This window comes from Heloderma suspectum, chromosome 4 (genome assembly GCF_057233095.1).
Source record: "Heloderma suspectum isolate Gila_16-S chromosome 4, 16-S_ref, whole genome shotgun sequence".
Lineage (NCBI taxonomy): Eukaryota > Metazoa > Chordata > Lepidosauria > Squamata > Helodermatidae > Heloderma > Heloderma suspectum.
In genome coordinates, this window is record NC_139461.1 from 135,855,586 (window position 1) to 135,964,318 (window position 108,733).

The following is a 108,733-nucleotide window of genomic DNA, read 5'->3' on the forward strand; positions in this document are numbered from 1 at the left end:
CAGCTGAAGGCAGCTGCAGTAAAGGCCTGGCAAAGCATCTCAAGGGAGGACACTCAGCATTTGGCCATGTCCATGGGTTCCAGACGTCAGGCAGTCATTGACTGCAAAGGATTTTCATCCAGGTATTAAAGGCGATCCTTCAGTTTGAAATGATGTTGGTTTGTTCCATTGCTTATGAGACTCTGTACACACAACAGTGGGAGCTAACCTCTTGGATCCTGACATGTTGCCTGTAGAATCAGCCTGGTCAGCTTGATATTGATTATCATTGAGAACTAACAGTTGTACTTGACTCTGCTTAGAAGCCTTGTTTAGAATGATGTTGAATATTTCTTGTGTTTGAATGTATGCAAGCATAAGCTCTTGTATTTAGTAGTTATGCAAATACGTTTGTAGTAAAAGAAAGAAAAAGACAAATCTTGTCTGAGAGAGTCTTTCTTTGAAATAAGAATTCTGTATCACCCATATCAAGAGTAAAGTATTAAGTTTGCTCTATGATGGTATCTGATTTTGGGAGGGGTTTAAATATGTGTGGATAATCAGGTAGCCCAGGGTTGCTTACAAACTGGTAACATATTTTGAAAGAACTTCTAAAGCAAGGCACATGCCACAGAAATAACTAGTCAGACTAAGGCCAAATTGAAGTTGAGAAGCCACAGTGGAACAGACTGGTTCCAAATCAAACTGAAGAAGACATGTCACAATTTACACAAAATTTATTGTCTCTTAATCGAAAAAATGACATACATATACACATACAAATGAACATTGCTACTTATCTTCATCCCTGAGAGACTGCAAAAGTGCATTTCAACTGAACCTGTCTTTTAGATGATAATCCAAGTGCAAATTCATGTACTTGCTTGTCAGAACTGATTGCTTTTGAGAAACTGACTACGATTTGATATGTGAATATACTGTGTTGGCTGTAAACAAAAATATACCATCTCTGTCAGAACTTATCAAATAGATACAATTAGACAGTTTTGCCATGGGCATCTAAAAGCTTGTCCTCTAAGTACAAAAACAGTGCTGTTTGAAAGTGTTACCTATTTCTTTTTAGTCTGCCATGTTGCTTTTAGTGTACCTTAGTGGAACTGTATATGGCTCAGCATTTTAGCTAGTACAGAATGCAAAGAGTAGTGCAAGCACTCACTTGGTTGATGGGCTTGCATACATGAAACATGCATATATTAGGTATGGTTTGCAGTCCTCTACACCAAAGGTGGGCAACCTGTGGCCCTCCAGATGTTTTGGCATATAACTCTCATCAGCCCTAGCCATCATAGCCAATGGTGAGGGATGATGGAAGTTGTAGGGCAAAATATCTGGAGGGCCACAAATTGCCCACACTTGCTCTACGCACTTAGGTGGAAGCAAGGGCTTGCTTATGAGTAGACATGTATAGGATTGTGCTGTAAAGAGGACTGTCAGTTCAATGGTTTATGCTGCAGAAACTCTCTCCTGACAGTTATGTATACCCCTTAATCTTTAATTGGTGCAAGTGAGTTATATTTTAAACTGTGGGTTGTGCAATACCAGTTGGGAGTTGTTGTTTTTTAAGGATTTGTTTAACTATCTTGAGGGATGACATTTTTGTCATGCTGCTGTATTAGACCTCACAGCAAATCATATCCCCTTCCATAGTGCTACCAATGTGCAAGAAAACATGGGTGCAATGCAAGGAAGAGATAGTATTGATTTTAGTGTCTCTTTGTTATTTTAGTTGTATTTTAACCAGCTTGAGGTCTACCAAAACTGGATATAAATTTATAAAACAAGCAAACAAAATGTATGTAAGGAAACATCTTCATTTCGTTAGCAGGCAGTCACAGCTGCGAACAGGATTTCTGGGCCAAGTGCAAAATGTTTGGAGCTTCTTGGGAGGAAGCACAGATTACAAATGTATAGAACCTTACATTGAGGATAGGGCTGAAAAATTATTGGAAAAGATCCATAGAAATGTTGCAGTTTCCCATGGAATTAACTCAATTTCTACCATCTCTTAACATTTTGTTTTTAAAACAGTAACATCCCTACTCAGTAGGAAATACATCAGATACCACTTGTTTTCATTACCTATATTTCTCAGAATTAAAACATTATTTACAAAAGTGTTTCTTCATAAATTAGTTTTACTCTGCAAAATGCCCTGAGATTTTTGCATCCTTTAATATGCTTTTTTGAAATTTCATTATTATATTCATATTTTCTTAGCTGAAGCCCTCTATTTTAACTCAGTGGGAGGAAAATACCACAATCCATTTATACAAAATCTATAGACTATCTTTTCATATATCCTCAGGTCAGTGTTTATGTAATCTGTTTTTTAAAAAAGCAAAAAAAAACCCCTTCCAATTATGACAATATAGAGATTCCCTTTCAAGCATATTCAGTTGCCTAATTACTCTTTTATGGATAATCTAGATATCAGGGACTCTTTTCTAACTTTCTGTTGCTGGAGCTTAATCCCACAACCCCTTGTCCTACTTTTGCGAGGACAGCTGTTTTACACTCTATGTGAAACAATCTTTCCCATATTTTAAAACTGTTCACGAATTCCCTACACCTTTCCTTACATTCCTTTACTGGCCCTTTATTGTCAGCTACTCTATAGAAGACTGTCTTCAATTTGAAATTCTCTTTCTTAAATTATGGCATTAAGCTGCCCCCACACAACATGCTGGCCTGTATGTTATACCCGTAGCATTGTCATGATTCCCATTTTCAGTTCAGGTCTTGCTTCTCTGGCGAGACCCTTGTTTCTCTTTCTGAGCTTTTTCTGCTTTTTTCTTTTCTTCTTCCTCTGCCTTTTTCCTTTCTTCCTTTAACACTTTATACCTCCATTTGGGAATCTGCAGGTAGGCCCCATTACTGGCGCTATTTTCCTGCCTCACGCTTTCTGGCTGGAAAGCAGACGGAGGAGCCCTGCTGATACGGACTTTGGGAATAACAAACCCAGGGCGCACACTGCTCCTTCTCAGCAAGTGCAGCGGCAAAAGGCTGGATTTCCTCGGAACCACAATACTCACCTGAGGAACATTTAGACTGAAAGGCTGCAGGCTGGCTCGACGCTCCTTCTTTTTGGAGACTAATGTAATTCTAGAGTTCTGAAACAGCTTCTCATAGCTGTTAAAATGGTCTCTGTTCTCTAAAGATCGAAGTTCGTTGGCTCTTTGTTTCCTAAGGATTTCCTGCACAGCAGGCCTGCGTTTTCCTATACCTGGGGGACTTTCAGGACACACAGTCCTACAAGCGATGGCAACAAAAGAGCTCCTTAGACTTGTTGTCGCCCTAACCATATGATTAAGGACGCCATCTTCTTCAGGGCCATGGAAAGCTCTGAAAGATACTACTGACCGCACAGTTTCTGAGATCCTCTGCAAACAGGTTTTCGGCTCTGCAGCCTTGGCAAGAAGTTCTGTCATCTTTGGCCATTCTAGCTCATAGTGGTCACAAAATTGTTCAGCATATGGCTTGTCCATAAGTTTCTGCATAAGATAGGCCGCTTCTATTCTTCCTGTGAAACATGCCCATTCCTGAGGAGTGAATCCACGGCCTGGGTCTGTTGCATTAATGTTTGCCCCTCAAGGAAGAGAAAGAGAAAGTTGTTTTTGAAAAGAGTGTGCAGGATCACATTGTATATGAAAAGCCAAGCACATCCTGAATGTTATAAGTTGCTAATACAGTCAAATCCTGTCACAGTTAGTTAATATTTTAATGATAAAATAACACTTTATTACACAGCTAAAACAGGTTTTGAGATACTTAAAATTTTAGATAGAGGTTTAATGGCCAGTAGAGAACTGAACTGTGAACCAGCAGATGGGCAGTGCAGCACACAGCATTAAGTTAATACTATTAGCTCTCCAACCAACAGCATCATCATAAACTAGAGTCATGTCTACAATGTGTGGTAATTATTACACAAGTAATATTTGCTGGCTGAGCTTGCATTTCATTGCCTCACTGAGTCTGAGTTTTGAAAAACCATACAACAACCTCCAGACCTAATGGGCATTTCTATTAGTATTATATGAAATATTTTGATACATTTTTATTATATTTTATTTTACTACCTTGACACTCTGTGGAAATTGCCAATAAAGAATAGTGTGGGAGTGGCCATCATGAATAACTGGCTGTTCTATGCTTTGTCCCTGGAAAAACGTGATTCTACCTCATGCCCTCTTCTCACATTACTTTTAAGCTTACATGTAACTTACTTTTGTTATGGACAATGGCCATACAAATAACATTTTATTGATCTCGCTTTGCATTTATTTTTAAAACTACAGTGTCTAAGAATGTAAGAAATTGCCATAAGGAGACAGGGTAAGCAGCGAAGCGACACATAATTAACAATTAATAGAAAAACTGAAGTTCAGAAACAGCATGGTATTTAAGTGAGTCCTGCCTGGTGCAGAAACATTAGGCGCAGTCTTGATGCACACTCCCCACACCTCAATGGTTAGCTCCAAAAAGGGAACAAAATGGGGAATGGTCAGGAGACTAAGAACGTCACATCTGCAATGGCCTCCCAGTCTTCAGAGTCATCTTGTTAACAAATATTTATTATCCACCTTTCCAGCACTCAAGACAGCATATAGTGAGGGATAAAACAAATTGAACAGCCAAAAAAACAGCACCAGGAAAAACAAACAAAGGTAATCGAAGGACAAATGGAAGAGATGTGAATATGTTTGCTGACAATAACACCACACCAGATGGTACAGCCAGAAACCCAAGTCTGTGGATTTAGGCTAATCTCATGAATGGTTAAGAGGTTAATATGAGACTATATCTGACTACAATAAGAATGAAAGGTATATCCGAAACTATCCCATACCAGATAAGAACGAAGAGGTAGGAGGGTAATAGGCAGATATGATGAGTCACATTCCCCTCCTTATCTCTAGCCCTTACGCATACTGGCAAATCGTTACAGAACAGCATGCTGCTTTATGTTCTGCTAAATTCAAGAAGTTGGCTGAAGTGTGTTGTATGTTTAAACTTGGCAAAAATGTGATATTCTCTGTTTCTTCCTTCTCATTGCGGTTGTGTGTGTTTTTTAAATCTTCTTGTGGTTGTTGTTCAGATGTTAAGTCATGTCTGACTCTTCATGACCCCATGGACCATAGCACGCCAGGCCTTCCTGTCCTGCGCTCTCTCCCGGAGCATGCTCAAGTTATTATTCATTACATCGGTGATGCTATCTAGCGATCTCATCCTCTGCCGTCCCCTTCTCCTTTTGCCTTCAATCTTTCCCAGCATCAGGGTCTTTTCCAGAGAGTTTTCTCTTCACATTAGGTGGCCAAAATATTTGAGCTTCAGCTTCAGGATCTGCCCTTCCAATGAGCAGCCAGGGTTGATTTCCTTTAGGATGGACTGATTTGACCAGGGGACTCGTAAGAGTCTTCTCCAGCACCACAGTTCGAAAGCATCAATTCTTCGGCGCTCAGCCTTCCTTATAGCCCAGCTCTCACAGCCATACGTTGCTACTGGCAAAACCATAGCTTTGATTATATGGACCTTTGTCGGCAAGGTGATGTCTCTGCTTCTTACTATGCTGTCTAGGTGTGCCATAGCTTTCCTCCCAAGGAGCAAGCGTCTTTTAATTTTATGGCTACAGTCACCGTCTGCGGTGATCTTGGAGCCCAAGAAAATAACATCTGTCACTGCTTCCATTTCTTCCCCTTCTATATGCCAGGAAGTGATGGGGCCAGATGCCATGATCTTCGTTTTTTTAATGTTGAGTTTCAGACCAGCTTTTGCACTCTCCACTCTCACCCTCAACAAGAGGCTCTTGAGATCCTCTTCGCTTTCTGCCATTAGGATGGTATCGTCTGCATATCTGAGGTTGTTGATAATTCTCCCAGCAATCTTAATTCCGACCTCTGATTCATCCAACCCGGCATTTCTCATGATGTACTCTGCATATAAGTTAAATAAGCAGGGTGACAATATGAAGCCTTGTTGTATTCCTTTCCCAATTTTGAACCAATCGGTTGTTCCACGTCTGGTTCTGACTGTTGCTTCTTGACCCTCGTACAGGTTTCTCAGGAGACAGGTAAGGTGGTCTGGTACTCCCATCTCTTTAAGAGTTTGCCACAGTTTGTTGTGAGCCACACAATCAAAGGCTTTAGTGTAGTCAATGTAGCAGAAATAGACGTTTTTCTGGAATTCTCTCGCTTTCTCCATGATCCAGCGAAAGTTGGTGATTTGATCTCTAGTTCCTCTGCCTCTTCGGAACCCAGCTTGTACTTCCGGTAGTTCTCGGTTCAGATGCTGCTGAAGCCTAGCTTGTAGGATTTTAAGCATAAACTTGCTGGCATGTGAAATGAGCACAATTGTATGGTAGTTCGAACACTCTTTGGCATTGCCCTTCTTTGGAATTGGGATGTAAACTGACCTTTTCCAGTCTTGTGGCCACTGTTGAGTGTTCCAGATTTGTTGGCATATTGAGTGCAGCACTTTCACAGCATCATCTTTTAGGATTTTAAACAGCTCAGCTGGAATACTGTCATCTCCGCTAGCTTTGTTGTTACTAATGCTTCCTAAGGCCCACTTGACTTCACTCTCTAGGATGCCCGGCTCAAGTTCAGTGACCGCACTATCATGGCTATCAGGGACATTAAGATCTTTCCTGTATAGTTCCTCTGTGTATTCTTTCCACCTCTTCTCAATCTCATCTGCTTCTGTTAGGTCCTTGCCTTCTTTGTCCTTTATCATGCCCATCTTTGCACAAAACGTTCCCTTGATATCTCCGATTTTCTTGAAGAGATCTCTAGTCTTTCCCATTCTATTGTTTTCCTCGATTTCTTTGCATTGTTCATTTAAGAAGGCCTTCTTGTCTCTCCTTGCTATTCTCTGGAACTCTGCATTCAGTTGGATATATCTTCCCCTTTCTCCCTTGCTTTTTGCTTCCCTTCTTTCCTCAGCTACTTGTAAAGCCTCATCAGACAGCCACTTGGCTTTCTTGCATTTCTTTTTCTTTGGGATGGATTGAGTTGCTGCCTCCTGAACAATGTTACGGACCTCTGTCCATAGTTCCTCAGGCACTCTGTCTATCAGGTCTAATCCCTGAAATCTATTCTTCACCTCCACTGTATATTCATCAGGAATATGATTTAGGTCATACCGGAATGGTTTAGTGGTTTTCCCTACGTTCTTCAATTTAAGCCGACATTTTGCAAGAAGCAGCTCATGATCTGAGCCACAGTCAGCTCCAGGTCTTGTTTTGACTGACTGTATAGAGCGTCTCGATCTTTGGCTGCAAAGGACATAATCAATCTGATTTCGATATTGACCATCTGGTGATGTGATGTCCATGTGTAGAGTCGCCTCTTGTGCTGATGGAAAAGAGTGTTTGCTAGGATCAGCGTGTTCTCTTGGCAAAACTCTTATTAGCCTTTGTCCTGCTTCATTTTGTACACCAAGGCCATGCCTGCCTGTTATCCCAGTGATTTCTTGACTTCCTACTTTGGCATTCCAATCCCCTATGATGAAGAGGACATCTTTTTTTGGTGTTAGTTCTAGAAGGTGTTGTAGGTCTTCATAGAACCGATCAACCTCAGCTTCTTCAGCATCAGTGGTTGGGTCATAGTCTTGAATTACTGTGATGTTGAATGGTTTCCTTGGATTCGTACTGAGATCATTCTATTGTTTTTGAGATTGTACCCCAGTACTACTTTTCCCACCCTTTTGTTGACTATGAGTGCTACTCCATTTCTTCTAAGGAATTCTTGCCCACAGTAGTAGATATGATGGTCACCTGAATTAAATTCGCCCATGCTTGTCCATTTTAGTTCACTGATTCCCAAGATGTCGATGTTCATTCTTGCCATCTCATGTTTGACCACCTCTAGCTTACCTTGATTCATTGATCTGACATTCCAGGTTCCTAAACAATATCGTTCTTTTCACCACCAGACACATCCACAGCTGAGTATCCTTTCGGGTTTGGCCCAGCCGCTTCACTCTTTCTGGAACTACTTGGAAATTCCCTCTGCTCTTCCCCAGTAGTATATTGGACACCTTCCGACCTGAGGGGCTCATCTTCCGGCATCATATCTTTTAGCCTTGTGATACGTTCCATGGGGTTTTCTTGGCAAGAATACTGGAGCGGGTTGCCATTTCCTTCTCCAGGGGACCACATTTTGTCAGACCTCTCCGCCATGACCTGCCTGTCTTGGGTGGCCCTGCATGGAATAGCTTATGGCTTCACTGAGTTACGCAAGCCCCTTCGCCACAACAAGGAAATGATCCATGAAGCTGATTGGTTTTCCAGCTCTATGACTTCAGTTTTCCCTATTCAAAATCTGTATATTCCCAGCTGTTCTTCCGACTGTAGTTCCAAAACAAGGGCACCAAAATAGATAGGCTATTTACTTGGGTTCTTTGAGTGGTCATCTGTGCCGTCACACAATTTAATTTTGTGAATTTCAATTGAATTTTTATTTCCAGAAGGTTCTAGTATTCTAGTCAGGCAGCTGGTATTCCTACAGTTCCCTTCACTCAAAGAGGGTTGGCTACTCCATGTACGTCCCAAGGAGTGGGGTAGGTTCCTTCCCATTCAGTTTCTTCAGCCTTGCCATGATAATTTCAACTGATACTAGCAGTGGGGAAGAAGGATGGGTTGTGTGGCCATACAATTGACTACTCAAAGACCATCAGTTACAGGTAAGCAACTTTTCTGTCTTTCTCTCTCTCTCTGAATTTGCACAATTGGGTGACTGGTAAGCTAACATACCTAGAGATGGGTGCTGGTAATATCATTGAAACAGACTAAAGTAAAATAGGGAATTTACCTATACAAAGACTTACAAAGCAATCCTATGCACTCAGAAGTCCTATTACGTTCAATAGGATTTATTCTCAGGTAAGTATGCATAGGATTGCAGCCTTAGATAATGAGTAAAACTAATAAGGGGTGTCTGTGGATGCCCTAGCTACAAAATAGTAGAAAAAATATGGAGAGGAAACTCTCAGAGGAAGTATTCTGTGTTACTTCTGTGGTAGTGGTGTAGGCAGGAAAGCCAAGCTCGACAGCTATTCTATGGCTGGGTTTGCATGATCACAGGGTAAAAGAAGCCATTGTGGCTTCTTCCCCCACTCCCACGCGTGCCAAGTACACACCTTTTATTTACATAATTACCTGCGCTAGAGCACAGGTTAGTGTGTTGTCTGAATCCAGCGCACAGCCCTGCAGCTTTATACCCACCCTACATCCCCTACTGCATGTTGTGGGTTGTAGGGTGGGTGCGAAGCCTCCCCCGCTGCACCACGTGACAGATTTGAACAACACACTAGCCCATGCTGCAGTGTGGGTAATTATGTTGTCAAGAATGGGTTAATAGAGTAGGAGCCATGAGGGCTGCTGGGGTAGTCACGTATGCAGCAGCCACCTGGAGGATGATTGCTTTTTGTTGTTTCTCAGCCTACAGCTCAAGGTCACGATTTGCCCGGCTAATTGGGAAAATGATAGCAGCCGTGCCTGGTGGGAAGATGCAACCCCTTTGGAGGGTGGAGTGGGGTGTCCCAAGTCTGGGTTTGGATTGGGTGCCTAGAATCTGCCTTGGGTTGCTAGGGCTGAGCAATAAAAGGAGGGCTGGAGAAGGGGCGGGTGTCTCTTCTTGGCCCTAATGGCATTAGGGTGCGCTGCTGGTCAATGGCTATCCTGGGAGGACCATACTTTGGTATGTATAGGATAGACTAGCTAGCTTTCTTGTTTTGTTCTTGGGAGTGTGTGCCTTGGCGTTTCTGGTTTTGTTTAGAGTTTTCTACCTTGCTTGTAATTTTCTGTACAACCTACCACCTCTCGCTATTCCTTCCTCTTTGTTCCATTCCCCTAATAAACTTTTGTCCAACTTTCAGTTGGCGTGGTGTGTCCTGAATAACTTCAGTGTTAAATACAGTGCCTGCTGGCCTGGAAGGGAGCTACTGGGTTAATTTGGGGGAAACTTGGGATTAATTTGGGGGTTAAGTTTGGCCTGATCTACCTTGCAGGGTTTTTGGGGTGAAACCAGCAATCCTTCACATATGTAAATAATGGTTGTGCACAGGCGGAGAAGCCAAAATGGCTTCTCTGCGATTGTGCAGACCCCGTCTGTGTTTCTCAAGCCCCTTGTCTCTAAAAGGTTCTATTTTGCCTGAAAAGGGTCAGCTAACGCAGATCTAGCTTTCCAGGGTAAACTGAGTTGTACATGGACAACAACTTTCCTGCTAAAACTCTCTGTTGACAAAAAAGGAAGCGGCCTCACATGCTAGTCAGCTACAGTAGGGATAGCTTGAGATTGCCTGTTCTCCAAGGTGAACAAGCCTCAGTCTGCACCTACTGAAATGGTAATGAGAGTCCCAAGTGGTACAGGATTCTATGTGGGAAGTACTACAAACCCCACTGTAAAGGCTGAGTGCACCATTGGGCAGGTTCAAACATCACACTAAGCCACCTTGTGAATAAGCCACCATAGGCTGGTTGTTCATTGAACAACCACGGTACTCCCAAGAGATGACTGGGTGTACCATGGCTTGTTCTCCCCGTCATTCCCCTTAGTTCTCCAGCTGGCTCTGGCCCGTATCCCAGGTGCCTTTGCAGCACATCTTGTCTCTTTGTACCAGCCCACTCCCCACTCTGATCACTATCCCTTTTTGGACATACTTCCAAAAAGGACTGACTTCCTTCACCACTTTGTCCCGCCAGGTGCTTTGGGAGTATGCAGATCAGGTTGTTTGTTTCTTTTAGCTTTTTTATTTTTGTTTTCCGCAAGCGTGCAAGCACGCAGATTTGGCTGTCCAATAACTGTAGTCTTGCCTTGTCAATCTCCTAGTATGTTTCTGCTGCAAGAAGCACTGAAAAGGGGGAAAAATGCAAAAGAAGTGCCCTGAAAAGGAGCACCAAAGGGTGTGTGTGTATGTGACAATAATTCCCACTTGGCAATGCCATCCTCTGGCTATTATGCCTTGAACTGACACTTGCCAGTGTCTTCCCCCCTTTCAACATTTACCTGAGTCTTCAGCAAGTCCAGAAAAGGGAGTTATTGGCTCCCCCCCTTTTCACAGCTCTTTTTCAGAGCAGTTACTGCAGTTGTGCAAAGTTCCCCTCTGTTTACTGCCCAACCTCTAAATTTGCACACATTTCCCTTCCATTTACTTCCCGCTTTTAAATTTGCACAAATATTCCCAACAGTTTAAAAGAAAAGAAAAGAAAGAAAACCTTAGAGGGTAGCTGAACAGGATGGAGTAAGTGGGGCACCAGCAGTAATTACCCGCACCAGCAGTAATTACATCTGCCCCCCCATGTGCCCCCACTCATTTGGCCCCACAAAGTTACCTTCTAAGGTTTAAAAAAAATCTGTTGAGATTTGCACAAATTGGTTGAAGCACAGTAACTGCAGCAGTAACTACTCCGAAAAGGAGCTGCAAAAATGGGGCGGGAGCCAGTAACCCCCCTTTCTGGCCTTGCTGGGGACTTGGGTATGTGTTGAAAGAGGGGAGGACACTGACAAGTGTCAGTTCAAGCCTTAATATCTGGAGGATGACATTGCCAAGTGGGAGTTATTGTCCCCTCCCCCCTTTGGTGCTCCTTTTCGGAGCACTTCTTTTGTATTTTCCCCCTTTTTCAGTGCTTCTAACAGCTGAATCATGCAAAGAAATTGACAAGGCAAGACTATATATATCAAACAGCTGAATCTGTGCTCTTGTGCACTTGCAAAAGACTGGGGTGGGGGGTATTAAAACAAAAAACAACCTCACTTATGTACTTCTGAAGCACCGGGGGGGGGGGAGTGGCAAACAAGTGACAGTCCCTGCAAAGTGCCAGTTGGGCATCGGAGGAGGGGCAGTCACTGGCAAGGGAGGCTCAAGGCAGCACTGGCGAGATCGCGAAGAGCAACATGGCACAGGCTTTTTTTGCTGCTTTTGCCAAGCAGTTCTGTAGCCGCTTGGCACAACCTATGGTGCTGTGTTCGGATGATGCAATAAGCCACCATGGGTATCAGCAACACTAAAACAAGTCATGAGTTCTCAGGGTGGCTTGTTTGCGAAAAATAAGCCATCCTGCAGAAACTTGTGCTGGGTTTGCATAACACGACAACCCACCATGATCACCTATGGTGAGCTATTGTGTCATGCAAACCAGATCATTATCAAGCATTACATCTTAGAAGAAACACAAGATCCTCTTTTCGCATCCCACACAGGGTTATGCCTAGCATGGCACAATAACTGGAACCTGCTCTCTGCCTTTTCCTCCCCCTTTTTGGGGTAGCCCCTCCTCTGAAAAAACAAACCTTTAAGAAAAGGTCCCACTTGGAATAGCTAGCTTTTGCTTCCCTAGCCTTTTCCCGCTCATTTTGGCTCTGATCTTGGTATCGGATTGTGAAGGGGCTTGGGGCAAGCCCAAGAGCTTGGCAGTACCTGTGGTCCTCCATCATTGCCTGGATGTTTGCAGACAATTTGGTGCTACACAGGAAGTCATAACTAATCAGTTGGAGCGCTGGGTTTATCATCTGCACTGAATTCTATTGGCTCAAGATAGATCTCTGGGCGAAATACACTCATGATATCTCTACCCTTCAGAAAGGTATTATTTGTATTTTGGTCTCTTTTGTCTCCCTTCTAGGAGCATTAATTCTGTCATGGCACACTGCAATTCTAGGTTAAACATCCTGAGGTCAGTAAAGCAATGTATGGAAGCTGTTCAATCCACCCCTTGAGGAAATGCATAAAGGAGGGGTTGCAATATTCCATAAGTAAAGCTGTAAAGGTTTCTGGAGATGCTCTGCACAGACATAGAAACCCATTATGGGACTGTACTATTTTCTAGTAGTGTGTCATAATTTTGCTCTATGTTCTCACTCAGGGAATCTATTTGGGATAAAATATTTGCTTTAAGCATTACTGAAGCACTGCTGAGATTTCTTTAAAGTCAATCCCACACAAACATAAATGAGGTTAGATACTTTGCCACCTGGATCAGACATGAATATTCAAGTCACTCTTCAAAGTCTCATGGCATTCTGTTTGTCATTCACTACATCAGGTCTGCAAGCCAGCTTCTAAGAAATGTATCTATTTCCACTTAGATCTGATTTTTCTAAGAGGAATCTAATGTTACAAATAGATTTTTTTTTCTAGGATAGGTAATCTGAGTAGGCCTGTCAGTTTGGAATATTAATATTCTATTAAATTAATACAGCTACACATACAGATCATAAATGTCATGTGCTTGAAATGTCTGAGCTTGGTTTCCAGTAAAAGCATCAGAAGAGTTCCAAGTCAAATGGAACGTCTGGCCCATTGTTTAAAAAACAAACACACTTGGTTTTGTTAGCACATCTTTAGAAATCTGGAACGTGCAACTCTCTAATTTCTAACAGTACTTTTTCTCCAACGTGGCAGGATCTAGCATATAGGTCCTAGTGGTTTATCTAGGATAGGGTTCACATAGGGTTTCACCAACCCTAGCTCTAGCAGCAGTATGAGAGCTGCCTTGATGTATTGTTTCACGAGTTGTTCCTTCAGGTGCCAGCATGTCAGAGCTATGCCACCAAATGGCTACTGAGCTGCTCTCGCAAGGCAAGGGATGGAGGCATGGATGGTGTTGCAATCCAGTGGTTCAGCTCTCTATGGTCCATAAGAGCCATGGAAACTTACACATAAGAACATCAAGCATACCTCTGGGTAAGAGAGGGTTTCCTAGTAGGTAGGTCATGAAAGATGCCCAAGGTAGAAAACAGCACAGAAGAATCAAGATGGTTTTCATCTTTTCTTCTTGTTGTACCTTGTATTTCTTTCTTTGCCGAAACATGTTTATTTGGAATCTGTTCTGAGGGGTTTAGAGCTTTCCCCTTTGAATCATGCTCATTATGATATGTGCTGATAAACTTGAATGAATTTCTGAAAGTTTGCTTCTGGGAATACTTGTGCAGTTGCCTTTAGATTTTTTAACTTTCTACGTTTTACAGTTTTACCATGTTGTATTACATGAGTAGGAGCTTCCAGGTATTTGAATAAAATAAAATATATAGTACTGTAGTATCTGCTTAAGCAACAAGTTATCACTAAGGCTTGCACTGGGGTAGGGTTATTCTCACATCTCTCAAAATAAGGCCACAAAAGCTTAGTTCTGTTTCTTCTGAACCTTTTGACAATAAATCCCTGTTTCATCTTCTTTAGTACACTAGAAGCCCCATTATTTCTAGCAATGGCTGAGCATCCTTTAATCCATTAATTATCTCTAAATATAATGTTAGGTCAGTAACTCTCAGGCTCACAGCTTCCCTAGAATGAACAGCAGTAATGATCCATCTCCCCATCATTTTGCCATTAACCCAAGTTCCCTGGTGACCTCAAATACACTGCAAATGCTCTGGCCTACAGGAGCTTTCAACTACCCTGTGAACAAAACAGCACATTCTCATAACTATAAGGGCTTTTCAGGGGCAAACTCTTTAGGTCCCTTACCCCACACAGTTTGCAAATATGCCCTGTCGTGAACTGATTTGTGTCAAATTATCTTTGTGAAGGCAAATACCCGCTGCAATAGCTTTTGACCAAAACTGGGATATGCCCTGCCTCCAGCTTTGTCCCACATCCCCTGGACACAGCAATACTATCTCCCCTTGCACAGCAGTTCCAGCACAGCCACTCCTTTGGAACCGCACAGCAATCCCTACCCAGCAGTATTATGCTTCCAGGCTTCAGGTATTCTTGCATCATCCACCAAAATCCTCAACCTCATGCTTTCCCTGGAAATTAAAATGGTGGCAATAGTGACTGTAAAGCTCAGCAGTGCCTTTTACCAGCTCTAGATAGGTCGCCAGCTGAGGCCTTTCTGGCAAAGACCTATCTCTGCTGCCACCACTTTTGTTGCTTTGGATGGCAGCTGCTACCATCTGCCTGCAGCAGAGTGCCCTTATTACTGCCAGCTGGCCTAATGCCTCTGTCTAAGAAAGGACCCCTTAGAGCAAGATATTTGGGCATTGTAGGCAAATAATCTCTGTGGCCACCTTGCCCTCAATGCCTCACTTTGAAGAAGGACCCTTCAGAATAAGTGCAATGATGGGCAAGCTTCCCCACATTACTGATACGAATATAGCAGAGAGAAAGATAGAGAGAGATGGGGGAGGGAGGGTGCCAGCACTGGATGATGGACTAGATCAGTCTTTGATCTGATCCAGCAAGGCTTTTGTTATGTTCTTAAATGCAGCGGGTCACTGCAGGAGAGATGGATTTCTCTGTCCCTCCTCTTTGTTGTTCAGTCGTGTCCGACTCTTCGTGACCCCATGGACCATAGCACGCCAGGCCTTCCTGTCCTGCGCTCTCTCCCGGAGTGTGCTCAAGTTCATATTCATTGCATTGGTGATGCTATCTAGCCATCTCATCCTCTGTCGTCCCCTTCTCCTTTTGCCTTCAGTCTTTCCCAGCATCAGGATCTTTTCCAGAGAGTTTTCTCTTCGCATTAGGTGGCCAAAATATTTGAGCTTCAGCTTCAGTATCTGTCCTTCCAATGAGCACTCAGTATTCTTGCCAAGAAAAATTTAAATTGTTTTATTGTGTGTTGTTTGGTTTTAGTTTTTGTGAACCGCCCAGAGAGCTTCGGCTATTGCGCGGTATAGAAATGAAATAAAGAAAGAAAGAAAAGAAAGAAAACCCCATGGAACGTCCCTCCTCTAACAGCCCACAAACTAGCAAATAATTTTTATTTTAGTTTTTTTGCAGGCCAGTACGTTTTGTGGGCTTATTTACAAGGCTGACCTAAATAGCTTGGGGCCAGCTTATCTTAGGGCTTGTCTACTCCGACATGAGCCTGTCCTGCATGAGTTCATGTCCTGCTTGTGGGCTTCCCACAGGCATCTGTTTGGCCACTGTGGGAACAAAATGCTGGACTATATATAGTACAGCTGCTCTTCTGTTCATACGAAGGTGGGAGAAAAAGTCTTTTCAGTGGTGGGACCACAACTGTGAAATACCTTTCCTGTGATGTTCTGACTGGCCCTTCTCGTAAATCTTCAGGCAATTGCTGAATACTATTTTCTATAAATTTCAGGGTGCTTTTAATGTTTAATTTTAGTATTCCAGTTGCAGCTCTCTGCTTTTAATTTGGCTGCTGGTTTTAAACTGTCTGCTTTTCCGTGTGCAATCTTATTGTGTAGTTTAAAAATACTTGTAACCATTATAGATCCATCTATAGAAATTTGGTTGTAGAAAACAGCAGTAAGCAACAATAATTTTACGTCTCTCTGTATCCATCTGTAATAATAGCAGGGCCTACCAAGAGAGTAAATACTGCAGTTCTTCACTGAGGATTAATCTTTACAATGATTCAGTGGGAATGAGGATAATGAAACTGAGAAGTCCATATACCTGCCAACATTAAGGCTCTGACACATTCTGTTCGGCCGTGCATTGCAGACTTCATGAGTGCAGTAAATCCAAAGACATTCCTTTTCTCAATATCAAGGCCAGGATAATAGTTGAGTAAATACTGTGTAATCGTAATATGTCCTACAAAAAAGAATAAAAATGTAAAGGCACAAAAGAATATCAGTTTCATCAATATGAATTTCACTTGTTTATTTACTGAGATTTTAAAACTACAAGGTTAAGGCTCAGGGCAGATTCATTCTCTCTCTCTCTCACACACACACACACACACACGTTTCAGAGTCAAATGCACACTAGAGTATAAACACTATGCCTGGGATCCTGAGATAAGTTAACTTAAGGAGCCTTACAGAATGAAAGTTTCCCCTTCCCCCCTGCAACCAACTCTGCCCCCCCCCCGGAGGGTGGGGGCTTCTGGACAATGTGGGATAGGACACAGGGACTGCTGTGGGAAGATGGAATTGCCTCAAATCAGGCTTGCATCCTAAGATAAGTTAAATGTAAGGAAATTCACAGAAGGAAAGTTTCCTGCCCCATCTTCCAGCCCCAGCAGTCCCCATGCTGCATTGTTAAGCAGTGCCTGCACCCTAATAATCTGAGGAGACTTTGGGGAGTTGCAGGTGGCTGCAGGGGGAAGGAGGGGATGGAAAATTTTCCTTCTGTGAACTACCTTAAGTTAACTTGTCTTAGGATCCAAACCAATATATTATCCTTTTAACTAGAATTACTTTATTACTACTGTCTCATACAAGCCTAACCATGGCTTAACCAGTGAATGGGCAGTGTAGTCAACAGCAGGACGGACAACTTCTGTGTTCATGTGAGCCTCTCCATTCATGGTAGAGATCAGCCTCTCCTAGCCTGTTGCCTTCTAGGTTGGTCATGCTGGCTGGGGATGATGGGAGTTATAGTTTAACACATCTGGAGGGCACTAGGTTGGGGAAGGCTACTCTAGATACTAATTTAGGGGTTGCAACAACCTGACCATGAGTGGTCAGGCTTTACATAAAATTGCATCATCTAGCAATAAAGACTACAGGCGTAGAGCACATTACTCCAATGATATAAAGTCACTGATTTGGAGGCTGAACCAAGGTGCTTCCTGAAATACCCTCTATAGATGCATATTGGTAGGGAAATGCACATACAGATTTTCTGCTTCCTTTCCTTGCAGAATGTTGTTTACAGTATATTGTCTGAAAGTTGGTTTGGTGTATTAATCACCAGTTGCCTATCCCTGGTCAAAATGATAATTTAAGCAGTTGTTGGAGATCATAATGGGTCATACAGGAGAGGGGGTTCTAAGATATAAACTGTCCATACAATTTAGTGCCTAATAGATTAAAAGCAGTATTTTTGAATTATGCCTACAAAGCTACAGGAAGCAAATTAAGCCATTGGAGAATGAATGCAATGTTCCCCCAACCACCCACTGCCATCAAATACAATTTCCAAGTAATCAACAGTAGCAATACAGAGTGCATTAGCATTATAATCAAAGATTATTACATTCATAGTAATTTGGTGGGTTCCATGGTAAGGAGAAATATTTTAAAATGGGGGAAGTTGGATTCCAGGGTTGGATCCATATTTAGTCTTACCTAGAGTAGACCTATTGAAACTAATGGGACTTGAGTTAGTCATGACTAACTTCAGTCCCACTTATTTCAATGACTCTTTTCTAACAAAATCAAGATCCAATCCCAGGCTTGCAGTATCTACTTTGGTTTTTAGTAGAACCCCAAGATTCACCAATAGGAGATGCACTCAGAGTTAAAGAACTTCTTTGAGTATCAGAACTGAACAGAACTCACAGTCCTTCCACACATTTTTTTTCATGGTGTCACTTTGTTGTTCCTAAATATTGGGAGTCATAAATCCTGGCTGAACTAGTTAAGATAACTCAGATCTACCTTCTGCCCACTCCCGTTTTAAATTATCTTAATCAGTACTTTATTTTTACACTGTTGTTGTTTTGCTGGTCATACCAGGATTCAGTTCCCAGTCACTACTAAAAAAACCCACACAAATAAACCCAAGCCTCTTGGACAGAGACAGGACAGAGTAAGAATTGAAGTAACTGAATAAGTAAATAAAGATATGCAACACATTTATTCTTATAAATGGTTTCAGCAGACCACATCAGACATAATCTCCAACAGAAGGTTGGCTTGCCTTTCGGCTTGGTAAGGCAGCATCATTGAAAAATGCAGAGCGGTGAAAATCTATCAGAGGCTAGACGTTAGGGAGCTAACAGTCTGAAGACCAATTAAACGATCAAGCCCTTGTAATTGGGCTGACAGAACAAGACAAACATCTAGTGCCATTATTACTCATTCAGTTTTTTTCTCACTTGTCATTTGTTGTATGATGGGTTGATGGGTTGTGTAATAATGTAGTCTGTCAGCCAGCTGCAACAACAACTTAATTATTGTAAGCTGTAAAAAAATGTTCTCTGATCTTACTTTGCAGTCCGGTAAAATATTTTGCAATGTGTGTCAGACAGTTAAATTTATTCAAGAATGTTTATGAAGAAGTTTCATGCAAACAAATAAAACAAAATCCATAGCAGGACATCTGGTGCAGCCTTAATGATCAGTGGCTTCATGGCACCTAAACAAACCTGCACTTTCTAGGAGAGCTGCATGTTTTATCTGTTAAGCAGCACTAATTATGCTCAGCTTATGGGCTCCTATGCTCTTTGGTTGTCTTTTCCTAACATGATCCTTTTCTCCGAATCCCTCTGTTTAGGTACTGACTATAAGTATTCCAAAACATTATAGAAGAAAGAGAACATGTCAGGCATTCATGCTGAGCATCTGTATGGCTTCCCCATACCACCCCCAACTTCCACAGGCTCTCTTGAGTCCAGGTGGGAAGCGTGGGTGGTGACACAACAATCTGAAACATACAGGGACAGCTTTGTCAATCTAACAGAGAAAAGAAAGAAGAGATGCAAAATAACTAAGATGACCAACTTGACCAACTTCTACTTGACCAACTTCTCTTGATTTAGGAATGTGCAAGCTTTTAGTTTACACTCCACAATCCAAAATGCTGAGAGGGGATAAGTAACTAATAATAACAATGTCCACATCTTTTGCCATTCTCGTGCCCTCTGATTCTGTGAGGACGAATGCGAAAGCTCTATATTCATTTCCCCTTCAAGTCTTGGGGCCTGCAGCTAGAAGCCTCCTCATTCAGACTTCATTACTGTCCTCAGTGAGCATGGAACGATGAAGGAGCATGGGAAGAGAAAGAAAGAGAAAAGAGCACGGAGGAGCCTAAGTGGGCATGACAATAAGTAGGCTGACACCCTCTGAAACATAATTACAAGAATGAGGTAAGGTGGGCAGTATGGCAGGCCTGGGGAAATATTCTGAATTCCTAAATGCCAAGGTCATGCCTAGTACAACTGGCCCAGTTAAGTGATTTGAACATGCATATGTCCAGGGCATAACGCTTCTGAAAAGTGCACCCAAATGATCAAAACAGTGTCAGTCTACCACTGTACATACAAAAGGAGAGCAATCCATGTTTTTTTAAAAAAAATGTAATGCATAACAAAAAATGTGGCTGAGAAAACATTGAAAAACAATGCATGGCATGAACTGTTATTCTCCCTTATTCAAACCATTTAATCAGGAAGACACACTACCCATTTTAAATTGACCTAACAGCAAGAACACACATCTGCACTTTCACACAAGTATGCACAAACACAGGTCCACATGTAATCCCTTGCACATCATGGCATGGAGCCCTACATATACTGTGCACATTACTTCTCCATCCTCCTTCCCCAGAAGCATCTAGTATCTTTTTCATGCGGACCCACACAGGTATCTGTGTTCTCTCTCTCTTGAGCACACACAGGCACATCCCTCTTCCCACCGTCAGAAGTACAGGCTAATTGTGTCAAAAACAAGTTATGGATGAATGCCAGTATCATGCCAAAACATAACCTTGCTATGTAGGTCCCAAAGACTTTTTTTTGTGACAGAGGTGAACTGAGAATGCCTACAATGTATTTTTCCTTACAATCCCGTATTTGTTTTCAATGTACATTTATCGTTCCAGACTAGTGAACTGTGGACCACCACAGTTTAAAGTTGCCCCAAGACCATGTCAAAAATAGGAGAGGAAAATGGTAAAGGTCTTCTCCAGAGCAAACATTTCTCTGAAATGTTTCCCCCTCTTATCTCTTCTGTCACTTCTGGCCACTTCCTAGATCAGGGGTGGTGAATGTGTAGCCCTCCAGATGTTTTGAGATACAACTCCCATCAGCCCTAGCCAGCATAAAACAGAGAGGGAAGTTGTAGGCCAAAGCATCTGGAGGGCCACAAGTTGACCACCTTTGAAAGTTTCTACTTTCAAATCCTCCACAACCTCAAATCTTGATTTGCTTGCCCCACTATTCCACCAAGCTGTTCACCCCATTAATCCACTACCCTCGTTTACTCCCTCCATTCATCATCATGTTCTCAGGCTGCTGAGCTACTTCGGAAGAAATGTAAAAAAACCAAATAAAAAACCTAACCAAGTTTGCTCACTTGAAATTCATGCTTTCTTCCTTCTCTTTTATTTATCTGGCCAAGCAACGTTAGCATCACACACATTCCAATAATCCCCAGACCATCTTTAACTTTTGAAGCTCTATTAAAGCCTGCCCCTCTCTGTCCCCTCACTTTTCACCCACAACTTGCCTCCATCTTCAGTCATATGATGGAAGGAGGGGATAACAAAAGGTGAGGTGGTAAACAGGAGACATGAAGGAATAGGGTCCAGAGGGCATGTGGCAGAGTTAGATGAGGACAGAGAAGCCATCTACTCAAGAGGTATGGGAGGAAGAAGGAAAGGACTGAGGGAACTGGAGGAAGTTGCAGGGAGGAAGAATAGTATGGGTAAGGGAAAAAGAGTGTTTCACAAACATCAGAACTTCAGGGGGAGACTCAAGTATGAGATTGCTAAAGGTCTTTATCAGTATGTTTGAATCTGTTTAGAATTCAACCAAGACTAAGGTTTTCTCTCCTACTACAGGTGTTACATGAGCATAGCAAAGCTAGGAAAATTGTGTTATCACTAATTACTGCTGCTGTACATGGTCACTCTACTTGTAAAGACTATACATTTGAGCTTTGCCTAGAAATGTCACCTCTAAACTTCTTGCATTTCATGGCCTCAGTATTTATAATTTTCTTATTTAAGTTGGTGAACATGTTTGCATATATTGGTCCACATAGTTCAAGGATTTGTTCTTCAATCTGTCTTCATCACAAATGACTGTATTATTCAGATTTTCAAGTTCATGTGTAGTTACTAGCTCAAGTTAATGGCAATCAATTAACTCCACTTAAAAGCCCCAATATAAAACATAAATCTTCATATCTCCTCATAGCTGAAGTGGTAGGAGAAAGGCAAGATGCTAATCAAGACCTCTAGTTTTATGAGCTCTTTCAACATAAACTATCAGGGCTAGGAAAAATGATTGCCAATAGAATGCACAATTAATTCAGAATGCTAATAGTCCATGAAAAAGCTTAAATTTACAACTGCTTAGTGTTTCCCAGTAATGAGAGCAGTTGCTTGGATGCTTCCAACAAATGTAGATGTGTGGAAAAGGGGCAAGAGAAAACTGAGCACTGCAATTGCAATAAATTGCAATTACTGCAATATTGCAAATCACTGCAATAAAGGGATAGATCCTCTTATGCTTGTAGGTGGTGAACAAAAAGGAAGCTGGATAATAGATCTGGAACTGGACCCAGCTGAAGTGTTCCTTTCATCAATATTGCATAGAATTGTGTTCTGGGCAGCCTGCTCAGGAGCTTTTTTTTGTTTTTTAAACATTATAATTTCAGGGAACTTAAAATCAATCAACATCTGTTTTAAGAGTTTAACAACAGCAATTGTATTGAAAATAATAGAAATATTGGACAAAAAGTTGACAGAAAATAGAAATTGTACAGTCTGACAGAGAGGGATGCAATCAGTTTGACAAGTAACTGAAGATTCTGAAATTTTACAGTGGTTATTGAAAAAGAATCATAGTTAAGGTAATATATAAAAGTCTATAAATAAATGCACTTTTCATTAAAATACATAAATTCCTTGTAAGGCTGTTTCTAGTGTACTGCAATTACAAAATGATAGTTCCGCCCCAACCATACAATAATCAATAAGTATTAACTCTAAAGAAGTGTAACAAGTTCCTGAATGAAAGAAAGGTTGACAACATTGTTATTCAGCTTTATAAATGGAGACAATAACTTCACGCTAATTATAGGGAACCTTTCTATGCATCCTGTGGACTAAAGTTAGCTTAATTTTCTTTGGGGATCAGTATCAAATACTGATAGACTGTATAAAATCAATGTCAGCCCTCTGGATTAATACTGAGGTCATTATAATTAAGTATAAAGTATAAAGGCCAGAAAATACCCAGCTTTAAATCTCATCCTTTCACTGGCCAGATATATATCCTGCATGGGCACAACCAAAACAGGTTATACAGTAAACAAGGCCACCTAAACCTAGTTAAAAAGCTATGTCAGATATTGGGTTTTTTTAAAGGCAATATTCAAAATTAAACAAAACAGAACTATCAGAGAAGATCACAGAGGATTAATAGCTTTTCATTGCAAATATTTTTATGAATTCCAGTTAGATAGAAGACAAATATTTTGGCAACGGAATTCCAGAAAATTATCATTACATTGTATCAATTCTAATATTTTGTACAATAGCATTTAAGGATTTTAATAGGGAAGCTACTTCCACAGATAGTGTTTGCATTTTACCGCAACTTTATTAAATTCGACCCAGCACATGTACAGCCTATAGCTTGTCAATAATTCAAACCAGGGATCTTGGTTCAAAACAAGCCTTAGGGTGCAATCCTATGCATGTTAGGCAGAAAAAAGTCCAAGCAGCATTCTCCAGCCAGCCATGCATAGGATTGCACACTTAGTCAATTTCTAAACAAGTTTACTTCAAACCATGGGTTAAAAAGCTGGCTTGTTTCACTAACCCATGGTTTTTTTTAAACCAGGATTTCTTGTTTGAATATAACAGAGAATATTTAAACATGAAAATAAACTCAGCAGAAGTCTTCCTCCCGGTCACACTTTCCATCCATGTAGAGCTAAAACCACATATGAGCGCAGTCTGTATTTCAATATTTATCAATTCTATGTTGCTCTACTTTGAAATGAATGGATATTATTCAGTAATATGAAGGCATAGCATGATGCTTATCATTAACAAAGTTTACTTACATTCCTGATTTTTATTTGAAAGTAATATTTTAAAGCATTGTTGCTCAGACTAAAACGTACTGCACTCTTCCAGTGAAATGAATAGTGAAGCCCTTGAGTAACACGTATTAGAGATTTGGTATGAGTCAGGAGCCCTTGGATTGGCCCAATTCTAGATTATTGGGCTGATCTCTCAGGGGTTGTAGGGAGACAGTTCTAGGCAGGGAAGTTGTACTAGAAGGCCCTTTGTTCTTTTCCATTAATATAAAAATAAACATTTTCACCGATATCCTTGCCTGCAATACAAGTGTAGCTATACTAGTATTACTTTATTTTTTAAAAACTGTAGCAGACAACTGTCTGAATGCCAGTCGTAAACTTGCCATCCCAGCAATTGAAGCACTATGACCAGGATTCAGAGAGCTACCTATGCTTATGCAAAGGCCTTTAAAAAAATTAAAATGTGTTTTATGTCACAAAATCCGCCAATTTAAGCTCTTATGTGGTAATGCAGGAGTTATTTCCCCCTCCCCTTTGAAACAGCAGCAACTACTTTTGAAACTCCACTCCATTTTGTTATACAGCATACGGGACTGCTGCTTGGAAAAAAATAAGTCTATAGCCTCCTTGGGCTCATGTAATGGTTTTAATGGTTCCCTGAACTGTTTCCTAAAAATATTAAATTGTTTTTATCTTTGAAAAGCACTGAATGAATACATTTTATAATGCCCTCTACTAGCAAACTCAGGTGGTGAGTGCTGACAGGAATGAAGTCAAAATGGGGTCACTGAGAAACAAGAGTGAGATACCACCATGCTTTTATGAATCCCGAAATTTGTAGAAGTACAAACAATACTTTAAACAAATCTCTAAGGGGGCAACCCCTTTCCCCACAAAACAAACTAGTGAGAACTGAACTGAACATGCTTGGTAGCTACAGTATTTGTAGCTATCCTGTATTAAAAAAAAGGAGGGGGGATAGTTTAGAAAAGGATAATAGAAAGGACATCCCCCCCCCCCCCCCGGTGAAAAGTATCAGTCATTTCCAACAAGTCTAATCCAGTAGATGGACCCTGGTGTGCATTAAATTTGTGACAGCCTCGCTAGCTATAGTGCTGGACTGCATTAAAAAGGACAAGCTTCTCTGAAATGAATGGAAGGGGTCACAGCAGCAATGCTTGCTGGAATGAGCAAAAATCTAAATATTGTGGGGAAAACCATGACATTCACTGGCTCATCACAACAAGGACAACAATAAATAGGTAGCTACAAACATGCACCATTGGACATGAAAATGAAATGAGGAGCAAACCTCCTTACCTGCCTGGGCAGCTGTAATTAGAGCCGTGTTCCCTTCACTGTCCTGCCAGTTTACATCAATATGAGGGCATTGTGCTAAGGCTATTACAATATCCACAAACCCTTGGTAGCAGGCAACAATAAGGCCAGTCTATAAATAAAAAATAAGTTGGTTAAAGGGAAGCACGTTCAGACACTTTGAACCCCATATTTGATTCCAGATTTTATTATTTTACATGAGGGCTATAATATAACATCGGCTAGCAATGCACTCAAGCAAAAGTGCCAAATCAGAATTTTTAATTATTTCTAACATTTAAAAACCAACTTTGCTACTTCATGGAAGTTCAAGGAAACTAACAAGAATATAGATGCATAAAATCAAATTAGTAAAATAACTCTGGAAACCAATAAAACAATACAATCTATCAAAAACAAAGCACTCAATGAAGTCATTGAAAGCCACACCAGGAGGCAGATCTAGATCATGAAAGCTTGTCTAAAAAAAAGTTTTACTCTGTTTCTGAATAAATCTGGGGCTGGGATTCCTTTCGGAGGGAGTCACATAATTGCAGTGCTTCTGCAATTTAGAACTACGTAATGTCAGGACTGCACTACAGATGTGGGTCTGAGAGTAGAATTGCACCAAAGGTGGTTGAATGTGTTTGAATATGGAAATTGTTTTAAAATTGCACTATTTCCTCAGGTCTCAAAGAATGTTTTTCTAATGGGGGGGGGGGGAGACGATTATAATAATGACTTAAGATAAAGTTCCCAGAGGACATAGGATACCATGGGCCTCCAGCTTCATGGGCACAGAGGGAGGTCTGATGGTGGAGGCCCTCTCTGGACAGTAGCAGAAAGCTCAGCCTCCATGCCTGCTCTACTGTCACTGCTCCAATGGTGGTAAGGAAAAAAAGGGGGCGTTCCAGGAGTGTATCAGGGGAGGCTTTGGATGCACAGGATCCAAAGCCACCTCATCCCCGATATGCCCTCCGAACAGGGGAAGCTATTTGCCAGTCCTGGAGCTGGCATACTTATTTTGCCTGCCACTGAGACCAATTGGACAGGAAATCTTTAACAAGATAATGTAGGGAGCAATCCTACGGCCACTAGACATTGTCCAGAGGGCCACAGGAGATGCTCTTTTCCAGGAACCGACCTCAGAGCCCGCGCTCCAAGATCAGTTCCCAGAAAACTGACTTCCCCTCTTGTCCACGCTGCCTTGGAGGCAGCGCGGAGAAGCCCCGTGCTCCACACTCGTAAGAGGAGCGTGGAGCAACTGAAAAGGGGCATTCTGGGGTGGGGAGAGCAGAGCTGCGCGTATGACACATCCAATGTGTCTTATGGCAGCTTCCTATCCCGGTCGGGGGCCCCGCCACTAGATAGCTGAAAATGGCTATCTAGTGAAAAACAGCAAGGCCGGAGAGGCGTGGAGGGAATGATCCCCCCACATGCCTCTCCTGCCTTGCTTTGGATAGGTGGTCGCCTCTGAGTTTGGAGGTGGCCGCCTATCTAGTTAGGATTGCGCCCTTTGTGGGTTAAAAATGGGGAAAAGCCACCCCCACTTTCTGCTCTGGCCTGTGAGAACCCAGCAAGGTTTAGGAGTTCCTTTACCATGGATTCTCCCTCCCCAACCCAACCCCTATTGGATTGTTCTGGTCGGCTGTTGAAAGTGCTTCATATACTGCATTTTGTTATAATCCGAGCAAGAACCCTCTAAAACAGGTGAGTATTTTTCAGATATTTATTTAATTCATTTATAGGCCACCTTTGCAGGGTTACCCCTCGCAACATAGCCCACAACATATTAAAACTATCTGTAACAACATATTGAAGATGTGGGGGCTTAGGCTAAGAGAATATGCTTTGCCTACAACCACTTAGTGAGTTCATAACTTCAGGCAAGTCTCTGGGGCTGTTCACACGACACGCCAGGCACTCAGGGTGGGTTGTTGAGAGCAACCCACCCAGGGTGTGAAGCGCACTGCCAGACAATCAGGCAACCAACTCACCATGGGTGGGTTGCTCCCTTGTCTCCTGTCCCTCTCCCTTCAGTCCTCCACCCCACATCCTAGGGGACCTGGCGACAGACCCATCTTGTCTGCTACCAAGTCCCCCTTCCTGGCTCTGACTGCAATTGGGGTCAGTTCCCCCCGCCTTTTTAATTTCCCTGGCTGTTTGGGCACCATTGGAGGGGCTGTCACAGGCAAGGGAAAAGGGCACGGGTAATAATCTCAATGGAGATTCACAAATGGAAATTCTTGCTGAGTGGCTCGCTGCCCAATGCCCTTTACCTACTGTGGGACACATTCCACCTGCAGATGACATGCTAAGCAATGGTAGGTTGCTCTGGAAAAACAACCCAGTGTTGCTTAACGTGTTGTGCGAACCCAGTCACTAAATGAGATGAAGGGCACAATCGTCAGGAAATTCTCCTGCACCAACTCTATTGAAATGAATGAGAGCTGCACAAAATTATCTTCGCCATGGATTATCCCTGTAAAGTACAGCAACAATATTTCACTGTGGTTCTGTTATCTTCCAAATAAAGGATTATCTCCCTGAATATATCTCCCCTCAAATGTGTTGGAACCCAATACAGGAGACCTTGGAGAATCCACTGCTTGTCCTCCCTAGCACACACTAGCAACAACGGGAGATAGAAACAGGTCCTCAAAGTGAATTATAATTATGCAAGCACTGTGACATTTCAGTTCCATCCCTAAAATTGTCTACCTGATTACTTCCATTTGTACTAAACACTACAGAAAAATATGCTGATTTGTGTAAATCTCTCACTTATGCTTAAACATGTGACCATACAGTTTTAATTGATATGGGACATTTAATCCACAGTGCCTATTAGGTACCATTTACGAGTTAGGAAAGTTAGTAATTTATGGTAGTTTAGCTAAGCACCATGGTTTCCCATTATTGAGAAGTTAATCTTTTTAAGATGTGAAATTCTAATCATTCCCAGCAGACTGCTGTTCATGCAGAAATAAAACAATGCAGATCCCCAAATACTGGTGTCTTCATTCTGTAGGGCAGTGGGGGATTAAGAGTGTTCATAAAACAATTATTCTTCCAAAAATTAATGTTAGCATAATTAAAAATGTTTGCATAATACAGGAATGCCCAATTTTAGGATTACAGAAAGCTTGTGAATGAAACAATAAATGTATGACTAGCATTCAAACCATTTCAGATATAAGCCAAATTAAATGTACATATTCTTATATTTAACTACAAGATCATACAGCAGGAGGCAATGCAAAGCTGTTTTACAACACGGTTTGTCAAATATGCTGCATACAAATAATCTAGAACTAAATTATAATAAAGTTTTGGAGTGTATAGCACACAGAACACAAATACAACGCCAAATTTTTTACTTAGACCATAGCCCAGTATGGATGACCAGGTTGCCAAATGTTTAGGTTTTCTACCAGAATTTTGCATTGTCTATAAAAAGGTGTTGATTTATTTCTGCCATGCATGATGATGTTGTTTTCCCTGTTTTTGTTTTGCCTGTTTTTTCTGCATAGTTTTCAGATTTTAAGTTTAAGATTTCAGATTTCTATTCTGCATGTTGTTTATATATTTTAAAATTTGTAAGTATCTGACGCTTTTGTGAGCTTTTTTAAAGAATTCACTTGTTTGGGGGTTATATCACTTTATTGACAAGCTAAGAAAACTGGCTGTTTATTGCTGGAATATACTGGGCAGAAACTGAACTGAAAAAGGGCTAGGATGGAGTCTTTCACCAATCTATAATAATACAAGATGTTAAATTTAACCTCTGAATGGTCCAATTCCTGGAGTATGTTTTTTGTTTGCTTGCTTGCTTTTGTAATTTTATATCTCTGCACTTATGGTTCAGTGTGTATTGTGGATGAGAGGGCTGGATGGAGTGGGATTTTGATTAATCTTGATTTTGAGGTGTGAAATTATACACAGTTGAGGACTTTACAAGCATCAAAGCAACACAATCTTCTTTTTAAAAGCCAGACATTTTTCTAAGGGAAAGAGAACAGCTTCAAAGAGAAGAAAGACTATTTTATTGATATTTGTGAAATAACACCATTATCAGTATGTGTAGACTTTTAAGACTGAGAACTTATTAACCATTTACTTACCTAAAAAAAGACGTACTAATAAAAAACTGCAGCAATGAATGGAAGGACAGGCCTATAGCCAGGGGTACTTGAGTTCTTGGTTCTAAGGGAAGCAAAAGCGGAGTGTAGCCAAACGCATACCCTGGATTTTAGGAAAGCTGATTTTAATAAACTCAGAACAATGATCAGTAAGGTCCCATGGCAAGCGACGCTAACGAGAAAAGGAGTCCAAGATGGGTGGGAGCTTTTAAAAAAGGAAATTCTCAGGGCACAATTACAAACAATTCCAACAAGAAGAAAAGGTGGAAGACAGCAGAAGAAGCCAATGTGGCTTCACAAAAAGCTTAGGGATTACCTGAAAACAAAAAAGGACACATATAGGAAGTGGAAAGAAGGCCAAGTAACAAAGGAAGAGTACAGGCAGGTAGCACAGAATTGCAGGGATGGTGTCAGGAAGGCTAAAGCTGAGAACGAGCTGAGGTTGGCGAGGGATGCTAAAAACAACAAAAAGGCTTTCTTCAGCTACGTGCATAGTGAAAGGCAGAGGAAAGAAATGGTTGTTCAGCTATTAAATAAGGATGGCAAAACGATAACAGATGACAAAGAAAAGGCAGAGGTGCTCAATTCCTACTTTGGCTCAGTCTTCTCCCAGAAGAGGGTCTATGATCCCCCTGGCAAAGGCAAAATACAGGCTGAAGGGGCAGGATTGCAGCTTGAGATCAATAGGCATATGGTCAAGGAACACCTCATTACTTTGAATGAGTTCAAATCTCCAGGGCCAGATGAACTGCATCCCAGAGTAATAAAGGAACTGGCAGAAGAACTCTCAGAACCACTGTCTATTCTCTTTGAGAAATCATGGTGGACGGGGGAAGTGCCAGATGACTGGAGGAGGGCTAATGTCCGTATCTTCAAAAAGGGTAAAAAGGAGGAACCTGGGAACTACAGACCAGTCAGTCTGACATCAATCCTTGGGAAAATTCTGGAGCAGATGATCAAGCCATCCATCTGTAAGCACCTTGAAAACAATGCAGTGATCGAAGCCAACATGGATTTGTCAAAAACAAGTCCTGCCAGACGAATCTGATCTCATTTTTTGATCAAGTAACCTCCCTTGTGGAGCGTGGGAATGCTGTAGACATCATATACCTCGACTTCAGCAAAGCTTTCAACAAAGTGCCCCATGATCTCCTGATGAGCAAACTAGCTCAAAGTGGGCTAGATGAAACCACGATCCGGTGGATCCACAGTTGGCTACAGAATCGGGCTCAAAGAGTGCTTATCAATGGGACCTTCTCAAACTGGGGAGAGGTAATGAGTGGGGTACCGCAGGGCTCAGTCTCGGGCCCAGTGCTCTTCAACATTTTTATTAATGACTTGGAGGAGGAGGTGCAGGGAATGCTCACCAAATTTGCAGATGACACCAAATTGGGCGGGATTGGACTGACTTTGGAAGACAGAAACAAAATTCAAAGTGATCTGGATAGACTGGTGCGCTGGGCAGAAAACAACAGAATGACATTTAATAGGGATAAATGCCAAGTTCTGCACCTAGGAAAAAGAAACCAAATGCACAGTTACAAGATGGGGGATACGTGGCTCAACAACACTACAAGCGAGAAGGATCTTGGAATTGTTGTTGATCACAAGCTGAATATGAGCCAACAATGTGATGTGGCTGCAAAAAAGGCAAATGCTATTTTGGGCTGCATTAATAGAAGTATAGCTTCCAAATCCAGGGAAGTACTAGTTCCACCCTACCCAGCACTGGTTAGGCCTCATCTGGAGTACTGTGTCCAGTTCTGGGCACCACACTTTAAGAAGGATGCAGACAAACTGGAGAGGGTTCAGAGGAGGGCAACAAAGCTGATCAGGGGACTGGAAACAAAGCCCTATGAAGAGAGACTGAAAGAACTGGGCATGTTTAGCCTTGAGAAGAGAAGACTGAGGGGAGATATGATAGCGCTCTTCAAGTACTTGAAAGGTTGTCACAGAGAGGAAGGCCAGGATCTCTTCTTGATCATCCCAGAGTGCAGGAAACGGAATAATGGGCTCAAGTTACATGAAGCCAGATTTCAGCTAAACATCAGGAAAAACTTCCTGACTGTTAGAGCAATACGACAATGGAACCAATGACCTAGGGAGGTGGTGGGCTCTCCAACACTGGAGGCGTTCAAGTCGAGGCTGGACAGCCATCTGTCAGGGATGCTCTGACTTGGATTCCTGCATTGAGCAGGGGGTTGGACTCGATGGCCTTGTAGGCCCCTTCCAACCCTACTATTCTATGATTCTATCTGAGTCTATGATTCTATGAGTAGGCGGGGGCGGGGGGCTGCCTCTCCTAAATTTTCTCTGACCACCTAATTTTTTTTTTTACAAACAAATAATTAAAGTGCAGTTTACAATGTTGTCTTTAAAAGGCCTACAAACCAGGTGAATGTTCCCGCCCCACTTTTTTGGCACTCCCCCAGAACCTTTAGGCTGGCTACAGGCCTGTGGTGGGAGACACCCCAGAAAAGCAGAACTCAGTAACTAGAATTGGAGCAATAACAATCACTACAGTATACTTACAAAGCCAGCCAGAGTTATCTGCATTGCTGAACTTTACAAAACATTAAACAAATGGGTAAACTTTCCCACACTCTGAGCATCTCTACACCAGCATAAAATCCCGCATTTAAAATGGGGCTTTCTACTTCCGTTTTAAATGCAGGATCACGACAGCCTCTCTTTACATGTACTTCCTCCCCCCTTTCCCCCTTATCTGAGGCTTCCATGTTTCATTATACAGCCGCTAGATGGCACTGTGGTCTAGCTCCTCTTATTGTGGCTTTTCCTTTTTCACAAGGGAACTGAAGCGAAACTCAAAGTGTGGTAATTTGATAGCTCATGATCTCAGATCTTTTAATAAATGAAATAAAGGTCTTTAATGCAGGAGACATCCTGGAGGTTAACAATGTCATCTAAAGGGCCCGCATACTTCCGTGAGTAACCAATCTCAATAGCAGGATAAAAGTTTCACATAAATAAGCCCTTACCACTTGGTAAATCTGTGTTCACTCCTTGATATGTAAATATTGTAAGAGATTATCATCCCTCCCCTGCATTCACAATGGGTTGAATCCAGACTTAGTATGCTTAGAGTAGACCCACTGAAATCAATGGGACTTCATTTAGTCAGGAATGTCTTAAGTCCCATAGATTTCAGCGGTTCCACTCTATGCATGACTAAATCTGGATCCAATCCAATCTATCTAGCTCCGAAGACATCCACGCAGTTCCATACAGATGGGAGGGTGGTTGGCAGTACAGAAATCCCCTCAGATGCCAAGGGGTGAATCTGGACGGGACTGTCCTTTACTTTACAGTAATATTTTAAAGTTGAGATGATATGGGTAATCTTATTTTGTAATTACTCTTCCGCAATACTGGTAATCATATTAGGTTGATTAAAAAAATGAAAACTTAGATTTGTTTCTCTTTTTGAAATCTGCCAAAGGCATGAGCCCCAATTCAGATATTCTTGTACGTGACATGGTATTGCATTTGTCCAATAGTGGCCCAGCAGTGCCTGGCAATTCCCATTAATGCTGCAGAATGCACATGCATGGTAGATGAGGATCACATTGGATTATACACTTCTGAATGTGTTGTTATGTGATGTGCATCCAGATATTTTTCTACACCTGACTATAGCGTGGATGGTGCCCAGTGCAGCAACAAAATCCATGCACAGAAGATTACCTCTGGACACAGATTACCCTTAGTGGAGATTAATTTAATTCATGGTTTTTCAGATATATTTAACACAACCACACACAAACTGCTTTGATTAGTAATGTCTTTTGATTAGTAACAGGACACTGATCCTTCATTATAGCTGTTACAGAAACGGAATCTATTATATCCTACAAAAGGGTCATACCTTTGTTAATGGTCTACAACTAATAAAATTAGTTCCAAAACTAGAGTTTAAAACTTCCCTAATTATAGAATTCTTAGATGACAAAATACTGTATCAAGTTTCATACTTAATAAACACTGAGTCTTCACTCCCCAGTTCAAATTTTAAAAAGATACTCTCTTCTTCTCAAGAAGGCTTAAATGCACTCAAATTTGTCTCCATTTAGGAAATTATATATAGCTTGACGGGGAATATGAAAGTTGTTCTGTCCACAAGTGCACAATATTACACTTTGATTCCCTAACATTGTTCAGAAGGAATGCAACTTGTCTAAAAGAAAAGAGAGTAGCTTGCTATCCTCTACAAGATCAGGTATAGGGCAAGACATTCTAAAAAATGCAATATAGATGTAAAAGCATCCCTGTCAAATAAAAAATGTACACCACACCATTCTAGTTTTCTTAATCTTAGTACTTGCTTCTCATATTCAAAATACTTTTAGAAATCTGTGGGCGGAATCCAGCCAAAGTTATTTCTCCCATTGCTTAACTTTCTCTTTGAAATTAATGGGACTTAAACATAAGTGCTTAACTTTGGCTGGACGATGCCCTTAGGGAGCAATCCTATGGCCACTAGACACTGTCTAGAGGGCCATAGGATATGCTGTTTTCCAGGAACTGACCTCGGAGTCCGCACTCCGACGTTGGTTCCTGGAAAACTGACCTCCCCCCACATCCGCACTGCGTCGGATGCAGCAAGGAGAAGCCTGTCCTCCATGCTTGGAAGAGCAGTGCAGAGGGACTGAAAAGGGGCGGGACTGGGGGCGTTCCAGGGTGGGGAGAGAGGAGCTGTGCGTACACGCAGCCTCCTCTCATGGTCGAGCCCCCCACGGCTAGAGAGCCGAAAACGGCTGTCTAGAGGAAAATAGGGCAGGAGAGGCGCGGAGGGAACGGTCCCCCCGTGCCTTTCCTGCCTTGTTTTGGATAGGTGGTTGCCTCCGAGTTCAGAGGTGGCCGCCTATCTTGATAAGATTGTGCCCTTAGTTGCTATAAAATAATGCAATAACAGTATTGTACAAAATGTTTTCTTTTAGCTCTCTTTGTAGAATCCCTCCCAAACAAATAATGCCCAGCAGACAACTGGAATAGTGTGCAGCTGTCTCGGAGTGCTGCAACTGAAAATTCCCTGACAGCTTTTACCACTTATGGCCTTGAATCTGCTGAGACTGGTTAACTGAGTATTTGCCACCTAGCTGCACCTGGCTAAAAAAAAAATACGTCTTCACCTTGAGCAGAAGCTTTTTGTTAAACTAAGCATTTTAACACATACCTATGAGAAGCAAAAGTGAACATGTCCTTGCACATTATTTTTGTGGCATGTGATATCAACTTCCCTAAGGAATACGGTAATTAATTTTATGAACCAAACATTTCTGCCAAACTTATTTTTTCATTCCTGAATGTTCTCATATAGACATCTGTCGAAATAATTTAAATGTATGTTGATACCAAAGTTAATAATCGTATCAGCCTTCTTATCAGATAATGACATTTCCTGTCATCTTCCTTATTTTACAATGACTGTTCTATTCACTGTGTGAGCTTTACTAAACCCAGAAAAATGTCCTCCTGCAGTCTATTTTTTAGCAAATATCATAGTAGATTTAGATTACAGTGGATTAGGTATGAGATTTTAGCAGAGACAGAACGTAGGTCAAGATCAAGCTTTAGTTACACCTGTGCAGACCCATTGATCGAGGAGTGTATAAATGTGTTAATTAGAATACTTGAGGGATTAAAATCTTATTCATAAAAGACAGTAGCCCTGTTTGGATGGTTGTTCAAAGATCCATAAATCTGGAGGGTTTCTCCATGACAATGGAAGGAGAAGCAAATGGAAGATTACTCAGATTTTTTTCAAGGGATCGGCTTTGGTGTGCTTGTGTCTGCACAAGGCTCCACAAGCGAGTGCACTGCACCACTATAAGTTGCTTCACAGAACGGGGGGTTGGGGTGAACATCATCTGACTGGCAGGGGCTGCTCAACCAATAAGAGAGCCTCCCCCCCAGGCTCTCCCCCTCTTTCTCCTTCAATAAAATTCTTGGAGGTTTCCTCCAATGTCTTGCCATAAATCACTCTCCTATCTCTCTCTCTCCCCCACCCCCTGCATTAAGTACTTCCTTAAACCAACAATCATCACGGGAACACAGTGTTGCCCCTGCCTTGAAGCTGCGAACAATCCCCTTCTCTCTCTCCCGCCCACCCCCAGCATTACTTCCTTTCTTAAATAAACAATCATTATAGGAACTCAGTGCTGCCCTGCTGCAATCAATCAAAGCTTCAAAGCATTGACATTAAGGCTCTCTGAATGTGTTATTTCAATTCAAGGGAATCTCAGTAACTTCAGGAGTGCGCATTTTGGGAACAAGACTCATTGACCACAATGGGAGTTACTTCTGAGTAGGCACTAATTGGTTTGTGCTGGGAAACACAGGGACAAGAAACACGCCTTGACTGGGGTCACGAAAAGCACACCCCTGGGCAGGGCTAGCATACCCGAGGTAAATGCGGGGGTTAGGGCACAGAACAACTATACTATGGAGAACCCAACTTAAGAAAAAGAATTGGACTTTAAGTAGTCTCAGAAAATCCAGTTTTTCCATGATAAGCTCCAGGGTGGCTGCTGGATGACCAGGATGTCATGTATCCCTAAAGACCTCCAAATGCAGCCAGCGCAGAGTAAATCACTGGTGGACACCCCTCCCTGGATGAGATCCTGGCTTATTTTCCTGATTTGTTAAGTGACATGTGAGTTCCCCAATTTGGATTTAATGAGGAACTCTAACTTAATACAAGCCAGGATCTTCATGACAGGAGGGGAGAGGAAGAGCAAAGGCGAGCTTGGCCCCAATGCTCATTCCCAGCTTCATAAGCCATGGCTTATGAAGCTTTGAATGAATGCTTGAACTGGGCCAGTGAGAATTATATATTGTGCTTGACTTTCTGAAAATTATTTTACTTATTTTCTTTCTCCAGAATTAGAGTAAGCATGATACTCAGACATTTTGCTTTACATCACAAAGTTGTACACCCTGCTGTTTCACTCCACAATATGTTATCCTTTCTTGCATGTCTTTCACTTTCATGGCAGTATAAGCATCTTCATCCAGGATCCTCTCTTCTTGTGCATCCACTAGTTTTCTTTTTAACCACTTGAATCGGTTTGAATCAGTTTACAATATTGAGGTCTTTTCCTGAAAATACTTTCATCTTTTTATGAATGTCATCAGTGTTTCTGTGCATGCATGCTAATGGAAGAATCTTTCTCTTGAGATGGGCTGTCTGAATAACTACTTTATCTCATACACTTCTGAGCTAATCAGCAAAATTGATAATGAAAATATGATTATATCTGCATTAGCAGATTTTGCTGATGTTGATTTATACAAATAAGGAAATTTGCGTTTTCAAAATCAGGTAATAATGTATATCATTGGGTTTTATCCAATTATTTTTTTCTGCTGATGGAACTGTTTTCATCAGTGGAAATGGGAGGGAGGGTGATTCTCCCCCTTGCAGTCTCTTGTGTGCCCTCAAAACTGCTCCAGAGGATTGGGGAGCTCTCTAGAGCAGATTTTGGTTGGGCAGGGTGGAAAAGAGGGAGAAAGTATCCTACCCAATTTTTTTGTACTAAATACTTACAGTTGGGCTTACTTCTGAGTATAAACGTAATGGATGTCACTGTTAGTCTGTAATGTTTCTAAAGTCTTTTTGAGAATTATTCTAGAATGATTAAATTTCAAGTGTAGTATCTTTTAGAACTGAAGGATCTATGTGTTATTTTCACTTGTGTGGGTTCATTTAAGGGAATTACATCAATGTAACTAGTTTTGAATTGACCTTAACATTTTTTTTTTCATTGTAGCTTTCCTAGGATGGTCAAGACAGATTTGACTTACTATGTTTAATTGTGACTATATGGTGTCAGTGATGTGAGTTTTCCAGATGTTTTTGAATTTTAAAAATGTCTGTTTCTCTCAAATAAATGAAGATCTAATTTAGCATATTTATTTGATTAGCAGAGCAATTCCACCTGTCTTTGCGGAGATCTCTGCTGTTAGAGGTAAGAACTGCGGAGATTTCCACAGGAGATAGGAGGGAGTACCAAGGTTGTGTCAGGATTCCATTAGCCCCCACTTTACTTCAATGCCCAAACATACACAGACAAGAGGCTTCAATCTACAGCTTTTAATCCATTACTTCACAGGGTCATACAGATGCAAATTCTCAGAGACTCTCCATCTACAAAGGAATGCCTTCAGGGGATTCAAATGGAATTTACAAGAGTTCCCCCACTCTGTGGAACTCCCTCCCTAGGGAACTCCGCCATGCCCCCTCTTTAATGAGCTTCCGCCGTGCATTAAAAACGTGGTTGTTCAGGCAGGCATTTGGGGTGGGTTAGGGTATTTTAGAAAATGTTTTTACTGTAGAATTTTATTGTTTTAAATTGTTTTATTGTATGCTGTACATCGCCCAGAGTGGCAGGGTGACCAGCCAGATGGGCGATTAATAAATTTAATAATAAAAATAATAAATAAGTTGCTGGCATTTGAAGAGGGAGGCAGTCTGACTAGCCTAACCTAAGCGAGGAGGTCCCTCACTTGTCGTGAGGCCCCTAAGCGCAGCTTTTCATGCAAGGCCAATCGGGTAGACCAACTAAGTTCCGCCCCTGCCTTCTCTCTCTTTGCTCTGCACCTGTGCCTGGCATCTATTAGGTCATCCTCCCCAAACCCTGCCTCCTCCTGTTCGCTGCCTCTCACTGGGGGGGGGGGTGAGGAGGGACCCTCATGCTCAGCTATCTGGATGTTTGTAACCTGAGAAGCAGGCCTACTCATATCTGAACTAGTCTGGGAAGACACCTCCCCCATGTCTGATGGTTCTCCTTCAGAATCTGAACTGCTATCCCACTCCCTGCGCTCAGAAACACCCCTGACAGGTTGGATCTCTGCTTCCACAGCTGGACCTCTCTCTCCATCCTTGGAATGGGAGATAGAATCTATCCTATGGCCCCTGGGATGTTCTCCCAGGAACATAGGATCGCACTGTTACATTTAGTAAACAAAAGTAAAAAAAAAAAGTAAAATCAAATAAAATCTTAATTAATGTGCCCTGGTGCATCACTGGTGATCAACAAGTGGAGGTAGACTCTACATACACATCACACAACAGATAGTTGGCACTGCCATAGATTACCTGTTTGGGGTCTGGAAGAAAATAAATCCAAGTCCTCCCCTCACTAAATCCCCAGAAGGCAAATGGCATTTCCAAAGCTGAGAGCACTGGACCTGGATTGCAGCTGTATTTGATCAGCCCAATGTTATGTACAAAGATTACTGCCATTAATTTTATAAAATGTACAGTTAGAATGTTTATTCTCTTCTGCTGATCAGCTTAAGTCCATCAATGGGCCTGAATGGTTTCTTGTGATCTTTTTTTTATTTGCTAGTGGTACAGTGACACATGTGGAAAGCTAACATGCATGTGAGGGAGACAGTTCTAGCCTAGCCTTTTCACTGATACGTTAGCTTTGCAGGGGGGAGTATTCACACCTAAAGCACCGCTTCTTTAGTCGCACAATCCAACATTGGCAATACTCTATTATATTTTTAACATGTAGTTTGGTTCTAATATACAACCTTAAACAGGAGATGGCGGAGAGCTAGAATGTTTCTACTGTGTATCTGAGTACAGTGGTATGCACCAGACTTCTTCCAAAAAATCAGCTATTTATTATTACAACTCATTGAGGAAAACACAGGACAGAAAAATTTAGATTGGAGGTGTATGTGTGGGGGAGGGGAGCAGGGGGGGAGAAACGTAACTGTTGTCCCTGGTTACTAGTTTATCCAGGCCCATGGTTATTCTGGCCCCTGAAGAGAACATATATGCCAATCGCTGTCATAGGATTCTGTGCAAAAGTGAGACTGTTTCTTCCAGTTCACTCACATGGCTTGCTCATGCTGGCTCTTTCTGGCTTGCCTCCTAAAGACATAGCACCCAACAGTTTCATTTGAAATATTCTTCCCCCCTGTATTTAAAAAAAAATTAGCATTGGAAGAATAAGGTAATATGACTACATAAGTTACCTACTTTATATACAAAGAGAACATCATTCTCTTTGGCACGAATCCCACAGATTTTGTATGAAGAGATACTCCATATCAGTTAGCTCACGTGCATTAAATATTACCTGTAGAGCAGCTTAAAATATGTCTACCCTTTTGTACAGTTTTATTTTTGACATATTAATTATTAATTACCAGCTTTGGCACTTCCTATTGCATTGAAATAATATTGATGATGATGTATTACATTTCTATACCACCCAATAGCCAAAGCTCTCTGAGCAGTTTACAAAAGATTAAAAATACCATAAAAACCATTTATGTACAAAACCTGTTTTAAACAATCAACAACAAAAATCCCTGGACTGGTTAAAATCTTATGTCAAATGCCTGGGAGTAGAAGAAAGTCTTAGCCTGGTGCCGATAAAATTCTGCTTTTGGGCATCTTTAAATTTCAGGAAATCCTCTATTTTAAAAGAAAGTACAAAGACACAATAAAGATTGGCATGGGCTACTTCTACTGTACCAGTTGCTTCTATTAAGGCACACTGACAACTCCATTTTGTTTGTAAATAATATGTCATACTTGTTGTAGAATGGCTGGATGATTTCTAAGCTATTTTAAAAAGTGTCTTGTGCAATGATAATATATCATTTTCCTTTCTGTTGTTAGATTGCTGCCTGCAGCTAGCATACATGGCATTAACAATGCCACATCTGAGTGCTGTGTGTTGAGGGATGTGGTTTAGATGACTATTTTTTTTAGCAGGATTGACAGTTATTATTTACATACAAAATTAACATTATAAGTACTATTTACTATGAGCTCACAGTTTTCAGGGAAAACAAAATGTAAAACATTTTTACTTTAAATCCTTTTCTCTCTCTCAGTAAAAAGATAGTAAAAAGAAGACATGGATTGTTTTTCAACCTTATGATTTTTATCTCCTGTATCAAGATTCTTCAAGGATTTCCCCAAATATATCTGAAGTCAAACAACATGCATCTGTGTCACACTTACACAAAAAGTCCTTCCAAGTTTCCTTGATCCTTCTCCCAGCATTCTGCTTTGCATGCATTTCCTGCTTGGAAGCTAGTTTGGCTACACCCACACTAGCCTTTTGCAACCTGGTACTTTCCAGATGTTTTGGACTATAACTTCCACCATCCTTGATTATTAGCAATACTGACTGGGACTGATGGGAGTTGTAGTCCAAAACATCAGGAGGGTTCCAGGTTGGGGAAGGCTGTCCTAACCAGGTCATTACTTACCTCTAGAGGGACGCCGCTTGCGCTGGCATTTTCATGGCAGACTGTAGTGGGGTGGTTTGCCATTGCCTTCCCCAGTCATGACTACTTTCCCCCAGCAAGCTGGGTACTCATTTTACCGACCTCAGAAGGATGGAGGGCTGAGTCGACCTGAGCCGGCTACCCGAGACCCAGCTTGTGCTGGGATCGAACTCAGGTCGTGGGGAGAGTTTTGGTTGCAGTGCTGTTCTAAACCAATGATCAAATAGCCCATGAGCCAAGGCCAAAATTCTACCCTTATGCAATGAATAATGCTGAATGTGATTTCTGGCAAGGTCTATACCCCAAGAGAAGGAAGATACATGGTAGCCCTGCAGCAATTGTGTGATTTTGGGTGTAATCATGATTTACATAAATTTTACCCAGGACAGGCCCTGCCATGCATGATGCAACAAAGTGAAGCAACCTGGTTAAGACAACACTAGGAGGGGGACAGATACAGGTGCTTTGTGTGGTCATCCCATCTACAGTCCACTGCCTTCTAGGAGTTTCCGAAGCATCACTACTGGCCCAGTCCTTTGTCGGGGCACAAGACACGGGGCACTGAAAAACAGCTTGCTGTTCCAGCACTATCAGCAATGTGTGGACACTGGGATTGCTGGGAGGAGGGGAGAGGCTTTAACCTCACCCTGCCCCCACAATCCCAATGAATGGCACAAGCACTCACTAGAAATAATTCTTAAACACATATAACAATAATCTTCTAGAAGTATACTGATATTGCTATTCACTAAGCACAGGATGTAGATTTGGCTTTTGCGGCACAAAGCACTGGAACTTCTGGATGCTCTAGGCGCCTGACTCTGTGCACGGCTGCATTTATCTATGGGGAGGCTGGATTTAACAACAGAGCACCAGACAGATGACACAGTAAGCCATTCCAGGCTCCCTTATCCCCACTGCAGAGGGTGGCTAATTTGCTAATGCAGATTTATAGGATCAGGTTATTAAGTACTTAATTGTGCATTTTATTTTCCTGAGGTTTTTGTCAGGATTTATTTTCATACAAAACACTGCTAATTGTTTTAACACTAATTTCAGTGCCATCCATCAAGTACCTCAAAAAAACATTGTACAATTTAATTGATTCTCACCAAGGTGCTTATTGGAATCCTTCTTCAATCTGAAATGCAAAGGCCAAATTCTGCAGTAACCCTTATTTAGGCCACGAGGAGCTGTGGTGCCTGCAGGCACCAGGCTGCCTATTCAAGCCCCAGCTGCAGCTTGCTGTGCCATCCAAACCTGGGTGGCAGGGGTTGTTTGAGGGTTAAACAACCCTCAAATAACTTGTGAGTTGAGTTCACACATAACACTAACCCATCGTGGGTCACGTTCAGGAGCGAACCACGGTGGGTTCATGTCATGAGGGGGGTGCCCTCCCCAACGATTGGTAAATTAGCCACCCTCTGCAGTGGGGATAAGGGAGCCTGGAGTGGCTTACTGTGTCATCTGTCAGGTGCTCTGTTGTTAAATCCAGCCTCCCCATAGATAAATGCAGCCGTGCAGAGTCAGGCGCCTAGAGCATCCAGAAGTTCCAGTGATGCTCCAGGCAGTGATCTTGGTAGTGGAGATCACCTAGCGACAGCTACAACAGCCAGCACAACCCAATTCCCACCTCAATGGCGGTTGGGCTATGTGGCTGCAGCGGCAGGAGAACAACACAGGAACCACACTAGGGGGAGGGGTAAGGGAACCACGCTACCCTGCATGGTTCCCGATTGTGTGTGGGAAGTGTGTGTTGTGGTTCCCTTACCCCTCTCTGCAGCATGGTTCCCCTCCCCATCTTCCCTCCGTGATCATGTGAATGTGCCCACGGTCTGTTGTAGGCTTTTCTGAGGGTTGTTTAACCCTCAACCCCTGCCACTTGGGTTCAGATGACATAAACCATGGCAACCCCCTGCCAGGGCTTGAATATTCAAAGTAGCTGCCCGCATGTACTTCAACCCACTGTGGCTTAAATAGGTCACTGTGGGCCGCAGTGATTTACTCACATAAATCACATAAATTTCTCAAGATCTCTCATCTTGAACAGGTTTCGGCTTTTCAGAAACTTGCCCTTGGGTACAATAAAATAGGAGATATTGTATGCTACATAAACAAAGATCCTAGAGTGCCACAATGAAGATTTATTTACAGTGCATAATATGCTTGAACCATTTTTTGGCTTTCCACCAGAAAATGTACATAAAGTCAAACTTCAAAGTAAGGATGGGGAGAGTCACAAAAAAATGGCATAAGTCTGAGCTTTACATAATAGTTTTGAGTCATTCCCCATGAGAAACAAACAATAAACTTGAAAAAAATATTTTCCACATTGTGCTTTTAACAATTGCTGTAATTACTAATTTGTCTCCAGATGTGCAAGTATGGACTGTGTAACTCTAATCTTCGTATAGGCTTTAATTATTCCTTATTATGACATGTAGTGAACACTGCAAAAATCTTCGTTTGATTTTTAAAAGAGAATACCACTTTGCAAAGTCTAAATTCACAGTGCATAAAATATAGAAGCTTCTTTTTCCAACTAATCTTCCAGAATGGGCGTTGTTAGAGAAAGGGCATACTACGGCACGTGCCCTGAATCTTCTTAGCGGTGTCCTGAATCTTTGGGCTGTCCCATTGATATCATCAGCTTTAATACAAGCCTGCGACTTCCCTCTGAGCCCAGTAGCCTTGCAGAAACTAGGAAACCTTAGAACTTACTCCTTTAGCAGACCAATAGGGAGTAAAGCATGAAGGCAGCAGGAGACTACAGGAGACACTGTCACCTTTCTTTCCACAGTCTGCCCATTGTTGTTCTCTCCCAACTTTCTGCTCCTATATGCCATTGCTGGGAGCTTGCTTACAATGGAAGTTTGAAATAGGAGGGGAAATGGCAGGAAGAGCTCCCCGTGAAATACTGATATTTCACATAGGATCTGATTTTACTGCCACAAACTGAAACTTTTGGCTTCTGCAGAACTTCAGAAGCTTCAGCATGTCTAACCTCCACACACTTCTCCCCACTTCACCCTTAACTTCTCCCACATAGCTTCAGGCAGCAGTTATACCGAAAGGGGGGAGGTTTAGGACTATGTGATGCCACGTTCCAGGAAGTGTTGGGAGGCTACATGCAGAGTGCCTCAGAGCTCTGCCATCAGGCGTGGGGTTTTAAATAAATTTTACTGATTTAAAAATACCATAAAAAGCCCTCAGTCATCTCACCTTATACAATTTAATGAAAGTACGTAGAACCCTCCCACCCCCTTCGCCTCCCAATTCCTCCTCTGAAAGAAGCCACTTGGCTTGGGGAATGCTCTTGCTCCCTCACTATTGCCAATAACCACCCTTCTTTTCCTCTTCTTCCCTCCCCTCCCCTATCCTTCTCTTCTTCATTCCATCCAGAGCATGTCTTAAGGAATTCTCAAGAGGGTAAGATGGCAGGTAAGAGAATTTCTGAAAAGAACAAAGGATTTGTTTTTCTCCTCGTCTTTGGGAAAAGTGGGTTCACATGATTGCAGAGGAAGAATCCGAGGCTATTTTTTTTGTCAGTTGTCATTATCCAGCAATGGAATGAAAAGCTTTAATAAGAACAGAAGATAATGGTCAGGGGGAGGGGGTTTAGAGATGAATACTGCTCACTTATAAAATCCTAAGTATGTCTACTCAGATTTAAACCTCATTATGTCTGTTGGGGCTTACTCCAAATAAATTAGCAGCCCAAGTTAGTTTTGTAGAAAGGTTTGCAGCCTAATCCTCTGTATGTTTACTCAGAAATAAGTCCTGAGTTGTGAACATAAAAGTGCACGCTCTATAAATTGCCCACTCCATTCTACTCCACTGACTTAGCTACCCTTTTGGCCAAATCCTATGCATGTTTTCTCATTTGTGTTTTTCCTTTTTGCACGGACTCTAGCTTTACTGGTGAGGGAAAAGGTACTTGGTACATGCTCGCAGGTACCTTATCCATAACTAAGCCCTAGACTGAAAACAGATTCCTTGGCTGAAACCTTGGCACAGATTAAATTATGGGGTGGAAGAGACAAGGAGAGCTAGCACATAACAAGGTGGAGGTAAAAATTGCAAAATACAAAACTTCCGTTTTTATTAAGAGTTGCAGGAGGATGGAAGAATGAGGAGGGATTGTTAAGTGGAGTGGAACAGAGTGTATGTGATCTAGTTGTAGTTTTCTTGCAACAGGTGCTGGTCTAAAGAGGGGATGCTAACGCTTTAAACTGTGTGGGATGTATTCCATCACTATTAAATATGTGAAGAGTGGCAGGCTGGAATTGCTTAGTGGTGAGAGAAAAGCATGCTGCATATGCTCAGAGTACTCTTTATTTCACAGTTAGCTTTGCTAACATTGGTGAAATGTAAATAAATTCTGGTAATTATACACCTGCATGCAGTAAAAGCACATGCAAATTTGCATTATGGGCTTGTGGCCTGGATCTTCTAAGAATTTAGCAACACCCCAAGCTCCCAGGATTAAGGTACTATATGTAACAATCTTTAGAATAGTCCACAAAAATAGCTCAGTTTTTCAGCAATTATATTAAAGGGGCACCTTTAATAAAGGTGAATAGCAAAAAAAACTTCCACCATTATAAGGCTTAACATTCTATTGCTTATAAAAATGAAACCTGTTGAGCTAATAACTTGAATGCTAGCATCCATGATCTAATTTGAAGAGGTCTACAAAAATGCCAAATTTCAAACGCTGTGCCATACATTCCGCAAGTTAAAAAGTGCTGAAAATTGACACATTTACCCTTCTTATTCTTATTTTTAAATAGGCATATCATATATTTCTTGCAAATTTTCAAACAACTGATGTACTTTATTCAGGTTTATCAAAGAAGGCAATCTTTCATTAGTATAGTGAAATTCTGAGCAGCAGTTCAAAAGCTGGAATGCTGACAGTCTGCAGAAGGTTCTACACTGCAGAGGGAATCTGATGGCAATTCCTATTCCTTTAGTTATAAAATGTGACCTCTCAAGGTTAAACTACACTTTATTACATGAATTGCCCTAGCATGGGGGGGGGGGATGGGGCTTTTACCTTTTGCCTGCTGCTGTGGCCCTGATCCAGATTGGTGGCCCTGAGCCTGCAATTTACATTGTCAAAAAGTGATCCAGTTCATAGAATCATAGAATAGTAGGGTTGGAAGGAGCCTACAAGTCCATCGGGTCCAACCCCCTGCTCAATGTTGTAATATAAATTGCAAGTATGCCCCCTTGCTTTGGACTGAGACCACATAGGGGGGCAAAGGGTTAAAGTCCTCCTACCCCTATGCTAGGGTCCCAATCCATATTGGGTCCCCTGCACTTACTTTTGAGTAAAACAGAAAAAAAAATACAACTAGCTACATCTTTACAGTAATGTCATAACCAGACCCTCAGGGAGTTGCGGGGGGGGGGGGAGCGAGGGCGATGAAATGCACAGGTGGGGGAAGCAGAAGGATCAGGGCTACACATTACCTTTCTGAAAGCAGAAATGCAGCACAGAGGCCATGATCCCGGGCCTTTTCTTTCCATGTGATGGGAAAAGTAAACATGGGGTTTGGGAGCTTTGCCCTGCCTTTCTGAAGGCAGAAATACAGTAAGAGGGCCTAAACGCTGCTGTTCTTTCTGTGTGAAGGGAAAAAGATGCTCAGGAATCAGTTCTCATACTAGGGATATTCACACGTTCCTCTGAATGTGTGTTCACATTGTATGTACACTTGTTGAGTGTACAGGAGAATCTGTGAACATGCATTCATACCTGATTTATATACAGGAACTAGAGTCTATGCTACGGATCATGCATACAGCTCAACCTGGGATGAAGGAATGCACATGTAGTTCTCTGAATTGATGAACTCGTGTTCACTTCAAGGGGGTTCACACATAACATTCAACACATGTACAATCTGTTTACATGTGTACACACGACTGTTGAGCTATACACATTGTTTTACACATTTAATAGCGTATACACTTGGAAGAAGCTGACTATCTAGATCCATTTCATTTGGGCTTCAGGCCTGGCCATGGGACAGAAATGGCCTTGGTGGCCTTGGTGGGCTTTGGATAGGGGTGAATGCTCCTTCCTTGTTCTCCTCAACCTCTCAGCGGCTTTTGATTCCATTGACCATGGTATCCTCCTGGACAGCCTGGAGGGGTTGGGCATTGGAGACACCGTATTACGGTGGTTCCGGTCCTTCCTCTCTGGCAGGGTCCAGAGGGTAGCACTGGGAGAGGAGGCTTTGGACCTGTGGCCACTCACTCACCATCCTCTCCCTGATGCTATTTAACGTCTATGTGAAGTGGCTGGGGGCTATCATCAGGAGGTTTGGGGCACGGTGTCGTCAATATGCAGATGACACGCAGCTCTACCTCTCATTCAAATCTTCACCAAGGTTGGCCGTAGAATCCCTGTCCAAATGTCTGGAAACTGTGAGTGGCTGAATGAGGAGGAATAAGCTGAAGCTGAACCCTGACAAGACCGAGGTACTTTTGGTGGGAGACAACAGGAGGTCAGGGGATGTTAACCTGGTGTTGAATGGGGTACAGCTACCCTTGAAATACCAGGTCCGCAGTCTGGGGGTCATTTTACACTCCCAGCTGTCCATGGAGGCTCAGGTGTCAGCTGTGAGCCGGACAGCGCTGTACCAACTCCATCTGATAAGGAGGCTGTGCCCCTACCTTCCTGACCATCTGCTCCCATCGGTAGTACGTGCCCTGATTTCCTCTCCTCTAGACTACTGTAATGCGCTCTGCATGGGGTTACCCTTGAAGACAGTTCAGAAGCTGGAGCACTGTGCAGAACACAGTGCAGAACACAGTGGCTCGCCCGATCAAAGGCAGCTGCCAGTGTGATCACATCACTCCGGTGCTGAAGGAGTTGCACTGGTTACCAGTTGCTTTCCGGGCCAAATTCAAGGTGTTGGTTTTGACCTTTAAAACCCTATATGGTTCCAGCCCAGCCTATCTTAAGGAGTGCCTCTAGCAACACCAGACAGGCCGCTCAACAAGATCAGCCTCGGATGGCCTTCTCTCTGTCCCATCAGCCAGGACAGCTAGGCTGGTGAGGATGAGGGAGAGGGCCTTCTCTGTGGTGGCCCCCACTCTGTGGAACTCCCTCCCTAGGGAACTCCACCATGCCCCCTCTTTAATGAGCTTCCGCCATGCATTAAAAATTGTTTGTTCAGGCAGGCATTTGGGGTCGGTTACGGTATTTTTAGAAATACGATGTTTTAATGTGACGTTTTAAACTGTTGTATTATTGTACATCGCCCAGAGTGGCCAGGTGGCCAGCCAGATGGGTGATTAAGAAATTTAATAAATAAAATAAATAAAAAATACATGTGCTCATACAGTGATTTCTGCGTGATAGCCCCGTATCCTTTTGCCCACTGAAGAAACTCCTTCACCTGGAAGAGCATGGAACAGAATACTGTAAGCCTTACAATGCTGCTGCATTATTCAAGCTCCTTGAAGAACAAAATGGTAGAATTAAATAATTTTTGGACCTTTAGTAAATGGATTATTTTTTTAAAATGTGAACAATTGCTCAGTACTGCTGCTATTCTATACAGAAATAACTCTTAGTTTCTTTAGTCAGGCTTCCATAGGATTGTGCTCTCTGGAAAAGTTATTAGTTCTAACTAAACTGTTATAAATATAAGTAGTCCAATTGTGTACAGATTTTTTATCTACTCAGCAAAAACACTACTATGAAACTTTGTAATTGAATAAAAATGCTAATGAAAGTAAAAAAAATTGCTAAGAATTTATATAATAAGAAGGGGAAAAGAAGGAAGCAATAGGAACATTCAGATAACTATACAATTTAAAGTAAGTCAATAAATAAAACAATAGGAGGAGATGGAGCCCAATAAATCAATTAGCCAGTACGAAGCACTTGCAAAGGTGAGCAACATGTGGCCCTCCAGATGTTTTGGCCTACACCTCCCATTCATCCTTCAATATTGGCTATGCTGACTTGGGCTAATGGGAATTATAGGCCAACACATCTGGAGGGCCACAAGTTGCTCACCTTTGCAAGTGCTCCGTACTGGCTAATTGATTTATTGGGCTCCATCTCCTCCTATTGTTTTATTTATTGACTTACTTTAAATTGTATAGTTATCTGAATGTTCCTATTGCTTCCTTCTTTTCTCCTTCTTATTATATAAATTCTTAGCAATTTTTTTTACTTTCATTAGCATTTTTATTCAATTACAAAGTTTCATAGTAGTGAAACTTAAGGTAGACTTAAGGACTACCTTAAGTCCTTTCCTTTCTCATATATGCCATTGTCCCTCAGAACTGCCTCAAAAAAAGTCATCCTCAGAATATTCTATGACAGCTCCCCAGGGCCAAAATGGGTTGTGCTCCAGGCATACTGTAGTGAGCTACATGGAACGCAGCAATGCGTGCAGGCTTATTCAGAAATACGCCTTTCTGAATATAGAGGAATATATACCCAGTATATATTTAACACCCAGTTAAAGGGGTGTGTGTGTGTGTGTTTCAGAACCATTCCATATGCTGAAAATACTGCAGGGCGATTGCATCAGTACCATGCCAGAGCTAATACTTGTGTCCCAGATTTTTAGAAAATAGCTGATTTTGCTTTATTGAAATTGCTGAGAAAGCTACTGAAAAACTGCTAATGCACCTCGCTCAAAACAATATAGGATGTCTTGTTATGAAATGCCAAGTTATGAACAACTAAAAATGCTTAATGATAAATAATTAACAATTTGAAAATGTAAGTATAAGGTAATATAAGATCAGTCCTATGGTCCCTGAAAGGGCACCCCAGGAATCATAGGATATGTCGGAGTCCCCTTCCCAAAGCCATAGGCAACCCAATGACTTCAGGAGGGGTGCTCTGTGTTCTGATCCCTAGCCCTAGCCCTTTCCCATCCAGCTGCTTCCCAAAGTTGCAAAAGTGACCTTGGATGACCTTGTAGAGGTCAAAAGGGGGTTGTTCTGGTGGTTGGGGAAAGGAGGGGAGAGAAAAGGCTGGGATGTTCTGTATCCTGTGGCCTCCCCAGCCTCATGACTTCTCTAGATGGGTTCAGAGGCCCATCTAGAAGAAAAAATGAAAAAGGAGGATGGAGGGGCGAAAATCACCTCCATTGCTCTTCCTGCCCTGCTGACAGCAGCCTGGCAGGGCATAGGATACTCACAAGCCTCTGAGGTCAGGCTGAATCAGTGGCAATCTCATTGGGTTGCACCCTAATTAAAGGGAAGACACAAAAAGACACAAGCAGGTTCACAATGAATTCTAGGTAACCGCAATCAAAAAAGCAATTGCCAAGATGATCTGGATGGTATCCAAAGAGAAAATGCTGAGTTGAAGCCCTGTATTCCAGGTCAAAAACGTACTTAAACCCTTTTGCTTATCAGTGAATGAGCAAAAAATATTATGTAAGTTATACACATCTGAAAGCTTTATATATACATATCTAGAAAAAAATTGTAGGCCTAATTAGCACATTTTGAGGAAGGAGTTACCTTCTCAAAGCTGTAATATCTTGAACACAGAAACACTGCAAGCCTTTTAGTACAATAAGGGCACAATCCTGTGTGGATACCTGGCAGCCTCTGAACTCGGAGGCTGCCAAGTATCCAATGCAGGGCGGAAGGACAGGGTGGGATTTCGCAAGACAGGATTTCACCCATCTAGCAGCAGTATTTCTGAGGGGGGGGGAAGGGGGCTTGGCCAGCCATAGGATAGGTCACAGCCCAGCCACCTCAGTCCCCTTCCCGCCCCCAGGAACTCCTCCTATTCCCCATTTCTGAGCTCTATGTTCGGAGCGCGGAGAAGCAGGCAGCATGGTTCTCTCCATGCTGGCTACGAGGGGGAGGGGAGCACACTTTCCTGGCTTCAAGGTCAGAGACAGGGCTCTGACCTTGGAGCCAGGAAACTGAACTATCCCATGCCCGCATAAGATTGCTCCCTAAGAAGGCTTTATTCAGAAGCTAAGATCTCCCATTTTAAGCTATTACGACTAGAAGTACAGGAACAAGAAATGTTTATGAACTACTATTTCCTATTAAGCTGTTAAGACTCTTTAAGCAGTGCTCTCCTTTATAATAATAAGAAATACTTTTTATCCTATGTAATATGTTATATTTTGATGTTATGCTTTGAGAATATATTTTTTAAAAACATGAAAAATAGATCAAAAGATTTTTCCCTTACGAAACCAAAGATTGAACCCACCTAAAACAACTTTTGGAATATTGTGAATTTTAAGCAGCTATAGTTAACTGGCAGCCAAAGGCTTCCTAAAATAGTGGACTATAGTTTGAAAACTCTCAGCAAAAGCCAAATCTGTAACATTTGTAAGGATCCTGAACACCAACTAGAGGCATAAGAGATTGTGTAAACATGAAGGGGGCATCTTGATTTTTAAACCTCAGGCTCATTCTATCATAGCTATGCTTCTGGGGGGAGGGGGGAAGGACGGAATTCTGTCTGCTGAGCTTCTACCTTGTTATGTACTGTACATGCCACACCACTTTGTACAACAAAGTTTATATTATACTAGCTTCGAGAGCAATCCTATGGACCCAGGGCTAGCGTCCCAGGGACCATAGATAGGATGGCTCAGAAAACCCCTTCTGAGGTCAGAGACAGTGCTCAGACCTTGGAAGGGGGAGTCAGAGATCTGGCCCCCAGCCCCTTGCAGCTCGTGCAGAGAGAACCCCACCAGCTGCCCCTCCCAGGCTGGAAAATCGACAGGAAGGGGAGGAGACCGGAGAGGGCAGGATACAATTTATCCTGAGCCTCCTCCAGCCTCCTTCCCTCCCTCTCTGAAGCGCACTTGTCAAATGGGCTGAAAAGCCCATCTAGTGAAAATATAGGAGAATGGAGGACAGGAAGGCAAAGATCGTCTCTGTCACTCCTCCAACCCTGCCAGCTTCAGCCCAGCAGGACATAGGAATCTTGGAAGCCTCCAAGTTTGCGGGCTGCACCCTTAAGGAATTTTTTTTTTTTTCATGAGACAGAAAATCAGAAGATGTTTACATAGAAAAGACAGGAGGCAAATAGCATCTATTTACTTTGTGCCTGACACGCAGGAACACTGAAGGGAGAAAAGCGAATGGAAACAAAAGGGAACTAAAGTCTTGAGGTAAACCTTGCTTAAAAGTAAATTCTATGCCTTTGGAAAAAGGGATCGGAGGTTGGAACTGCAGTTGTGATAAACTATAATTTTATGCAGGTTATTCAGAAATAAGCCCTACTGACAGGGCTGGACAAGTTCCTGGAGCCACCTCTCACCCCATATTTTCTTTCTCAAATGTAAATTGTATTCATTTAATGGAACTTACTGTCTAGTCAGTCAGAATAGAATTGTAGCTTTCATTTGCAATCCACACCCTACATTATAAACTGAAGGAAGGGGGTTCCAATAAGCAACTCTAGACCATCCCTTCTTTATTATAATTCAGCACAAAGAAGCCTTCTAGATAACTCAAAAGCTGGATCCCTAGTTTGTGACAGAACACTATTTGTGTTTATGGCACTATTATGATTTTGATTTGTTCTAATCAGCAAAGATGGTTACCAGCATTTATTGTTTATCATGGTTACCATTAGTAAGTATATATAACCCCATGTATCATATAGGTCGACTTGCAATAAAGCAGATTCAAATATATCAGAGAGATGATGGGATTGCAACACTAATAAATTTCCTTTTCAAAAACCAAGGAAATTCAATTATCAAAAAACCTGCCAGTTTAAGACCAGAGTTAAGGCTATCTCATGTTGGCTCAAGCTCCACAAAGCCAGGGAACTGAATGCTAAGGCTGATGCCTTAACTGACATGCACTCTGATCAATAATGATGTTTTGCAGTATCACAAATTGTGATTGCTTACAACTTACCCTCATGTATCCACACTTTTCCTTGGTCTTTCAAGCCCAAAGTCCAGATAGGAAGGATGGAGTACCTGGGACCAGCAAAAAAGCCCCATGTTGTCCTAGTCCTGTAATGCTTTATGAAGCACCTGAGCCTTACTGTATTGCTAGAGGAATCCTCCTGTGAGTTCACCCATCCCTGTTTGTTGATTACATAAGTAGCTGACAAGATGGGTTAAAAAGTGGGAAGGGCCTTTTTCTAGCACTTGTCACCATCCTTATGCTGGCTCACCACACAGGAAATGTTTGTGTGGCATTACAATAAGACTGAATGACAGGAGAATTCAAGTTTCTTATTCTGGATTTGTAATGAACAAGAGAAAAATATTCATTCATTATTGTGTCAAGACTTGTCCCAGCAAGCATGCTGCAAGACATCTGTGGATGCTCTGGAACCTAAAATGCTTCACGGAGTGTTGTAGTTGGTATGGTGTTGCACTTGAAAAGAAGTGGTAGGTGGAAGGGTTAAGCACACTCTTCCAGCACACCACTTCTCTGCTTCAAAACTGCATCCTCCCAACACTACTTCACAACAGAAAATATGTGTGGGCTAAGGTTTGTAAGCTCAGTTATCTAACTTGATATTCTATATAAGTCCAAGTTAGCACCTTTAAGAGGGGAAGAGGCACTGGCCTACAAATGCACCGAAATATAATTAAGCAAGCCTTTCATGCTCACAATCAGTTTGTTCCGCACCCCACACTTCCAAGACACTGTTTTTTAGTGCTTTAAAAAAAATCTATGAAATGGGTAGAGTTGCAAAAATAGCGTTGACATTTTTCATTACTGACACCAATGCAATGGTGCTAGGAAACACAACTGCAAGAACTATACCCCAAGTCGTTAGCAGAAGTACCACTTATCACCCCTACTGCATCAGAGGAGACTCACATATCCCACTGTTTAACTCACCCAGGTTAGATACAATAGATACAAGAACCACATACTCAAAACCCAAAACTGAACAACACAATCTGCCTCAATGGAGCAGGAGCCAGCATCTGATGATGTTCCTTCCCACAGGGTAATTGATTGACGTTAGTTAGCGGGAGTTGGGGGGGTCCACCTGGATCCAGCTGGCTTGTTTGATCAAGCAAACCAGCCCAGAGAGAAGAGTTTGGGGTTTTGTATGCTGTGGAAGCATTTTGGGTACTGGCTGCCTCTCTCTGGAGACCTGATATGGGCAATGGATTTTTACTGTTGGGAGTGTTTAAATTGTTTGCCTCCACCTGTGTTCAACCTGTATATTTGTAAATAAGCTCAAATATTACAAAACACCATTAGCCTCATTCCAAAGGAAACCAAACCCAGGTAACTGCTGCACCCTTCAAACTGCTCACCTCTCAGGGAACTGTGGCAAGTTTAACAACAATACATTAGGTCAGTGGTAGGCAACATGGTGCTTACGGGCACTCATGTGTCGACACCTTTCTTGGTGCCCGCCTAGCCCTCCCACTTAAAAAAAAAAATTAACACATTTTCTTACTGGCAACTGGGATCACTTCTAAGCAAATTGAGGGCCTTCAGCTGCTGCCATTTTTATTTCCCATGAATGCCTCTGGGCTATATGTAAGGTTCAGAAACATTCTTAGGAAATGAAGATGGTAGGTGTCTGCAGACCAATGCTTTCCTTTGCAGTGTGCCCAGCCAAGAAAAAGATGCTGGGGAAAGAAAAAGGCACTGAATATTGTGGCTTCAAAGGAGTTGTTTATTGTGTTGTGACTCAGCTGTTTAGTGTGTTGTGACTCAGTTGTTTAGTGTGTTGTGACTTTAGTGTGTTGTGACTCAGACTCTACCTCTGCCTTGTACACATTTGTTTGGGTAGATTACTTGTCCTTTGTGACTAGCCCTGCCTCCCATGGCAGCCATTTTGTGGTGATGCCCACATTAGTTTCTCAAATTGCCAAAGGTGCACATGGGCCCAAAAAGGTTGCCTACTCCTGAGCTAGGTGATGTACATGACTGTGTGAATTAGCCTTATAAGGTGTTTAGGAGAGGGTTCAGAAGTTGGTCTATCATAATAATACTAAATTTTTCTTCAATATTAGAACACATTTTCCCCACTCATAAAATGAATGAATTAAAAAAAAAAATCCTAAAGGGGGCATGCAGATTAATTAAGGCAAACGCTTAAGAGTACAGTCTGTATTTACATTCAGTTCAGACTGTATTTTTATCTTAAGCACGAGTGCTATAATAAATTTCTCTACAATAAAATCCTACATGTTCAACAATAAAATCATATATTTTACTAGCTGAGGGCAACTCTTCTAGGTACAGAATTGCAGATGTTACATAATCTTGGTTATAGAATTCAGTGTGGAGTACCCTCAAACAATACAGATAGAAATACAAAGAGATCAATGTTACATGGAACAAAGCTTCTCTCTGCTTGCTCCAGAGTATTTATATTTGAAGTTCTCCAACATTCCATTTGAAAATCTTACCTTGTTTCATCAACACTTTCATTCAATGGCTGGAACTACACCTATTTGTACAACAAGCTTTCTACCAGTCATTAAAAATACCATTTGTGATTACAATATTTTTGTGTTTGCTTGTTAGTGTGCAAAATAATGTATACCTATGAGATTCTGATGCATCTGCACCCTCTCTGGTGTATTGCTTTATAAATTTATGTTTAGCAGCAGGCTAATAAAGAGAAAGTGTCTTAAAAATGCAGTTCATCTTGAACAGCAGCTTCACAATTCACCTTTCATACTTTTAAAGAAACACAGCAGCTCCAACACTGTATTTTTTAAAAAACAGATAATAGAAATTGCTCCTTAAAAATGAATTATCCCCACTGAATATGGGATAAAGAGCTGCAATCAAGGATGTAACTGACCCTGCCCTCACTCGAATGACAGCAGTATCAGAAGAAACTATAAACAAGGACTTAATAAAAGACAAAGCTATCTCTCTATACTATTTTTTTCTCTTGTACTAAATATGTTTAAAGTATTTTAAAGTCTTTAAATTCAAAGGGTGGTATCCAATGTTAGTTCTACTTAGTGTAGACCCATTGAAATGAATGAAATTTGAATTGGTCATGATTAACTTAAGTTCCATTCACTTCAATGGGTCTGCTCTAAGTAAGACTTACAATGGATTTTACCCAATGAATACTACCTAAAGGGTTGGATACAGACTTTGTCATACTTAGAGTAGACCACTGAAATCAATGACTAACTTAAGTCCCATTGATTTCAAAGGGTCTACTCTGAGTATGATAAAATCTGGATCCAACCCAACATATTTAAAATTATTTTTAAAATTTTTAAATGGCTTATGCAGTCAACCTTAGTAGTCTTCTGACATTGTTATTCTGGATCAGCAAACACTTTTTAGAGTATGTGTATATAAATATATACATACCTTCAAGCATGCAGTTTCATCTGTACACATAAAATATATACATTCATACATATGAAACAATTCAGCCAAATGTAAGCACTTCAATGGGAGCAGTTAAGCATGTGTTTTATTCTCCCATTGAAATCAATGCATGAGAATATGCTTGATGTTGGATGTATTGTGCCCATAATACTTACAAATTCATTACTTTCAAGATTTTTAAACTGCCTTTTACAAAAGAAGTTGGTTTACAGCAATTAAAACCATTGATGTAAACAGTGGGTTCATGAAATATGTATGTAATCGTTCATATATTAAAAGTTGTAGTTATATCTGTAATTAAGTGTCCAATGCACACTTACCTGGGAGTAAGCCCCACTGAATACAGTAAGACATATCTCTGAGTAAACATGCATAGGATTGCACTGCATTAAATGCAATACAGTTGGTTGAGAACATTATACTTGTTTGATGGTCCTGTGAAGCAGTTCCGTGATATAAACTGAATATACCTTACATTGGAGCAAAGTAGGTATAGATGTGTTGTATCCCAGGTTTCTGTGCACGGGTTGAGGCACATGATGATACACCCACTCTCAGTGCCTGGATGGGAGCCTTTATAGAATATATAGAACCCTATGTACACAACTTTGAGTACCATGGGAGATGTGTGTGTGTATATATATAAATCCATATACACTGGGGCACAAGAGGACTAGTAAAATCTGTTTGAAACATGGAATGAAAGGTAAAGGAATGAGAAATAAATGGATGAAATAAAGATTAGTTAGAGGGTGTCTTTTCTTAATTTGGGAATGTAAGAATTCTTGCATTCTTGTATATACACTTAGAGGATGCTATAAGTAATGCATGATGGGACTTCCACATTAATAGAGACTTAGGTGATGTGTAGAGACAGAATTGTGATTCAAGTGGGTATCTGTGCATGTGTGGTACAGTTGTCTATGGAACCAGAGATGTAGGGGAGTGAAGTATAAATGGTGAACTGAGTTATATGTATGACAGAATTTTCTTTTTTAACAGAACAGTATGAGGAGTGGGGATGCATAAGGGGCTTTTATAGTTGCCTTCCTTTCTTTCATGAACATACTCCTTGCTGAAAGTATAGGAAAATAGGCAGGGATACTATAACATGTATTATATACCTCTTTATACATTAATTCCTTTCTTTCACAACCAGGGGTGGGGAAGGTTAAAGACTAGTTTAAATGGAGCAAAATCTTACACACCCATTCAATATATCAGGGGCAGGCAACCTGGTACTCTCTGGGCGTTTTGGACTACTATTCCCAGAATCCCTGGCCATTGGCCATGCTGGCTGGAGCTTATGGGAGTTGTAGTCCGAAATATCTGGAAGCCACCAGGTTGCCTACTCCTCCCATATATACTTACATATGAAGCAGGGCATCTAATACACCTGTGGCTCAATGAGCTTGTTAATTTTTTGATGTAATAGTCATTAGAAGATGATTATACCTTATTAATTTTGTGAGAAAAATATTTCTGAATGTACCCCTTTGCAGTGGCAGGTAACATTGATTATGGCATGGGACAATTTTGAAAATTAAGATTCACTTCACACATTATCCTGGAAGCATGGTTGCCACTAGGGAGCTGAACTGCAAAGGCACCTCTCCACATGGTTAGCTGCTTTTGTAAAGTGGCAGCCATGTGGTTCAGTTCAATCTGGACCATATCAGGGAAAACCATTCCTTTTCAAGGGGCTTCCTTGGCAGGTTAAAAGTTGGCCCAAGTGAAATGCATCCCCGTGGAATGCTGCCCAGATGTCTAAGGTACCCAGCAGCAGCCATATCATCCTGATAATATGTGAGGCATTAATATGATACCTGATGTGGTAAATAAAGAAATGTGTGTTTTAAACAAATACTGGGCTCTCTCTGTTATACTGTGGTTTTTAATTCTCAGCTGCCAATTGATTTATTCTGTCTCCACTAGAAGAAACATTTTATCCTGCATTTTATTGGTTTTGTTGTTTTTAGTTATTGATTTTTTTGTATTTTTAATACAAAACTTTTACTTTGTAAGCTGCCCAGAGAATATTTGTTGATTGGTGATCATATGGGTTTAATTAACGACAATAACAATAATAGTTGTTACCATATATGGGATGCATTCGTAAGTTACAGGGCTGATTGTGTTTATTGTGTCGAGGAGACAGCTGGAAATGGCCTCTGTGTCATGACTTAGCTCTGCCATAATGTGTAGTACTTGCTACTTCACTATCAAGCCAGCAGCACTACAACAGTAAATAAAATAAAGTAAGTAAGTAAGTGGGGTGGCATCCAATCTCATTTCAACCTGGCTCTACTTCAACCTGTCCTGAAATAATGTAATTATAATGCATCAAAGATAGGAAAGGGGGTAGTAAAGTTGTGACCAAATAGATACAGGGTGTTAGACAAAATGTGGCAAAATGTAGTTGGGGGCTCACGTGGCCATCAAAGGACAGACACACTTTATTGATGGTCCCTATGATGAGGACATATCAATTGAAGGCATTAGAACCACAGCAGAAGCTGTTTCTAGCCGTCTTTGCATGATAATCATAACATGTGTTTCCACATTCAGTTTATAATCAATATGTGAAATTGACAGGGTTAAAAAGTCACCTTATGGAGATCTCTACCACATCAGAATTGTATTGCAACTGTGTGGGAAAAACCTCTGTCACTCGTTGGCTAAGCTGTTATGATGGCATGGAATGTTCATTTGCTCAGGGAATGAAACAGTTTGCAGTCCAGCTTCTAGGCAAGAAAAAGCTGCCAGTCTGGTTGGGAAAAATATTTACCATGCTTACAGTAAAGATATGCTGAGGAGAGGAGCGCCAGGGAAACTGATCAAGATACAGTGTGGCTAAAGGAGATGGGACAAAGAAACAGTAGCTCTCTTCTCATGTCCTCTCCTTGCATTCATTCAATGCATGAGGTGGAGTTTGATCCTGCCTGCTGGCCCTTCCCTTGACTTCCATGGTTGGGCGGAACATAAGAAATATATAACTTTACCTTTCTTACATTCTACTCAATGTGTATAGCGGCCAGCGGCTGCATGCAGCTCAGGAGGTGAGGCCACTGGATATGATCCTACTTCCTTCATGTGCAGACTGAACTCATGGAGAGGTCTGCAAGAAGAAGGTTAATGGGAATGGCAGGGAAGGAGCCCAGGAGAAAGCAAGACTGGGGCTGTGCATTGACAGGAAGGAAATGGGTGGGTCAGAGAAGGTTGGGACTGTAGGGTGGGGAGCCAAGGGGGCAAAGGATTGCTAGGCCTAGAGAAGGAAATGTTGCCAGTTGTGATTTCAGTTGTAACTATAGGCTGCAGCATTCTGACCAGGCAACCCTAAAGGTTAGCAAGGACTAAAAATCAGGTGGGTCATGCATGGCTTGCTTGAATTTCAGATATTAATTTGAGCTAACCAGAAAATTCTTTGACTACATGCTCAGAGTCAAAAAGCAGAGCGTGAATAGCCCCTGATTATGACTAGGGAAGCAGGCATGGATGTTGGTTATTCTGGACTGATGAGAGCTGACTACAGACTCACGCGGTGTCTGATACTGTGTCTGCGGGATAAACACTAAAATGGGGCAGTAGGGTGGGTTTACCGTACAATTGCACTCATACTGTACAATTGCACTCATTTCACATGCCAGCAAGGTTATGCTCAAAATCCTACAAGCTAGGCTTCAGCAGTATGTGAACCTACCGGAAGTACAAGCTGGGTTTCGAAGAGGCAGAGGAACTAGAGATCAAATCGCCAACATTCGCTGGATCATGGAGAAAGCAAGAGAATGCCAGAAAAACGTCTATTCCTGCTTCATTGACTACGCTAAAGCCTTTGATTGTGTGGATCACAACAAACTCTGGCAAATTCTGAAAGAGATGGGAGTACCAGACCACCTTACCTGTCTCCTGAGAAACCTGTAGGAGGGTCAAGAAGCAACAGTAAGAACCAGACATGGAACAACCGAGTGGTTCAAAATTGGGAAAGGAGTACAAGGCTGCATATTCTTGCCCTGCTTATTTAACTTATATGCAGAGTACATCATGAGAAACGCTGGGTTGGATGAATCACAGGTCTGAATTAAGATTGCCGGGAGAATTATCAACAACCTCAGATACACAGACGATACCACCCTAATGGCAGAAAGCAAAGAGGATCTCAAGAGCCTCTTGTTGAGGGTGAAAGTGGAGAGTGCAAAAGCTGGTTTGAAACTCAACATTAAAAAAATGAAGATCATGGCATCTGGCCCCATCACTTCCTGGCGTATGGAAGGGGAAGAAATGGAAGCAGTGACAGATTTTATTTTCTTGGGCTCCAAGATCACCGCAGACGGTGACTGTAGCCATGAAATTAAAAGACGCTTGCTCCTTGGGAGGAAAGCTATGGCAAACCTAGACAGCATAGTAAGAAGCAGAGACATCACCTTGCCGACAAAGGTCCGTCTAATCAAAGCTATGGTTTTCCCAGTAGTAACGTATGGCTGTGAGAGCTGGACTATAAGGAAGGCTGAGCGCCGAAGAATCGATGCTTTCGAACTGTGGTGCTGGAGAAGACTCTTACGAGTCTCCTGGACTGCAAGGAGGTCAAATCAGTCCATCCTAAAGGAAATCAACCCTGAGTGCTCATTGGAAGGACAGATCCTGAAGCTGAAGCTCAACTATTTTGGCCACCTAATGCGAAGAGAAAACTCCCTGGAAAAGACCCTGATGCTGGGAAAGACTGAAGGCAAAAGGAGAAGGGGACGACAGAGGATGAGATGGCGAGATAGCATCACCGATGCAATGAATGTGGACTTGAGCACGCTCCGGGAGAGAGCGCAGGACAGGAGGGCCCGGCGTGCTACGGTCCATGGGGTCACGGAGAGTCGGACACGACTGAACAACAACAGGGTGGGTTAACAGAGACAGCTGGCTGTCGCAGGTGAAGTGAGGCCGGGGGAACCTCGCGCGTATTTGAGGCAAGGGCGCGGGAAGCCGTCGAAATCCCCCCTTTCCCCGCTCCCCTTTCCCTCTCCAACCCCCACGCCCCCGCCGCGCAACGCGCGACGCGTTCCTCCCTCACCCGCTTGTTGCGGTCGGTCTCCTTCGCCGCCTCCTCTTCTGGCCCTCGGCGGATGAGCGCTCGCAGAACGGTGGCATTGTTGGCGCAGCAGGCTCGGAAGAGGGTGGGCGGCTCCGGGTCCGGGCTGTCGGAGGGGCCCGACTCGCCCAGCGACCACTCGCCGCCGTCGACCCGCGGCGGGTAGAAGGAGTCGTCCGAAGCGATGGCGCGCGTCTCCGGAAGCTCCGAGACGTCCTCGTACCCCTGCGACTCGCCTTCGCCGGCCCCCCGCGCCGGCCCCACTCGGATGGCTGGGCTGACGCGAGTAGCGCCGCCGGAGGGAGTCCGTCCCACCTGCGCTTCCTCGGCTCCCGGCCCACCAGGCGGCGCGGCGCGCTCGGGGGCCGCTGGGTGCAGCTGCTTCTCTGCGGCGGCGCCCCGGCGGCCCCCGACCCCTTTCCCGTCTCCGCACAGAAGCACCATCGCCGCCTCCCTCCGCTGGGGGAAGTGAGGTGTTTGGGCCTTGATCCCCGCCCCCGCCCAGAGCGGAGGGAGTTTGTACCTTAGGGGGCAAAAAGGCACCCCGAGGCCCCCAGCCTCCGCACAGATACGCGTACGTACACGCGTGCAAATCCAGCTGCACTCGCAAGGAGGAAAGAGGACGGGGGCACCCGCGACGCACGATCACACACGCACTTAATGAGAAATTAAGTCTCTTTTCTCCCCACCCCCTCCTCCAAAAAATATGGCCACTCAAGCGACGGGACAGACAACCGTGGGTAAAGGAGGGGGTGGCCCCAAATGCCCCAGGACCTCCACACTCATCCTGAAACGTCAACTAGGCACGGTGCTCTCCAGTTCACCGCAAAACACGCGCGCACGAAGTCATCCTGCTTGACGTGGAGAGAAGAATGAATCCCCGAGGATAACATCGATCGCACCCACATAATCCAGCTGAGAGATCTAGAGGAGGAAAAGGAGACGGATGCATCAAGGTCACGCCATACCCATGCAGTACAGCTCAAAGGCAGAAGAGGGCCCCTCGAGTGTACAGACCGCTTTCCTCAACACACCCCCAGCGAAAATCTAAGGAAGGAAGGCGGCCTCCATTGTGCTACCACCCAACGCAATCCTCTTCACAGCTACAAGGGTTCTTTGCCCCAGACATACCCAGAAGTTTAAACTGCAGCTCACGCCAGACTGACAGCATGAGCAGGATATCGTGAAACATTGAGAATCACGTATTCCCTACCCCGCCCCAGTAATTACACCAGATCGCAGACCCTTTTTACCCATCCAGTGGCACTTCACCGGCAGAAGCACTGCCCATCCTTCTGGAATTTGTCCTACCTCAACTGATACTGAAATAAATATTAGGGGTGGGGATTTCTTCTCGCACTTATCGGATCGGGAAGTCAGACATATGTGCCTCGAGGGCTTCCCAGCGTTTGAGAGACATGTGATTCTTGCCAGAGTCATCGGGTTAGCATTGTTTTCACCCCACCTGCTTTCCCATCGTATCTGTCTGAGGCGCGCGGGTAGGAACAGCGGGCAGTTTGGGGAAAACGCAAGGGATAATTCTCCACCGCTTGCCAACGCGCTTATGCGGGGAGTGGGGGAAGTCCAGACTCGCTCCTTGCGAATTGCTGAAAAGCGCCCAGGCAGGGACAGAGGAGCAGCGACTTCTCTTCCTTTTGGGGACGCGAGGGGAAGAGACGCTCTAGATTTCCAGTACACAACAGCGTCTCACGCTATCCGATTTCCAAGGCTGATCCAGTCCTTGCCCATACTCGGGAAGATTCCAAACTGCTCGCTTCTTCTAAAAGTGTTACTTTGCAACCAGAAGGGTGAGTCACGTGCTTTTCCCGCCAGAAAGAGAAACCAGATTATTTTGATTTCTTCCGCGGCACAAGACCCGCCAAACTGGGAGCAAGTGAAGTAAGATCCTATTGGAGCAATCCGAAAAGGAACATTGCTTGCAGCTTTATTGAAGCGATCAGAGGAGTAAAAAGAAAAAAGGGGGGAAAAGCCATCCGCTGCTTTGTGCCTCCTTATGGGGCTGGGGGGTGGGGGGAGAAAGCCACAATAATATATAGCCAGCGATCAATCCTATTCCACATATGGTTCAGGAAAGGCTGCAAGGAGGAGCGTAGCGACTGACACGTTTAGAACACTCCTGCCGGTGAGTCCTAATCCGATCACCAGAAGATTGAGGCTCCAGCTTAAAATGTTGACATCAGGGACACACTTGCAAAGCGATTTACATGCAGCTGTCCATGTTGGTTTTAATGCATCAGCGAATAAAATTGCCATTGACAGGTGAGTAATTTGAATTCCCTTCACACCTTCAGCTTCCTTACCTCCTCCTGGACTTTTCCTTAAATTCTTCTCAGTTCAGTAGTTCAGCTGTTTATGGCTTACATAACATTCGAGCACCCCCCCACCTCACCCCTGAAAGTTTCCTTCAGCTTGTTGTCAGATGGTTCCATACTTTCTGAACAGCGAGTGTGAAAAATCGGGGAAAGATTAAATTAAGCATAAACGGAGTTGTTACAGTTGCTGAACATAAAACTTTTCAGGAAACCATGGGTCCTACAGTAAGGAACTTTTAATAACTGCAAGTTAATATCATTGCAAATAAGTACAAATACATACATATACTTACACACTTTATACATATTTTAGTAGCATTCTCAGAATGAAATATATTTTTGATAACACACACAGCCTGGGTTCTGGGAATCAAAAGGAGTTCACATTTGAATTAATAAACCTCTTTAAATAATTGCTTTTTCATTGAGGTGGGTAGAAAAGTTGGCACTGGTTCCGTCTGCCTTGTAGCATTTCTTTAACCAAAACAATACAGAAGCTGTAAGTGTATGGAACTTTTATCAAAGGGAGCAGTGTAATAAATACCTCAGAGTAAAGGCTGGCTTTCTTTGATTGCAAGGTAGCAGTTTCAAGCACAGCTATTTAATAGGATTATAGTTTTAAATTCCTATGATCTGTTCCATTCATTCTACATTTGAGTGATCTATATTTAGAACTCTACGCTTTGCTGATGGGATGTTTGCCTGTCATTAGTCTGCCTATGCTTTCTTCCACATTTTCCTTGCAAACTGGCATAGATAGATTCAGTCCTGCTTGCTTTCTCTACTGCCCCTCAGAGGTGAAGGGAGAGGAGATGCATACTAGACAATATATCAGTATTTAAAATTCTTGAAGTTACAGAGTCAGACCAACATATTGTTGGACATTTAAACAACACACACACAACCTTTGATACTCAAACTTTTGAGTACCCTTTCTGTTTCAGATTGATGGAAAATCATCAGAACTGATTTCAAAGACCTAAAATGTGGTGTGTTAATACTGAGTTTATAATTATCAAAATGTTATAGGCTATATATACATTGTTAAATTTCCAGAAGACATGTAGATCATCCTTGACAATAATTATTTGCCTAACTTGTTTGGGGCACCTAAAAATTCCTTCTAGGCAAGTAACTTTCCAAGCCAACTGCCAAAGCAGAGCCATCACATATAGGTGCAAACTGGCTGTTTGGTATTTTTTGTGAGCTGGTAAATTTGAACTTATCCTCGTGGTTGGTTTAGCTGTTGGCATAATTGGAAATAGGAGGGACTAGAATCTCTGCGGCTGCAATCCTAAATGCACTTGGAAGGGAGTAAGCCCCACTGAACACAATAGGACCAATTCTGAATAAACTTCCACTGAATTGTTCTGCATCAAAGGAATCTTAGCATTGTACTCAACTAGTGTTGAAGCTGTAACAAATAAACCGATTTCAAACTGTTTTGAATTTGTCATGCATGTATGCCATGATAAAAGTTAGCAAGGGAAGCTGATGGAAAAGAAAGCACGGGGTAAAGCAGTGGGTAAGAATATTAGGAAAGATATAATAAAAAAATAAGGAAGAAAGAAAAGGACATCAAAGGAGAATAGCAAACAAGTGCTACTGTCTACACATGTCAGCTACCCCTCTATGATACTAGACGGTGAAATGCTGTATTAGGCTACTTTAATTGTTTTAATTGTTATTTTCATTGCAACTCTCTTGAAGCAACAACATATTGGTAATCTCAACAGACATTATGAAAGCATTCAATACATTCTAGTTTTGGGTGTATGGGAGCACAGGACTGGGCAGCTCTGCTCACATAGACTCTGCTCTGCCTTGCCCCATAACTTCCTGCATTTACCACTGCTGCTTGCTTTCATAAATACTATCAGCTCCACCGTAGCCATTTTTGCTGGCATGCTTGGGGAGAGACCACATAGTTCAGAGGTGGAGCAGATGCTTTGCATACAGAAGTCCTGGGTTTGATCCTTGGCCTCTCTAGTTAAAAGGATCGCCTAATTGTTGACATGATGAAAGACTTCTGTATGAGACCTTGGAGAGCATCTGCCAGTCAGAGTAAGCAATGCTAAGCTAGATGGATCTTTCTCCAGGATCAGACAAAATGGTTAAGCTGAGAATTAGCATTTGGCAGTGGTAGAGTATGGCAGGAGAAGAAAAGAGTTAACTCGTTGACCTCTCTGTCACATGCTGTCACCATTAACTCAATTATAAGTGGACAAAGAGTACTGCTTGATGGTTTGAGATGTGACATATGAAGTTCAGTCCCAACACAAACTTCAAGACTTTTATCCTGAAAGCCCTTCACTAACCACGCATAACTCAGGCAGCGAAGTATGTTTTTCAGGAAATTTTCCTACATAAATTAATTTGCATCAGAGAATTTTCTGATGCCCAGGAGAGTGATCAAATTTAGCATTTTTATTTTACTTGTATGTAATAAACAAAGCTACAACAAGTAACTCATGTTAATTTTTTGTCCCAATACACCACAAATATTTGACCTGAAATATTTGAGGGGGAAAATTACAGCACACTTAGGGCTCAATCCTAACTAGATAGGTGGCCGCCTCCGAACTTGGAGGTGACAACCTATCCTAAGCAAGGCAGGAGAGGCACAGGGGGATCGTTCCCTCCGCGCCTCTCCTGCCTTGTTCTTTTTCGCTAGACAGCCATTTTTGGCTGTCTAGTGGCAGTGGGGGCTGACGGGGAGAGGAAACTGCTGTGTGACACATTGGATGTGTCATACGTGCAGCTCTGCTCTCCCCACCCCAGAATGCCCCCCAGCCCCACCCCTTTTCATTCACTCCACACTCGTCTTCCGAGCACGGAGGACGGGGATTCTCCATGCTGCCTCCAAGGCAGCGTGGACAAGTGGGGAGCACGGGCTCCGAGGTCGGTTCCGGGAAAAGAGCATATCCTATGGCCTTCTAGACAGTGTCTTGTGGCCATAGGATTGTTCCCTTAATGTGATTTAAATGTTATAGCATATAGAACTTTTATTGGAATACTTGTAAAAATTTACTTCCCTTAGGGCACAATCCTATGCATATTTAGACAGAAAAAAGTCTGTCACCTTCCAGCATTCCTCAGACAGCATGGCTGCCTGGGGAATGCTGGGAGTTGTAGGCCTTTTTTCTGTCTAAATATGCATAGGATTGCACATTTAAGAAAGAAACACCTCAAAGGTATTGAAAACCATTGACACACAAATACATTTTAGCAACGTAAAGAACTGTGCATGACAACAACTCATCTACTTCAACAGAGTTCAACTCTCTTCCACTCAGGTTGTTGGGGCACTTTCAGTTTTGTTGTCATTACTTATTAGTTCCATTTCACCCTGAGATATATATGTATTTTGGTATTAAAAATAAATAAATGTAAGCTGCTACAAGAACCTTTTTGGCTGGGATAAAAATACTTTAAATAAATAAATGTATTCTCTCACATACTTGCTAGGGATAATCACCTGAAAACATTAATTACAACTTTTAAACTGCCCAGCTTGCCTAATTTGCAGTTGGCCTCCATTCATTGTTACTAATGAATTTATGAAATGGAAAATTTTCCACAGACAAATAAAGCACTGGAAAGTTTTCCACTCTGCATTACTGCTCAAAGGTAAAAGTCATTCTGCACATGCTCAAAGGCACTGTCTTTATTATAATTCCTATGCTCTGTATGCTTGAGTACTGGCATTGACCACAAGTTCTGAGCCCCAGTTCTCATTAAGTTCTGCCATCAACATAAAATATTTTTTTTTAGCATCACAGTTAGAGCCTGCCAAAAAAAAACAATTAACAAGTTGAGTGTGTTTTGGAAGCCTGCTAACATTTCAAGGAAATATATTTGTTATATTTTATTGCAGCGTTATTCTCATGGCATTTCATCCAGACTCCTATGTTTGAAATAGGATGATGAAGAAGCAACAAAGCCTTAGGCAACATCAGTTGTTTCACTGAAGGGATTTCCCTGTTCCCGGACTCACATGTTCTTCCTACAATGTTTTGCCAAGAATCATTAAATAGATTTGAAAGTCTAATTGTTCCTTCATTCTTTGAAGCTTAGATGGCTTCTTCCATTATCCTTAATGATATGGACACAATCCACCAGGAACTTCTCCCACACAAGCTTCACTCAAAAGAATAGTAATTTTGCAAGTCACGTTCATTTTCAAGGGAGGTTATTTTGCCAGTTCCCCTTCCCCCTTTGTAGCTCTTTATACCCCCAAAATCTGTTCCAAAGGGTTGGGGGATGCTCCAGAACTGAATGAGAGATGGCTCACACTGGGGGCTGCAGGGGAAAGGGGAAATCACTGAAAATTGCTTCCCCCATATGCCCACAGAGGCATCCAATTAAAGGAATCTTTACATTCTTTGCATTCACAGAACTAAGTTGAATTTAGTTGCCATTGAAATCAGTGGGACAAATCAGTCATGACTTAAGTCGCATTGATTTCACTGGGTTAGGGTTATCCCTACAAGGGGCTGAACATAGACTAGTTTAACTACGGGAGCAGTCCTATGTCCACTAGACACTGTCTAGAGAGCCACAGGATATGCTCCTTTCTGGGAACCGACCTCTCAGCCCATGCTCCGAGGCTGGTTCCCGGAACTCTGATCTCCCCCCTCGTCCGCACTGCCTCAGTGGCAGCATGGAGATCCCCCTCCCCCAAGTGCCTCTCCTGCCTTGCTTAGGATAGGCAGTCACCTTCGAGTTTGGAGGCGGCCACCTATCTAGTTAGGTGCCCTGAATCACTTAAACTAGTCTGTATCCAACCCCTAGTAGGGATAACCCTAACCCAGTGAAATCAATGTGACTTAAGTCATGACTGATTTGTCCCAATGATTTCAATGGCAACTAAATTCAACTTAGTCCCGTTCCAACGCTAGGTATGCTAGGGGATGTACATGCAGCCAGATGTTTTTGTCTTGATTTTCATTCCAGCAGATATGTTTAGGTCGCAATCCTATGCATGTTTAGACAAAAAAAGTCCTACAACTCCCAGTATGCCCCAGGCAGCATAGCTGGCTGGAGCATGCTGGGAGTTGTAGGACTTTTTTCTGTCTAAACATGCATAGGATTCTGCCCTTAGTAAATAAACATATATACCTTTAAAACATTGTAAGCAGTTTCAACAATAACTGTTAGAATAAACAAACAAACAAAAACTCACCTACATGTGGATCTCAAAATAAACAAATGTGCCCTTAACTTACAGCCCCATTGAATTAAATTTCTCCCATATATAAATAAATTATACTTTTAGGGTGCAATCCTATGGGGATAGGTGGCCACCTCCAAACTCGGAGGCGACCGCCTATCCAATGCAGGGCAGGAGAAGCACGGAGGGGATCGTCCCCTCTGCGCTTCAGCCACGCTGCATTTGCGGTTAGACAGCTGATTTCAGCTGTCTAGCCACAGGAAGGTGGAGTGGGGGAGGCAGCTGCCGGAGGACACATAGGATGTGTTGTACCGGCATCTCTGCCTTCCCCACCCTGGAATGCCCCGGTTTCGCCGCTCTGCACTCCTCTTCCGAGTGCAGAGCACGGGTCCGTTCCAAGCTGCCTGCAAGGAATTGTGGAAGGGGGGAAGGTTGGTTCTCCAGGAACCGACGTATCCTATGGCCATCTAGCCACTGACTAGCGGCCATAGGATTGCTCCCTTAGTTCATTAAAATACTTCTTCAACTGATTATAGAGCTTTGCTGGTACATTCAAAGGGAAAAAGTAAGCAGTTTTAACCCTTTAACAGATATAACCTATCATTAATGATGGAACGTACAATAAAAATGCTCTTGCTGAAATCCCTTGCTTATTATTTATTCTTACTGCAATAACAACATAAGAAGATCCCTGCTGCATCAGCTCAAAGGCCCATCTAGTCCATCAGCTTGTTTCTCACATAGGCCAACTAGATGTGTGTGGGAAGCCCAAAACCAGGACATTAGGCAATAGCTCTCTTCTGTTGGATGTCAAAATCCCCTGAACACTAAGCCAATGCCACTCCAAGACCACGTCCACAGTTCAAGGAGGGGAGACTGTTGGACAGTATAGTCAGGGCAGGTGTCAGGGCCCCAGCAGGGCTCACCATTGATGTCTGCCTTAGCCCTCCCCTCCTCCCTAAAAGGAAGTTGGGCCTGGAAGTACCCATCATTTCTCAAAATGTAATGGAGCAATGCTATGTTGGGGGCAGAGGAAAATTAAAATGGCAGGCAGCTCCAAGCCATCCAACACAGATTGTAGTGTTGCTGCTTCCCACTGAGGGAGGGTACTGCCATAAGAGGGAGCCCACCAGAATGCATGTTACCAAGGGCCCCTCATACACAGAGCTAGCCTGAGCAGGGTGGACAGTACACCAATAGAATCCCTATCCTGTCTTGAATGCCCACAGATAGTTACAGACACTCAAAATCCAGATTGCTGAACAGGGCACCTCAATAGGGAAATGGTAGCCTGCTGCAGCACTAGGAAACCTGCTGGACAAAGCTGGCAGAGATTAACTCCTCCTGCTTCATCCAACTAGGTCTCCCTCATACCTACAAGGTCAGCATGCTCATCCAAGATCAACTCCTGAATGGCCAACACCTTGGTATTTACTGGCATGGCATTCAACAGCAGGTCTGGAGGGAAGTCACCAGAGCATTTACGGTCTCATAGGTTAAGGTAGGAACTGGAAGGGGAGATGGGCCTTACATGTTTAACCTCCCTCTGTCTGGCTCTCAGAGTGGCCTGTCTTCTCTGCCACCACAACAGTGGCACCCCCCCCACACACACACTCACCCCACCCTGGAACCTAAACATATCCTCCCCTATCATGTAAGAATAGAATCAATCCCCAGAAGATGCAAAACAGGTGGGGCTAATGTTCCCCTGACCCCAGGCAATACAGAAGAAAAGAGAGGTGTTAATCCAGTATCTTCTCCTGCCCCTCTGTAGCCCCCTCCTCCTGCAAGTCCCAAAGTTGTTCCAGGGGCTCCACCAACCCAGAGCAGATTTGGTGGGCCTGCAAGGGGGAAGGGAAATCCGTTCCACTGTTCTGCTTGTGGAACAACCCCTTTGGACTCAAGCCATAGTTATTTTATATAATTTATTTGTCATTTTGAGGGCATCTTAAAAGGTGTATGGTAACCAGCATCACAAGGGCATGACATTTATAGGTATGGGATATATCCTCCAACCGCTTTAGCATGGGCCCATGACAGTGGCAAAGGCAGATGCAGCAGTAGGTAGAGCACGTATTGAAATAAACATTCTCTCTTCCTGCTCGGTCCTGCTAAGAACCAGACCTAGAATGGTGACAAGAGTATGAACTCCTAGGAGCATATGTCCCATCCTTTACTGGGATAGGGCACCTGTTATGTCCTTGCCCAATTTTACCATGAGATAGTATTTTCTTGAGAATACATCCAAGACAGATGGAGCTGTCTAAGTTCATTATCTGTGCAGGGAGGAGAGTGTTTTAAAAATAAGCCCTAGAGCTTAAGAAATCCTTTGTCTCATTCCAAGACAATATGGTGAGCCTGTGCCCCAGAGAGACAGTCTTGGATGCACTCCACCAAAAAGCATCAAGGAGTATCTGATAACAACAAAAAGACTCCGCAATAAGGCAAAGTCTAACATTAATTAAAATAATTATTGCAAATTATGTTTATTTCATGAACACCCAGCTGCTTATAAAACTGTTTTTGCCTCCATATAAAATTGGCCTGCATGGTTAATGGAAAAATAGTCATTGTAAACAGGTGAAGCACAGGCAATTGAAAAACAAACACCAGGCTATATTTTTCATCAAAGTTAGAATGCAAAATCTACTTGGCTTCAAAGTTGATTTGATAACAGCTTATTTCTATTATTTTATATTGAAAATGTTCTTTTAAAATATGGTTAATATACTTACATTTGGTGAGACATAATATGCTTTGCAGATATTGAATTAATGAATTGTGCCATGCACAATCCACAAAAACATTCTGCTCTACTTATGTTAATCCTTTCTCCTATTACAACACAGGCAGGCAACTCGGGCAAACCTCAACTATACCTGGAGGAGGTATGCCAGATATTCTATAGGTTGTGAAACCTGCCTTGCTCCTGGAACTGTGATTTTGTCACTGCTCTGACCATTCAGTCACAAAACCTCCTAGCCAGAAATAGACATTTTCTGTTTAGACTACGCAAAAAATGTATATGCGTGTACATATGTGTTCAAAATACGTATATTTTGTGTAGTTTAATATTTTTCATATCATTTAAAAATACGGTTATGTGTCCTGAGTTTGTGGACAGGACAAGTTAAACTACATAAATCATAACATTAAAATCCACATTTGAAACACATTTACTGGGAGGTAAGTCACACTAATTTCAGGGACAGGGGAGCGGTCTGTGATTTTTGCTGATTCTCATGCTATTCTGGAGTGTCTTCACCTGTTAGGAACAATTTTTCCTAAAGGGGCCTGCAGCAGGAAGAGTCCCATTCCTGAAAAGGAATGCTTCGATCCTAACTTCTATTGCTTGGATCCTAACTTCTCTGCTCAGAGAAGTTAGGATCCAAGCAATATCTAACAACTGTTAATAATCCTCTATAAATTTGTCTAACAACTGAAATAATGGGCTGTTTAAAAATAAATATATGACCTAGAGTGGTGTATCATTGCTTCCTTTCAACTTCTAGTTTTCTCCTCTCTGAACTCATTTTTAAAACTTCCTTTCTGCTGTCAAATTTTATTAGGCAGTTTGCTGTCTCACTGTACAGTATTCTTGTAGAGTTCCCATTCATTTCAATGGGAACTGTGCAGAACTTCCACCTAAACTGTATCATATTTACAGTGAGTTCTCCAGCCTGTTTTTCTACTCAGTCCCTTCAGCACTTGGAACCTTATCGGCACTGGGATTGCTGCCAGCAGGAGCCCTTATGCAGATCACTGCTTTGCTTTGAGGAAACAAATTCCCTGTCAGGTGTGGTTGTATCATGTCCAGACTTGGTAGAGTCTGTCCATCCGCCAGCTGCCTTCGCCTGCATCTGCTACATCCCCATTTGGGAAATTAGAAGACTAAAAACATTATGTTGAAATAGCGAGAAATCCTCAATATATTTCATATTGGCTACTGTAATAAAATTAAACAAGAACAGGAACCACCTTGTGAGTAATTCATTCTGAAACAATTATAATACTTGATTACTTTTCAGGCAGAAGGGTTAATATTCTTAAACTACATACATACTATAGATTGCTTTCAGTTTTTCAACACTTTAAGGTTCAAAGTTAATGTAAGCATGGATGACTCTGAATATATTTAAAATACTTAAACATTGGGCTACCAATGTATTAGAGTAAATGGCCGTCAACAGATTAAACTGCCAAATCCAAATGTATTTCTAAGCTATACTTTAGCTCTATACGGTGTCTTAATTTAGGGATTAGAAGAGATGCTCTTCAGCTAATTTCCAGTTACATAATTGTATGATTAGCTATTGATTTCCTATCAGTTAATATCAGACTTGGATCATTAATCCCACCCATACGCACATACCATGTCGGTGCCAGAACAACCAAGACAAGCCTGGTCCGTATACACACCAACTGTGCCTCTGCTGGCAATGGGATGCAATTCAGGGCCTCTTGTCAAAGTTCTAGATGGATGGGCAGAATCAAGTGGGCAAATATGGTTTTTTAAAATCTTGTCCAAACCCATTTAGGGCATTAATGCTTATGACCAGTATTTTGAATTGAGACTGGAAATAGACTGGGAACCAGTGTAGGATGTACAATATTGAAGTGACACCCTATGAAAAATGAGCCCTGGTCACCACTCATAACTGCAGCATTTTGCAATAGTTGAAGATTCTGAATGCTTTTCAAAGGCAACCCTATGTAAAGCATTTTGCAGTAGTCTAACCTGGAAATGAGGTTGGACCATCCAAGGCATGGATGTTTTTTGTTTTTTTTTAAATCTGAATTCTTTGTGTGTGAGAGAGAAGTGGGGCAGGCTGCAAGCCTGGCAGCTGACTTGAATCCTTCTAGGCCCCTATCAGACAACAGCACCAGCCAGATAGTGGAAAAGCCCCCCCCCCCTTTTACAACTTGGATGCAAGCTCTCGGTTTATCAATTAATTTTGGCTGTGTACATTAATTTTTAGGGCTTTAGGCTTTGTAAATTAATCGTTAAGGGTCAGGCACAGCTCTAGGCTCTGTAAATCAATTTTTAGGGCTCTAGGCTCTAAATTAATTTCCTTCATTCTGACCTCTTTATTTTTTGTTCTTTGTAAAATATAAAACATTCCTCCTCCCCAAATGAACTTGTAAAAAACTCAAATAAAAGATCAGATACACTTATTAGGATTACGTGCAGACTTGTTTTGGTATGAAAATAAGCCAAAATTATCTATTTCGCGCCAAAATTTCCCTGACCCCCTTTCCCCGGGGGTACTTCTAACACAGACTCCCCTCCGGACCAGTATTTATACATTCCATCAATATATTTCAAGCCCCCAAAGGTTCCATGGCCAAATTAGTTTAGCAAACGCAGCCCTATGCTATCTCGTGGCAATGTGGGTGGGGAGGTCACTGATGATTTTTTCATCTATTTTTGCATTTTCTCATCCTGCTGAAGTCAGTGGGAAGGAAAGTTCTTGTGCCCAGTCCTGGGCTGGTATACTTTTCGCCAATGAAACAGCTCTGCCAGCAGAACGTTTCACCTGCGTATCTGAGACATATATGTCATGGTACCTGCCATTCCGGAAATCTAACAGGGCTTTCACAAAATCCAATACCTCCTCAGCCGATGTATTTTTAGTACAGTTTAGTATGCATATTTCTAAGAAAAGTGAGCAAGTAAAATCTAGGGGCTTTGAGAGTTAGAAACTGTAGGTAGTGTATGCAAGAGCCTTGTATGAATGCTGAGGAAAGTTTAGTTTAAACTTAAGGAATGTAGATTATTAGATAGGGGTGTGTGTGTGTGTGTGTGTGTGCAAATGCACTTTCTATCCATTACTTGAATTTTATTTAGCCAAATCTAATCTAACAAGAAAAAGGCTAAATTTTAATTAACTGTGAACGTATGCAATAAAATAATGTATGCAAATTAGCTTTGGCTTAATGAAGATGGTTCTGTCCTGCCTCAGGAAACTGGAGAAAAACTTAGATTTTTGACTATCCAGAATGCCTTTTATGTGTTTTAGATTAAAGAAACTGCAATGTAATGCAGGGAGGGGGGAAACATGCATTTACCTCCGTAGGTATTTGACTGCTTTGTCAAAAGTAGAGCCTTTTCCTGTGAAGGGCCGGTTTCAAATCCCAGTAGCCACAAAGAAAAACAACACTGACCTACCGTCTTACATTTTTGACAAGCTCGTGAGCTTTGGCGCTGAACCGACCCGCCTGAAGACGGGCTGCAGCCGTGCTCGGCTCGCCTGCAGTACCCCGTTCCGCCAGCAGATACTGCTCTCGTGGCCGTGTCCTATTCCCACCCAACTTCCCCGATGGCCCTTCAGGGGAGCCTGCAGGTATCGCGAGATTTCGCTTCAGCGTGTGGTACTCGAAATCTGCGAAAAGAGCTACTGCTTCGAGCGAGTTGTGGTGGCTGGTGAAGAAGACGAACGTGTGCGACGCCCCCAGAGCCCTCTGTACTAGGGCTCGCTATATTACTGCGCTACCTCAGTGAGTGATGAGGGGAGGATGTTAAAGTGAGGGCGCCGTTTTGCCAGGATTAAAGATGGCGTCGCTTCGCCGTGAACTTCGCCGAGAATGGCTCAAGTGGAAGCGAGGCTGCCCCTAGTAAGCATGGCTGCTGGCGCAGAGACCCCCGCGACGCGGAGGCCTCTTTCCTTCGCTGTGTGGCTTGGCGACCCCGTAAGTTCCCCAGCTTGGGTGGGCAGTTTTCGTCATCGGTCTCTCCTCACCCTCCATGGTTCCTCTGTAGGCACTAGCGTGAAGGGGTGCAAAGAGGGGCTGTGCTCCTCCGGTGCTTCTGCGTGGAAGGGGGAATTTCAGCAGCTGCAGCTTTTCCTGAGCCTTGCGTAACAAGCTGCGGACCTGCCAAAATCTCCTCTTCGGGGCCACGCATTTCAGGATGACGTAAGGCCATTTTCATTTATCTGATTGTACAATAATCGAGTTATTACCTGTTCTTAAGAGAAAAGGTATAGGTGTTCTCGCTGTCCTTTGTATCTGGTCACCCTAGTTGGAGCTTGCCTGGCTGCCTTGTCCCTCGCTCACTCTCTACTGGACCCTTCTCGTACTGTACTGTATTGACAGTGGTTAAGCCTACAGGAGACTGCCTTGTGGTCCAAAAGTTTGGGTTGGGGACTGGGTGACCTTTGGGAAGGAAAGGATAATCCTTTTAGGGCGCAATCCTATGCATGTTTAGACAGAGAAAAGGCCTGGCTGGGGCATGCTGGGAGTTGTAGGCCTTTTCTCTGTCTAAACATGCATAGGACTGCGCCCTTACTCATCCGGAGGCCCTTAGGATTGTTGTCTTTGACCTAATGGATGATTTAGGGCACAATCCTGTGCAGGTTTAGACAGAAAAAGGCCTACAACTCCCAGCATGTTCCAGCCAGCTATGCTGGCTGGGGAATGCTGGGAGTTGTGGGACTTTTTTCTGTCTTAAACCTACATAGGATTGTGCCCTTAATTTGCTAGCTTTTGGCAGGAAGAGGAGGGGAAGAGAGAGACAACAAGACACCTTTTGGGGTCACATTTTGCTACCAGATTTGTCCAGTATTCTGAAAGGATCTTGCTACTGTGTTTTGCCATTTGCTCTTTTTCTCCAGTGTGAGAAAGTGTCATGTCCCTATGATGCTAACCACCAAATGCCTAAATCTTCCCTGGAGAAACATATAGTATCCTGTAGGCTGAGGAAACTAGAGTACTCTAAAGAGGAAGAGGTAATGTTCTTGTATGGTCTTCTTTCCTTTTTTGATTATTCACATTCTGGAGGTGGGAGGGAAATGTTAATTTATCTTGAAAACAAATGCGGCTTCCTTCATATTTTTGAAACTTCTGAATTGAGCCATGTTCTTTGAAACAGGCTTAAAAAAAATCAATATTTAAACATTCAAATCAGATTATTTTTTCCAAAACAACAACAACCCACCTCTAATTTGCTGTGGCTCCACAAAATGTGATTTAAAATAAATTTAAATGTAATACAGCCGGCATTTATATTGTTGTAGAACTTAATTACGCATCCATCAAAACTACTGTGTTACAGGCTGGCTTGCTACGTAAAACAAACCCATTTGGAAGAATATCCAACTTCTCAGGTTAAGCATTATAGATGATACAAATAAATCTTGTATTGCATAACTATGTTTTAATGTAGTCTTTACTGGACCCAGGTACTAGCAAATAAGTACAAGCTCCAGGATGCATGTCATTAGGATGAACCATTAAACCCATCTGAGGGTCTTCTATCGCTTATGTTATGTCCTCTACCTACCTGAGTACTGCCATTTTTTAAATTCTCAGTATATGAATATTTATGACTCTTCCAATCTATCAACATGAACATCTACTTTGCATCTCACTAAGAGATACTATTTTATCCAGTAATTGCCAGTTCTCACTTCTGGAAACTTACAGCTTAATCCTGTGCAACTTGGCTTGGAAGTAGTAAGCTCCACTTTGCTCAGTGGGGCTTATTTCCAAATAAGTGTGTATATGATTGCAGCCTGAGTCATCAAGTAAGTAAGCACTCTTTATATACTTGCTAGTGTACAGAGAAAACCAAACAGAAATCTGTTTCTTGTCTAAGCAGATGTATCTCTTGTGTGCAAGAAAGGCATATGGAATACAACTGAAAGTTTTGGGTTATGTTGCTACATGGTACAAAGGCTGTAGTTGCAAACTAACATATTCTAATTGTAATAGGAACCAGTTAGTAATTGAAACTTGTTTTAAAACAATTATTTAAATTGGACTTTTTCCTTGATGATTTAACTGGCAGTGATTCAAATCTACTCTACCTTTAAATGATATTAAGTCATATAAATAAGTGTACAAACTAGGAGGACTGTAATAGTCACATGGGTCTACTATGGTTGAATGGCTTCTTTAGTAGATATCTTTTGTCTTCTAGAGTGAAATGTATGATTCTACTTTTTTCTACGAGAAAGCAAAGATTCCTAAAGTTCAAATGGGTGAGTGTGATAATATAAAATAAAATATTGAGGCATCAGATATTTCTACTGTATTGATTGCTCCACTGAGCAAGAGGAGCACTCATTAGAGATAAAGATACCCAAGGTGATGCATATTGTGTAGTCAACATTATAAGTCATCGTTTTAAAAATTCAGTGGCACCCAAAGTCGTATTGTGTCCACCACTGGACTAGACTCTTTCAAATTTGACTGTTATGTTGCTCTCCACTGATTTCATGAATGTTCAGTCCAAGGAGCCTGGAATATTAACAATTAGCATAGGGAAAGAGGTCCACGTGTATCTAGAAAATCTGAACACTGGGATTCATTTGATGTCTGTTAAAATTGTTCAGCATGTAAAAAAATCTCTTAAATTTCCAGCCTCTGAATGTTAATCGATGTTAAAATCATGGGCTCCTTCACACTGAGCTTTTATCCTGCGATTGAGATTGCTCCTTCATGGAAGTTTGCAGGCTTGTTACATGACGCCGTGATCATTCAAGGCGTCTCCTGCACTAAATGCCCTTTGTCCCATTTTTAAATAGATCGCAGATAGTGAGCTATCAAATTACCCCATTGTGTACCACTTCAGTTTCCTCCGTGAAAAGAGTAAAAGCGGCAAGAAGAGGAGCGAGATCAATGAAAGATAATGGAAGACTCAGATATGGGGAGAAGGAGGGGGAAGGGGCTGGGGGAAAAGGAAGCATGTGGAAAAGGGAGTCGTTGTGATCCTGTATTTAAATCGGAAGCAGAAAGCCCTATTTTAAATGCAGGATTTTAGGCTGGTGTAGAGATCCCCCATGACAGCCAGCATTTCCTCTCTACCAAAGGTGCTCCTTGTCTGTCTATTTCAAGCATTACAGGTTAAATAATCTGTCTTTAGACTTCAAAGAGGGCTTAAATTATACTCTTATGCTGTGCTTTTTTATGTTGCTGCAGACAAGAATTTGCAGTTTGACATTATTAAACAAGCCACTGCTAAAGAGTGTGGAAGTTACTGTCCAGGTAAGTGGAGGCTAAGCCAGGTTGTCACAAGCTGCTGTGTTCTCCTGGTAAGGAAACTGTGCTGTGTTTGTAGAGATTCTGGAGTGCCCCCCCCCCCTTCTTGGCTCCTATGTAGTCCCACTGCTTTGTATTCTGGAGAATGTTCCTATACAGAACTTCCTCTCACTTGACTTCCCCTTGTATATCTCCTCTCAAAACTTTCTAAAAATGAGGCTCAGTCTCTCCCTTTTTAATTCTTCCCTTTTGCTTGCATGTAACCTAACCATGGCAGTGGAGCCAAGCTGTGAACTATCCAGCATTATTATTTTTGCTAATCATTCATAGGGTGCTTTTGAAAGGCATTTGTTTTAATCCTCATGCAAATATGAAATGGGTCATGAAAACACCTATTTTACTAATGGAGCTGCGGATGTGATTTGCTGAAAACCAACCAGTGGGATCATGGCTGAGGTGGGATTCAAACCCAGCTGCAAGTCATCTAATCTACACTACTGCAGCTCAGTGAAGCCACCTTATCTGTTTGGATAAGAAAAAGAAAGCCTGGACCTTAGAGGAAAATTCTGAGAGCTGTTGTCTGACTTGAATGGGGGATCCAGCATCAGATCCTTGGTCTGTTGTAATGCTTCCTCTCAGGGTGATTCTGAGCTCCTTGAAGGAAAAGTAGGATTTAAATATACAAAAAAAACACAACTTAGTATAGCATCAGATCTGTAAGGAATAGCTACCACAAGGTTTCCTTAGGACTTCACAGCAAAACTAGAGAACTGTAAGCTGTTATCCCATAGTACTTGTCTATCACTGGCTTCTCATACTTGTTTTCTGTGACTCACTGTTGCACAAATATTGAGGATTCTCCATACGCAATATCCTTAACAAGGTTATCAGCTGTTGCCCAGAGTAGGGTACTGTGGCATTCCTACCTAATCCCAGTGGGGATTCCCCTTCTCTAAGGCCTTTTTCACCCCAGCAGGAAGAACCTTCCCCACACACAGTCATGCTGCCACCAGGACCTTAAAATCCAATCCTTTACTCTGTCCTCGAGCTACGAGGGCACACCTGTTTATATTTTCACCTGTATTGTTTCCTTTATTATCTTCCTCTTTACCTGGCCAAGAGCAGAAGGCGTAGGATATGTATAAACAAATAAACTTGTATTAATTACAGCAATAATTTGTTGAATAGTAAATTTTGTTGTTGTTGTTGTTCAGTCGTTCAGTTGTGTCCGACTCTTTGTGACCCCATGGACCATAGCACGCCAGGCCTTCCTGTCCTGCGCTCTCTCCCGGAGTGTGCTCAAGTTCATATTCATTGCATCGGTGATGCTATCTAGCCATCTCATCCTCTGTTGTCCCCTTCTCCTTTTGCCTTCAGTCTTTCCCAGCATCAGGGTCTTTTCCAGAGAGTTTTCTCTTCGCATTAGGTGGCCAAAATATTGGAGCTTCAGCTTCAGTATCTGTCCTTCCAATGAGCACTCAGGGTTTATTTCCTCTAGGATTGACTGATTTGATTAGGATTTGACTGATTTGACTTGGAGCCCAAGAAAGTAAAATCTGTCACTGCTTCCATTTCTTCCCCTTCTATATGCCAGGAAGTGATGGGGCCAGATGCCATGATCTTCGTTTTTTTAATGTTGAGTTTCAAACCAGCTTTTGCACTCTCCTCTTTCACCCTCAACAAGAGGCTCTTGAGATCCTCTTCGCTTTCTGCCATTAGGGTGGTATTGTCTGCATATCGGAGGTTGTTGATAATTCTCCCAGCAATCTTAATTCCGACCTGTGATTCATCCAACCCGGCATTTCTCATGATGTACTCTGCATATAAGTTAAATAAGCAGGGCGACAATATGCAGCCTTGTTGTATTCCTTTCCCAATTTTGAACCAATCGGTTGTTCCATGTCTGGTTCTTACTGTTGCTTCTTGACCCTCGTACAGGTTTCTCAGGAGACAGGTAAGGTGGTCTGGTACTCCCATCTCTTTAAGAGTTTGCCACAGTTTGTTGTGATCCACACAATCAAAGGCTTTAGCGTAGTCAATGAAGCAGAAATAGACGTTTTTCTGGAATTCTCTTGCTTTCTCCATGATCCAGCGAACGTTGGTGATTTGATCTCTAGTTCCTCTGCCTCTTCAAAACCCAGCTTGTACTTCTGGTAGTTCTCAGTTCAGATGCTGCTTGAAGCCTGGCTTGTAGGATTTTGAGCATAACCTTGCTGGCATGTGAAATGAGCGCAATTGTGCGGTAGTTTGATCACTCTTTGGTGTTGCCCTTCTTTGGAATTGGAATGTAAACTGACCTTTTCCAGTCTTGCGGCCATTGTTGAGTGTTCCAAATTTGTTGGCATATTGAATGCAGCACTTTAACAGCATCATCTTTTAGGATTTTAAATAGCTCAGCTGGAATACTGTCATCTCCGCTAGCTTTGTTGTTACTAATGCTTCCTAAGGCCCACTTGACTTCACTCTCTAGGATGTCCGGCTCAAGTTCAGTGACCGCAATATCATGGCTATCAGGGACATTCAGATCTTTTCTGTATAGTTCTTCTGTGTATTCTTGCCACCTCTTCTTAATCTCATCTGCTTCTGTTAGGTCCCTGCCTTCTTTGTCCTTTATCATGCCCGTCTTTGCACAAAACGTTCCCTTGAGATCTCCGATTTTCTTGAAGAGATCTCTAGTCTTTCCCATTCTGTTGTTTTCCTCGATTTCTTTGCATTGTTCATTTAAGAAGGCCTTCTTGTCTCTCCTTGCTATTCTCTGGAACTCTGCATTCACTTGGATATATCTTCCCCTTTATCCCTTGCTTTTCACTTCCCTTCTTTCCTCAGCTACTTGTAAAGCCTCATCAGACAGCCACTTGGCTTTCTTGCATTTCTTTTTCTTTGGGATGGATTGAGTTGCTGCCTCCTGAACAATGTTACAGACCTCCATCCATAGTTCCTCAGGCACTCTGTCTATCAGGTCTAATCCCTGAAATCTATTCCTCACCTCCACTGTATATTCATAAGGGATATGATTGAGGTCATACCGGAATGGTTTAGTGGTTTTCCCTACGTTCTTCAATTTAAGCTGAAATTTTGCAAGAAGCACCTCATGATCTGAGCCACAGTCAGCTCCAGGTCTTGTTTTTACTGACTGTATAGAGCTTCTCCATCTTTGGCTGCAAAGGACATAATCAATCTGATTTCGATATTGACCATCTAGTGATGTCCATGTGTAGAGTCGCTTCTTGTGCTGTTGGAAAAGAGTGTTTGCTATGATCAGCGTGTTCTCTTGGCAAAACTCTATTAGCTTTTGTCCTGCTTCATTTTGTACACCAAGGCCATGCCTGCCTGTTATCCCGGTGATTTCTTGACTTCCTGCTTTAGCATTCCAATCCCCTGTGATGAAGAGGACATCTTTTTTTGGTGTTAGTTCTAGAAGGTGTTGTAGGTCTTCATAGAACCGATCAACCTCAGCTTCTTCGGCATCAGTGGTTGGGGCATAGACTTGAATTACTGTGATGTTGAATGGTTTGCCTTGGATTCGTACTGAGATCATTCTATCGTTTTTAAGATTGTACCCCAGAACTGCTTTTCCCACCCTTTTGTTGACTATGAGTGCTACTCCATTTCTTCTAAGGGATTCTTGCCCACAATAGTAGATATGATGGTCACCTGAATTAAATTCGCCCATGCCTGTCCATTTGAGTTCGCTGATTCCCAAGATGTCAATGTTCAATCTTGCCATCTCATGTTTGACCACCTCCAGCTTACCTTGATTCATTGATCTGACATTCCAGGTTCCTAAACAATATTGTTCTTTACAGCATCGGATTTTCTTTTCACCACCAGACACATCCACAGCTGAGTGTCCTTTCGGCTTTGGCCCAGCCGCTTCACTCTTTCTGGCGCTACTTGGAAATACCCTCTGCTCTTCCCCAGTAGTATATTGGACACCTTCCGACCTGAGGGGCTCATCTTCCGACGTCATATCTTTTAGCCTTGTGATACGTTCCATGGGGTTTTCTTGGCAAGAATACTGGAGTGGGTTGCCATTTCCTTCTCCAGTGGACCACATTTTGTCAGAACTCTCTGCCGTGACCTGTCCGTTTTGGGTGGCCCTGCACGGCATAGCTTATGGCTTCACTGAGTTACGCAAGCCCCTTCGCCACCACAAGGCAGCGATCCATGAAGGGGTGAATAGTAAATAAGTAACCATTAATGGTTCTATTAATGTATGTTCTTTCATACACGATACTCCAGATCACACTCTCAATCAATCAAGCTTCAAGCAATCAAACTATCTCTAACTGTGATCTAAACTCTATCCCATCAATTCCCCATCTTATCCTATCTATCTAACTTAAGCACAGCACTCTGATTACATAGCACACACACTTCCCCCCTGCTCTCACTCAGCCAGTCATCACACACATGCAAATCCACCATTCTCCCAGCCACTCATCTTACTCTCACCCTAGAAAGACTCACCATAAGACACAGAGATACAGTCAGGGCCAGAAATACTGGAACAAGGATAACTGTTTTGGCAGTTGGCCTCCGTACACCACCACATTGAAGTTGAAAGGAAACACACCCAGATGGGAGCGAAGTCAGGACTTTCAGCTGTAATTCAAGGGGTTTGACAAAAGTGGGGCACTAACCATTCAGGAAGGACCTGTCCTGACTTTGTTCCCATCTGGGTGTGTTTCCTTTCAACTTCAATGTGGTGGTGTACGGAGGCCAACTGCCAAAACAGTTATCCTTGTTCCAATATTTCTGGCCGTGACTGTATAACAGGAATACATAACCATAACCGCAAACTCATTATGTACGGACATGTAACATCACAGGTACCCAAGTAAAAAAGCAGGAATTAGCCAGATGCTGTAGTCTCCTGTGGGACAAGTGTAGTGGAGTATACTGAGAATTTTTTAAGCAAGTGATCTTGCTTAAAATTATGCTACAATTATACTTGTGAGAGACCAGAAGTTCAGCTAGTGCAATCTCTGCCATGAGCCAGCACACCCCCACCTCACCCTCGAGATTAACCTATGCAGTCCAGATCACAGTATGCCAGAATCAGTGGGCGGAACAAGGGAAATGTAATCCTGTGATTGTATTGTTATGATAGTGCACCCTTCTCCAGCCTGCCAGTTTTCCCCTCCCATTTCTTCAGCAGTTCTAAACTGTCATCATCGCCCCCACCCCCGGCTCCAAATCTGAAAGTGAGTCTGGCTGTGGACAAACATGCCTGTGGAGAGGGGGATTTGCAGGAGAGAGGAATGCATGGGAGTGGTTAATTGTCCCTCCATCCTACTGGTCCTCTTTTGGAACTCTTTCCCCTCCACATTCCCATTAGCAAATGCAAAGTTGGGACCACATGTCTGCCAGTATAACTTTTAGCTCTGACCAGACTGGGTGCACTACAGGAAGATGTTAAAGAGATGAGAGGCCTCAGACAATCAAGCAAAGCCACCTTCTGCAGGGAAATGTTAGCAGTGCCTCTTCCCTCAGTCACTGTCAGTTTGACCTGGTAGAAAATGTCCTTCCTATCGTAAGTACAGTTATAAGTCAGACTCTGGGTGAAACCCATGAGCTAAGGCATCCAAAGTGGCCCTGGCATCAGTCTGCGTTGAATGGTGAGGGTGGGATAGAAAGTGGGGTTGTACTGGCACAAACCTAACTTGCCCTGTGGCCATACTGCACCACCCTTCGTCCCACCTCACACTTCTTTAACATCTTCTAGTATGCTTTGAGCTTTTGCTCATAGACTGGGAAGTTGAATTTCCAAAAGTTATGTATGTCTCTTATGCCCCCTGGCTCAGAGCACTTGTTTATTTTGATTGTAATAATGGAATCAACTTGTCTGCACACTCTAGGTGCTTTTTCCTCTCTGCCTGTTGAAGTTCCACAAAACCACAAGCGTTACATCTGTGATCTGACCCAAGCTGACCGCCTTGCGATTTATGATTACGTCCTTGCAGAAACAAAGAACCAGAGGTCAAGATCCCAGCTGATGGAAAATGACAGTGATCTCTTTGTAGATTTGGCAGCAAAAGTCAACCAAGGTCTGGGGGGAAATGTTACAGCTGTGCTTTATGTGATATCAGAAAATCACAAAACATGTGAAGTGGGATTTGGCAAAAACTTGCTGAGGCATCCTTATTCTTTTCTCTTGAATTAGGTTCTCCCCCTGCCCCAAATCTGTCTTCTACAAGATGGCTCCTGGATTAATGATAATGTAAACCCAGCAAATGGCTGCAGCCTTCATTCACACATGTTTTAAGTCCTATTAAAACTGTTGTGACCTGAGCATGTGTTGTTCTGGGCTGGATTGCAGCCAGTAGTCATTGCAATTAGGCACTCGTCTAGTCGTCTGCAGCAAGTAAGAATTGCTTCCAGGGAACCAGGCTTAGCTCCATTGCTGAGAAGATATTGCAAATGCTGCAATCACAGCACTCTGCTGTGTGCCCTGCAGCCTTCATTCACACATGTTTTAAGGCCTATTATAACTGTTGTGACCTGAGCATGTGTTGTTCTGGGCTGGATTGCAGCCAGTAGTCATTGCAATTAGGCACTCGTCTAGTCGCCTGCAGCAAGTAAGAATTGCTTCCAGGGAACCAGGCTTAGCTCCATTGCTGAGAAGATATTGCAAATGCAGCAATCACAGCACTCTGCTGTGTGCCCTACTGTGAATGATCCATCCTGGTGTAATTATGCAGTTGAGGCTGCAACCATATGCTGATCTTGAGCAGTGATATTATTAGTTGCTTGTATTTTAGTATATGAAGTAAAAATGTGTTTCTAATGTAATATTTTGCCATTTAGATGATGGTCAGAAAGGACCAAAGTCCCATCTTGAAATTCTCGCAGAGATGCGGGATTATAAAAGGCGACGGCAGTCCTACAGAGCTAAGAATGTTCACATAACAAAGAAATCCTACACAGAGGTGAGTCCTGAATAGCTTGAGAGACATTCTTGCAGGGCTTAAGATGCTACTTTATTCACATAACTCCCATGTATTAAATCACTTAGATTGGCAGGAGTATTTGAACTCTTCTTCTGTCTTTCAAGAAGTATTGTACATTAATATTTAACGTATTTTAGGAGAAAGTGCTGCAGTTTGCTACTTGCCTGCTCACTTGGATCAACCTGTGGCTCCTCTTAGAGCCAGCACCTGAAAGGCAGACTGCTCCCATCAGTGATGTGAGGGTATAGCTGTGTGCACACAACTGCTGTATTTGTGTGTTACAGGCTGTACAGGTGATGTGTTCTCCCATTTATTCTTAAAGAGCCAGTGGCCCTTAAGTGACAATAACTACCCCAGCACACTTGGGTTTAATATAGCACAGTGGTCTGTGCAGCTCTTTCCATGCTACAGGTCCCAAGTGAGAATAGGCACCTGGGATTAGCCCATGAGAGCAGGAGGAAAGCAGAATGAACAACTATCATAGGGGCTGAGTGGCCATCCCTCAAACAGGGATGCTAGCCTTGTTTGCATGGCTGTTTTAATGTTTTGCTGTTCATGTGGTGGAGTTTTGTTTTTGCTTTTTTCTGGTTGTCATGACTTAACTTAGATCTTTTAATAGTTTTCCCTAGGGCAATTTATAGTATAGCCAAAATTTTAGGCTAAGCAAACTTTATGGTATGTGTTTTTATATACTTTCTATTTAATACATTTTAGAGCTTTATAACAACTTTAACATGCCTATCACCAGATAAAAGGAGACAGCGGGGAAGGGAGGAAAGGGTGCTTGGAAGGGATGCAGTTAAAATGAATTATATGAACAAGGATACATGTAGGAGATCCTCATACTGTGAAGGACATACAAGTAAATCTGTGGTATGCCTTTTAAGAAAGTGTCTCGATCTGTCATCTGATTTATTGTCTAGCATGCTGTCCTGTCCAGCTGAGCTTTCACATTTTGTCCAATTTCAATATCTGCAATCTCTGCCCAGGTAATCAGAGATGTAATTGGGGTGCACATGGAAGAACTCAGCACTCATTGGCAGGAGGAGAACAGGAACTCAGAAGCTTGTGATGATGAAAAATCTTCTTTTTCAGTAAAGTCTTCAGGAAAGTAAGAATTGCCACTACAAAATATTCCCTTTTTGCAGGAACACCAGTCCCTTGTGAATTCGCAGTGCCATAAAAGTTGCATGACAGTTTCATTGTTCTGTAAACTCCAGACAGAGCTGTAGCAAGTGCTGTGTAGAATATGGTTGTGTGTTGTGGCCACCTACTGTAGGGGAGCGCAGACTTCAAGCTTTCAGAATCTACTTTTGCTTTTTAGTAAAACCCTGAAGTCCACCAACCTGAAACTGCTGCAAAGCCATACTCCCAGAATTAAAGAATTCTGAGCCCAGGAATTTGTTTTAAGTACCAGGACTGAATGGAGCTCATGATCTTTCAGCACATTTTGCTATGGGGTCATTTTGTTGATCCAGTTGTTAAACTACTGGAAATTGAAAAGCATGGCTGATACGCTTCAGATCACTCAGATCTATGAGTAGATCCTGATTACATTTCCCCCCCCCAACCTATTATACAGTGCATGTGCCGTCTCTAGTGACAAACACACTTCTATCTCTACCCAATGCCTGTCTCTTTTTGTGAACTTACTGAATTGCTTTAAAAAAAAAAAAGTGGCTGAGCTCTCCATTGTTGTGCTGTTTAGAGTTGGAATGTTAGTCATTGTTTTGTATTGTTTCTATTCTGTAAGCCACCTTGGGAAGACTATGATCTTTAAGAAATGGATTATTTTTGTACGTATTTGGCTGAGGTCAAATACTCCATGAAGTCAAGAATGCCTTTGACTCTTCTCAAGATTCTTTATTAATTACTAGTTTGGTGACCATACAAAAATAGTCTTAACTGGTTATTTTCCCTTTGTAGAGCGATCTCCGCATTAAAGCAATTACTCCCTTTTTTTAGAAAGGAAGAGCGGAGGTCTGCATCAGCTGACTCAAGACAGTCTTGTGGAAGTTCAAAGGATGTTGATCATTCTAGACATAGGAGAAATACCAGCAGAAGTCCAGGCAAACGAAAAAGAAGTCGAGAAAGGGATTCCCGAAGGAAAAGGGAGAGGCAAGTAACCTCATTGGTCTCGTGACTTTTGCTGAATGATTATGGCTTTTGTTCTACCATGCTGAATAGGTATGGTCAGAAACTTTTGATAAAGGCTCAAGTGAACATTGTTGTTCTTGTTCAGTCGTGTCCGACTCTTCGTGACCCCATGGACCATAGCACGCCAGGCCTTCCTGTCCTGCGCTCTCTCCCGGAGCATGCTCAAGTTCATATTCATTGCATCTGTGATGCTATCTAGCCATCTCATCCTCTGCCGTCCCCTTCTCCTTTTGCCTTCAGTCTTTCCCAGCATCAGGGTCTTTTCCAGAGAGTTTTCTCTTCGCATTAGGTGGCCAAAATATTGGAGCTTCAGCTTCATTATCTGTCCTTCCAATGAGCACTCAGGGTTGATTTCCTTTAGGATGGACTGATTTGACCTCCTTGCAGTCCAGGGGACTCGTAAGAGTCTTCTCCAGCACCACAGTTCGAAAGCATCAATTCTTCGGCGCTCAGCATTCCTTATAGTCCAGCTCTCACAGCCATACATTACTACTGGGAAAACCATAGCTTTGATTAGACGGACCTTTGTCGGCAAGGTGATGTCTCTGCTTCTTACTATGCTGTCTAGGTTGGCCATAGCTTTCCTCCCAAGGAGCAAGCGTCTTTTAATTTCAGGGCTACAGTCACCGTCTGCGGTGATCTTGGAGCCCAAGAAAGTAAAATCTGTCACTGCTTCCATTTCTTCCCCTTCTATATGCCAGGAAGTGATGGGGCCAGATGCCATGATTTTAGTTTTTTTAATGTTGAGTTTCATTGTTGAGTGTTCCAGATTTGTTGGCATATTGAATGCAGCACTTTAACAGTATCATCTTTTAGGATTTTAAATAGCTCGGCTGGAATACTGTCATCTCCGCTAGCTTTGTTGTTACTAATGCTTCCTAAGGCCCACTTGACTTCACTCTCTAGGATGTCCGGCTCACGTTCAGTGACCGCAATATCATGGCTATCAGGGACATTCAGATCTTTCCTGTATAGTTCTTCTGTGTATTCTTGCCACCTCTTCTTAATCTCATCTGCTTCTGTTAGGTCCCTGCCTTCTTTGTCCTTTATCATGCCCGTCTTTGCACCAAACGTTCCCTTGAGATCTCCAATTTTCTTGAAGAGATCTCTAGTCTTTCCCATTCTGTTGTTTTCCTCGATTTCTTTGCATTGTTCATTTAAGAAGGCCTTCTTGTCTCTCCTTGCTATTCTCTGGAACTCTGCATTCAGTTGGGTATATCTTCCCCTTTCTCCCTTGCTTTTCGCTTCCCTTCTTTCGTGAGCTACTTGTAAAGCCTCATCAGACAACCACTTGGCTTTCTTGCATTTCTTTTTCTTTGGGATGGATTTCGTTGCTGCCTCCTGAACAATGTTACGGACCTCCGTCCATAGTTCCTCAGGCACTCTGTCTATCAGGTCTAATCCCTGAAATCTATTCCTCACCTCCACTGTATATTCATCAGGGATATGATTTAGGTCATACCTGAACGGTTTAGTGGTTTTCCCGACGTTCTTCAATTTAAGCCGAAATTTTGCAGGAAGCACCTCATGATCTGAGCCACGGTCAGCTCCAGGTCTTGTTTTTACTGACTGTATGGAGCTTCTCCATCTTTGGCTGCAAAGGACATAATCAATCTAATTTCGATATTGACCATCTGGTGACGTCCATGTGTAGAGTCGCCTCTTGTGCTGTTGGAAAAGAGTGTTTGCTATGACCAGCGTGTTCTCTTGGCAAAACTCTATTAGCTTTTGTCCTGCTTCATTTTGTACACCAAGGCCATGCCTGCCTGTTATCCCAGTGATTTCTTCACTTCCTACTTTAGCATTCCAATCCCCTATGATGAAGAGGACATCTTTGTTTGGTGTTAGTTCTAGAAGGTGTTGTAGGTCTTCATAGAACCGATCAACCTCAGCTTCTTCAGCATCAGTGGTTGGGGCATAGACTTGAATTACTATGATGTTGAATGGTTTGCCTTGGATTTGTACTGAGATCATTCTATCATTTTTAAAATTGTACCCCAGTACTGCTTTTCCCACCCTTTTGTTGACTATGAGTGCTACTCCATTTCTTCTAAGGGATTTTTGCCCACAATAGTAGATATGATGGTCACCTGAATTAAATTCGCCCATGCCTGTCCATTTGAGTTCGCTGATTCCCAAGATGTCGATGTTCAATCTTGCCATCTCATGTTTGACCACCTCCAGCTTACCTTGATTCATTGATCTGACATTCCAGGTTCCTAAACAATATTGTTCTTTACAGCATCGGATTTTCTTTTCACCACCAGACACATCCACAGCTGAGTGTCCTTTCGGCTTTGGCCCAGCCACTTCACTCTTTCTGGCGCTACTTGGAAATACCCTCTGCTCTTCCCCAGTAGCATATTGGACACCTTCCGACCTGAGGGGCTCATCTTCCGGCATCATATCTTTTAGCCTTGTGATACGTTCCATGGGGTTTTCTTGGCAAGAATACTGGAGTGGGTTGCCATTTCCTTCTCCAGTGGACCACATTTTGTCAGAACTCTCTGCCATGACCTGTCCGTCTTGGGTGGCCCTGCACGGCATAGCTTATGGCTTCACTGAGTTACGCAAGCCCCTTCGCCACAACAAGGCAGTGATCCATGAAGAGGTCAAGTGAACATGCTAGGGAGTAATTGGTCAGGAATTAATATAGTATGCTGCTGAAGCAGTTCTAATCCAAAGAAAATAATTTATATGCTACTGTTTTTTCATTCATTCAAGACTCAGTATTATGCATGTTTAGACAGGAAAAAATCCTACAACTCCCAGCATTCCCCAGCCAGTCATGTGGCTGGGAAATGCTGGAGTTGTAGGCCTTGTTTTTGCACAAACAAACATAGGATTGCGCCCACAGTTGCTCTGGTTTTAGCCTTTCTAATCATGCTAAAAGTACTACTAATGTGATACTGGGGTCAGACTCTATTTAGACCATAATTTTTTAAAGATTTAATTAACCATAGCCAACTTAATGTAAAAAAACCCAACATGGTGTTCTATAAACAATAATGCTCGATTCTACAGAGGTACAACTATACAGGTATAGTACTGGGCTCTGTAATGATCCGCAAGGTTAGATCCTTTGGGGTGTCATAGACGCCTGATAATTCAGGCATATTTTCCTTCAACTAAAGACTTCTTGACATAAAAATCATTAAAAATAAATTCTAGAATGGTCAACAGTTCCCTATGTTGACAAAAATGTTAAGCTAAAGTAGCTATTGTAGTGTTAAATGGATTTATTGTACCGTTGCCTTCATTAGCATCTGATGCCAATGCTTTTTTACTGAAACCCTTTTATTATAGGAGCATGCATGGATTATGAAGCAGCACAGGCTAGGGAATGACTCCAAAGCTATAAAATAGATAAGAAATCTTCCATAGACTAACTACAGTTTTACAGCAATGCTTTAACCTGACTATAAACACCCAAGTGTGTGAACATAAGCAAAACTAAAGTGAGTTAAGATTTTATAAAATCAGAGTGACTGAATCTGATTTCAACAGGAATTGGCAGTTTTTACTCCAGGACTAAGACTTAAGTTTAGTTGTAGAATTTCAGAAATGGGTTCTTCATTAGCTCTTAGAAGCCCCTTCTGTGACCTAGTCTATGCCCTGGCCGTGGGCTGCTAAGGTTTGGAGGTGCCGAGATAATGATAAGCCAGACCCAGGTTTGCTTACAAGGAATACTTACAGCACACAGGGTTACCCAATGGTTGGATCAGACAGCTTCTCTGAACCCAGAGCCAAGGGGTACAATTTATACCATACATGTCAGCAGTGAGGCAGCATGACAGCAGCAAGCATTAATTAGCATTCATTCCCAGCATAGACTAACGGTGCTTGTTCAGAAGGAAAACAATCAGAACTTTCCCAGCACAACCACCTGTAACTCGGCATAAATATAACTGCGCTTCTTAGGCACATCCTAGGCCCCGATAAGATACTAGCCTTTGTTAGCATGGAATGTGCTGAGGCTGCGCTATTGTCCTTTGACTCATCTCACATGCTTAGAGGCCCACTAGCAAGGAAATTGCACCAATAATGAACCTAAGCCAAGCATTATAGATCTCTAGGCCCCTCTAAAACTACAGGTGACTTGGTTACAGGCCTGGGGCCAATACACCTACTATATCACTTCAGATAGACCATGGCAGACCTTTTTTTAAAAAAAAAACCCATGCATTTTATAAACAACAGTTATATAAAATGTCAAGACTACTAAATTGTTATAACAAGGCTTTTTTCCTAAACAGTCTTCTAGGGCAGGTGAAGATGAAGAGGCGCAGGACCAAAGAGCTTATTCTTAGTAATGTTGCATGATACACAGAATGCTGTGTAAAATAAGGACCAAAACAGCACGTTACTCAAGACTATAATTAAATCCCTAGTAGCAAGTGTGTGTGAGACAGAGACACAGAGAATTGTTGTATTGGGAGACATTTCACAATTTCCCCACTCAAGTCTGCTGTTTGCCCCATGGGAGAAAAATGTATTCTCTTCCCCTCAAGGGGCAAACAGCAATCTGCAGTGGTTGGAGGAGACATTAAAAATAGCATGGAGGGGAAATATTTGTAAACTCACCCATCTGCCACATGGCTATTGGGAAGTTCCACAGCTGCAGTTCAGTTAAAGATGAGCTCCTGTGTAATATGTAGTTTGGCCGTTAAGATTAGCAACAACAAAAACACACTCCTGTCTCAAAGATCTTACAATCTAAACTTTAACAGTTGGGGTGGGCAGACAAAAGGGTAACTAGAGATGAGAACAATCAAATGCCGCAGTGTATCTGTGCTTCATTTTGGTGGGAATGAGGTCTAAAGGGTTGTAGGATTCATGGAAAAGGTAAATTTTGAGGACAGATTTGGTTCACTTTTTCATCAATCTGTTGGAGCGCTAAAGTCTCACATAATGGTGTGGTTGATCTTATTTCAGAGATGAAGACAAGCATCATAGTCACAAAAGAAGAAAATAAAACTTCTACCCTCATTAAAAGTATGTCAGCAATGTGAGGAATAGAAATTGCTACTGGGATGGATACGCAGCTCATCACCTAGCAGCTGTACCAGCTGTATCAACTAGGCTGTACTTTGTCAAGTACTTCATCATTTAATGTTATGTAAAAACTGTTCAAATGCAGCTTGATGTGCTTAGGGAAAGTGGGAGTGAGATGCAACGATCTCATTACAACTCCTTTCATTATCCCATAGATAAAATGTAGTGGCAAAACGACAGAGAAAAACTGGTGCATAACATATTGAACCAATGTCTAGAGATCTATGAAAGTGGTGTGACTTAGCTTAACCCTGAGTTTCTGTTTCTGCATGTTGCCATCTCAGGATGAGGGGATCATCACAAATTAGCTTATGATCTCATTTCAAACTGAATCAGTGTTGAGTGTGTGTATGTCTGAGTGAGAAAGAGTTCTTGGTTTATGCTGTCTTCTGATGATGGTAGTTTGGATAAGGCACAAAGCTATAGCAGGAAAGCAGTTAGATACTTCAGTGAAAAAGCTGTCATTGGTAGACCTCTTTTCTTTTTCTGCTCTTATTTTTCACATCCACTAACTCAGGAATCTTAAGGGAAGACAGTCCATGGATTACTTGTCACTTGACCTGTTTGTCCATAGGTCAGCCAGTGGATTACAGTTGTTCTTGATCTGTTTTGTTTTAACCACAGCAATATACAAATACAATAAAACAAGGCAATTAGAAAACAAATGTATAAAAATATATTTTATTTAATATGGGCTAATCATCACGGGCAAGAAAAATCAGATAACATTTTATCAATATGAATGAATGATTCAAAGTATCAGAGGAAAATAAAGTTGGAAGCCACTGTTAACCTGTAAGGCTGTAGTTTTATTTTTCTACTGACTTGCTTTGTACATGTTATACAAATCATCCAACTTATGAAAACATTTTATGGATGAAAAACTGTTCTTCAGTTTCATCATTAGGAAAACAGCAGCTACATAGAAACCCAGTGTGAGCAAGATGGGTAAGGGTACTGGAGGGGGCGGGGGGGAGAAAGCAAAGGAAAAGTGACAACACTAGAACAACTCTGTAGATACTTTGAAAACTCTTACTGGTTGCTGCCTGGTGGGAATTCCATATCAAGTGTTCAGAGCTTCCTTAAAGGAAACTGGGTAAGTGTAATAGAAGCCTGCACTTCTCTACTGCCATGAGATACTCTGGAGAGTTTTTCACCCTTTCCACTGATTGATCTTAAGTGTCCATGTTTTTATTTTGAGCTTTTCTAACCTACCCCAATGTCTTTCATCCTACATCTGTGCTATTGCTTATGCCTGGCAGCCAAATAGCAACTCCTGTTTCAAGTTCCATAAGAAGTTTTTAATGATTAAATTTGTAATTGCTCCATATCGTAGCCCATGAAATACAACCAAGTGTATGAAGTGTATCCAACAAGTTATTTCTACCTTCAGATTCTATGACTATAGTGGCACATTTTCAACCATTACACTTGCATGAATTGCAGTCAGGAAGTGACTATAACTGGGGCGATGCTGTATATCAGACTTTGCTTTCCCCTCCATGTAGCTGCATCCCGTAGGCTGCTCAGTGTGGAGAAATTTACTAACATTCGAACTAGTCCTATACTCTGTGGGATATTTATTAAGTACCAGTTACTTAGATAAAACTGACTACCTGCTGTAGACACATATTAGTCCTGGACAGGGGCGTTGCTAGGTTCTTAAAAGATCCGGGGCACAGGCCCATAACACAAATTTGCATATACGTGTGTGTGTGTATGTATGTATGTATATACGAGTCTAAGCGCATGTCTAATATGTGTGTGTGTGCATGTGATGTGTGCATGCGGTGTGCTTGCGTGTGTGTATAGATTACATTCATAAGAAGTGTGCACTGACCCCCACCCCCACTTCAACTCATACCCCAATTCAGCGTTTTGGAAAACATCCCACTTCTGCTCTGGCCAATTTGTAGTTGGACCACTTCAGCTCAGCACCAAACCTGAGTCAAGGTTTGGAAAAATGAGTCTTTATGCTTCCTGTTGGCTACCATGGGAAATTAGAAAAAAAACTAACTCTTTTCTCTTGGTCAGAACTAGACGATAATTTCAGGCATAGTAGCCCCCTAGAAGGGGATTACACCTGCCCAACATCAGAAAAATAGGTGCAAGGTTTATATTTTGATTTTCTTCTAAAGGGAACTGCCAATGTTTTTATTCCTTGGAAGAATTGGATAAAAATTTCAGGACTCATTGCCTCATCAGAGGAGATGCCTGCCAAATTTCAGAATGATAGCCACAACGATTTTTGTGCAAGGGTGGCCTTAACATTTTGATGTCTCCAAAAGAGGACATACTTACAGGTCATTAGAGGTGTCCCCCAGGCAAGAAATCTACAGAGTTTCTGAAGGATATACATGCATGCAAATTTAGAAATACTAGAATTTATTTACATTTCACCAATGTTAGCAGCAGGGGAACATGGGTGGGAAGGTGCTATTGCACTCGTGTCCTGCTTGTGGGTTTCCTATGGGCATTTGGTTTGCCACTGTGTGAACAGAATGCAGGACTAGATGGAGCTTGGTCTGATGCAGCACGGCTCTTCTTATATTCTTAAATAGAGTGCCTCTGAGCGTGTGCAGAATGTTTTTCTTTCACCACTGGGCTCCTACATTCTCTCCCTACCAATTCTATTCCCCTCCTTGCAACCATCCCTCCACATCCTACCATCCTCCAGCAACTCTTCATAAAAACAGATGTCTTGCTTTGTGAAACTCTCCTCTACCACCTCCGTGTTATGCAAAAGCTCTCATTGTATCTTCCTCCCCATAACTTCATTTGTGACAAGACTTCACCAGGATTCAGCCAGTGAGTCTGTTTTCAAAACTAAGGCTAAGTTATGGAGAAACTCTGAGTATGTACTAAGTGCTTTCCCCTCCATGTAGCTGCATCCCAGATTTGTTTCTCTGCAACCATGTGAACCCACTTTTCTCAAAAGCTTGAGTGAGGAGGAGGAGAAAAACAAGCCCTCTTGTCTGTTTGTATAAAGTCAAATACAGTTCAGAACTTCTCTTGCCACCAAAGAGAATTCTCTTCAAGAATTCCCCAAGATATGCTCTGGGTGGGAGAAAGAAAGGAAGGAGGGGAGGGGAGAAGAATGGTGATTGGAAATGTGGGGGGGGGGTAGAGAGAATTCCCTAAGCCAGGTGGCTCTTTTCAGAGAGGTAGCACTTCAGAGGAATTTAGGAGGCTGTGGAGGGCTTGTAAGGATTGCACTACTTAAATGAACTTTATGAGGTGAGGTGGCTGAGGGCTTTTTCTAGCTTTTTTAAAACTGTAGAACCTATTTAAAAGCTCCAGCAGTTTCTCGATCATGATGCCACATAGTCCTAACCCTCCCTTTGGAATTATGTGAGTCCAACAACTATTTAGGAGAAATTACAGTGGAGGGGGAGAAAGAAGTTTGTGGAGGCTGATTGGAACCTTTGTTGTACTGAAGCTACTAAACTTCTGCAGAAGCCAAAGGTTCCAGTTCGGGGCAGTAAAATCTGATGCTGTGTGAAATACCAGTATTTCACATGGAGCTCTTTCTTCCCTTCCTTCTTCCTCTTCAGAATTTCATTGTAGGCAGGCTCACAACAGTGGAGATGTAAGAGCAGAAAAGCAGGGGGAGAGAGGTTTTTTGCACCTCAAAAAAAAACCTGCATCAGAGATTAGGGCTAGTGACCTCCTAATGGTCACCTTAAACACCTTCTGATTAGGATCTCTAATTCCCTGCGTGCCTTGACAGTTTTTACTTTTTGTTTTAGACTTTGAGAAAAGCAAACTTTACGCATGGCTAGAGTAAAAGCCACTGGATCTGTCTGAACTTTGGCAGGCTGTCATCTCCATGGGGGCTGCTAGGTCTCCAAATTCCATGCATGTATGTGGAAGCACAAAAAAATCATAGCACCTTAGACACATTTTCTTGGGAAAACAAAACAAAATTTTACCTGTGGCCAGCACAAAAGCCACTAGACCTGTCTGAAATTTGGCAGCCTCCGTCATCTCCATGGGGGTTACCAAGTCTCCAAATTTACTGTATTTATCATACAAACTAAAAATGTTATGGCCGTTTATGTTTTCCAATGCAAGTCAATGGGAAAATTTAAAAAAATGGTAATTAGGACAGCTCAAAAGATTGAGGGCACAGCTCAAAAAAAGATCTGGCGCCTGCGACCAGGTTGCCCCCCCCACACACACAACACCCCTGATCCTGGAGTTGCCCTGGGATTGGAGAGAAGGGAAACACAGATTAAGAACCTGATGTGCCCTAGAAGTAAAAATCCTGCATAGGTACAACTTCTAATTGCGTAGATGGACTGCAGTTGATCAAATACGCTAATGTCTTGCCCCCTAAGTGTTGGTCTTACTTCAGTTCCTTCTTATATAATTTGTAAATGTTTGTATGTTATAGCAAGAGATACTGAAGATTTGAACCGGCAGAATTTTTTTCTGGTAAAATTTCTAATAACTTCAGAGTCATAAGAGAAGTTCATAGGTTAACAGTAAATTTAGAGTTGTTACAAGTAGTACAGGAAGCTTCCTATTTCCACTAGAGATGCAGCTATAACAGAATACTTTTTCTGTAATTTGAATTTACTACTTGATGCTTACGCCTTTGAATTGCAGTGAATTCAAATAAGTGCTACACTAAAACAAAAGCTGAGGAAATTGGTGCTTTAGCATTTGATTGGAAAAATATAGTACTTCAATATACTACTACTGCGTGTTTGTGTGTTTTTTTTTAAAGTTTGACTGACTTTTAAAATGAATGTCAATAGCTGACATTTAGCTTTAAACAATAACCATATACAAGTGATATGAAATATGGAATTTTCATATGAACATAAGAACTGTCTTTTTCTTACAAAAAAGACAGCATTATCATTGTCATTCCCTTTTCCTTTTTTTCTTTGCTCCTGTCCCAAGTTTTTTAGTCAACTAATTGTAATTTGTATAGGTATATGAAATTTGATCTTTTGAACAATGGCTTCCAAACACCTGAGACAACATACTTTTGTTCGGTGATTGGGGGGGGGGTGTACCCCCCACCCCCCCATCTTTCTGTAGTGGTAAGGAACAAAACATTTTGGCAGGTGAAATATGCATAGGATGTTTGCAGTGTTCTTCAGTAAATCATAGAAATAATTAAGTCACCTGGGCACCAGTTCAGACAACCATATACACAGCTGGGGTCTGCATCTGCCTACCTGCCAACTGGCTAGTACAATAAGCTTTGATAGCACCAATTTCAGGGCTGGATTCAGTCTGTCCCCTAATTCCACACAGGTGATTGGTGCTCTCAAAGATCACAGTGTTGATAGTCTGATGCTGTACTCCTCACAATTCAATAGATGGAGAATATGGCCCAGGGTGCAGGAACCATATGCAGAAAACATTGGTGCATGCACTTCCCAATCAAACGAGCCATGTAGCAGTTAATTGCTAGACAAGGGTGCTGAAATATCTACATTACAAGACCTGATAGTTGTACATTACACTGTATATAGATATATATATACACATCTGAATGGCTAAGCTTGCCTATGGCATTCAAACAGCTTAAACTCTCCAGCAAGTGATATTGATTGCTTGTTCTCCTCCTCTCTGAAATGTTAGCAGTGTCTCACAAAGTATCATGTTCTGACTTTACACAATCAAATGGTAGGGGCATTTCTTCATAATTTTTTTTTTAGCATTTCATAAATATTAAAGCACACTGCAAGTGGTATGAAAAACTCATATTTATGGCGTATAATGTGTTATTTCACATTAAGTTCTGCGTTGTACTAAAAATTTGTCCTCTTTCTTGTTTTAAGTCTTCTTTTTTACAGTGCTGAAATCTGCAATTCCAACCATGTATTCCTTACGTGTCCTAAATTACAAGAAAATATATTACTTTCCATTATTAAAGCCTAAAGAAATATATGTTTGGTTTATTCTACATTAATTCCATAGTACATCCTCCCATCCAAAAAGGTACACAATAGATGCAATCTAGCATAGAAGTACTTGTTTAACAAGGATTTGGATGCAATATTGTTACATGCATAAGGGGATATTTACCACAGTATTTTCAGTTGTTTGTAGGACATTTCTATCCCACAAGATAGACCCAAAAATCTCTATATGAATGAAGCTCCTTATTTAAATAATCTGTATAATCCAGATACCGTAATGGGCCAGGATACCAAAGACAAAGGCCTTAAACCTATGACAGCCAAAACTGGTAGTATGATTATGTTTACATCACGTGCCTTGTTAGTAAGATACATTCGAATGAGGTCTGTTGTCTGGAAGATATATCATCCAGGCTTTACCAAAAAAAACCCCATGTATATGTGGAGGACAAAAGCAGGATAACTATAACTACCCAAAGCATGGCCGCCCCTTTCTGCTGTCCACTGTATGTGGCCTGGACATCACAGTATTGCGTTTGAAACAGACTATTCCACTTTGGACTAGTGCGAACATAGTAGTTTCCCAATCTCTCAGCCATGGTTAAAAGATCAGGAGCAAGCTACAAGCCCTCGTTTCTCAATGAAAATGTCTACCCAGTGTGCGATGGCTGTGATAAAGGCAAATTCCACATTAGGCATAATTAGGAAAGGAATTGAAAATAAAACTGCCAATATCATACTCCCCTTATACAAATCTATGGTATGACCACACTTAGAATACTGTATACAGTTCTGGTCACCACACCTAAAGGATATTGTAGAGTTGGAAAAAGTGCAGAAAAGGGCAACTAAAGTGATCAAGGGGCTGGAGCAACTCCCCTCTGAGGAAAGGTTACAACATCTGGGATTGTTTCTTTTTAAAAAAGGCAAGTAACGGGGGGACATGCAAAGTATACCTCAAAACAAACACAAAAACTTCCTTTTTGAAGGAAAGGGACTGATATTTTTCAGTCCAGTTCTCCAGTTACAAGAGACAAACACTTTTAATAATGTTTTACTTTTCTCAGCTGTTCTATGTTTTATTTTGATCACCTTAGTTCTCAGCCGAAGGCATGAAACAAAACAGTATACTGTAAGCAGCAGCTATGAGGGAAAACAGCTGAGGCTGCACTGCTTCTAAGGACAATAAGAATAATCCTTCAAAGCAGATTATAAAGACTTTAATCATCTGCTTGTGAAACCTATAGTTTCACAAGAACAAATAAAATTGGCAGAAAGCCTGCTCTGCTAAAATGCAAATCTTGCAAAGTAAGCATGTTCCCATGACAGAGCTGGATTGTAGTACATTCACCCAGGCAATTAATACTTACACTTGCTCTTTAAGGGCATTGAGAAAAGACTCTACTACTTCCTCTGATATTTCTTCATCTAAAGCAGCCAAGTAGGAATAGATAAATGCAAATGTCTCATATGGAATGCGGGCTGCTCCACCCTCTGGATCATTTGTTAGAATCTCACAGGCATGTTTCATGGAACTGTGCAAGGACTGACAAGATCCAAAACAATGAGAGAAAGAATTAAACATTAGCATCTACTATCAGCAGACATATATTAGTACACAAAACAGCTTATGACGTTCACTGCTAGCTGTTCTTACACTGTATTTATTTATTTAGATTTATACTACGGGTTGGATCCAGATTTAGGCATGTGCAACTAGCTGGTGGAAGCAGACTTCCCTGCCTTCTCCCCACAGCCATGCCTACAGTCCCCTGAAAATGCTACCCAGAGGGCTGGGAAACCCTGCTGAATGGGGTGAGCTGTGGTGCAGCGGGGATCCTCAAAAATTGGGTGCAGGCACCTTCCATGAGTGGAGCCCTTCCATTCCAGAAGGCAGATCCTGGACCAAACGCTATAGATATTATAGCCTACCTCATTCCAAAGAGATGAATACTAACAAAGTAGGTGGCTATAAAACCACCAGGACAGCAACTGCAGAAATACAGTTACTGCATATGCTTATGTTGGGAAGCAACAGATGATTGCAGTTCCATGTACATGCAGATAAACATTTGCAGTCACTACACATAATCTACCTGGAGTTCACATACATTTTCCTACATGTATGTGCTTTCAAGTTGGGGTATCTGTAAAGTCTGAAGCAGTTCTCAATTTGTTAGTCTAGTTGTAATAGGAGATAGGCAACTGTTTATCAAAAAACAAACAAACTCCATAAAACATTAAGGGCACAATCCGATGCATGTTTAGACAGAAAAAAGTCCTGCAACTCCCAGCATGCCCCAGCCAGCCAGCCTAAACATGCACAGGATTGTGCCCTAAGTAAATAAATGTCATCCATTGCAACTGAACAAGTATAATTCAATGGCAACATGGGATGAATTTGCACTTCCAGGTACGTATTACACCCAATTTCTAGTATCCAATGGCTTTTCTATTGTATAGCCAATCTGAAAAAAATCAGAAAATGTGCATTATTTATTTCATAGCATGCATGTTAGGAAACTATATATAAAAACAGAGTGATACACTTAGGGCTTTCTAGGTTTTAAACACTGCAAACAAGTATATGTTATATTTGGTTTATAAACAGGGTAGGTTGGATCCTATCTTCTGAAACTTAAATTGTTTTAAAACATCTCTACTTTACTCCTTCTCCATTTGCCTAAAATTAAAATAAGCAAAATACTAGTAATACTGAAATTTAGCTTTAAGGCCGCTGTTGTTCAGTTTCAGTGCATGACAGTTAAATTCTGTGGCAGAAAGACTTTGACAAACATACATACCCCACCAAGAGCACTACAAGCAAGAGAAAAAAACTTCATCCATTCCACTCCATCCACAAAGTTGTCTAGTCGAAGAAGGTTGCGCAGCTGTTCCACTGGCAAGCACAAGTTTTTCCATTTTTTCTGAAGTTCTGCTAATTCCACAGTTCCCTTTTCAGATAGCTTTAAAAACACATCCATCATAAATTACATAAGGAAAACAGCATGAGAAATTAACTCACTTTAGACTATCGGAGTCATTTAAAAATCTGTATACTATCCTCCCCCCTTCATGGATCACTGCCTTGTTGTGGCGAAGGGGCTTGCGTAACTCAGTGAAGCCATAAGCTATGCCGTGCAGGGCCACCCAAGATGGACAGGTCATGGCAGAGAGTTCTGACAAAATGTGGTCCACTGGAGAAGGAAATGGCAACCCACTCCAGTATTCTTGCCAAGAAAACCCCATGGAACATATCACAAGGCTAAAAGATATGACGCCGGAAGATGAGCCCCTCAGGTCGGAAGGTGTCCAATATACTACTGGGGAAGAGCAGAGGGTATTTCCAAGGAGCACCAGAAAATGTGAAGCGGCTGGGCCAAAGCCGAAAGGACACTCAGCTGTGGATGTGTCTGGTGGTGAAAAGAAAATCCGATGCTGTAAAGAACAATATTGTTTAGGAACCTGGAATGTCAGATCAATGAATCAAGGTAAGCTGGAGGTGGTCAAACATGAGATGGCAAGATTGAACATCGACATCTTGGGAATCAGTGAACTCAAATGGACAGGCATGGGCGAATTTAATTCAGGTGACCATCATATCTACTATTGTGGGCAAGAATCCCTTAGAAGAAATGAAGTAGCACTCATAGTCAACAAAAGGGTGGGAAAAGCAGTACTGGGGTACAATCTTAAAAATGATAGAATGATCTCAGTACGAATCCAAGGCAAACCATTCAACATCACAGTAATACAAGTCTATGCCCCAACCACTGATGCTGAAGAAGCTGAGGTTGATCGGTTCTATGAAGACCTACAACACCTTCTAGAACTAACACCAAACAAAGATGTCCTCTTCATCATAGGGGATTGGAATGCTAAAGTAGGAAGTGAAGAAATCACTGGGATAACAGGCAGGCATGGCCTTGGTGTACAAAATGAAGCAGGACAAAAGCTAATAGAGTTTTGCCAAGAGAACACGCTGATCATAGCAAACACTCTTTTCCAACAGCACAAGAGGCGACTCTACACATGGACATCACCAGATGGTCAATATCGAAATCAGATTGATTATGTCCTTTGCAGCCAAAGATGGAGAAGCTCTATACAGTCAGTAAAAACAAGACCTGGAGCTGACTGTGGCTCAGATCATGAGCTTCTTGTTGCAAAATTTCAGCTTAAATTGAAGAATGTAGGGAAAACCACTAAACCATTCAGGTATGACCTCAATCATATCCCTTATGAATATACAGTGGAGGTGAGGAATAGATTTCAGGGATTAGACCTGATAGACAGAGTGCCTGAGGAACTATGGACGGAGGTCCGTAACATTGTTCAGGAGGCAGCAACTCAATCCATCCCAAAGAAAAAGAAATGCAAGAAAGCCAAGTGGCTGTCTGATGAGGCTTTACAAGTAGCTCATGAAAGAAGGGAAGTGAAAAGCAAGGGAGAAAGGGGAAGATATACCCAACTGAATGCAGAGTTCCAGAGAATAGCAAGGAGAGACAAGAAGGCCTTCTTAAATGAACAATGCAAAGAAACTGAGGAAAACAACAGAATGGGAAAGACTAGAGATCTCTTCAAGAAAATTGGAGATCTCAAGGGAACGTTTGGTGCAAAGACGGGCATGATAAAGGACAAAGAAGGCAGGGACCTCACAGATGCAGATGAGATTAAGAAGAGGTGGAAAGAATACACAGAAGAACTATACAGGAAAGATCTGAATGTCCCTGATAGCCATGATAGTGCGGTCACTGAACTTGAGCCGGACATCCTAGAGAGTGAACTCAAGTGGGCCTTAGGAAGCATTACTAACAACAAAGCTAGTGGAGATGACAGTATTCCAGCTGAGCTATTTGAAATCCTAAAAGATGATGCTGTTAAAGTACTGCATTCAATATGCCAACAAATTTGGAACACTCAACAATGGCCGCAAGACTGGAAAAGGTCAGTTTACATTCCAATTCCAAAGAAGGGCAACGCCAAAGAGTGTTCAAACTACCGCACAATTGCACTCATTTCACATGCCAGCAAGGTGATGCTCAAAATCCTACAAGCTAGGCTTCAGCAGTATGCGAACCGAGAACTACTGGAAGTACAAGCGGGGTTTAGAAGAGGCAGAGGAACTAGAGATCAAATCACCAACATTCGCTGCATCATGGAGAAAGCAAGAGAATTCCAGAAAAACGTCTATTTCTGCTTCATTGACTACACTAAAGCCTTTGATTGTGTGGATCACAAGAAAATGTGGCAAATTCTTAAAGTGATGGGAGTACCAGACCACCTTACCTGTCTCCTGAGAAACCTGTACGAGGGTCAAGAAGCAACAGTAAGAACCAGACATGGAACAACCGAGTGGTTCAAAATGGGGAAAGGAGTACGACAAGGCTGCATATTGTCGCCCTGCTTATTTAACTTATATGCAGAGTACATCATGAGAAATGCTGGGTTGGATGAATCACAGGTCGGAATTAAGATTGCTGGGAGAATTATCAACAACCTCCGATATGCAGATGATACCACCCTAATGGCAGAAAGCGAAGAGGATCTCAAGAGCCTCTTGTTGAGGGTGAAAGTGGAGAGTGCAAAAGCTGGTTTGAAACTCAACATTAAAAAAACGAAGATCATGGCATCTGGCCCCATCACTTCCTGGCATATAGAAGGGGAAGAAATAGAAGCAGTGACAGAGTTTACTTTCTTGAGCTCCAAGATCACCGCAGACGGTGACTGTAGCCATGAAATTAAAAGACGCTTGCTCCTTGGGAGGAAAGCTATGGCACACCTAGACAGCATAGTAAGAAGCAGAGACATCACCTTGCCGACAAAGGTCCGTCTAATTAAAGCTATGGTTTTCCCAGTAGTAATGTATGGCTGTGAGAGCTGGACTATAAGGAAGGCTGAGCGCCGAAGAATTGATGCTTTCGAACTGTGGTGCTGGAGAAGACTCTTACAAGTCCCCTGGACTACAAGGAGGTCAAATCAGTCCATCCTAAAGGAAATCAACCCTGAGTGCTCATTGGAAGGACAGATCTTGAAGCTGAAGCTCAAATATTTTGGCCACCTAATGCGAAGAGAAAACTCTCTGGAAAAGACCCTGATGCTGGGAAAGACTGAAGGCAAAAGGAGAAGGGGACGACAGAGGATGAGATGGCTAGATAGCATCACTGATGCAATGAATATGAACTTGAGCACGCTCCGGGAGAGAGTGCAGGACAAGAAGGCCTGGCGTGCTATGGTCCATGGGGTCACGAAGAGTCGGACACGACTGAACAACAACAACAATACTATCCTCCCTAGGTTCCAGTTGTGTGGGAAAAATTCTAAAGATGAGTACTGCAACAACTTTTACCTGTTTATGCAAAATTTTAAGGAGTCCCGGTGTCAGACCGGTGTCATTTTTCTGTGTGGCTACTGGCATTTCAACACGTTCCTTCACCGGGAGAGGCTCTCCATTTGCCATAGCATGGAAATACCTATGATAGCACAAACATAGAAACATGGTTGAGGTTAACAACAGATAAGACAGGGATATAACTAAGCGTTTTCAAAATCAGTACATCAATTTGAGGCTTGAACTACATCACACACAACTATGTATAATATCCTCTTTCAATGAGAAAAAGCTTTTTCCAGTGGGAGTGATTTGAGCAGGGGCATGACAAATGGAGGGGTGATTAAAACACAAACACACCCCAAATTCCCACCACTACCACAAGACTTTTTCTCCCATGGGTTTTTAAAAGCAAGGAAACTTTAATTAAAAAATCCCTGGAGGGGAAGAATCGGGAGAGGAGGGCAGATTTGGAGTGGGAAACTGAATGGAGAAAGAACTAAGCACCCACTCCGTTGCCACTTCTCTTCTTTCAACTGCCCCATGGGAAGCATATTTTTGTTATTTAACGTTGTCGAACTACCATTACACACACACAAATGGATTTAAGGTATAGCTTGGGCCAAAATGCTTACAAGTGTTGCTTTGGTCAGGTTTTTGTGTGGAGTCTGCCATTTCGCCAGTCTATCCACAGGATCCATTTTCCTTTCAATCCAGTAATTATTATTATTCAGATGCCTAACTTTGGCTGGATTGTGCCCATTGTTTTAATATGTTGATTGGCCTTTTTAATAGTAAGGGTGAAAATGCTTATCACCCCTGTTTAATGTTAGGAAGCAATGCATCTCATTCTTTCTTCTTCATGGCATCTCTTGAAATTATGTCTGATATGACTTCAGTGGATTAGAGAGCGGGGGGGGGGGGGGCTCTGAACTTGGAGGCGACCACCTATCCACGGCAGGGCAGGAGAAGCAGTGAGGAGTGTATCTCCTCTCCTCCAGCCGCCCTGCTTTCGAGGCTAGACAGCCAATCTCAGCTGTCTAGCCGTGGGACCTCAGAGTGCGGGGTGGGGAGGCCAGACAACACATAGAAAGTGTTGTACTGGCACTTCCAAACGCCCTGCCCCACCCCCAGGAATGCCCATTTCCCTCGGTCTGCACGTGTCTTCTGAGCACGGGGATGATCCATGCTGCCTACAAGGTGGCGCAGGAGGGGGTGGAGGGCAGTTCTCCGGGAACCGACCAATCCTATGGCCATCTAGCCGCTGACTAGTGGCCGTAGGATTGTGCCCTTAACCATCTTCCTTGATCATTACTTCTATTCATCAAAGAGATCCGATCAAGTCACCAGATTTGCGCACACAGTCAATGTGGAGGTGCACATCTGGATGCATTTCCTTCTGCATCATAATGCTGATTTGGGCCCTAGCAAACTGGCCAGATGCATCTTTTCATGCAAATAGGGATATGCATCCCCATTGAGGGTCACATTAGGCAAATGGTGCCCAGCATGCACCGGGGCTTAAACAAGCCACGGTAGCTTAAGCCACAGTGATTGTGTGAACTGGGCCACCGCCATGCAATCTTTTTAACTATACACTAAGATTTATGTACAGAATAGGGGCTAAAATGAGTATTGTCGTACAGATATACAATGAGATGGGGCTAAAATATTTTGTGATGTACTGAATTTGCTTGACCCAACAAAAGCGACTGATATACAGACACAAATTTCTGTGCACAGATCACTCTTCTGGATTCTGACCTGTTAAAAAAGAGCATTGGGGTGGGAGAAACCCTTCATCCAGCTATCAGCACTCTTTTTTTTCTCCCGTTTGGGAAGCTGAATCCAGCTATCTCTTTCTCCCCAGACTCATTATAATGTCAGTTTCCAGTGGTAATATTCTACTCAAGTCACGATGTGAAGACTTCTGAATCAGGGTCATTAGCTTTGATTTTCTACTCACCCATAAGACCACTGGAGAACATCACGTGGTTGGGTCCTGATAGCAGCCTTGGTAAATTGTTTCATAATATCTGGCAGTTCAGGGGGAATGTGAATCTGCTGCGCACAGAACATAACATCTGGAACAGGCATGGTTATTCTGGGCTGAAAACCAAAATCCTAAGAGAACTAAAAAGAACATAACTCCTTAATGGATTTATTTTATTATGATCTCTGCATATAAATTACTTGAAATTTAAAAAGTCATTAGGTGCCTTAAATATCAGCGAAGTTGTTTATCACATTTATCTCCCACTTTTCTCCAAGGAACTCCAGACAGCATACACAAGGTTATCCCATTTTATCCTCACAATAACCCAATAAGATAGGCTAGGCTGGAGAAAAAGGACATAAAAGACAGGGTACAAATATTTTAAATAAATAAAAGGGGCAGAAGGCGGGATCCTGCTCACCTCAGTCCACTTGTTCAGTAAACCTTTTTCTTGAGTCCTGAGGCTCACATTTCTGTCAGTCGAGGAAGCGGTGCCATCAACAACTAGTGTTGGGCTAGGACTGGGGAGACTGGTTCAAATACTCTCTGCGTGCATCCAGAAGTTGATTGGGTGACCTTGTGGACCAGTCACACATAGAATCAGAGTTGGAAGGGGCCATTTAGGCCATCGAGTAGAACTCCCTGCTTAGTGCAGGAATCCAGTGTAAAGCGTCCTTGACAGATGCCTGTCCAGTCTTTGCTTGAATACCTCAAGTGATGGAGAGTCCATCATCTCCCTAGGCAGTTGGTTCCATTGTCTGACTGCTCTGACCATTTGGAAGTTTTCCCTTACGTTCAACCAAAATCTGCCTTCCTATAACGCAAGTCCATTATTTTGTGTTGTACAGTCTTGAATAACAGGTTGCAGCCCTGTTCTGTATGAGAACCCTTTAGGTAGTTGAAGAGTGCTATCATATCTTCTCTTTTCAAGGCTAAACATACCCAGTTCCTTCAATCTTTCCTCATAGGACTTAGCTTCTACTCCCCTGATCATCTTTGTTGCCACTTCCCTGAACTTGTTCCAGTTTATCTGAATCCTTTTTAAAGTGTGGTGGCCAGAACAGGACACAGTATTTGGGGTGAGTTCTGACCAGCGCAGAGCAGAGTGGAACTATTACTTCCTGGGATTTCAAATTATACTTCTATTGATGCAACCTAAAACTGCATTTGCCTTTTTTGCAGCCACATCACACTGCTGACTCATATTCAGCTCACTGTCGACTACAGCTCCAATATCCTTTTCACACGTGCTATTGTCAAGCTGGGTATCCCCCGTCTTATACCTGTGCATTTGATTTCTTTTTTCTAAATGAAGAACTTTGCCCTTGTCTCTATTAAGTGTAATTCTGTAATTTTCTGCAGTCTCCTAACCTATCAAGATCGTTTTCAATGTTGTTTCTGTCTTCTAATGCAATAGCTATTCCACCCGGTTTGTGTCATCTCCAGATACGATAAGCATTTCCCCCCCCCTCGTCCTCCAACAGTAACATTCTGTCTGCCTGTCTGTCTCTGCACTTGCAACCTACCTCACAGGGTTGTTGTTCGGATGCAATACGTCAGGGGAAGTGGGAGCGCTTCTTGGAGAAAAGGTGGGATAAAATATAATAAACAACACAGCATTGCCCCGCCGCCGTCCTTGCACCAATAACCCCACCCACTTCCTCGAGCTCAAACTTTCTTCTGCTCCAGCTGCCGGCTGCCACTCAAGCGACGGCCAGAGACCGGGGAGTCCAGCAGGCGGAGGCATTACCTGGCCTCGGCCCCCCTCGCACGCGCCTCGGCGCTCTCGCTCTCTCTCAACGGTTGAGCGCGGCCGTTGAGTTTCCATGGCAGCGCGCTCGGGCCTCGCGGTCTCATAGCAACCACGAGAACTATAGAGTAGGCAAAAGGTAGAGTGACCATTGAGAAGTAGCCTTGCTCATGAGGCGGAGAGCGGCGCCACTAGGCCTTGGAATCGCAGGGGGAGCCCCCTATAGACTTCGCTTTGGGAGTAGGAGAGAAAACCCTGGGATGGCCTATGACTGTCTATCATGATCGACATTTCTATCTCTGTGACGGGGGGACGCCGCCCCTTGCCGACGCGGGCGCAC

General features: G+C 42.4%; 3 protein-coding genes across 8 annotated transcripts; 1 reads left to right on the plus strand and 2 right to left on the minus strand.

The window, feature by feature from the left end:
• Positions 1-700: 700 nt before the first annotated feature.
• ANKRD33B (ankyrin repeat domain 33B) lies at positions 701-61,759 on the minus strand. Its single transcript, XM_084850587.1, has 4 exons — positions 60,765-61,759; positions 24,966-25,095; positions 16,369-16,509; positions 701-3,586 (listed from the first exon to the last, which is right to left on the minus strand). Exons 1-4 carry the CDS (start codon positions 61,224-61,226, stop codon positions 2,733-2,735), a joined length of 1,587 nt encoding a protein of 528 aa, XP_084706713.1. The 5' UTR covers positions 61,227-61,759; the 3' UTR covers positions 701-2,732.
• Positions 61,760-74,607: 12,848 nt separating this feature from the next.
• Positions 74,608-93,290, plus strand: SNRNP48 (small nuclear ribonucleoprotein U11/U12 subunit 48). 3 transcript variants are annotated; one of them, XM_084850600.1, is made up of 10 exons: positions 74,658-74,903; positions 75,049-75,203; positions 75,902-76,015; positions 77,209-77,269; positions 78,210-78,275; positions 84,131-84,319; positions 85,080-85,201; positions 86,212-86,333; positions 87,188-87,340; positions 92,315-93,290. In XM_084850600.1, the coding sequence occupies exons 3-10, from the start codon at positions 75,941-75,943 to the stop codon at positions 92,352-92,354; spliced, it is 828 nt and encodes a 275-aa protein (XP_084706726.1). In that variant the 5' UTR covers positions 74,658-74,903; positions 75,049-75,203; positions 75,902-75,940; the 3' UTR covers positions 92,355-93,290. The 3 variants fall into 3 exon arrangements, with proteins under 3 accessions (XP_084706725.1, XP_084706726.1, XP_084706724.1); XM_084850599.1 differs by lacking the exon at positions 75,049-75,203 and having other exon boundaries at positions 74,608-74,903; XM_084850598.1 differs by lacking the exon at positions 75,049-75,203 and having other exon boundaries at positions 74,885-74,978.
• Positions 93,291-96,868: 3,578 nt separating this feature from the next.
• On the minus strand, positions 96,869-108,444 carry ROPN1L (rhophilin associated tail protein 1 like). Of its 4 annotated transcripts, none has more exons than XM_084850604.1 (6): positions 108,394-108,444; positions 106,614-106,780; positions 104,666-104,789; positions 101,121-101,282; positions 99,687-99,862; positions 96,869-98,291 (listed from the first exon to the last, which is right to left on the minus strand). In XM_084850604.1, exons 2-6 carry the CDS (start codon positions 106,742-106,744, stop codon positions 98,231-98,233), a joined length of 654 nt encoding a protein of 217 aa, XP_084706730.1. In that variant the 5' UTR covers positions 106,745-106,780; positions 108,394-108,444; the 3' UTR covers positions 96,869-98,230. The 4 variants fall into 4 exon arrangements, with proteins under 4 accessions (XP_084706730.1, XP_084706731.1, XP_084706733.1 ...); XM_084850605.1 differs by having other exon boundaries at positions 97,332-98,291; positions 108,302-108,444; XM_084850607.1 differs by having other exon boundaries at positions 97,332-98,291; positions 107,065-108,444.
• Positions 108,445-108,733: the final 289 nt, after the last annotated feature.

What these genes read in the sequence shown, in the direction of transcription:
- ROPN1L (XM_084850604.1), bottom strand. Translation starts at nt 106,744, where the DNA reads ATGCCTGTTCCAGATGTTATGTTCTGTGCGCAGCAGATTCACATTCCC. An exon ending in TTAAAATTTTGCATAAACAG is followed by an intron (nt 101,283 to 104,665) that starts GTAAAAGTTGTT and finishes GTGTTTTTAAAG; the next exon opens with CTATCTGAAAAGGGAACTGT. An exon ending in CTTGTAGTGCTCTTGGTGGG is followed by an intron (nt 99,863 to 101,120) that starts GTATGTATGTTT and finishes GGATCTTGTCAG; the next exon opens with TCCTTGCACAGTTCCATGAA.
- SNRNP48 (XM_084850598.1), top strand. Translation starts at nt 74,910, where the DNA reads ATGGCTGCTGGCGCAGAGACCCCCGCGACGCGGAGGCCTCTTTCCTTC. An exon ending in GTGTGGAAGTTACTGTCCAG is followed by an intron (nt 78,276 to 84,130) that starts GTAAGTGGAGGC and finishes TGCACACTCTAG; the next exon opens with GTGCTTTTTCCTCTCTGCCT. An exon ending in CAAAGAAATCCTACACAGAG is followed by an intron (nt 85,202 to 86,211) that starts GTGAGTCCTGAA and finishes ATCTCTGCCCAG; the next exon opens with GTAATCAGAGATGTAATTGG.
- ANKRD33B (XM_084850587.1), bottom strand. Translation starts at nt 61,226, where the DNA reads ATGGTGCTTCTGTGCGGAGACGGGAAAGGGGTCGGGGGCCGCCGGGGC. An exon ending in AATTACAGCTGCCCAGGCAG is followed by an intron (nt 16,510 to 24,965) that starts GTAAGGAGGTTT and finishes TCTTTTTTGTAG; the next exon opens with GACATATTACGATTACACAG. An exon ending in CAGAGCCTTAATGTTGGCAG is followed by an intron (nt 3,587 to 16,368) that starts GTATATGGACTT and finishes CTCTTCCTTGAG; the next exon opens with GGGCAAACATTAATGCAACA.